Here is a 144,179-nt window from a genome sequence, read left to right as displayed (position 1 = left end):
TGTAAGGGCAATAGTCTCCTAACAACTTTCAAAACCCTTAACAAACTAGTTTCCAGGATTCTTTGGGGCAGGCCATGACTCTTTAAAGTGAGATAAGAGTACTTTAAATGTATAGTGCAGATGAGACCTATGGCAAGAAATCAGCATAGGTAGAGCATCCTACTACTAGGAGGCAACTCTCTCCTGCTTTGGACCTTACTCATGCTATGCCTGCCAGAAAACCTGGCCCCTAAAGGCCGACACATTCCAGATGGGAATTATAACATTAGTAGTATTCTATCACTGTTATAACTACTTTGGAGGGTTATAAGCCAACAACTGCATTTCCTTCCAACCTCATCTGCACCAAGAGGAGCACTTGTACCAACTTTCCCCAAATTAATGTGCTTGAATGTGTGGCTTTTATTAATTTGCTTGCTTCCCCTTCCTCTGGATATTAGAACACCCTAAAATGCGGGCCTGGGGCCATTATCACTTTGACTCTTATTTCTACTGGCTATAGATGTTGCATTAATTCAGGCACTTAGACTTGTTGTGGGAAGAAGCATACAGGAAAATAGTGGGCTGTGCATTTTCATTAAACTATGATATGCTTGAGCATTTTCCAGGAGTTAGACTAATATGTCTAGGACATTATATAGTTAAACTCTGATAGCATTTTTTTAAAAAAAAAACTGCAACTTTTTACATTTATAGCTGAAAATTGCCAGTGTTGTCCATTCTAGAGGCCGATGTGCTGCATTTCGCCTTCACAAAATTGGACATCTGTTAAACATGGTTAAATCTATTACACTGTAATCGTAATGTTCAAAGCCAAGGAACAGAATATTTTAGTCATCCCATTAACCTAAACTGAGCATGCAAGGTATGACCTAAACTATTAATGCATTTTAGGGAAACTGCTTAGGATATGAGGCAGGTTTTTTATCACAGAAACTCAGGCTTTCTTTTGAAGTGTATGGCCAAGTATTCCACCTGCTGCTCTTCAAATGCACAGAGAAATAACTCGGCAATAAAAGCACAGCTGCTTGTTTATTAAGTAGTACTCCTCTTGTATCAGTTTTTTTAAAAGAAAAACAAGAACTGCGTCTTTTATTGTATTCATAAGATGACTGACCATTACACCTTCTTCAGAACTGTTTTATTTCTGTTGCCCTGTGATCTCGGCCATGACTGGAAGCACAGTTTAAAAACAAAAATGCAACAGTTTGAGAGCTGGTGTGGTGGTGAGACTATTGGAACAGGGCTTGAGAGACCAGTGGTCAAATCCACAATTAGCCATGAAAATCACTAGGTGACCTTGGGTCAGTCACTGTCTCAGCCTAATCTACCTCACAGGGTTTCTGTTGTGATAAAATGGAGGAACACGTGTGCCACCGTGAACTCCTTAGAGGACAGGCAATATATCAAAGTAATAATAAACAAATAATAGTTTGTAGTCCTATCTACCAAAGTAACTGATTCTTGGGCTGGTACAAAGGAAGGAAGGAAATGGAGATGCCCACACTTGAAATTGAAGCCTTTTCAAAGACAATTCAAAATCAGGGCGAACAACTCCCTCATAATGTTCCAAGCATGTTTGTACCAAAGTACGTGTTGTAGTACGTATCCTGCATGTATGTTAAGGAGTCTGTAATGGAACCATGCAGTTCCATCCCCCTCCGATAACTCACCTGGTGTAGTTTAGTCCCTCTAATTGTCATTTGTTCCATCTCTGTGTATGTTTTGGAAGATGTGGAAGGTTGTGTGAGCTGCCTAGCTTTGCTGAAAGGCAGGTATGTCTCCAGGTGGTGTTCTTAAATGAAAGGAAACTGCTTATGAGACTTCCTGTCTCTGCTGGGTGTTGACCTAAGAGTAGAACATACTGGGGCATGTCACCTCTGGGATCCAGAGGCAGAGAATATTATACTTTACATAAGTTTCTCCACACAAGGTGAATCCAAGTTCAATTAGGAACCCTACCACCCAATCACATGTGCACACTCTAGAATCACAGGGTCCTTTCTCATGCTGGACAAATGTGTGAATATCAGGTATTGTGGTCAGGTGGACTTGAGGGACTGCTGTGTCCCTTATATAGCCAGTAGGCCACTGCAGTTTGCGGAAGCGTTTCTCCTTTATGTTCCAAAGACATCAAAGTAACCCAGAATTTTTGTGTGACTGCCATTCGTCTGTGGGACAGCATTCCTGTTGAGAAATGATAGGTACCCACTATTCAAATCACATTTAGAGCACAGGGCTTGCCCCAAGGAATTCTGGGATCAGGAGTTTAAGGGTGCTGTAGCTCTGTGAGGAGGAAACTACAGTTCCCAAGATATATTGGGGGGGGGAGTCATGTGCTTTAAATGTATACTGAAGATGCTTGAGATGTATGGATGTTGATCATCTGCCCAAGTCGCTGGTGTCTATTTTGTATTGTTTTTAAAATTATCTGTGGTGCAACTGCTTTTAGGTATTTTCATTATATTGTGTATGTCACTTTGAGATGTATATCTGGAAGATTATTATTATCAATAATTGGCAGCATGGGATCAGAGCTGGTGCTACTCTCCGTCTCGGCATGCAAAGAGAGGCCTAAGCAGGACTCAAGTGGGTCAACAGGCATCTAAGTTTGGTAAAGCAAAGTGAAACATGGCAATGATATATTTGGGCTGCACTTTTAGAGGACTGAAAACATAGGAGGTAGAAGATGGCTGTTAAAAAGAAACAAAGTCATAACTAAGAATTAGATAAATACACCCTCCTAGAAGCCTCTTTCAGCTCTCAGGCTGTTCTTGTCCTCATTAAGAACAGCTAATTTAAAATCTTCTCCCTCATGTTACAGGGAACACAGAGGGACACCAGTACACTCCCATCTCTTTTCCAGTGAACAAATCTCTTCCAAGCGAAATAAAAAACGGAATAACAAGAAGGGATTTGTGGCACTGAATGTCAAAAGCAACTACCCTGTTTAAGTAACATGTTTTCCTTATTAATAACTGTAGCATTTGATTTGGATTGCACAAAAGGATTTTGCAGGCAATGGGGATGCGGCAAAATGGGATAATTTCTGTCAGAATTAGATACACAGCTCTTCTGACAACAAAGTTCATGTTAATTTCAGATTTAAATTTAAAAATTGGGATTTAGAATGAAATATACATGAACTTCATTTTGCTTCTTGGCATAAATGGCACAACTTGTATATGAGAAATAGTTCTGCTTTTGATAATATTTTTAGCTAGCTAATGTGGAAGCAAAAATCTTGCAGTGATGTGGGGTTCCCCCCCCCATAATGCGGGGACTGTCAGTATGGCTTATAACCAATGCCTGAAGTTTAGTTTTAATATTTTTAAAAAGTAAAATCACTGTGGCAGTAAATGCCACTATCCTTAGTTTAGAATTTCAGGCTATATTTAATTTCATGGAAGAACTAATTCACTGCCTTGTGAAATATCTATGGAAAGACTTTAAACAGAGGTGTTTTGATGCATTATTTTAATATTTTCATAAGATTAAAAATGTGTGGCACCTACTATAGTACAAAATATTAATATTTCTTATAAACCACTTAGAGGTTTTGTTACATTCAAGCTGTGTATTGTTGTTGTTGTTTAGTCGTGTCCGACTCTTCGTGACCCCATGGACCAGAGCATGCCAGGCACTCCTGTCTTCCACTGCCTCCCGCAGTTTGGTCAGACTCATGTTCGTAGCTTCGAGAACACTGTCCAACCATCTTGTCCTCTGTCGTCCCCTTCTCCTTGTGCCCTCCATCTTTCCCAACATCAGGGTCTTTTCCAGGGAGTCTTCTCTTCTCATGAGGTGGCCAAAGTATTGGAGCCTCAGCTTCAGGATCTGTCCTTCCAGTGAGCATCTTGTTAAATAAAAACTAGGTCAGCTAGAAATCACACATTATTTAATTTTATTTATTAATAGATTATGTTCTACCTTTCAGGGCAAGATCCTACCAAGGTGGATTAATTCAGTTAACTTATTTAGTCATCAGAACAGAACTTTAGATTTGAACCTACACTTTTGTGGGGGATTCAGACATCTGCTAAAGACATTTATTTAACTAGGCATTTTTAGTTCCATTTTGTAATGTTTGTCCTGAACAGTAAAGTATGTTTTTAATGACTGTTATATTCAGTCGGAACTGTTCAACTATATTGATCTTATAGTCAGATATTGGTTTTTAATACCAAGTTCAGTGGTAACCATAAATTTCTCTAACTGTAATAGCTAACTGAGCATCACAATATCAGACAAGTCTGATAGGGCAATTTTTTCCTTCAGCACCATACAGATCAAAACTGGATGAGATCTAGACACTTATTGATAATACGACAGTGCAGGGGAGATTCTATGTAGCTTTAACAGAATTCATCATTACGAATATTGATTTTTCTACCATCTAGAGTTAGAACTACTGTTTGTGGCAATAGAATTGCCATGCTTTCCAAGTTCCCAGTATATAATTCAGACAAGAATAATCATTTATGGCAAAGTCCCTGAGCAATGGTAATTGGTTTACCAAGTGCTGAAGTGTGTGTGTGTGTGTGTACACACACACACACACACACACACACACAAGCTGGCCCTGCATGCGTTGTTGTGCGTTAGTCTGTCAAATGGAGGGTAATAGCCCTCCTCCAGATCCCCCTGAGTCTCAGAGTCCCCCTGTTTTACAGGATCTCATGGCAGAGGCAGGGTTTGTGGGTGTGGGCTCGACTCCATGGGGAGGGAGGAGGAGGTGGAGGAGGAGCTGTGGGAATAACGCCACTTGAGGGCGCTGTTTTAGTTTGTGGAAAAGCAGGTTTTTACCTGCACAGGTATTAGATGTGAGCAATCCGAGGTTGTGCAAACACTCGGGTATTGGCATGGACCGCTCTGTCCAAATTCCAGGACAATCGGTCAAACGGTTTCGGAGAAAAGTGGAGCCCACACTTTCACCTTTTTTACATTCATTCATATATATATATATATATATATATATATATATATATATATATATACACACACACACACACACACACACACACACACATATATATATATAGAGAGAGAGAGAGAGAGAGAGAGGTAGGTGTGTGTGTGTGTGTGTGTGTGTATTGCTAAAATCGTATTCTAAGATTCTTTAATGAAATGAGGAAAGTGCTTTAGTTTAATGTACTACTAATTGCACATCAGGAATGCACGCACCCCCCCCCCCAATTGTCATTATGTGCATATAACTTAGCTGGAATTTTCCTTTAAGTTTTGCTTCCTTGCTCTCATTTCTTCTAAAGTAAAGTGAGTTTCCGGAGCCAAACTAAATTAGAAGGCACATTAGTTTACTTAATAACTGGTGCTGGGGGTAGGGCGTGATTTCATCAGCACTGCAGTGCATAGGGAAGAGGTTTCACACGTCCCTCCCCAGCTGGAATCCTGATGAAAATCACCTCTGTCCTGGTGTGCTGCTGTCAGTCTTGGTAAAAATATTCTATCGACATTTTCCATCTCTAAAATAGAATGGTCCTAAAGAGGCTTTGCAATGTACCAAGTTGCCAGTAGTCAGTGGCGTAGCGCTGTTTGCTGGTCCCCAGGGTGGGAACATGTGGATGTGTAGGGTGCTCTTCACCCTCTATGCCCTGATCCCACATGGTGCACGAGTGCCCACACGCCATCTTACGCCACCAGTCTTATGTAGACAATTAAGAAAACAAATTTCTATAATGGTTAGTTTATCATCTTTGATTTAAAATTTTAATGTGATTTTTTAAAATATAGAGACATGGTTGTAAACGATGTATATATTCCTGGTATAGCATTGTGGGGGTGTAGATAGATGATAGATAGATGATAGATAGATAGATGATAGATAGATAGATAGATAGATAGATAGATAGATAGATAGATAGATAGATGATAGATCTGAGACTAAATGGTGCCAGAGGCATGAGCTGAAGAGAACCATTGGAGTGGAAGTATTATAGTGTAAGTAAATACTCCCCTTCCCTCTGCACCGAAGTATGCAGATCTTGTCAACTGTGATGAGATGAGCGATAGTAGCAAATGTGGAAATGGTCTGTTCGAAATGCAAACTCCCACAATTCAGAAGTCCATTTCCCATTTTGACCACTTAGCTGAAGGGTCATAATGCTAATCTCATATTTGAGAGGGGAAATATATGTAGCCAAGGTTTGCAAGGAAGTACAAAGTTCAACAACTTTTATAATACTGACTATCCTTTGTTTATTTTGCAAGGATTCATGGTAATTTCAAGTGTACCTTGTAAGGTGCATTTTTATATCAAATTAACATTGTGTTTTAGAAGATCAGTTAGATGTTAGGTGTGTGATTTGTATGCTGTACATTGTGATCTGTACACTGCAATATTGCATATTGTGATTCATAATATTTTAGTGTTTATACTTTTACAGGGGTCTTGATTTGACTTGATATAGCTGCTGCCATTTTACAGAGAGAACCTGACATTTTGAAGTCAGTGAAGCTTGATTGCTCTGTTTAATTCTCTTAGGTAATAAAGAATCTTCCCTCCTGGGATTCTCCAATTTAGATGCTAATCAGTCTTTTTGCCAGGTAGGTGAACTTTTGCTGGCCAAGCCTTATGGGGTTTGGATCAGGGATCTAAAACCATTTTCAGCCTGAGAGACCTACTCCTTTCTGGGCAACCTTCTGCCGGCCACTTGTCAGTGGTGATGGGGATGGAAACAAAAGAGCACAGAGCAATGAATGTGAATTCTACCCTTATACAATAGGCCAGTCTCTACCCATACTCACACAGCCCTCTCTGTCCACCATCCAGGAAGACAAGAAGCATCATCAGAGTTCAAGGACATATTCCTCTTGCCAGGCAAGAACATTTGAGGAAGCTGCAATACAGAGCCAGTGACGGATACAGACTCGGGAGAGGGGATGGAGGGGGACGGTGTGTGGCCTGGGGAAAGTCTCTAGGCCACATTTGGCTCACAGTCCTAAAGTTCACCATCCTAGACCTTCCAAGTGTGCCTATTTTCCAGAGACAGTCCCAGATTTACAGAGGCGGTCCCTGTTTTTTATTTGATCCCAGAATGTTCCACTTTTCCTTTTGTTGTTGTTTAGTCGTTTAGTCGTGTCCGACTCTTCGTGACCCCATGGACCATAGCACGCCAGGCACTCCTGTCTTGCACTGCCTCCCGCAGTTTGGTCAAACTCATGTTGGTAGCTTCGAGAACACTGTCCAACCATCTCGCCCTCTGTCGTCCCCCTCTCCTTGTGCCCTCCATCTTTCCCAACACCAGGGTCTTTTCCCGGGAGTCTTCTCTTCTCATGAGGTGGCCAAAGTATTGGAGCCTCAGCTTCACGATCTGTCCTTCCAGTGAGCACTCAGAGCTGATTTCCTTCAGAATGGATAGGTTTGATCTTCTTGCAGTCCATGGGACTCTCAAGAGTCTCCTCCAGCACCATAATTCAAAAGCATCAATTCTTTGGCGATCAGCCTTCTTTATGATCCAGCTCTCACTTCCATACATCACTACTGGGAAAACCATAGCTTTAACTATACGGACCTTTGTCGGCAAGGTGATGTCTCTGCTTTTTAAGATGCTGTCTAGGTTTGTCATTGCTTTTCTCCATTTTTCCTTAGGACACCCCTATTTTCATTGGAGAAATGTTATGCGACCCCTGAACCAAGGAGATAAGCAACCACATATACAGTACAACCTTTAGAATACATCTGAAGACAGCCCTGCATAGGGAAGTTTTTTAATGTTTAATGTTTTGTTGTGTTTTTATATAATTTGGAAGTTGCCCAGAATGGCTGGGGCAACCCTGTCAGATGGGTGGGGTATAATAATAATAATAATAATAATAATAATAATAATAATAATAATAATAATATGTCCCTCTTTTCACCACAGAAATGTTGGCAGGTATGTCATCTCTGGTATAGATCACTGAAAAGGAGTGGAGAACTGCAATCCTTTTCTCTCTCTCCCCTTTTCTTCATTGTTTTGGAGAGGCGCTGGGAAATCTGGATTTAAACCCTGTGGGCCTACTTTCACTTAAGTTATTGGTTGTGCAATATAATCCTGGTAAACAGGTAGTTTTGTTTGATGTAGGAACTGAGGCATCCCTAAAGGGCTATTGAGTAAACAGAAAATTGTTAAATGCCTTTTAGAAGAGGTGATGGCTGGCAATTATCATTTTTGTGAGTCCTTGATTGCTGACTAGGAAACCAGCTGAGAATACAAGTCTAGAAGTCTGGTAAAACCCAGCTCGACTCCAGGTCTCCCACAGGTATTGCTGCAGTTTCAGTAGTTACCTTAATGAGCTATTTATTTCCCTCTTTTCTGTCACAGAGAGAGAAACCGCAAATCCAAATGATGAGTCCCAAACACAACAGCCTAAACATATTAATAGCGCTTAATAAACATAATAAAAAAATTCCTTCAGTAGCACCTTAAAGACCAACTAAGTTTTTATTTTGGTATGAGCTTTCGTGTGCATGCACACTTCTTCAGATACAGTGAAAAATAATAAACATGCTTAATAAACATGACTACAGTAAAGCAAAAGTGAATGTAAGATGAGCTAGATCAGGCCAAAGGCTCATCTAGTCCAGCAATCTGTTCCCAGAGTGGACAACCAGATCCCTATGGGAAGCTTGCTAGCTGGACATCAGTGCAAAAGCACACTGCTCACCTGCAATTCACAGCAAAATTCAGAGAAATACTGCCTCCAGCATGTGGCAAATAAGACCCTGAAGTGAAAAGAGCTTGGATAAAGTCAAGTAAAGCCCAAAACAATATGAACGAGGTGGTGTGTTGCTTCTCTTCTCGAATGTTTCTGTACATTTATTCCTCTTTCTCTCTGGGAGTATATTTAGCCCAGAGTACATGCTGGCATGACTTACTGTATATTCCTGCGTATAAGACTACTTTTTAACCCAGGAAAATCTTCTCAAAAGTCGGGGGTTGTCTTATACGCCGGGTCGTATTTCTTATACGGCAAGTATATCCCAAACTCTATATTTTAACTGGAAAAGTTGGGTGTCGTCTTATACGCCCAGTGGTAGATACAGAAACACATGACTGGTCATATAAATAAGGCTGCTTAACTAGTCCAGGCTTTGGTGTGAGATAAGACTGGTAGTTGTGCTTACTGCAGACCACAAAAAAGATGCAAGAAAACATGTTCTCTAAGTGATCCCTTTGCTTTTGAATAATACAACAAGCTTTGTTATTGGAAAGGGTCGTGGGAAACTTCCAGCTTCAGAATAGGGTCACACAGGCAAACAAAAAACAAACAAAAAACCCTGACAACCCCCTACAAAACTACGGTAGATAGCAATAAATGTTGCCAAATAGACAGCAGCCCACAATGCAGTTTCACATAATTTAGTCCATTGCAAGATTATATACAATTTTGTTTACATTCAGAAAGCTGGCATTAAACTGTGCCAAGTTTTACAATTAGAAAATGCTCATTTTGTAAGTATCCAAACGCTTTGTGGAAATCTTGCTGTGCATATCTGGGAAGGTTCATTTTTTGATGAACACTGAATTTAAATTTGAGTTTCCAGAATTTTGAAAATCAGAAAGAATTGAATTGGAGAAAAGCAGCTCCCATTTTTTTGGAACTCCTCTCCTAGAGAAGTCAGGCTGGCTCTCTCCTTGTTGTTCATCCACCAGTCAATAAAGACCTTTCTATTACAACAGGACTTTAGGAACTGACTGGAAAGGGCTAGTGCTATGATAGTTTCCCTCTTTTGTTACAATTTGTATTTTTCGATAGATCTGTTTAGATTGTTTTTGTTCTATTAGTGTTGTCATTAAAAAGTTAACCTGCTCTGTTTTTAGGGGTTTTCTTTATTTTAGCTGTATCTGCCTTTAGTCCTTGCCTGGGGAAAATATGGAGTATAAATAAATACATACAATTTGCTCCCCCCCTGAAATAGTTCTGAAATGGAGGAGACAAAGGAACAAACTACTTATTATTGGGAAGCTGGTATTCCCATTGACATGAGGATTTCCCCCAAAAGCAAATAGCAGCTGCTGCATAGGAATTTCCCTCAGGACTGCAACATGGAGTGAACAGGTTAGTTTCCCTCTCCACAACTGCTGCAGTCCAATAATTATCAGCCTACTCTGCTACTGAACTGATTTGCAAAGGTGTGGGCCCTCAACTCACATCAGCTCGAGCCAGCCTGGCCAGTGGTCAGGGATGACAGGAGATGTAATCCAGCTGGGGTGGGCAGAAGTCTCTCATCTCTGATTTAACATTGCATAGTTTGGCTCAAAAATGAACACAAAAGCCATGCCAGTTGCCTATCCATTTTATCATAAGATGCTGTTGTAAATTCATTACCCTAACTCAGTGTTCATTTGGGAATGCTGGTGTAAGATTACTTTTTAGTAAAAAGGTAAAGAGACCCCTGACCATTAGGTCCAGTTGTGACTGACTCTGGGGTTGCGGCGCTCATCTCACATTTTTGGCCGAGGGAGCTGGCGTACAGCTTCCAGGTCATGTGGCTAGCATGACAAAGCCACTTCTGGCGAACCAGAGCAGCGCACGGAAACGCCGTTTACCTTTCCGCTTGGAGCGGTCCCTATTTATCTACTTGCACTTTGACGTGCTTTCGAACTGCTAGGTTGGCAGGAGCTGGGAGCGAGCAACGGGAGCTCACCCCGTCGCAGGGATTCGAACCGCCGACCTTCTGATCGGCGAGCCCTAGGCTCTGTGGTTTAACCCACAGCGCCACCGCTATATTTGGCAAGGAATTTAAGTCATTGGCTTTAGAAGTTAATACCCTAGAGCCAAATACGTTTTCCTCTGATACTTCAAATATTCTCTAAAAGTCATATTAAGGGTCCACAATGGTGCTCACCAATGTTGATCATGTGTTTAGTACACATTTGAGGGGGCAACAAAATGAGAGATCAGCAGGGACTCATTTCTGAACTCGCTCTGAGCAGCTTCTTCTTCTTCTTCTTCTTCTTCTTCTTCTTCTTCTTCTTCTTCTTCTTCTTCTTCTTCTTCTTCTTCTTCTTCTTCTCCTCCTCCTCCTCCTCCTCCTCCTCCTCCTCCTCCTCCTCCTCCTCCTCCTCCTCCTCCTTCTTCTTCTTCTTCTTGCTCCTGGGCATTTCTGAAGCATAATACAGCTTCACAGATAAGATCTCTTCCTTCCCATTATTTATGGGATGAATAGCATGGATGGTGACAACAATTTCTGGCCGGCTACCAAGGCTACATTTCTGTCAACACGCCGTTCTATACTGCAATTCAAAATGAGGTTTCTCTAGCATTACTGCGGTTCAGAAGCGAATGTAACATTAATGCCCTCTGTATTCCTTCTGATTATATTTAGGCAGAGGAATGTAGAGGAAGCCTTTGTTCTGAGAAACAGGATAAAGGAGATGTTAACCTTCAAAGACTTTGCTGATTGCAAATGACAAAAGAGGTGTGACAAGACTTCATTATATTAATGCGGAGAACATAAAAGCAATGTACTTGTGACAACAGCTATTAATGTAATAGCACCTTGACCATACTGGGCAGTAAAAAGGCACAGACACAAAAAGGACAAAACCAAGCCTAGCCCTCAGTGCTGACCCATGGGCAGGGAAAATGGGGTGTTTTACTCAATGTACAGCTGCCTAGAAAGGAAAAATGGTCTGATGCTGAGCTTTAGGCGTTTTTAGAGCATCTACAGGTGAAACTCGGAAAATTAGAATATCATCAAAAAGTGCATTTATTTCAGTAATGCAACTTAAAAGGTGAAACCAATATATGAGATAGATCAGTGGTTCCCAACAGGTGGTCCGGGGACCCCCAGGGGTCCGCGAGCTATGCCAGAGGGGTCCTCAAGATCCTATTAGAATAAAAAATATATTAAATATATTTCGTATGATAACAGATTTTTTGTTTTGGCCGCTTCCTGCATGAGCAGAGTCTAGCATAAAACTAGAATTAGATAGAGGCAGTAGTTCTGCTGTATGCCGCAAGGACTACAAGAAACTTGGAGATAAGGCAATGAAAAATATCCTTCCATTTGCAACCACATATCGGTGTGAGCAAGCATTTTCTTCCATGTGTTTTATGAAAAACAAATATAGGAATCGGCTCGACATGCGGTCGGATTTCAGAGTGAAAGTTTCAAGTTTGGAACCTAATATTTCAGAAATAATGGACTCAAAGGACAGATTTAACTCATCTCATTAAGAACTGAAAATTAAAACTAACTGTATACTGATGGAGTACTCTGTTGTAACTGTAAAAAAACGTATAAATATAAAATATAAAAAGACTCTTAATTTGGCTCTCATTTTTTAATTTTAGGATTAGGAATTAATGGGGGTCCTTGTCACAATAGCGGCTCGATGAGGGGTCCTCGAGAAAATTTTGTTGGGAACCCCTGAGATAGATGCATGACATGCAAAGCAAGATATGTCAAGCCTTTATTTGTTGTAATTGTGATTATTTGTTGTTAGGTGGGTCAATTATAAATGGAATGTAATTAATGAAATGTAATAGCAATGTTTATCTTTGTTTATTTTTATATTATTGTAACTATTTGTTTTATTACTGTGGAATTTCCAAAAGAAAGCATTTGTAAAAATTAAAAGAAAAATAAAAAATAAAAAGTTGCATTACTAAAATAAATGCACTTTTCGGCGATATTCTAATTTTCCGAGTTTCACCTGTATAAAGTTTTAGGGGTAAAGGGACAGTGCTTCCAATAAGTTACCTGAACCAGTGGGGAGTGACAGAAAGGCAACTTGTTCTTCCTTCTCAATGATTCCTTCTCTTTAAGGAACTACCTGTGTACAGTATTGGTAAAGTACATCACTTCCTTTCAGGTTTTAGTCCATTTTCTCCAATTTAGCACATGCTAGTGTTTAGTTCTTGGTTCCACTTTGGCCGCATGTAAAACCTAGGCAATGGTAATTAACTTGAATGAGGAACATCAATACACAACTGACAAGGAAATGATCATATTTGCAGCTGAAAAGACATACAAGTTGATGAAGAGAAGAATGAACAAATTATTTGTGTGTTAGGTGAGAGTGATGATGACCAACCCAGTTTTCAGTGGGTGGGTGGTATGTGTGAGAATGGACATGTGTCAGTGTTATGTGTAGATATATATGAATGGGTATGTGTGAATAGGTGTCTATGGTGGCTCTATGCACTTTGTGTTGGCCCTTCCCACCACAGCATATGGCCCCAGGAAGGTTACCTACAATGGAATGTGCCCCCAAGCTGAAAAATGTTCTCCATCACTGTGTTATTGCCATTGTATATCTACACACACACACACACACACACACACACACACACACACACACACACTCAGAGAGAGAGAGAGAGAGAGAGAGAGAGAGAAAGATTTTAGTTCAAAACAATTAGCATAATCCAGCAATTTAAATCCTACTGATTTCACTGGGAGATTTAAAACTTGAGTTAGAATGTGTTATAATTTTTATTTTTTGCTTTGGTGTCGTTTAATGGTTTATTCCCCCCCCTCCATATCTAAGAATGGCTTTAAATTACTAAACATGTTAGGTCCATTTCTTACCCTCACAGACAATAGTAGCCATTTGGAGACAGATCACCGTAAACCTCAACAGAGCCCTGCGTATCTCTCCCCCGTCTCTTCCAGGCCATGTATGCAGGTGAAGATGTGAGCCAGTGGGTATTACAGTGAATGGAAGATCTGTGCATACCTCTTGGATGAATCAAGATGCTTATTTAAAAATACTGTTTCTTGAGTCGAAGTAGCTTACATCTGAATTATTCCACACAAACAAATCATGTCATGAGAATACAAAACTAAATCAAAACACATGGCTCACCAGAAAAATCTCAGGAAAAAATGCTTTATCCCCAGGAATCTGACCTATTTGTAAAATTAGCTGTAGGACAGGTCATTTACAAGATGCTGACAATCTTGGCTGAATTACTTGAAAGGATACACATTAATATCCAAGTTCCATCTAACCACAAGCCTTGGATCTTCCCTACCATAATACTTCACAGCAGGTTACTGTTTAGCAGTGCTATTGCTGTCATTCAGAAGAATTTATGCGGCTTCTGCACTTTGATCACATTGGCTCAGTCAAGAGATCAAGCAGCTACTCAGTTTAGTCTGTGTCAGGCAAGCCCAAGAAAAGCACTATCAGGTTGAATATGTAATAAAGGCACAACCCACCCAAAACAATTATATCGGATTCATCATAAATAGTGTTTTGCTTTGCTGTTGGGGGTCTTTTGCCAGGTTGATAGAAAACAGCATAGGCTTTTAACATCTTATTAGTATATCATAAGTCATGATGAGATGTAGAAAAGAGTCTCTCCTTGAACACTTTGCAAGGGCCAGACATCTTCTATAGAAGGGGAGATGTACAGCTAGGAGGGAAGAGATTCTGCTAATATAGCTTGAGTCATACATACCTTAGGTAAAATTTGCCCAATGTATGTCCGGTGGCCTAAAAAATGGTAAACCATGGGTTATCATCACCCTGTTATGTGAGGTGACAACAGAGGTAGTCATTGTGCTGCCCTCTCCATTGGCCATGTTGGCTGATGAAAGTTTTAATTCTGAAACATTTGGAAGGCACCATGTTGGCTACCCCTGGACTACAAAGGGATGGTTTATTTAGCCAAAGACAGCACAGTGCAAATGCAATGATGTGATTTTTCCTGTGCGGATCATTCCTGATGGTTGAAGCAGGTTCTAGGACTGTGACCCCTGCTTTAGATCTCTAAAATCTTCCCATCCAGGGTCCGTTAATTTTAGCTGTGTAGAAGCACCCATAGCCCACTCTCCCCTTCTTGATTAAAAGTTTGCTTTAAATTACATTAGGGTGATGACAGCTCCATTGGGGTCAGGGAAATTGGCTGGATATCCACAAAAGCCCATTTAGTTTCTAGGATGCTACATATCACAGAAGAACAACATCCTAAAGCTATTATTTCCTATCGATTTTTCCACCTCTGGCTCATTCCTATCCTCGAGAGAGAGAGAGAGAGAGAGAGATGAAAGATATAGATAGAAACAGGTTTCCCCCTTTTTTTAGTTCTTTCGTTACAGCACCCTTATCACCTCTACTTCAATCTGATCTGAAGACAGCAATGCCTATGAGACCTATCACTGGTGAATTAGTCTCTTGTGATTTCAGATACACCACCCAAAATTTATCAGGAGAGCTATTTTCAAAGGGAGCATTGTCTGGATTGCTAGACTATGACAAACTTCATGAGAGCACCTGTGTTTTCTTAGTATTTCAGGACAGGTAGAGTAATAAGTGAATATTAATCCACCTCAAACCTGTTATGTCCCTTATGTACTGAACTCTTGAACAAACATGTACAGTGGTACCGCTACTTACGAATTTAATGCGTTCCGAACACACATTTGTAAGTAAAAAAAAAAGTAAGTCGAATCCCATAGGAATGCATTGGGAGAAAAAATTCGTAAGTCGAAGCAACCCTATCTAAAAATTCGTAAGTAGAAAAAATCCTATCTAAACAGCATCCAAGATGGCGGACTGAGCTCCATTTGTAAGTAGAAAAAAACGTAAGTAGAGTTATTTGTAAGTAGAGGTATCACTGTATAAGGGATTGTAGTCTGATTTTTTTTCATATACAGAATGTATTCCATGGAATTGTAATAATTAAGACCTACAGAGTAGTGGAGGGCAAATATGGACTAGTGCAGCTCTGGACTTTTCTGAGAGCAGGACTGATGATGGATTCTGCTGGAGCATCAGGGTAACTGAAGGACCCACCTTGTTCTCAAAACTGATAAGGAGGATTTCAAGTTTTGATGTGTGTAACAAATCAGCATAGAGGAAGTCAGAGAAGGGGAGAAATAATTAAGCAGAGACTGGATACTTCTTTCCGTTTCTTTGATGGGGTCCTCTTTCACACTTCCAGTTAAAATAGTAACTCTTCTTTGCAATATTTGTCTGCATTTCTAACTAAAAGCTAAAGGTTGTATTTCAGCTGGCTGAAAATCTTTTCTTAAAGCTCTGTATGTTTCATAAGTTGGACTATGCAGTCAGAACCTCTGAGTTCAATGGAGCTGACTTATAGGCAATTGTGCATACCGTTGTAGCCCTGCCGCATGCCACATGGTTTGTTATTTATGGTGCAGTAGAAAAATTGGCCATTTCCCTCTGTTTTTGTAGTAAAATGTATTGGACAGAAATTATGTGTCTGTGTTGGGAGTGTTTTGCTTTATGTTTCTTTGCATTTATTGCTGCACTCCTTCCACCAACTTTTCCAGGTTTCACAGAACAGTTCCTTGAGCTGGATACAGTCATACCTCGGTTTAAGTATGCCTCGGTTTGAGTATTTTCAGTTTAAGTAGTCTGCGGACCCGTCTGGAATGGATTAATCCACTTTCCATTACTTTCAATGGGAAAGTTCGCTTCCGGTTAAGTTTGCTTCAGGTTAAGTATGGACTTCCAGAACCAATTACACTCATACTTCGGGTTAAGCACGCTTCAGGTTGAGTACCCCGCAGACCAGTCTGGAACAGATTAATCCACTTTCCATTACTTTCAATGGGAAAGTTCGCTTCAGGTTAAGTACGCTTCAGGTTAAGTACAGACTTCCGGAACCAATTGTGTTTGTAAACCGAGGTACCACTGTACTGAATAGAGCAAATGGGTGGGTGTGGGAGAAGAAGAAAACATTGTTGCTAAAGAGCACAGTGGAGAGGACTTCCAGCATGACCTATAAAAATCATTGGATACAACCCAAAGCCTGTCATTCCTTCAATAGATATGCAGTGCAAATGTAAAATCTATACAGGCCACAATGCTTATTTGCTTAACAAATTCCTTTCTCTACATTTTTTTCTGCATTTAAATCAATCAGGTGAGAAAGATCCAAAGGCAATTTAAGCTCATGCTCAAAAGCATGAGTTCTCTGCCAGGAAACTCTATACAGAGAGCTTCAAGACATGGACTGTCTATTGCAAAGGGGTCATTCACATCCAGTTTTGCTGTGTGTGCGTTTGGCAAGTCAGTTTCCACACATTCCTATTTTTTCAGCTGTGGAAATTCATTGCTTTCCTGCTAGTTGTCGTCCACACCAGTGGACAGAGCTTAATGGAATGCATCTGGGTTGCCCTCCGCTAATTTTTTTTCATTCTGGACATGGGCACAAGGACAAATGTTATGAGCTTTCTCCAGCCAGTTATCAAGTACTGTACCGAAATGAGCAAAATGAAGGCTTGTGCTTTGGGGGATGGGTGCATGAGGTATCCGTTTGCATTTGTGCTTTTTTTAACAGTGAGGTCTTGCACAAGAGCTCAAGTATGGTAAGACTCCCATTTTTACATTATTATTATTAAACCAAATGTATGTGCTGCAATTATAGTTATTATTATTATTATTATAATTATTTCCTCAGTGATTTCAGTCCTGTCTATTGATCTGGGGTGGCATGTATATATATGTCGTTTAGTCGTTTAGTTGTGTCCGACTCTTCGTTACTCCATGGACCATAGCACGCCAGGCACTCCTGTCTTCCACTGCCTCCCGCAGTTTGGTCAAACTCATGTTCGTAGCTTCGAGAACACTGTCCAACCATCTTGTCCTCTGACGTCCCCTTCTCCTAGTGCCCTCAATCTTTATATATATATATATATATATATATATATATATATATATATATATATGATATCCCAGTTCGCTACTTAAAGTCCTTTAAGATTTAAACTGATGTCAAGTCACCCATGGATGATTCACATCCCATTACAGTCAGTTTTCAGATGTCTTGTTTATTACATTGCATGTCCTGTATTTTATTTCAAGGACTGACTGTATGAAGCCAGGTATTTCTTTAGCAAGAGGAAAACATTTGACACTTTATATTCTAATGGATGGATGCTAATGTTTTAGCTGATTCCCCATCTCTTGCTTGACCCTTGTATAAATTAATAGACCCACATTCAGAAGATTTATTTGTTTACTTAGCCAAGATCAAAGGTCATTTCTATAAATATATTATATAGGCCTGAAAGATGTTTTTGGCCAGTCTCCAGATTGGAGAGGAAGTCCTGAGAGGAAATCTAGTAGCTTTTGTTACTGTGAAAATAATAAAACCAGAAAGAGCAACCATTGGAGAAAAAGCTGGGAAACAGAATGAGAGATAAGGGGATTAAATACAAACCCCGCTTAGCCTATGAGATGCATTTTTGCAAACACTTTTCCAAATATAACATATTTTTCTGCATGTCATTGTCAAAAATACATGCATTGTTTATACATGTTCAACCCTGATATATGTACTTTTGTACACATTACTTGGCTGAAAAACTGAATTGCAAAATTCACAGAAGCATACATTTTGAAGGATGACTGTGTTTCCATTTACATCTTGTTTCAGAAAGTGCAGATTAGGTAGGTTTGCCTTTAATTGTCAAATGAAGCAAATTTCTCCCCCTAACTAACCACATTAACGAGGGACAACCCCAGTTTTCTTGTACGTATCCCTGGAGATCTTTACAGAAGCAGTTTTGATATTCTGCCAGTGGTTGCAGATATGTACTCATCTCCCTCAATCCCCTACCCCCAAATTGTCTATCCCAAATAAGGAATGGGGAAATTATGGGTCTCCAGATGTTGTTGAATTATGTCATGAACTGGCAGGACAACAGGGAGGAGGAAGCAGAGGAAGAGAATCCCGGCAGGTAGGGTAGCTGGGACTGGGATACACCAGCGCAAGAAGAGGTGATCAAGAAAGTGAAAATTGACAATGCCTGCAGAGCCTTGCCATTGCAGCTTGGGACAGATGACCAAACCGGCAAGCAATCGTCATGCCTGTCAGAAAACTTCATATGTCAGCTAGAAGACGTAGGTGGCAGGCCTCCAAATTGCACTGATAACTCCCCTCCTTAGGCCAATATGCATCCGAAGTCAACAGATAAGCATAGCATCAAAGCAAACCAATAAGCATATAGCAAAGCAAGCGGATATATGTACACGAGCTCATTCCTGAAGCAAATAACAATTAGTCCCCAGGTTATATTGACTACCAAATTGTATTTACATTCCGTAATATTTTCATCATTTGGTTCTAGACAAGTGCAGAAAGTCTATTTGAATGCAGCCAGAGGAATGGCTTGAAATAGAGCAAGAACTGCAAAGATCTTGCAAATTTTGCAAATGGTTACATCTGGGCAGGGCTTTTTTTTCTAGAAAAATAGGTGGCGGTGCTCACCGCAAAGTTGTTACAGTGAGTGCTACACTTTTTATCAACACAAAAAGAGGTGCGGGAAGTGTGTGCCCTTGTGTTTAGAGAACAGGGAAGTAAGCGGGGATGGGGGGGGGACACAATAGAGTTGAATAAGATGCATAGTTTGCAGATTCATAGTTTAGAGAGGGGATAGAGAGAACCATATCCCATAATATAGATCCTGGGGCCACCTAATAAAGCTGAATGCTGGAGGATTAAGGTCAGACCAAAAATAAATAAACACATATTTCACACAACTATGAAATTTGCTCCCCACAAGATGTAGTGATGGCTACCAAACTGGATGGTTTTAAAAGATTAGACAACTTCACAGAGGATTAGGCTATCAATGGTTACTAGCCTTGATCACTTAACGTTATGCCTCCACAGTTGGAGGCAGTATGTCTCTGAATACCAGTTTCCGGGAATAACAGGTGGTGAGAGCACTCCTGCACTCTGGTCCTCTTCGCAGGCTTCCCATAGGCAACTGGATGGCCATTGTGAGAACAGGATGATGGACTAGGTTCTTTTGCTCTGAGGGTATAATAGTGGAATTAGAATAACACAGCTTATGTGCTGGCTTCCTCACCCCCCTCAAACCGTGTATGTGTAAATAAACAGATATTACAAAATCATCACAACCTTGTCCCCACAAAAAAAAGCTGCAAAGGAACTTCTATCGGTTGGGGAAGTGGAGAGGGTGAAACAATACTCTCCAAAAAGTAAGTAATTCAATCACTGCCACTGGGACATACTTCCAAACAATATTCTAGGAACCGGTTATAAATGATCCTCAAGGTGTATTTGGAAACAAGCTCCACTTTAATGTTTTACAGGTCCCTTGCAGCCTTTTGCATTGTTCTGCCTGCGTATTCTCATAGCCATTACTGCTTCCCTAAAGCTACAGTTTCTGCTGCTGCCTGCCTCTACAGTTCTTTTGTTCCATTTTGCCTGGTTTATTTACACATCCTATACTTCTACTTGGTGCAAGTCAAATATGAACTGAATCACTGTCCCAGCACTAACCCATTCAAGATAGGCAGAGGTGGCATGCCCTTTGTGTGTTGTTTTCTTTTGCCTTTATCCAAATATTATGCTCAAGCAAGGCCTAATGTGCCTCCGCGCAACGCCCAATTTCCCCTATTGTACAGATTTGTGCTCTTCGGTGCATACTTTTAAAACAGCCATACAATTTCTATATTTGGAGTTCATGGCTCCTTTTGGTGACCACCCCTCCCCGCCTCAGCATAAGCGAGAACTACCGTGTTTCCCCTTTTTTAAGACACCGTCTTACAACTTTTTTCCCTCAAAAAAACACACGGTGGCTTATTTTCAGGGGATGTCTTTTTTTTTTTTAAAGTGCCGGTACAACTGGGTCCCACTGGCTCAGGACGCTTGGCGCTCTCTTCCGTGTGCATTTTCTGCCTCTTCTATTCTCTCCGTTTCCCCTCCTCCCCACCGTCATGTCGGTGTAGGTGGGACTGCACTGGTCGCAGTCGAAGCACTCGCGGTTGGGTGGGAGCACTGGGAGGCTGCTCATCTCCCTCAGCAGCTTTAGGTGCTTCTCCTCCTGCTTCGGCTTCGCGCTCGCCACCATGGCTTCAAAGGCAGCGGCGGCCGTGTGTGTGTGCACGCAGAGGAATAGAGGCTGCTCCCCGGGCTCTCTCTCGCTGGCCGGGGAATGAGGAGGGAGGCTGGGACCTGTCCCGCTCCGAGAAGCTAGTGAGGGAAGCGCGAGGGGGACGAGGCTTGGGCGTGCGCAACCCCAACTGACGGACCGACGGAAGGAAGGGAAGGGAGGGGGGAAAGGAGCGGCGTCAGCTGAATGACGAGCCGAAGAGGAACCTGCGCGGCACCTTTTCTCTGTGGGGGGGGGTTAGACACGATCACAAACAGAGAGAGACAGACACGCACACAGGGGGGGGGGGAGAGAAAGACGCACGAGGAGAGAGAGAGAGAGAGAGAGAGAGAGAGAGAGAGAGAGAGAGACGCGCACAGAGAGAAAGAGACTGACACCCACACAGAGAGAGAGAGCGGTGCTGCTTCGCGCTTTGTCAGCGCTGCAGCCGCCGCCGCTTCCGAGCGCCAACCCGACCTGGCAGGCTTCCTCCTCCTGCCACGGCCGGCATTGCAGGAGCTCGGTCCTGCTGGCTTGTGCCCTTGGTGCTCTGTGCGGCACTGCTGCGCGCTTTATTGGCGCTGCAGCAGCCGCCGCCGCTTCCGGGCACCGACCCAACCTGGCAGGCTTCCTCCTCCTGTTGCGGCCGCCGTGCTGGGTCCCGCTAGTTGGCTGGGGCGCTCGGTGGTCTTGCTCTGCACGTCGCGGAAGTATGGCTTATTTTCGGGGTATGACTTACATTTCTCAAACGATTAAAAACCCTGCCATGCCTTACTTTTTGACTACGTATTAAAAAGGGGGAAACACGGTACCTATAGGAAACAACATGGGGATTTAGGATTTTCATGTGATTGGCATGGGCGGTAGGTGAAACCCCACAAATGAGAGGCAGAAACAAAGACAGGATTCTTGCTAACTGCAGGTCTTCTTTTGTGTTTTAAAAAATAGGCATTCTCCTTAGTTTTAGAACATGTAAATACATGTTCTGCTGAAAATGCAAATGCAAATGCAGCCTATTGTTATTACTTCCATATTATGGGTTAGGTTGTTGTGACAAATTGAAGCACTTTTAAAATGTTTATTTCTGCCCGGCTGGCAAAGAGTTAACCCACCTCCAGCCTGACTGGCATAGAACTCTGATGGGGGCGGGACTGTGCCCGGTTTGAAAGGAGGGAGTGTCGGTTTTGGTCAGTTAGGAGGGAGCGGGAGGAAGGTGTGGTGTGGTGTTATGTGGTGGCTTATATGAAGACAGTTAAGAGGCTAGGAAAACTTAAAGTTAAATGTTTGACTGAGTTTATTTTGTACAACTGGAACAAAGCTAATTAATAAATGACACGTTAAAGAATCACTTATGTTTTTAACACAATAAAACTTCATCTCTGTTTTTGCCAACAAGAGGTCCGTTTGTATTTTTCCAGCGAGGTACCAGGACTCACAGCCGTGGTGACTCAAGAGAGGGCCAAACTCACCTCAGGCAGGGAGGTGGTGGTTTGTGTCCTGAAGTTACACGGAGGAGGCTTAGAAGGGTAACCTGAGGTGCCAAGAAGTTGCCAGAGTGCCTAGGGCAAACTTCTACAGTGGGGGAATCCAACTGAGGGAGACCCTTTACAGGAGGCAAGAGGTTATTCCTGGGGGGACAGCCTAGAGTTTCTTAAGGTACCAGGCCACGTAGGCTGGAAGGCTCTCCTTACTTAGAAACCCATTAGGAAAAGGGGTTTATTTTTGAGGCGGCAGGAGAAGAGGGTGGGTGTTTTCCCCTCTGGATTCCTGTGTTGCAGTGATAGTAAGGCAGAGTGGGACACGGGTCGTCACAGTTGTCTCTGTCTTATGGCAGCCCTGCACTATAGTCCACTGCTACTAAGCGTATGTACATTCTGCGAGATAATGTACATTGCAGTGAGAGATACAGACACCTTTCCAGTGTGCTGTACACATGATATCATCCCCATGTTGTCCCTGTCCCATATTATTTGTCCATCTAAAGTGCATTCTACTAGAACAGTTACAATCCTTTTGGTGCCCAGAATGAACTTCTCAAGTTCTTGCTGGCCACATGTATATGCAGAGAGTGCTTTCTCAGGTCAAGTCCTTTTGTGGCAGGCCTGTTGACATTGCAGGGCTATGTTTAACTTGTCTATGAATGAAATAGGAAGCAGTACAGCAACACAGCAACCTCTGTATACCAATACGGTACATAACACCAGTGTGCACTAATCTGAAAACACACCCATCTGTGTGTACAGATAGTAGCTGCCACAATAAGGTGCGTACAATTGCAAACTGCTATGTACAAAAGGGCATTGTGAAATGCCCCCTGTGTGTTTCAAAGGCTATATGTGTACACAGCCTAAGTTATAGGTTATCTTGAGGCAAATAGAATACTGAATGAACTTGCAGCATAACCCAGCATCCTGGGAGCCTGCAGTGGTTGACCCCAGCAGTGGCTTTTGGGGAGGAGGGTGATTAGCATTTTCCCTGTGTTGTGCAACCATTATTAAACCCTTATTAAAATAACCTATCTGCTTTCACATGTGAGAGGAACACAGGGATACTCCCATGCCCTCCAACATTTATTCGATGGAAATAGGGGTGTCCCATTTCCAGTCAGTCAAAACCTTTATTGCGTTAGCATACAGCCATAGCAAAATAAAAACAATACAAAATGCCAGAGACAAGCAACAAAGCATAATTCAAGGTGATATTGCTGGTGTAATAACATTTAAATTACCCTAAGACAATAATGCAAAGATTTAGGTGCCATCACCAAAAATCTAATATGCAGATATATGTAAAGCATAAAATAGCCCAAAATAGGCTTGGCGCATTCAATTAAAAATGAAATAGAGAGAATTAAAACAGGTCCAGGTCTAGGACACACTACCCTGTCAGGGTAGCCCTGAGTTTCAGAGCCTGCACTATGAAGATTGCCACCCCACATGAAATTAGGGGATTTGCCATTTGTCCCATTTCATAATAATAATTTTTCTATTTATGCCCCACACATCTTATTGGGTTGCCCCTGCCACTCTGGGCAGCTTCCAACTTATATAAAAATATAATAAAACATTTTTTTTTTAAAAAACTTCCCTATATAGGATTGCCTTCAGATGGCTCGAGGGTCAGATAACTCCATACCCTCCAACATTTCTCCAATGAAAATAGGGACGTCCTAGGGAAAAACGGGACATTCCAGGATCATATCAGAAACTGGGATGTCCCGGGAAAATAGGGACACTTGGAGGGTCTGGACTCCCATAGGTGAGAAAGCAGTTTTGATGGTGAAAATGGCCAGTAGAAAAGGGGTTGATCACATCCTCCCGCCCTACCTCTGCAAAATCAGTTTTGAACGTCCCTAGTTTTCACTTTTCTTTCTTAAAAGAAGAGTTTAGTGAGAGTCTTATTGGTTGTTACATAGCGTGTTGATTAAATTGTTGCATCCACAGTCAGGCAATACCTTTATTTGGACCGAAAAATGTCACAAAATAGCGAGCAAGCTTTTGAGTTATCCCGCTCTCTTTGTCAGGCTGGATGTTAAGCAGTGATTAAGAGTTCTTGAAAAATTGCCCCCCCCCGCTTTTATTACCCGTATTAATTAGCAAGGCTTCTTTAGCAGCCCCAAATAACCTCCTCCCAACCCCCAATCAAATTGCCTTGTGCTCCTAGTGACGTCCGCGCGGATTGCGCTTTCTGCCGGCGGCGAAAGCGCAGCGTGAAAATTTCCTAAGCGTACCCCGAAGCCGAGCGGCGCGCGCAGGTCTCCCTTTTTATATACATCTAGATACGCGCTTCGCTCCCTAGCTCCGCAACCAGGGCCTCCGCGCCCCCCCCCCACTTCAAGGCTTTCGCGTTCCTCATTGGCTAACAGCCTCATTTTCGCCAACCCCCTTCTTCCGGCTGCGGCCCGCTTCTATTGGTCGGCGGGCACCGCCTGCGCCTCATGATTGGCAGGATCGGCCCTGAGGGAAGGGCTTGGGTGGAGCCCACCGGTGTTTTGCGGCGGAGGTGGAGGCGGCGCCGGTTTCCGGGTTCTTCGGGCAGGAGCGGCGAAGGGGTTTTTGGATGTAGGTGGTACCTGGACCATGGGGTAAGTGCAGAGAAGGGGCTGCCGTGCCCTCGAGCCGCGGGTCGGCTCCCCCCGCACAGCAGGTAGCTATGGGCCCGACGGTGGGGCGCCGGGGAGGAAGAGGGGCGCTGACGGAGGGGCTCCAGCCAGGCCTTCCCTGGCAGGCGAGGCTTTGCGTGGAGCAACGGGGAAGCTCCGGCGGAGGCGGCGCCTCGGGGTCGCCGTGCGTTTCTGTCAGCAACCGGGGGAAGGGGCTCTGTTAGGCTCTTCGCCTGTTCGCCCGCCTCGAAGCACCCGGCTCGTAACTTTCGGGGTCGCAGAGACTTGGCCCTGAATAACGGCGCGTAAGCTCTCCGCGCGCTCTTATCCCGGGCTTGATTCAGACGCAACGCTTCTCGCAGGTTTGCTTGCACGTGGGAGTTTGAGACTCCCCCGTTGCGCGTGTTTAGAACGGCGCCCCCAGCTGTGGAGTTCTGTGTCTATTGAAGTAAATCACGGCCTGTTCAGTAGGGTTGTGGCTTTATAACAGCACATATAAACTGAAGCCGTCAAAAAGGTAGCAGTTCCAACCTGGATTATTAAGGTTTAAAATAAACCCCTTTCTTCTAGCCCTCTGATAAGCACCCTGATTGTCAATAGAGCAGAGCAATTTAAGCCATCTGTAGTATGTAGGCACACTAGCTCTGAAATGGGGTTTGATCTCTCTCCTTAAGTATGGAATAGTTGTGGGTTGTTAATTATTACTCTCAGGGTCAAAGTTGTGCTTACAGTAAAACAAAAGTAAAAGTACCTTGTTTATAATCTGAGAATTGTTGACTCTGTGTACAAGTGTGTATACAAGGTGCACCTTAACCTACTATGAACTTAGTTCGTTCCTGCCTTCAGTTAGTGCCCCTACTTCTCTGCTTTTATTCTAGGTACCTACCTACACTTTACTTAAAGTTGTTGTTGTTTAGTCGTTTAGTTGTGTCTGACTCTACGTGACCCCATGGACCAGAGCACGCCAGGCTCTTAAAGTACTGTATGTTTATTCTCAATTGTTATGCAATGTAGCTGCATGGCCCTCAATCAAATAAAAAGTTGTATTGAAGGTAAAAGTGATTTCATGAAAGAAATTATTTATTAAAATTGGGTAAATGTTTCATACTAAACGTGTGACAGCAGCCACACCCTGGGAAACCCAGTATGTTTCTGAGCACAACTCAGAATGGCCTTGGCCCAGTATACCTGAAGGAGTGTCTCCATCTGCATCTAGTTACAGGTAGGTAGCCATGTTGGTCTGCTGTAGTCAAAATAAAATAGAAAAATTCCTTCCAGTAGCACCTTAGAGTTTGTCATTGGTATGAGCTTTTGTGTGCATGCACACTTCTTCAGATACACTGAAACAAGTCACCGGACCCTTATATATAGTGAGAGGGTGGAGAGGGGTATTACTCAGAAGGGTGATTGGCTGATAGGTGTGGTAAACCTGTTGATGACTGTTAATGACTGCAAACACAGCCAAATGGGTGGGATATAAATAATAAAATAAAATAAAATAATAATAATAATAATAATACACTGCTTCAACTGGCTGGCTGGCTAAAGTTGTGAGTGTGGCTGATGGGTCTCAAACCCTCAGGGAATTAGGGACTTCCCCTGTATGTGAAGATAGCCTCTGGCAGATTAAGTGGATGAGACTAAGTGGGTCCAATAGTCAAGAAGGCAGTTTCTTCAAGTGCTGTAGTGGGAAGTGAGGGGCACATGGGTCTTGTCAACTTGGGAAGGTAGCCCGCCTAAGAGATGGAAAACTCTGTTCCTAAACCTCTGCTGCCTTGCAGGATATATTCGGGATAGGAAAAGTCTAAGGAGTAAACCCTACATAACTCAGGAGGGGAGTCCTTAGGATGGTTGTATAGCACTTTGTACATTTCTTTTTGGCAATTCCTGCAGCCCAAGCTGGTGCCAAACATATTGCTCTGCTTTCCTTTGGACCATATCAGTGAGGCCGAGGGGGTGTCTTGTCATCTGGGCAGCCCTGGACCTCCATACACACTGTGGTGCTGCAAATGCAGTGGTTTGACTTCACTCCTGGGAGTTGCACTCCATTGTCTTTCGAGACAGATGGATGCCGCCAGCAACAAAAAACATGGACATATTCCTTGATCGCTTCCCACCCAGAACGATGGGCAATTTTTGCAACTGCAGGTTAGTCCAGTTAATTTTACTTCTTGGTGTTCCAGTCTTTCCTTTGCCCAGTCAGGTTTAGGAGATGAGACCCTGCCTTTTTGGATTACCCTTTTCCTTGTCAGCTATGACTATAGTAGAGAATCCTGCTTCCACAGTTGGAGGTAATATAGTTGCTGTAAACCATGGGAGGTGGGAGTGCTGTCATGCTCAGGTCCTGCTTCTCACCTTCCCATAGACATTATTATTATTATTATTATTAATTTTTATATATGCCACCCGCTTGTCTGGGTTGTCCCAACCACTTTGGTTGGCTTCCAGAAAATAAAAAAATAAAAACACAGCAAAACACCAAGCATTAAAAACCTCCTTATACTGGACTCTTCAGATGTCTTCAAAAAGTCAGATAGTTGTTTATTTCCTTAACATCTGATGAGAGGATGGGCATAACTACAGTACTGAGAAGCCCTCTGGCTGATTCCCTGTAACTTCACTTCTCTCAATGAGGGAACCACCAGAAGGTCCTTTGAGCTGGATCTCCATGTCTGGGCTGAATGATGGGGGTGGAGACGCTCCTTCAGGTATACAGGGTCAAAGCCATTTAGGGCTTTAAAGGTCAGCATCAACACTTTGAATTGTGCTCAGAAACATTTGTTGTTGTTGTTTAGTCGTTTAGTCATGTCCGACTCTTCGTGACCCCATGGACCAGAACACGCCAGGCACTCCTGTCTTCCACTGTCTCTCGCAGTTTGGTCAAACTCATGTTGGTAGCTTCGAGAACACTGTCCAACCATCTCATCCTCTATCGTCCCCTTCTCCTTGTGCCCTCAATCTTTCCCAACATCAGGGTATTTTCCAGGGAGTCTTCTCTTCTCATGAAGTGGCCAGAGTATTGGAGCCTCAGCTTCAGGATCTGTCCTTCCAGTAAGCACTCAGGGCTGATTTCTTTACTCACAAAAATACTAGGAGCCAATGTAGATCTTTCAGGACCAGTGGTAATATTGTCCTAGCAGCCTTTTCCAGTCACCAATCTGGCAGTTGCATTATGGATTAGTTGTGGTTTCCGAGTCACCTTCCAAGGTAGCTCCATGTAGAGCACATTGCAGTAGTCCAAGCGGGAGATAACCACAGCATGTACCACTTTGGCGAGACAGTTAGTGGACAGGTAGGGTCTCAGTCAACATAACAGATGGAACTAGTAGACAGCTACCCTGGACACAAAATTGTCCTGTGCCTCCATGGACAGCTGTGAGTCCAGGCTGACCAGTGTGAAAATAGGACATTAAACTACCGGTAGATGGATTTTTGGCATGATCTAGCAGGCTCTTCTTGGGATCTTGTGACTCTCATATGTTAACAGAAAAGGACTTGGGTGCTGCTGTGGTCTAAACCATTGAGCCTCTTGGGCTTGCTGATCGGAAGGTCGGCAGTTCAAATCCGCATGACAGGATGAGCTCTCGTTGCTCTGTCCCAGCTTCTGCCAACCTAGCAGTAGAAAAGCAGACCAGTGCAAGTAGTTTAAATAGGTACCTCTGCAGCGGGAAGGAAAATGGCGTTTCCGTGAGCTCTGGCACTCGTCACGGTCCTCTTTGTGCCAGTAGCGGTTTAGTCATGCAGGCCACATGACCCAGAAAGCTCTCTGTGGACAAATCCCGGCTCCCTTGACCTGAAGTCAGATAAGCGTCATACCCCATAGTTGCCTTTGACTGGACTTGACTGTCCAGGGCTCCTTTACCTTATGTTAATAGAAAAGGAGAATGAGTGTTGCATAAGGTCTTCCCACTCTGAAAAGAACACAGTGTTCAATGCATCATGTTTTCTTAGATCATGATTTCTTAGGGAGCCATGCATCATGTTTTCTTAGTTCTTTGATGTTAAGTGAGGTTTATTCTCTTAATATGTGTCTATGGTTGCAGTATTGATGATCACAGCTGAAATCCTGTGTACATTTATTTTGCATGTAAAGGGATTTAATTCTGTGTACCTATGCAATATGATTGCACTGGTAGGCACACTTGTGACACGCTAACATACAGTTTGAAAAGTGAAGCACAATGTCATAATAAAGCTGACAGTCAGTGAAATCTGATGGAGATGATCTGGGCTGGTTTTTTTTAACTAAAAGAAAGAAAACTAGCTTTTAGTTGTTCACAATTCTAAGCTATTGTTGAGGATTAGAGTGTACTCATGCAGTGTCTCAAGTTGGGAAAACCCTCTGATCACTTAAGGATTCACTCACATAGTTTTAATAGAAAACATGTTGATTTTAAGTTTAGCTCCATCATTCGGTGCTTCAGATGGCAGTCACTCAATGAACTAGTTGGCACTGAGCAATGAACTATGTTTGGAAGATGTTTATAGTGGTGCTGATGTTGTAACAATTTGTGCACGGGCAGGGAAAGAAGACTAATAATAGTCTTTCTTGCAATACAGTACCGTGTTTCTCATATTATAAGACACGTCTTATATTTATTTTTTCCTCAAAAAAAACACACTATGGCTTATTTTCAAGGGATGTCTTATTTTTTTCCTCCTCCTCCTGCCGCAGCCGGCATTGCTACTGCGCCTATCACTATGTCTTATTTTCGGGGTATGGCTTATATTCCTTGAATGCTTAAAAATCCTGTATGGCTTATTTTATGGGTATGTCTTAAAATATGAGAAACAGGGTATTGTTTAAAAGGGCAGGGTAACATGAGAAGAATGCTGTGTTAAATATACCGTGTTTCTCATATTATAAGACACGTCTTATATTTATTTTTTCCTCAAAAAAACACACTATGGCTTATTTTCAAGGGATGTCTTATTTTTTTCCTCCTCCTCCTGCCGCAGCCGGCATTGCTACTGCGCCTATCACTATGTCTTATTTTCGGGGTATGGCTTATATTCCTTGAATGCTTAAAAATCCTGTATGGCTTATTTTATGGGTATGTCTTAAAATATGAGAAACAGGGTATTGTTTAAAAGGGCAGGGTAACATGAGAAGAATGCTGTGTTAAATATACCGTGTTTCTCATATTATAAGACATGTCTTATATTTATTTTTTTCCTCAAAAAAACACACTATGGCTTATTTTCAAGGGATGTCTTATTTTTTTCCTCCTCCTCCTGCCGCGGCCGGCATTGCTGCTGCGCCTATCACTATGTCTTATTTTCGGGGTATGGCTTATATTCCTTGAATGCTTAAAAATCCTGCTATGGCTTATTTTATGGGTATGTCTTAAAATATGAGAAACAGGGTATCTAGAGCATATTTTAAAGTCTGGCAGCCAGTTCAGGTAGTAAACATAAAGTCATCTCTAAGTTGTTTAACAACATAGTGGCATAGGCTTTTAAGAACTGAAACTGTTCAGCAAATGTTTTATTCCCATGGAAGTTACTAATGATGAGCTTTGAGTTAGCATATCAATCCAAAAAGATTGGTTATAAACAATGGTCCAAGAAGACTTATATGCTTCAGTAAGGCTGCAATCCTATACAGACATATCTGGAAGTAATTCCCTTTTGATTTTGATGGAGTTTACTTTCAAAGTGATTAATATGAATAGCAATTTCCTGTTACTGTTGCTATTTAGCACAGCACCAATAAGTTTATTTTGTGAGGCCAACATTTCTTAATTCCTTCAACGCTTTCAACAAAGTATATGAGCAAAGTAATCTAGTGTACTGTATCTTTTGGTTTAATAAAGTCACCAGCTATCCATCCACTTGTAATCTTTGGCACAGCATACACAAGTTCTCTTGGTTCCATAAGGTTAATAGGAAACAAACCCACGTCAAGGCTGCAATCTTAATTATTGTTTATACGAAACAAAGTATTATTGAACTGAGTGGAAACTTTGTTATAAGTAAATAAGCATAGAATGGTGCTTCTTGAATGCTCGTCATAAATCTGCTTTCTTGCAAATGCATGCATGCATGCATACCGTAAGTGTTGACTATCAGTTTTGGGGATCAGTCAGACAACTGTCTTTTGGCTTTTCTGGAATCTTGATGTCAATGTTGTTCTTGCTTTTGATCTCTTTATCTTCTGTTTGAGAGATGAAGCATCTGTCTGTTTGTCTTTGGTGTGGTTGGGGAACTCTAATATTGTGTTCTTGTCTTTATGATGGTTACTGTGATGAGTGCCCCCTTTAAAAACGTTCCCTTGAGCAGAATATTAAAATGGGAAGTTAGTGGATTATGGAGGGGAGTCTTCACTTAATTTATTGTTTTAATTTTTACCAAGGCTCTCAAGGCCTTTTGCAATTTTGTGTGTGTAGCGGGGAAAGATAGAAAAGATAGGATAATGAAAAAGCTGGTCAGTGGGTGTCTGTTCTGGAACTGATGGTATGAGCTTTTTGTGGGCTTGCAGGTGCTGCAGTGATGATGAATGTGATTTTTTCCTTACTCATCTTCCAGTATAGTCCAGTTTAACATTACATTTGATTAGTTGTGGGTACAACACCTAAGAGAATCCATATACCAACTTTGAAATTACAACAAGTTCTGTTTTCAGTTCTAATATTACGACTGCAGCTGGTAAGAAAAGTGTTTTAAATTACATTGTTATCTAATGTGGCAGTAAATATTTTTCTGTTCTAAAATGTCCTACAACTTGGCCTTTGAGGCAATACCTTTGCCAAGATAACTAACGCTGCTTCCTCTACTGACCCTTCTACAGCTAAACAAACAGAATTCTTCTCTGTTTATATTTTTCATGATGGAAAAAGGAAGCAAACAAAAACATGTAAATGTCAAGTAGTATGAAGTGTTGTTAGAATACCATTGAGTTTTGTGAGAGAATAACATTAATAAACTTGGGGAAGTGCTCAAAGAACAGACTGCAAACACAGAAAACTTAACTATACAGTGGTACCTCGACTTATGAACGACTCAACAACCGAATTTTTTGACTTACGAATGGGGCAAATGGCCACGCGCTTACGAATGTCTCGACATCCGAAAGGAAACAGCGGCGGTTTTAGCCTTACGATTTTTCGACTTACGAAATTTTCCGTTTCCAATGCATTCCTATGGGAAATCACGTTTCCAATGGCGCTTTTCAACTTATGAATTTTTCGACCTACGAAGGTGCCTTTGGAACGGGTTAAATTCGTAAGTCAAGGCACCACTGTAGTTGGTATTAATCATAAAAAGATTGAAAAATATATTTGAGTATAGTTAGACCTTCATGGTATTTTAAAGAACTGGGTCTGTCTTATCATCTAAACACATAAATCACATAGATGCTAGAATTTTAAAAACATTTCCTTCATTGGCTGTCTGCAGTCTACATCACTGCTGAGTCTATTTTCTCAACCTTTTCACAGTTTTGTAGCTTTCCCCCTAATAGTCTTATAGAAATGACCTGTTTATTGAGCTTAGACTTTGGCTATTTAATTAGCTTACATTATTGTTTGTTTGTGCAGAGTTTAGATGATGGTGGGTCAAAGGAAGTTTTACCACACACTTGCCAGTGCATTTTTCCATCACTTTCCTTATCACAAAAAGTCCGGTCTTTTGAAGAAGCTGGTTTATTGCACTATATCTCCCAATCATTTATAATCGTGCAACCTGAATTTACTCTTCTGTGATTGAATCCCACCCAATAAGCCCAATTGCAAAAGACTGAAAACCATAGCGATGAATATAGTGGTTGTGTATGCTTGGAAGCTTACCATTGTTCAAAAAGGTTCCCTTTCAGAAAGTGCCCCACAGAACCCTAAACCTTGCTTTACATTTCCCAAAGTCAGTGATCTGGCACACAAGCTTTTTAGAGCTTTCTTCCTATTATGAAAAGCAAATGCAGGGGAGTTGGGTTCTGATGCTGAATGAAACCATTCTGGGAACAAAGGCTTAAAGTTCCCAACACCACTCCCACAGACCACACTCCTAATCCAGTTTAAGAGAGACAACTATGTAGGGCCAACTAAAATCCAGTGAATTTTATGAAGTGGGTTAAAAAATTATACCACAACATATTTGTTAGTCTTTAAGATGCATCAGGTTCTTGCAGCAGACAAATAAGGCTGCTAGTCTGGAATTTTGGTAACTTATTTTGAAGTTGTTCCTTGGTTGGAAGAACACTTTTTCCTTGAGACTTGCCTGCATGTATTATTTGCTATTAAAGAAAAGTATTTGGTAGGCTGTTTGTGACTTTATGCTCTCAGAAATATGTCAGAAAAATGAAGTAGTAGAAAAATGAAAGGTATGCTCGCCCTTTAATTTCAAGAAATACTGCACTTTGTGATACAAGCAGGAGTCCAAATAGAACAGTAGAAAAAAAGCTTAGGTAATGTTTTTGTTTTCATTACTGTGAAGCTGAGCTACAGCAAAAATATGCTAGAACATTGGCTGGGATTCCAGCTCAATGTACAAAATGGGTTTAACTGTACTACTTCCTGCTAATCACACCTAATTATTGTAATGAGGTCAAAAGATTGTATAAAAGGTTTAGAATGCCGTCTCAGTGTAGAATGTGTATAAAGGTGCTTTTGAGAAACATTGGTTGTTAGGACATAAAATATTATCTTCAGGGGAGAAAAAAAATGTAAACATCACTGAGAAAGGAAGTCTTTTTAGCATGGGAAAGGCAACAAAATTCCAAGCCGATGAACTGTGTCACACACAGAACTTGACCAAAGAAATCTTGCAAGTGATAACAGTGCAAGCACTTCAGATCTTGAAAACATTACCTTCCTCTTCTTTCTTGACAGTGTCTTAGAACTTGCTAATGCTATCATGATTATAACATGTGCTTACTCTCACAATTCTGTGCACACTTATATGGGAATAATTGAACACAGTGGGACTTGCTATAGAGTAGGCAATCATAGGATCAGATATCACATAAAGTTTAAAACTGTTTGAAACTCATTAGATATATCCAAAGTAAAACATGTGCAGATGCTTTGTAATAAAGAATGAAGCTACTTCATAGCTCTGAAAAGTAATCATTTTCTCTCTCTTTAGTCATCTAGACCCTATTGCAACATTCTAGCAATGGATACAAGAAACGAAAGTAACATTGTTCCCAGTATCACCCAGTTGGAAAATTTCCTTACTGAACATGACTCCAATGTTGTTTGGCTTCTAGTTGGTATGTAACAGTTGTTTTGTTGAATATTTCATGTACTTTTGAATGTTGTGAAATATCCCATCTTAAATACATCCAAAACAAACATGTTATACTGGTTAATTGGAAAAGTTGGAGCAAAACCTTGCTTTTTAAACTACTGAACAGTGGTCTCTTCCCAGTTTGCCATTTTTGTGGGGGCTGTTGAGGCTAAATCAGTAGAGCTTATTTGCCTGAGAAGTTCTGTCCCTTTGCATACACAACTCATTGGTTGAGATCCAACATGCATAATTTGCAGCGTTGTCAGTGCCTCAGAGGAGCAGTTTGTGATTTGGAATACAATGCTGCAACAATATCTGAGACAAAGCTGGTATCGTTGTAACTGCTACTATTATTATTATCATCATTATTATAATTATACATCCCTTCTTATTTGCAAAGTGCTTTACTTTTTTTTTGTATTCAACCCCACTGCTGTTCCATTTTATATATAGGAAAGAGGGGTTGAACAATAGTGGTTTGACTAAGGCCAAATAATGACTGTTCACGTGTAATGGTGCACCGTTAGTGCTATGTGCAGAAGCACGCCTCCCCTCACGTCTGGTGTAAAATGAGGAGATCGAAAGCATTTGCTTCCAGTTTGAACTGTATTTGTCATTGTGTCTGAATCTGGACAAATTATATTAGTGTTAAATATAGTATTAAAACAAATCAACATTGGACTATTATTAATTATTGTGGTTTGTTTCAGTAAGCCATATTTCACACTAACCATAGTTTCTGGCTTGGGCATAACAAACTCTGGTAAGTTGAAAATGGAAGTAAATGTTTCCACTCTCCCTGCAACTTTGCTAAGGAGAAGAGAAGTGGGAACAATAAGAAGCCAAGGTTAATACTTGCAGTGCAAAAAAGAGGTTTAATATTGTGTTATAAATGGACCCAAAGCAGAGGCGTCCCCAAAGGAGACCCCAAAATGCCTCATAAAGGAGCAAAAATAGCAGCCCCTGTAGAGAGAAGATCCTCAAGACCAGAAACGGAAATAGAAGGGGAAGGGGTTCTAGCCAAAATATTGGCAGAAATTAAAGGAATAAGGAGAGAGGTCAGAGAGAGTGAGATGAATTTAGGGGGAAAAATAGCTGAGGTTGTATCAGAAATATCAGGACAAATTATGGAATTGGGGGGGGGGATCCAGGCAGCCGAGGTACAGACAAAAAAGATACAGGTAGAGGTCAAGGAATACAAAAAAGAAGGGGGAAATGAAAGGACAAATAGCAGGAATAGAAAAATTACAGGAATCAAAGGGCACGGAATTTAAAATTTCGCGGTGTCTCAGAAATGGAGGGGGAATGTATGAGGGATAAACTAATCATAGAAATTGCTAGATTATTAGATAAGAAAGAAGAGGAAGTTGAACATATGATAATTAATGCATTTAGAATAAAGGTCACCTCCCCCATAGCAAGACAAAAAAATATCCAGGAGATTGTCTAGTAATATTGAACTCAATAGAAGCCAGAGATAAGATCATGAAGAAAAGTAGAGAGGAGAAGTGGAATATAGATGGGAAGGCAATTGAGGTGTTTAGGGACATTCCAAACCGGGTTCTATGTAAAAGAGAAGTTTTCAGAGGACTGACCAAAAAATTGACGATAAACAAAATAAGGTTTTGATGGGAGTATCCTGAGGGTGTAACATTTTATTATAAGGAGAAAAAATTCAAGATTAAAACAGAGTTGGAGATGGAAAAAATTGGAAGAAAATATGAAGAGTTGGGGAAAATACGAGGAGGAGAAAAATTGGAGGAATATAAATAAAGAAATTTGGATCATATATAAATCATAGGGATCATAAGCCTTAATGATGGGAGATTTTAACGGGATCCCCTCTATTGAAACGGATTGGTCTTCTGTTTTAGGTTTGGAAATTGCAGCAAATTTTAGTAATGGATGAATGGAGATAAAAATAATTTGTTATAAGGAAACAGTTAAATTAATAGGAAAAACATGACAGTAAGGCAAAGAAACATTTTGAAAAGAAAATTGTAAAGTATATCAGCAAGATATGTGAATGTATGAACACCAGCAAAATGAAATTGATCTCATAACTAGACGTTAGAAAATTGTTTATTACAATAAGATATCAGGGTATGAATTTTAAAACATATGGTATAAAAGGATATTATTTTGATATAAAAATATGATTGATTACAAGTTAGCTTGTATGTTGTTGTTTAGTCGTGTCCGACTCTTCGTGACCCCATGGACCATAGCACACCAGGCACTCCTGTCTTGCACTGCCTCCCGCAGTTTGGTCAAACTCATGTTCGTAGCTTCGAGAACACTGTCCAACCATCTTGTCCTCTGTCGTCCCCTTCTCCTAGTGCCCTCAATCTTTCCCAACATCAGGGTCTTTTCCAAGGATTCTTCTCTTCTCATGAGGTGGCTAAAGTATTGGAGCCTCAGGTTCAGGATCTGTCCTTCCAGTGAGCACTCAGGGCTGATTTCCTTAAGAATGGATAGGTTTGATCTTCATGGGACTCTCAAGAGTCTCCTCCAACACCATAATTCAAAAGCATCAATTCTTCGGCGATCAGCCTTCTTTATGGTCCAGCTCTCACTTCCATACATCGCTACTGGGAAAACCATAGCTTTAACTATACGGACCTTTGTAGGCAAGGTGATGTCTCTGCTTTTTAGGATGCTGTCTAGGTTTGTCATTCCTTTTCTCCCAAGAAGCAGGCGTCTTTTAATTTCGTAAAATAAAAAAATTCCTTCAGTAGCACCTTAAAGACCAACTAAGTTTATATTTTGGTATGAGCTTTCGTGTGCATGCACACTTCTTCAGATACACATATTCTTCAGATACACATATTCTTCAGATACACATGTATTTTAATTTCGTGACTGCTGTCACCATCTGCAGTGATCAAGGAGCCCAAGAAAGTAAAATCTCTCACTGCCTCCATTTCTTCCCCTTCTATTTGCCAGGAGGTGATGGGACCAGTGGCCATGATCTTGGTTTTTTTGATGTTGAGCTTCAGACCATATTTTGCACTTTCCTCTTTCACCCTCATTAAAAGGTTTTTTAATTCCTCCTCGCTTTCTGCCATCAAGGTTGTGTCATCTGCATATCTGAGGTTGTTGATATTTCTTCCAGCAATCTTAATTCCGGCTTGGGATTCATCTAGTCCAGCCTTTCGCATGATGAATTCTGCATATAAGTTAAATAAGCAGGGAGACAATATACAACCTTGTCGTACACCTTTCCCAATTTTGAACCAATCAGTTGTTCCATATCCAGTTCTAACTGTAGCTTCTTGTCCCACATAGAGATTTCTCAGGAGACAGATGAGGTGATCAGGCACTCCCATTTCTTTAAGAACTTGCCAAAGTTTGCTGTGGTCGACACAGTCAAAGGCTTTTGCATAGTCAATGAAGCAGAAGTAGACGTTTTTCTGGAACTCTCTAGCTTTCTCCATAATCCAGCGCATGTTTGCTATTTGGTCTCTGGTTCCTCTGCCCTTTCGAAATCCAGCTTGCACTTCTGGGAGTTCTCGGTCCACATACTGCCTAAGCCTGCCTTGTAGAATTTTAAGCATAACCTTGCTAGCGTGTGAAATGAGCGCAATTGTGCGGTAGTTGGAGCATTCTTTGGCACTGCCCTTCTTTGGAATTGGGATGTAGACTGATCTTCTCCAATCCTCTGGCCATTGCTGAGTTTTCCAAACTTGCTGGCATATTGGGTGTAGCACCTTAACAGCATCATCTTTTAAAATTTTAAATAGTTCAGCTGGAATATCATCACTTCCACTGGCCTTGTTATTAGCAGTGCTTTCTAAGGCCCATTTGACTTCACTCTCCAAGATGTCTGGCTCAAGGTCAGCAACCACACTACCTGGGGTGTACGAGACCTCCATATCTTTCTGGTATAATTCCTCTGTGTATTCCTGCCACCTCTTCTTGATGTCTTCTGCTTCTGTTAGGTCCTTACCACTTTTGTCCTTGATTATGGTAATCTTTGTACGAAATGTTCCTTTCATATCTACAATTTTCTTGAACAGATCTCTGGTTTTCCCCATTCTATTGTTTTCCTCTATTTCTTTGCATTGCTCATTTAAGAAGACCCTCTTGTCTCTCCTTGCTGTTTTTTGGAAATCTGCATTCAGTTTCCTGTATCTTTCCCTATCTCCCTTGCATTTTGCTTGCCTCCTCTCCTCCGCTATTTGTAAGGCCTCGTTGGACAGCCATTTTGCTTTCTTGCATTTCCTTTTCCTTGGGATGGTTTTCGTTGCTGCCTCCTGTATAATGTTACGAGCCTCCATCCATAGTTCTTCAGGCACTCTGTCCACCAAATCTAAATCCTTAAACCTGTTCCTCACTTCCACTGTGTATTCATAAGGGATTTGATTCAGATTGTATCTTACTGGCCCAGGGGTTTTTCCTACTTTCTTCAGTTTAAGCTGGAATTTTGCTATAAGAAGCTGATGATCTGAGTTACAGTCAGCTCCAGGTCTTGTATAAGTATATTCAATGTTATGTTTGCAATATGTGAGAGGAGTAAATAAAAATGAACTGTGAAATTAACATCTGCGAAAATGTGCAAGATGACAAAAGGAAGACAGAAGAAGGAAGGATAGAAGCCAAATAACTAAATCAACTTTTTGTTGAAATAGTATTTCAGCTTTATGGGGTGTTTTTTTCCTTCCCCTTTTTAGCTCTTTTTTAAAAACTTCTTATCTGGAGGAAATATATGTATATATAAAGCTTTGATAAAGGTTCATGTTAAAAGCATAAGGAATGAATATGGAAATGGGAAACTTTCTTTTCTTTTTTCTCTTTTTTTCTCTTTTTTCTTTTAATCTGGAGCAAAATTATGTAGATATAAAGCCATGATAATTGTTAGTGTTAAAGGCATAAGTATGAATATGTAAATGAAAAAACCTAATAAATATTATTGCAAAAAGCAGCCAAGTTCATACTTGCTGTGCAAAAAAAAAAAGGTTTAATATTGTGTGATAAATGGACCCAAAGCAGAGGTGTCCAGGGCTCCCAAACAGCAGTTTAGCCCTCTCTGGACCATAATGAATAGTTTCAAATGCTACAGCTGGGCTTGTGTGTGTGGTTTTCAATACAATTGTTCTTCTATCTTTCATAAGACTGCATTTGCACTTTTCTAGAACATATGATCATTTCTTTTGCAGCTACAATTCTGTCCTGTGGCTGGATTATTTATCTAACCTATTACAATTCCCGGAACATTGGCCTTATTTTGACATTGGTTCTTAATAGATTACATAAAAATGGCTACATCCATATTGGTAAGTGTTCTTGGAAATACATAATATACTATTGAATACATACAGAAATATTGTGTTAATAATAGAATGCACCATCTAGTCAATGTTAGAAGTCTCTAAGTTTTGTTGCTTTCAATAAGAGAGAGAGATCTAAGTACATGCTTAGGCAGAGCAATCCTATACCCAAATTACTTTAGGTGGGAGATCAAATTTCATATGAAAGCCTGTGAGTGGCAACCAGTTAGAAACTGCTTTGGCAATTATGCTTACATGTGGCCAACACGCAGAAGACATGGAGGAAGCCAAGAAACTCATGACTGCAAGGATATGCACCGACACACTTCCTACATTTACAATACACCCATGATGTCTTAACACCCACTTATTCTGCTTCAGTGATGTAGTCAGCAATGACCCTATTACCATGAGTCCAGGCATCCCTACATGCAAGGATTCAAGTCATTTATGCTCCTCATAAGCACAGTACACAAAGGGAAGGATAGAGGCCACACAGTACAGCACCTACATAATTCCCACGGCAGGACGTCTGCAGAGAGCACAGACAATTTTCTTAGTTTTGTATAGTGACGATGGTGTGCTGTGATGGGGTAAGAGGTTACATCATCCTGTGTTTTTGTTTGTGGTGACATGGGTATGGCAGTTGACACAGGGCACCTCTTCTCTGCTTTTTATTTCCCACCCATTAAAGTAAATGGCAGGGAACTTTCTTTAGCTAGGTCTGTGGCTGGCACTTTTGATGGCATGGCTGTGAATCAAAGGGTTATTTGATGCATGCTTCTCGCCAGCCATTTCTGCTGTGATGCTTTAATTCAGGGGTCAGCAAATTTTTCAGCAGGGGGCCAGTCCACTGTCCCTCAGACCTTGTGGGGGGCTGGAATATATTTTTTGGGGAAAAATGAACAAATTCCTATGTCCCACAAATAACCCAGAGATGCATTTTAAATAAAAGAATACATTCTACTCATGTAAAAAACACGCTGATTCCCGGACCGTCTGTGGGCTGGATTTAGAAGGTGATTGGGCTGGATCCGGCCCCCGGGCCTTAGTTTGCCTACTCATGGTTTAATTTTTGCCATTCCATTGACATATCTGAGAAGTTCTACGGTATATATTGAATTTGGCAAATGTAGTCCCTTGCAATGGAGTATAATATTGCACATTTCATCTAGCTAAAGTAACAAAAATTTGTGCTAATAATGTTGATGATTGACTTACCAGAAATCTTACTTTTAATATAGGTTCCTTCTCATTCTCTGTCCTGTCTGGAAAAGTCATGGTTCGTGAAATATATTACATTACAGAAGATATGTCTATTAGGTACTTAACTTTGCTTACCATTTGTTTCAAAATAGTGGTTGTTTTAAGAATGTTTCTTCATCCTCATATAATGCTAGGCTTTAATATGTTTTAGATGAGGCGTTCCATTTTGACATCAGTAATGCTAGAAAAAGCATGAACACAGGGTAAAGTTAGCCATTTCTGTAAAAATATGAGGGCTTCTTAAATGGTCTCTCTCTTTCTCTTGTTTAAGATAGTGAGCTCCCCATGCTGGTAACATTCACTTTCATCTTTGGTCCGGGGCATAGAGGATTAATGGCAAATAAGTGGCATCCCGAGCAAGTTTGCAGATGACACCAAATTGGGAGGGGTGAATCACACTTCAGAATGACCTTAACAGATTAGACAACTGGGCCAAAGCAAACAAGATGAATTTTAACAAGGAGAAATGTAAAGTACTGCACTCGGGCAAAAAAAATGAAAGGCACAAATACAGGATGGGAGACACCTGGCTTGAGAGCAGTACATGTGAAAAGGATCTAGGAGTCTTGGTAGACCACAAGCTTGACATGAGTCAACAGTGTGATGGAGTATCTAAAAAAGCCAATGCAATTCTGGGCTGCATCAATAGGAGTATAGCGTCTAGATCAAGGGAAGTAATAGTACCACTGTATTCTGCTCTGGTCAGACCTCACCTGGAGTACTGTGTCCAGTTCTGGGCACCACAGTTCAAGAAGGATACTGACAAGCTGCAACCAAAATGGTCAAAGGCCTGGAAACGATGCCTTATGAGGAACGGCTTAGGGAGCTGGGTATGTTTAGCCTGGAGAAGAGAAGGGGTGATATGATAGCCATGTTCAAATATATAAAATGATGTCATATAGAGGTGAAAGGTTGTTTTCTGCTGCTCCAGAGAAGCGGACACGGAGCAATGGATTCAAACAACAAGGAAGAAGATTCCACCTAAACATTAGGAAGAACTTCCTGACAGTAAGAGCTGTTCGACAGTGGAATTAGCTGCCAAGAAGTGTGGTGGCGTCTCCTCCTTTGGAGGTCTTTAAGCGGAGGTTTGACAGCCATATGTCAAGAATGCTTTGATGGTGTTTCCTGCTTGGCAGGGGGTTGGACTGGATGGCCCTTGTGGTCTCTTCCAACTCTATGATTCTATGAAATAGGGATGAGTGACAGTGAGTCAGGTGGTTTATGGTGCTTTTAAGATTCTGAAAGAGGAACCATAAATACATTTATAAAACCCCAAATGGCAGTTTGTTAATTTTTGCATTGTTTGAAATAGCTTTTTAATTTGTTATATATAACAAGAGTACTGATTATTTCCAATTGTGTAAAAATATTTTCAGAATCCAAGATGGCTTTATTATATTTCGTTGGTGGAAGATGTACAATCCAAAGCAGAAGCAACATGGTAAGTTTTCACCCAAAAAAGAGACAGGTTACTGTATTTTCTGTTGAAGGAGCAATTCTGCATGGGTTGAATAAATAGTATTTGTATGTTACAAAAACAAATTATTCTTATAAATATTCAGTAAAGCAAAAGAAAAAAACTAAATAGCTTTTAAAGGTTAAATGGTGCATATCTTCTTAAATTAGTAGCTTACTCTTATCAGATGCAGTATTTCCATGTTAGAGCTGGGTTGAATTAATATTTTCTTTTAGTGCTTCTCTGGTCTTGCATTTTAATTATTCCCTTGTGGCTCACATGTTAATAAAATTCTACCTGCATCTCTATGGTTACATGAGTTTCAGTTCATTTGAGCTATCCTAACTTGCAAGGATTGCAACCTGGTTATTTAACAGGTTTTAAGCAGGCAAATGCACTAGTCATGTCTCAAATTAAAAAGAAAATAGAATAACGTAAGAGGAGATTTGCTGGTTGGGCCAAAGTTCCATCTGATTTAGCTTTCTAAAAGTAGCTAGTTGAATACCTCTGGGAACCTTTCAAATAGGTCATGAAAGCAGCTGCTCCTCCCCCCATTTGTTTCTAGCATCTGGTATTCAGAGGTATAGTGTATTTGGGAACAGGGGGTTCACATGTCTTCAAATACTATATAGGCATTGATAGACCTACCCTTAATGATTTTATCTTACTCCTAAAGCTGTCAAAGCTAGTAGCCAAATCACAAACTCTGCCAGATCCCAACTCCTCTAGAACTGAAGCAGAATTACAACAAATTAAAGAAAACTTGCTGATACTAAAATCAACCTGTACACTCTGTGGCCCCTTAATGTGTTTTTTTTTTAAAAAAAATACTTAAAAGAATTTTACCGCACACTTCAGCTGGAAAGGCTCTGGGAGAGATTTGCAGATGAGTAATAAAGAAGTCTCTACACTCAGGCTTGCAATCTAAAAGATGGGGCACAAAAGGAGAAAATGGATGAGAAGGGAAGAGGAATAAGCAACATATTCAGTAGCCTTGTCAACACTGGGTTAATTTATTAAATTGCAGGAGCAGCCATTGAGGAGAGGCACTGCATGTATCGGGCAGAAGTGAGGCAATATAGGGCTTCCACTGGTGTGCTCACATCACCCTGACCTTGCTGCCACCCTATCCTAATCCGTCCCTGTATGCAGCAGTGACACTCATGCTAGCAGGCTGGGTACACGGTGCCATCCCTCTCTATCAGCCTCACCTGTTAGAATGCCCCAAACTAAAAAAGTTACCAATCATATCCTTCATAAGTACAGCATCTATTGTTAATCGGAATCGGGTGCTGTTTCTTAGTGAGAATGACCTGGATGTTGATGGGAAGGCAAAGGCAAACTGTATTTATGCAAAGTTCTCATATCCGATACTGCCAGAGCAGTCTCTCTGGCTGACAAGTCTGTTTACATGTACAGTAACTGATTATGACAGACTGTGATGGATGGTGCTTGTAGGCATACATATTCAGTTGCTTGTATTGAATGGACCAAAATCAACAATATTAAAGAGTTTGAGAGGTGGAGAAAGGAGGGGTACTGTGGAAAAGCTTCAATGTCCTTCTTGTACCACTGGCCATTGTGGTAATCTCACAGTTGATAGCTTGTTCAGAAGCTGCAGTGATGGCACTGATGTCCTAGTTAAATGGGCTATATTGTGCGAGAGGAATTAATACACAATTACAGGGAGTTTGGTCAGCCAGGTTGTAAAGTATTTTGGTAAAGACAATGTTAAAAGACAGTTGCAACTACTATACTGTATTGGCCCGAATATAAGCCGCACACAAACATAAGCCACACCTTTAAAATTGGAGGGGGGGGGGGAAGAAAAAGAAAAAATACCCGAATATAACCCGCTCCATTCCTCGCTGCTTCTGGTTGCATGCTGGGTGGGGGGTGGGGAGAACCGCACTGCATTGGTGGTAGCCTTTCCCCTTCCTCACTCCCTTCCCGGCCTTGGGGGAGAGGACGGGGGACTAAGCGCGGGGCGGGCACTGCATTGCCGCACTCCTGGCACTGTTTGCCCCACACTTCTGGCTGCATACCATAAGGTCACGCATATAAACCGCACTTTAACTTCTCACGGGTCGGAATTTGGGGGAAAAGTGAGGCTTATATTCAGGCCAATACGGTAGTAAGCTCTGGCTCAAAATAACAGTTGTGCTAGAAGAAAACAGTGAGTATGTGGCTAAGGATTCATGTATGGACAATTGCATTATGTTTTGGGTTTGGGGCAGTTGTACACTGTTTTTTGTTCAAACATATAAAGAACCATAATGGATTTATTTAAGTCCTGCTCAGCATGGACTGATTGAAAAAAGTGGAGTTAGAATTTTTCATCAGGCAGTGAGGGCCTGGACAGTTTGTCTTATTCCCTTAAAATGGGATATAAATTTGAAAGGACAGGGAGGGGATGTGGCAGGGAGGGGATGTGGCAGGGAGGGGATGTGGGGGGAGGAGGGAGGGGGGAGGAGGGAGGGGGGAGGCCAAACCCAACTTATAATGGACCCCTTTGATTCTTAACTCTCACGGGTACTACTGGTGGCAGAAGTGGACCGGTGGGTGGAGGGAAAACGAAGGGACAGTGTTATATTGTACTTTGTCTGTTTTGTTTGTATAAAATTAATTAAAATTATTTTTTTTTTAAAAAAAGGGATATAAATTTAATCTAATACATATTTAACTTGGTTTGCTTGGCTGACTTAAGTGATGGTGCTCATAGTATGCTTTGATAGGAAACTGCTAGCATGGGGATAAGCTGTCATAATTTGGGAATAGTAGTTACACATTAGCTCATAGAAAATGTTCTATTTGTATGGGTACAGTGATGTTTGCCAGGACAGTTAACAAACTGTTAACAGGCTGTTATCTTCACCAAGTATTATCTTTTTAATGACAGCTGCATGTGAATCTCTAATCTGAAATCAGAAAAGATACTGTACCACAGATCTTCTTTAATTTATTTCACAAAATTTTAATGACTAATTGGATTTGTTTATTTCCTATACCACAGCTTTGAAGTTGAAAACATACTAAAAAATTAAAATGATAACAGTGTCCTTTATTGCTTGTGGCAATAACTTTGCTGCATTGCGTTGAAATGTAAAGAAAGCATTCAAAATTAGTAATTTGTATTTTGCTATCTAAATGGGCCATTGTGGGCTAGAAGTAGGTTTTCCCTTTTGTCTCTGTAGGTAAGTGCAGAGAGTAGTAGTTGGCAAGATAATAATCTACTTTAAGAGACCCAGTTTACTGGATTATCAAAGGAGTTCATGTCTCTTGAGTAAATAAGTAATAGGGCTGTCTTAAAGAAAGAAAGAAAAACTAGTTAATTATAACCACATTGTTTCAACTAGGTCATAGCTTTTGAAAATGTAGATGTGATATATCATTAATGTGCTACATTATTATATAGAAGAACACATGAAGAACCCTCTTGCATCAGACCAAAAGCTATGTAGTCCAACATTCTGTTTTTATACTGCCCACCCAGATGTCTGTCTTGACACCAGGGCAGTAGCAATCTTCTGCTTGTGAACCCCAGCAAGTGGTATTCAGATTAATGTGATCATTTATAGTTTTGAATGTTGTCTTTTGAATTTATGACATGAATTGAGTTATTTGGCCGTTTTAAACGGTTTCTATGTCAGCCTTATAATAAGCCAGGGGTTGCCAATCGTTTCGGTCCAGTCAACACATTTGGAATTTTGACAAAGTGTTGTGGATTCTTCCTTACTTCAGTGAGGATGTAATATGGGGTAGCCACAGGTGATACGGTGAGTAGTTATCTACAGGCCTCAGCTTCAGTTTGTTAGTCATTCATACTGGCTGATAATTCTTCCAAAAGTTCACTCTTAAAGCTTTGGGCATTTGTATACCTCTGTTACTTCATTAGTCTATAAATTTGTTAGTATACATATTTGTGTGTGTGTGCTACTATTTTTACAAAACAAGTGTGTTCGTTTTCTGAGGCTGTTTCATGAAAAGCCACCCTGTTTTGTTGCACTTTACAGACCCAAAGGCAGAAACAAGATTGTATATCATGGTGAATGATTTTGAATTTCATGTGTATAACCGTTCTGACCTTTATGGGCAACTTCAGGAATTATTTGGTTTGGATCCAACCATAATTCCTCCCAAGAAAGAGGAAGAGAAAGCACGAGAAAATGGGAGAGAACAAACACACACAAATCTGGAAAGGTACAGCTATTTATTCACTTGAGTATCTATTTGAATGTTGTGTCAGATTGGGTTATTTCATTTTGCGTTTTTGTTATGTTGATTTACTAGCCTCTTCCTTGAAGACCATAAAGTACCACCTTCTTCTTACTTAAAGAGTATGTTTGAACATAAACTGCTCTATTTTTTAAGGCTACTCAGCTACATAAACTCTTCAGGCTTTTAGGTGATAGTTTGATATTGGAAAATCTAACCCTCTGGAATGTGGAATATAGCACAGAGCATTGCTTGTTCAACATAGTTGGGATGTGCACTTTTACTACCGTGTTTCCCCCTTTTTAAGACACCGTCTTATAACTTTTTTTCCTCAAAAAAACCACACGGTGTCTTATTTTCAGGGGGTGTCTTTTTTTTTAACGGTGCTACAAGACTTGGGTTTTGTGAAGCAAGAACTGTCTATGGATAGATCTGCTCTGGGCGCCAGTGCTGGAGCCCTATCGGTTGCAAAAGCTGACGCAGATTGCAACGTAAAAGAGGAGATACTCAAGCCGTTGCATTGGGACACCTTGCTGAAAAAAAAATTGAATATCTCCCCGTTCGCAACGCTTTTAAAGCCTTTCCTTTGTCCCCTTCCTGAGCTGACTCTCCAAACATTAATGAACTCCCTCCCCCTTGCCCTTCTCCCCTCTAAAGTGGCTGCCTGCCTGCAGGGACAATGAGGTGGGAAACCTCTTTGCCAAGTTACCGTACAGCAGTTAAGAGAGGGATGCGGGCAGACAGACAGGTTGCCCTCCTCGCCACCCCTCCAGGCTCCCTGCGCTCCACCGGCAGCTCCTCTTAAGCAGTGGGGGCGGGAAGTGATCCTGCCGAGGGATCTGGCTCCGGAGACTATGCAGGGGGTGGGGTGGGGCTGCTTCATCCAGCGGCAGGCTGCAACTCCCCCCTCGCCGTCGCTAGGGCTGCCGAGGCTGGATCGTGCCCCTCGTCCTGCGCCTGCGCTGCGCGCCAGGTTTTGCCCAATCTGGTTCCGCAAGTTCCTAAAGAACTGCGAGATCCAGATCTGCGAGTTCCTAAAGAACTGCCAATGCCGCCGCTGTCACGGCTTGGAGGGACTCGGTGAAATTGCAGCCTGACGGCCCAGAGAAACAGTGGGCCGTCACCTACGCTGCAGAAAAGCCTCCAGAATCGTGTGGAAGGGCTAGTGGGCCTCCAGCCGCCGCTCTGCCTCAGGCCATGCCGCCCACAATGTTCCGGCGGCGCAGCTCCCGCCGCCGTCAGTCGCCCCGCTGCCGCTCTGCCTCGGGCCATGCGGCCCACAATGTTCCGGCAGCAGGGCTTCTGCCGCCGCTCTGCCTCCCGCCGCCGCTCTGCTTCGAGCCATGTGGCCCACAATGTTCCTGCGGCGTAGCTCCCGCCGCCGTCAGTCGCCCCGCTGCCGCTCTGCCTCAGCCATGCGGCCCACAATGTTCTGGCAGCAGGGCTTCCGCTGCCGCTCTGCCTCCCGCTGCCGCTCTGCTTCGGGCCATGCTGCCCACAACGTTCCGGCAGTGTGGCTCCCGCCGCCAGTCGCCCCGCTACCGCTCTGCCTCGGCCCCCTCCCATCTGGTCTCAAGCCTCTCTGAGGCTCCAAAGGGAAGCAACAAGGTACGTCTTATTTTCGGGGTATGTCTTATATTTCGCGAATGCAAAAAAACCCTGCCATGGCTTATATTATGACTACACCTTAAAAAAGGGGAAACACGGTATATACACCTCTGTCAGAACTGAATGGTGCCACTATTGAAGTAAGAGTAGCAGTATTTGTTAACTTTGTTATTCCCTTTTTTAAATAAAAAAAATTGTTTTTGTTTTGACATGATCTAAATCTCTACCTGTGGAGGGGACACTGTGTTTATGCGTGTGTGTGTTCACTGCCCCATTTACCGGTAATGTGGGAATAAGTGACAGTGGTGCCCAGTCTGTGTAATCATTTATTTCGTGAGAACTGGATAGATACTATCTTGGGTACATTTAGTTATAAGATTAAGCTACTCTTGTTTAGACAACTATGTTTCAATTTTTTGTTTTGTTCTTTGTCTCAGGTCTTTGCTATTTTCCCCCCGGTATTGTTTCGCCAGCTTTTTGTGTTTTAAATTGTTCATGCTTTTATTGTTATTATAAATTGCTAGCTGCCCTGAGGGTCCTATTGGTATGGAAGGTGTAGGATGACAACAATTTTATAAGTAAATAAATGGGGACATGAAATAGAAAATGGATTTTAGAATGCTGGTTATGGCCCTGCATATTGCAGTTGCAGTTCCTTTTAAAGGTCTGTTCTGTTTTGTGTTTCTCTTTACAGTAATTGTAATTAACTTCAGCAGAGAGCATATCCAGGGGTTTAATGGCCTAAGAGAATTACCCAAATCAGTCACTTTTGTGCAATAGATGACTGCTATAAAGTCATTTTTGCTTAAGTAAAAATTGGAGAAAGGAAATGTTACTGTGTAATGCATAGATAGAAGCAACAAAAAACCCTTCCCTGTATTATATCTTGTGAAGCTGTGAGACTCCCCATTATTAATAAATAATAATAATAGTAATAATAAGTTGATGTGTGCACTTGGCTTTTTAATGTACTTAGTAAAATTCTTGTGTTTTCTATAATCAGTTTCAATATGCTTTAGAGTATCAGGAATTTGATTCCATTTCTTTTTTTGTCTGACTTCCATATATGTTTGGGGCATCGGTGAAATATTTTTTTGAATGTGTTAATTATATAAATCTAAGTATGTTTCCATCCTCAGTGTTAAAGTAAAAAGTGAATCACATGACCCTTCATCATCATGGAGATCTCTTATTCCTGTGATCAAAGTCAATGTCAGCACAGTAAGTAAAATATATCCTGTTGTGTTTACAAATTACCTGTTTTTTTATTCTCTGCAGTTTGAATACCTACTTTAATACCCATTTATAATATTTTGCTTTTATATAATAAAAAATTAATTTAGGCAACATAAGACATTTGACACATGACTTCCTTAGGGTTCTGAATAAGTCTTTCAGAAATTGTTTTCTTTATACCATAGTTTCTGGAAGGCATTGTAAGAGTTTGGTGAGGAGTTGCTATTAGATGACTTGGAGAAGTTATGATTGTCTGTCTTGTGGAAATTAGGATCAATATGTTGCAAAGAGAATAGCCCTGTTTGCAGTGGCAGCCCAATAACGGAGATGTATTTTATTCTCAAACAAATATGCAAATTGTAAATGCCATTCATTGAATTGACCTGGATTGAAAATCATGGTGGCTGTTTCCTTGAGTCTAATCTTCTTGTTCTAAATGTTGTGTTTTCAGTACAAAAACCTTGCTGTTTTCAAGTGTAATAACCTTTCATTAAGCAATAAAGTCCAATTATTCTGGTTATAAGTTTGTAACACTAATGGGCTGCTCAGGACTGATTATAGTCCTAACTGGAGAGAATACAAATAATAAAGAAATAATTGAGAAGGATGACTTTTATGATGATGGATTAAAAGCTAACATTTAATTGTCTTACTCATTTAAGGGTCGTTTAGCCTTTGGGAATCATTATCAGCCTCAAACCATCTGCATTAACTTTGATGATGCTTTCTTAACATATACCACAAAACCACCTTCAAGTCACCTTGATCAATTTATGCATATTGTGAAAGGAAAACTGGAAAATGTGAGGGTTATGCTTGTTCCAAGTCCAAGATACGTTGGCCTTCAAAATGATGAGTAAGTGTTTACAGTTTATGTAGGAATATTTTGAAAAATATTTTGAAAAATGTACTATGTAGTGTATATAAAATTGGGTCCAAAACTCTTCATACAAAGGACCACTCTGCATCCTCAAGCACCCTGCAAATATTAATGCACAATTTTAATTGAGGATAAACACCCAACACTAAAGCATTAGTGAGGGGTGGTTAACTTACGGACCCCGAGCATGTTTTTGTTGACTATTTCTAAAATGACATTAGAATTAGTTGTGTTAATCCTTGGTTGCTGATATAATTTTGATTTGATATTTTAGAAGGAATTGGTATAGCAATTGGTATCATACTATTATACGCATTAGTAAAGATCAACATAGAAGCCTCACCTCGGCTTCTCATTTCACTGAATATTGTATAACAAGATAAAATCACCACACAACTATAAAGTTACCTTCTAAGTGACTCAAAGTGTGTTTGTCATAATCATGAGAGGTGTTCTTATTTCTGAAGCTCAAATGAGGCTAAACATTTAGTTCTAAGGTTTCAACGCTTCAAAACTAGTGTAATTGCAAGCTGTTAGAAACTGAAAAGAAATATATTTTGAAAAAAATGAAAATGATTAAATAAATTACAAATCAGTAGGGTTGAATCCATACTAAGTGAGTCACATTTTAATCCTACTGAAATCCATGAAATTTAAGTTAGTGATGACTAACTTGTCCCATTGATTGCAATGAGATGAAAGTGTATGTCTGGATCCAAGTCATGGTGAACTATTGCAGACTTTAATGCTATTGCATTCACATCTTGTAAAAAATAGGCTTTCTACCTCACAGATTAATTGATGGATAATTTATTTGCATCAGCCACCCACCATTGTTAAAGTGAACATATATAAACATACTAAACAAACAAAATTGCCAAGCTAAATTAATAATTGTATAGTTTAAAACTTGCAGTAAAGCAAATGACCAATTGAGGCAACACTGGGGTTTTTTTGACTACAAATTAAGTGTGATATGAGATAGCACAGTGAGAAGGTTTATTCTGAAATTATCATGTATTGCTTTAGCAAGGTCATGTTCAAGGAGTAAAGCTACTATACATGGCTCAATTAATTGGCTAAAATAATTACATTTTGGGGAAATTATTTCACATGAAAGTCACAAAATAACTGAATATTTCCTTTATAGTTATAAAATGTGGATATTATTCTCAGGGTAACATTGTTTTGCTCTTTTTTGTATGGAATTGTTACACCTATTGGTCTAATTACTGAAGATGGTCTGTCCCTATGGGTTCAGATTCTATTTTAACTGGAAAATTATTAACAAATTAACAGAGTGAATATAGAGCAAGGGTAAAGCAAAAGAAAGGCAAATCAAGTCTTCAGCATAGGAGGTGAAAATTTCAGAGTTTTGCCATTATGGCTAACATTGGATTATCTTGATTTAGATGTCAATTTTAATCTAACTGGATATCTTAATAAATTCATTATAGCAATCAGAGTTTTAAACTAGCCTGGTGTGTTTTCAAAATTTTCAAATTTTCTTTTTATGGAAAGTTGACAACTACCAGAGGAATTAGTCTTTTAAACACATTAACTGATTGATTGTGGACTACTACATCAGATACATGAAGTGTTACCACTGAGGGTAAAATGGGACCAAGTAGCCAAACCATATCATGCTAAGTGGCGGGCTCTGGGAGAGATTACAGCCACTTTGATCCTCCTTGGTTGTTTTGATGCTGAATTGAGTTGAGCCATGGTTTGGTGCAATGTGGATCTGAACCTGGGCTCCTGGTTAGCTGACCCAGATAAACCACAAGCTTAGAGTGTACAGTGTTTATACCCCCCCCTTTTCTTCTTTAACAGACCACCAAGATTAATGGGTGAAGGTTTTGTTGTGATGCAATCAAATGATGTTGATATCTACTATTATATGGATGAACCAGGTAAGTTCAGTTTCGCTCAGAGGCTAAAAATCATAATAGGTATATAGTTCTCATAGTTGCTTAGTAAACAGCTGCTAAGTAGGCATTTTTAGATTGGGAAAATAGTATGGGGGGGAGTGTTCAAGTCACCCCAAAGCATCCCAGCCCCTCTAGCCCCTGGTAGTTACTTTTAACTAGTTTTAAATAGTTTTCATGCAAGCAGGAGGGGCAGGGCAGCTTGCAGAACTGGTGGGCAGGGAAGCATCTTCCTAGCGCGTTAGCTCTGCCCATCCACGGAGCAGCCTGGTGTCTTCAGCTGGCGCGCAAGCAGGAGGGACAGGGAAGCATTCCTGTACCTTTTTTTTCCTAGAAAAAAAAGCACTGCATATATTAATTGCATAGTAATAAGTAAATGGTTCTGTGTTAATTGGTAGTAGTTTACAGATGATATGTTCCTTGTATATTTGTTATATTTAAAATGCTTCTGCTGTTTTCTAAAATACAGGGCTTGTACCAGAAGAATCAGAGGAAACTAATGAGGGAGAAACAAGTAATGAGGATAGTAAATTGCAAGACCTCCCGCCCTGTTGGGGATTAGATATAGTTTGTGGCAAAGGAACAGATTTCAACTATGGTCCATGGGCTGACAGGCAAAGGTAATGTTGTTTAATTATTTTGTTTATATCTACTGTAAAAAAGGAAGAATATAATCAAAACAGAACAGATTTTCCAGCAAAGTTGTCCTACCTACTTTCATGTGCCTAGAGTTTGAGGACATCAATCCTTTTTAATATATGCTTGCTTGTATTATACTCTGTTATGAATTTTGCTTTCTCTGTAGTTCACACCCATGTTCATACACCTGCATGTTTAGAGTCTAGCTGTTTGTTCAGAGATTAGACATATCCCAGTTTGATAATTTTAAAAGGAAGGCCTCTGGACGAGATGTCTTCTAAAAGTTTTGGGCTACAGAGGTCTCATATAGCTGTTTTATAAAACAACTTTGATCAAGTGTTCAGTGGTGAATGAACAGTAGTGCTTCCCTGGAAACTCATTTCATCTGTTCGTAGGGATTTTCCTTCCTGAATCTTGAAGAATAACTTTATGTAAGGCTGCCACTGGGTCCACTGTGCTGTTCGCCTGTGTGAGGAAAATAACTTGGCTTTTCAAAAGCAGATAGGTGTTTCAGAATGATTCTTACTATTTTGTTACTTATTGAATTTGTTAGTCGCTTTATCTTGCCCAGAGCAACCCAAAGCAACTTTCAACCAACCAACCAACCAACCAGATAGAAAAACCCACATAGATACATTAAAACAAAGAGAAAAAAGAAATACATTAAAAACATCCCTCCCACTTTTAAATGGCTACAGATAGAAGGCCAAAGGCCTGGTTATAGAGGAAAGTTTTTGCCTGGCACCTGAAGTTATATAAAGATGGTGTCAGGCGAGCCTCTCTGGGGAAAGCACTCCACATTGCAGAAAAGGCCTGTTACTGTGTTGCCACCCTTCGAACCTCTTGCGAATAAGGGCCTCAGATTATGATCTCAGGGTCTGAGGTGGTTCATATGGGGAGAGGTGGTTAGAACGATATTCTGAAATGCAGTTAGGTCCTCTGAAATGCAGTTAGGTCCTCCTATTGTCAGAACTGTGGAAGAAACAAAAAAGGTTGTACAATTGCTGCTGGGATCAGGAGTGAACGTGAGCAAGCAAACAGGGCCGTCTCAAGCAGGTCGGGTGCCCTGGTGCTGAGGCGCGGAGATCAATCACTCTGGCGCCTGCGCAGCGCCCCCCCCCCTGCCGGCCCGGCGCCCCGCACCACCGGGACTACACCTAGAGCCGGGCCTGAAAGCAAACAGTGGCAGGACTCCACTGTAGTTCTGGCAAGTCAGCTGGGGGTTGAAAATAATTGGAAATCTAACAGGAAAACCTACACCAGGAGTGGATAACTTTTTCTCTCTACTGAAGGCTGCATTCCATTGGCAGTGGTGGGCAGAGCCAAAACCAACAGTGGGGGAGAAGGGTATAAAGCCAAAAATAGATGCACCACTTTCTTTCTGTTTCTCTCCATGCAGTGGGCTGTCAGGGGAGAGTTAAACCCCACTTGCCATAGGTCTATATTGCTTGCTTGCAGAGAGTTTTCTCCACCTTCCCTTGCTTCATCCATTTTGTGTTTCCCCCATTCTGTTTTTTCCCCTCTCCCCCTCTCCATCCTGGCTCCCCCTGCAATAAAACTAGGTCAAGGTCTGTAGCTTTCCACCCCTTCTGTGGACAATTTTGTTGAAGTTCAGCTACTTCATCTTGTGCTGAACAAGGCAGGGATAGGTAGCATGCTTCACTTCTACAGCCTGTTATCCTTTACTGCTCTAGGGAGCAGGATCAGGTTCTGTACAGAATTGCATTTTATATGAGTTGATGTGCACTGTTGGGAGGACACAGTGGATCTTCTATAGGAGGTTCTTATATTTTGACATTAGCATGTGTTGGATGCTTACTGTAACTTTCAAATAACATTGATTTATTTAAAATCTCATTCGTTAACTTCACAAGGTCAGCTGTGTAAATCTTTTTGTTTTCTTATTTCTATTTTCAGTTTCTAGGGTAATTGAATTTGATAGTGCCTTAAGATAAATCTGGAATATAGCTTCACTAATCAAGCCTTTTGAGAAATATAGGAAAACATGTATTTTTTTCACTCTCTAGTTCATGTTCTTGCTTCTTGCGTGCTGTGTAGAGTGTCTTAGAGAAAATATATAAATAGCTGATATTCATTTCTAGATGAATAACTGAATTAATATTCTGCTGTTGTTTTGTAGGGACTGTTTGTGGAAATTCTTTTTCCCACCAGATTACCAAGTCATGAAAGTCTCAGAAATTCCGCAGCCTGGGAAGCCAAGACAAATTCTTGCTTTTGAGCTCCGTATGAATATCATTGCAGATGCCACTATTGATCTGCTCTTCACAAAAAATAGGGTAAATAAGAAAGACACATCTACATGTGAGATTTGGGAATATACATGTATATTTTTTAGATTAGTCTTTCAAATATCATTATTTCTGTTTTGAAAGTTGTCTTCTGAAATAGAATGGAATTTTCTTTGTCATTCTGTGTTTGAATATATGTAAATACCGGTATTCATATTCAATATATTTTGGCTGATCACATAAATCATAACCTACCAAAATATATTACTTAAATTACTAACAGTATTTCCACCTGTCTGGTTGTGAATATAATTTCACAAAGTGCAATTTCATACCTTGGTGAGAACTGTTGAATCATAACCACTAAATATAGTATTCTGTTCATTAGCAAACATTAATTTGTCTAGCTGTTATGAATACTCCTCATGCTTTTCTTCAGCTTCATTGAGTTGTTTTTTTAAAAAATGTATATCAAGCTTTTAATCAGCTGTGGCCTACTAGTTTCCTTTCATAAATCCTGAAAGTTTCTAAAGTGAGAACTTGAAGTGTGATATAGTCTGAGTTCAAATAATCAAAATAATGTCTGATTTTTCTTGGCAGGAAACTAATGCTGTTCATGTAAATGTTGGAGCAGGTTCTTATTTGGAAGTTAACATTCCCATGACTGTAGCAGAAGATGGTAGGTTGAGACTGAAAGTGTTTTATGTTGAAATAATTCAAGAAGAACAGTTACTTGCAGAAACCTGGTTCAATAAGATTATGGGTGTTAGGGTTGATTTTCAATAAGATTATGTGTGTTAGGGTTGATTTTCAGTAATACCAAATAATTTTCTCAAAATAATTCCTGCATTGGAAGGGGTTGGACTAGATGACCCTCATGGTCTCTTTTGAATCTACAGTCTGTGGAGCTATGTCTGTAAACAGCTTGCATTCATTGTTAAAAAGTTTTTTTGTTGGCTTCTATACTTTCTTAAGATTTGTGAATTTTGGTTCCAGTCTATCTACTTGGGAACGAGATAAAGTTTTACTTTTTAAGTATATGAATGATCTGGAGCACTGAAGAACTATCATGCTGCTCGTTCTGAATTAATAAGTGATGAACTCAAGATATGACACCTTTGATTGTATTCTTCGTATACTTCTTTACACATTTTCCTATTGCAGGGACATGATAGATTCATTTCCCAAAACACTGTAGATAAGGAAAATTGTACTCATAAGATGCTCTGCCCCCTTGCATCAGATTCTTTTTTTTAACCGAGTAGAAGACTCAGCTAAAAATCTTAATTTTAAATTATATCAGTCCATGCTATGTGGTTAGTACTGATAGACTGGAGGGATCACTACATTTTTTTAAAAAAAAATGAAGAAAGACATAGTGGCAATTCTTGAATTTTGTGGTTTTGTTCACTAGGTTACTCTCCTACTATTAAAGGACAGCTTTTGCATATAGATGCCACCAGCAGTATGCAGTTCCGGACTCTCTTAGAAGCAGAAATGTTAGCAGTAAGTATTCTTTTGCACAAGCATCTGAGTGATTTCTACTGTAATTTGCTTTGAAACTTACTTGAATGTAAGGAATTATTGAAAAAAATGGGGAGTTAAGGGATTTAAAATAAATGAAACTAGAACCAGTGATTTCAGATGTTTACTTCTTTGGTATGTAGGTTCTAGGCTGCTACATTCTGCATCAGCTGCAGATTTCAGTTTTTGAGAGTAGCCCCACAGAGACTACGAGAGTAGCCCCACAGAGATTCTTTTCCTTCATTATTACCCTTTCCGGTCCTCAGAGCACCCACATTGGACTGCAAAGTAGCAAACCAAACCAAACCAAACAGCACAAAGATTCTGATTGTGGAGCTTCTGTATCAGGCTTAGTTTAATCCTGCCTTCTGGAACTTTTCATTCAGTCTGCCTTGCCTAGAAAACCTCTTCTGATCCTTCAGCCAGTATGAGGATTTGTCACAGACTGTCTTTGTGAACATCCCATCTTGCCAATTTCAGTTTCTGGAACTTGCTGCACATTCCAAGATACTTGTTGCTGTTTCAGAATCTGGTCTTCCAGATTTAGCAGGCTTCGTGTACAGGGGTGTGTCCTTTTTTTAATACAAAAAACTTTAGGTTGAAAGCCGGTTGATATTTTTGCAGTGAAAGCAGATGGCGAAATTACATAGTTTGAGTTCATTTATTATAGATGTTTTCAGATAAATCATGTGGGAATTGACCTTTTAACGTGACAGACTTAAACATTAGTAAACTGAGTTAACCATCAGCTCATTTTAGGAAGAAATAATTTTTAAATTACCCATTGATTACGCAGTTGTCATTTAATTTTACTGTTGATCACCATATTAAGAGTGAATCCTGCTGCTTGTTTATTTTGTTTAGTTTCATATTAATGCCTGCTACCCCCGGATATGGAACATGCCACAGGCATGGCAGTGTGAAGTTGAAGTTTACAAAGCAACCTACCATTTTATATTTGCTCAGAAAAGTTTCTTTTCAGGTAACTGTTCTGTTTGTGTGTACAGTACTTGGCTTTTTCAAATGCTATCAACATCTATACGGGGAGTGTTTTTGCATAGATGTATGCTTATTCAGAATTGTTACAAATATATACTATTTTTTTGTTCACTCCCTATTGCTTTAGCCATCAAAACCATCTGTGGAACTTTTTTTATGTCACAAGAGCATGAAAATACATGCCTGCGTAGCAGTTCCAGTAGGAAGGTTTTGGTGCACTGGCCATCTAAATGATTCATGTTTCACACAAATTATACTATCAATGATGCATATATTTGTGTTAAATTAGAAATATTAACAAATCTCTCATCCCTTCAACCCCACCCCTACCCCATCCTCCTGGGTCATACAAGCCTGTTGTTTTGCTTTCTGTTTAATAAGCAAGCCCTATTCAAAAGTTCTAAACAAACAAGGGCAAAACAAAATTTGTAATAGTAACTGACTGTTTACTTTTCAAGTGGCTGCCTTTTATGTTACTTTGTAATCACACAATAGTCCATAGAAGTTGAGCTGTGTAAAATTGCAGCTGTGTTTTCAAATTATAAGACATTACCTTTAATTCTTTTTTATAATTAAAGGTTTCTGTAAATGCAGCTCATTTCATAAATACCCTAAGCCCAAACATGAAGTTAAAATGAAATAAATGAGAAGCAGAGGTGATTTCCAAAGTCATTTTTGCTTCTTTTTGCAAAAAGGGAAAGAATGTTGGACTACTTTAATTGCATAACGTTCAGCACTTGTAATATTTTAAATTTTGATCGCTCATTCAAGTGTATTATTTCTTGTCTTCCGAAATACACTTACTTAAAACTGAAGTCAAAATTCTAAAATGGAAACACAACACTAAAACTGACTTTTGCCGTCTCTGAGACTACTACAAAAGTTAAGATTTTTGAAAATGACCGTTTGGATTACAGTACTGGGAATGAGGCAAATGTGTATTTCTCTTTCCCACAAATGCCTTTAACTGCATATTTAAAGTAGTAGAGATGGAGTTTTGTTTGCACAACAGGACATCTTCCTCTCTCCAAATCTGATCCAAAGGGCATATCTTAAAGATGGATGGGAGGCCAGGGAGGGAGGAAAGGAAGGGCAAGTCCCATTGTTTTAGCTGAAGTCCATTTCACTAGAGAATGGGCACTGCTGGATATCACTGTTGCTGTTATTGCAGGCATAGATGCTTAATTTTTTTGCAGTGTGGTCCTTTGCATAACTGACAGTACGTCCCAGTGAACAAATTGGGATTTATTTCTGAGGGAAAAAATGCATAGATTAAAACTGCAACACGGCAGGATTTTTTTTTAGTGCATTATGCAACAGAAAAGGTAAAGAAACTGACTTATTAATGCAACAAAATATAATCAGTTTTACAATTGTCTTTTCCCACTAGTGACTTGCAGTAACATGTCTCCTTTATTTTTAGATTTGATTCAGGACTGGTCTAGTGACAGTGCTCCTGATATCTTCTCATTTGTTCCCTATTCATGGAATTTTAAAATCATGTTTCATCAATTTGAAATGATTTGGGCAGCAAATCAGCACAACTGGATTGATTGTTCCACAAAACAGCAGGAAAATGGTGAGAATATTTTAAAGCAGGCATGCTACATTCCTTTCCATAAGCAGCAGTAATACATGCTCAACCAAAACAAATTCCTTCTTATCTGATTCAACTCCTTTTTCCTTTTAACTGTGAAAAGCCTTTAAATCCCTGATGTAGCAACGCCATTTGCTAGTTCTACTAATAGATGTCAGTTCCTACAGTCACTAAATTTCCACTGTTTTTCAGTGTAGCTAATTGTATATTTTAAAGAGTGCTCCACAGAAAGGGGAAGTAAATCAGTAGCGACTAACCAGGAAGTATGGATTTGCCTGCATGTTGGGGTAGCTGATTCTCATACGTTCATTGGTTGCCCTTTCTCAGGCTTTCCTTAACACTGTTATTTAGAAAGCAATTGACATTGAAGAGGTATTGACTCATCAACAGGGGTATGGAAGCAGGTACAAACAAAATTCTAAGATGCCTCCTCTCTTTTTCCAAGTAGGAGTATTCCAAAACTCAATGAATTCAGCAGTGACAAGGGTGGCTTATGTGCCATCTGAATAAGCAGATGGAAATCCAACTGTTTTGACAAAAAAACCCAAGTTAGGAATGCAAGAAGAAATGGCGGGCCCCACCCATTTGCATGCAGAGAATTCTGGGCACCAGTGTGGCCTGATGATATATTTGGCCTGTGCTGCCATTTTCAGGGCTCTGCTTGTAGTGAGCACGCTGTTTTTGATACCAGATGACTTTTCATCAAGGGCAGTCACCATCTTAGCGATGGTTCAGCTTATAGCCTGCCCAAATGTCCTGAATCTATCAATTACAAGAATACAGCATAATAAAAAAATTCCTTCAGTAGCACCTTAAAGACCAACTAAGTTTATATTTTGGTATGAGCTTTCATGTGCATGCACACTTCTTCAGATACACTAGAAACAGAAGTGTCAGACCCTATATATATACAGAGGGTGGTGGGGGTGGGTGGGAATGGGAGATGGGCTGATGGGAGTGGTAAACCTGTAGATGGGTGTTAATGGCTGCTGATGGCTGCAATTAGTCCTGGGCTGAGGTGCTAAAGAAAGCTTGATCATGCATAATGAGATAAGAATCTGATATCTCTATTCATCCCAGGTGCTTCCATGGTTTTAAGCTTGGTAATGATTTCCAATTCAGCAACTTCCCTTTCCAGTCTGTTCCTGAAATTTCTCTGTAATAAAACAGCTGCTTTGAGATCTTGTATAGAATGTCCTGGGAGATTGAAGTGTGAAGAAGTGTGCATGCACACGAAAGCTCATACCAAAATATAAACTTAGTTGGTCTTTAAGGTGCTACTGAAGGAATTTTTTTATTTTGCTTCGACTCAGACCAACACGGCTACCTACCTGTAACAAGAATACAGCATGACTGTACATGACTCAGTCATTTATGGGAGCATCTTGGGCTTCATGCTGAGAAACTGTACTTTTCCAGTAGTTGTGCTACTCATACTGTTGTTATTGGGAAATGGTTACACCTCATCATCCAGTCATTTATAGTCTTAACATATTGGTCCTCATTATGAATGATGATGTGTGACTCTCCTCTACTCCCTGCCCCCCCCCCTTGCTGTTTGTGAGTTTTTTAAATTATTTTCTGGACGAATGCTATCATATGTTAAATCAGGGATCAGCAAACTCTTGGAGGGTGTGTAGTCCCCTCCTGCATTTGATGTAGTCCTGCTTTTTTGTTACAGCAGCATGGCTGTGCCATGTGCAGATCAGAAATATGCAGATGACACATTGTTCTCTTAATGATTCGCACAGATGTGTTGCTGGGTCTTTAAAAGACACAAATCACCTACAATTTGCATATGCTTATTTATGTATATAGATGCAAATTTATATTTCAGTGGGAAAAGTCACTCTAAGTAAAGGGTTGGTTTTTTTTTAAAAAAATAAGTTAGAAAGAAGGGATGGAAGGGCTTGGGCAGGAGAGATGAGGCTCTGTGCAAAAGACTTGGGGGGGGGGGGCCCTGGGCCACTCTCCATCAATGTGCTTGGTATTGCAGTAAGGAGAAAAATGTGGTTGCATTGAGTGGCTGCTCGAATAAGCTTTCTTTTGAATCTGAATAAAAATGGAAAAGGCTGTTTCATTATCCATATAAATGACATCTATTGAATTAAATTCTTTGAGTTCTTCTTCTTGTTCTGTTAACCTTCCGTAGCTGAGTGATATATGTGTGTAATTCGTTTAGGAAGAGGAATGATAAAAAGCTCTTTCTTTGTCCTCTCTTATATCTGCTGAAGCACTAGTGTGGTTTTGTTAAGATAATTTTAACAAATAATTAATATTTGATTCCCCCCCCCCATTTTATTTTCTTGCAGTTTATGTTGCAGCCTGTGGGGAAACATTAAACATAGTTTTCTCCTTGCCTTTTACTGACTTTGTTCCAAGCACATGCAGTACTAGATTCTCTTTAAGGGTAAGTGGCTTTACTATTAAAAAAATAAATTCCATATCCCTCCTCATTGTTTGCATAGAAATCCTGAGCTTTAAAGAAGAGGAGGCATAATTCATCACAACTGTTCTAAAAAATCTTATTTTTCATTCTTTAGTGCATATTCTCAATGCTTTTTATCTTTTACTCAGTTATCTCAAAAGACTGTGGCAGTGCTAGTGTGACTAATGTTAAGTAACTGCATTAGTAATTGAAGGCCAAAACCTTAAATAACTGTATTTCTACTTGGACAATAACTCTTCATAACATGCATATCTTTGGCTAGGCATTTTAATCTTCATTCTAAAGGCATGCATACAGTGGCAATTGTAGTATTGCAGTTAAAAAATAATAATAGAAATATGAAGATTAACAATTTGGAACGATAAGCACAGTGCCTTTGAATATATGAGTTTACTAACAGTAGTAGGAAAATGTGGTTATTTGCTTTGCGGTGAATTTATTGAGATTGTTTCAGTGATATGCATTTTCTTTAATGTAACTGATTTTATCATACATTATGTAATTGTTCAAAACAGTAACAACAGTAACATTTGTAAAAATGTTATGATGTATAATTCCTTCTATAAAATGTTCTTTAAAAGTGCAAGTTATGTTATTTACTATGAATAAAATAGTAAATTCCCCATTACATTCCTTGAAATTGTTATTCTCTACACTCAGATTGGTGAGAACAGTAGATATGAATTGTGCATAAAAGTAATGATTTTGTTACAAATGTGTTCAAAAAAGTAATGTACAAAAATGGTATAGGGCAAATACCAGCCCTCAGGCTAAAAGTATTTTCCATAAAGGTTTGAAGCTGTTGTATGGATATTGTGTAAGTCTTATATTCATGTTATATTTTCAGGGAGAAGGTCTTGATCTTCACTTACTTTTACCTGACTGCCACCCCAGTAAATATTCTCTTTTTATGCTGGTTAAAGATTGTCACCCTAACAAAGTAAATCCTGAGTCTTGCGTTTCAGCTGATAGTCAAAGTGGTCAAAAACCAAGCAAACAAAAGTGGAGGAATTTGACTCAAGAAGAGTGAGTGCTGTTTCTCTTCCTAAATACAGAAATGTAACAAGGAGCTAATGTGTTACTATTCATCTAGGTTCCTGTGTTTTCTCTCAGTGTTATGAAATGGTTAATAAAGCAGTCAGCTATTACAAAAATCCTTTTTTATTTTAAGGGCTGGCTGGGTTGAATGCTGGACTGTACCAAGCATTATGCTCACAATTGACTATGTGTGGCATCCAATTTATCCCCAGAAGGCTGATGAACAGTTAAAGCAGTCATGTAAGTGCCAACTTTGTTCCTATTATGTTTCAAAATGTTGAAAATGGTAGCTGTTATGATTTTGAAAGAGAAAATAGAGCTTAATCAGAATACTTTGGATGCAAGCAGTACAGTTCTTATCAAAAGTGGAAGGAAGGTGACTTCAAAGATACATTGATTAGCTCATTGTGTTTGAAGACTTGTGGCCTGTCTTTTTAAAAAACTTTATGATTTTCCACTATACAAACACATGCTACATGCACTGGATTCCAAGGTATTCATATGTTACTTTTTTTTATTACAAAAAGAGCAGTAACAAGAACCCATTACCCCTACAAAGTGTCAGGTAACCAAAGTTAACCAGTTTACTTGTTAGTATTTATTTTTATATTTTCTATGTTGCATTATATTTCTTTTTCTATTTCATAAGTAATCTCATTACTTTTTCCATTTCATAAGTCCTTGTGCGGCTGGTTGAAACCTTGGAAGGTCCTGATTACTTAAGTATTGAATAAAGCAATACGATGTATTAATGAATTTATTAGGTTTTTTTATGTCACTTTAGTGACAAATGTGACTAAAGCCGTATACCAAATTGTTTGCATCTTGTGCCTCTTCTTCAGGGGCAACTGGTTTAATGCTTTCAAAAGGTAACTTAAAAGGTTTCTGTACGGTCTAGAAAACTTGAAACATGTTGGACCATAAATAATTTTCAGTGCACGACTGAGGCGTCTTTCTTTCGTACTGGTGAATGCTATTCGTTGTTTCTCTGATGGTCTTAGTCCGATATTAATTGTTCTTAATATGATAGGGAGTGAGTTGATCATCTAGAAGTCGCTGATAGAGCAACATGAGCCCTGCATTTTATTTTAATGACTTTTCTGGCTTACATATTTTTTTTTCCTTTTCTGCTAACTTGGACAGTGATTGCTCATAGTATAACAAGAAAGTGCAGAAACTTTTTGTTCAGAAGTACATAGTATACAAGTTTAATAACAGTTCTAAGTTTTCTCCACTCCTTTTTCCTGCCATGGTTTCCTCATCTATGTTATCTATGAGTAAACCCACTGGAATTAATAGATGCCCATTAGTCATGACCATTAATTTCGTAGGGCTTACTCTGCATAGCGGTAATTATAGCAACAACCCATACTTTGTTCAGTAAATAGATTGGGTCTAAAAGCATAAAACATTATGTGTTTTTTTTTATTTAATACAATTTACATACCACTTGATTATTGTAGGAAAACCTCAAAGCAGTTTACCCCAAAAGGTAAAACTTTAAAATTATCGCTAAAAAAAATTACAGCTGTAATTTAAAACACACAGGTTAAAAATGCAATAAAACAGACTAAAACAAATTAAAACTCCTGCAGACTTTTAAACATCTGGGTAGACTTGTCTAAATAAGAATGTCTTCAGCAGGTGCTGAAATGAATACAGTGAAGTTGCCCACCTGATATCAAACTTTAAAACTTCCTTGAGTTTTTATAACTATAAATCCGTAAATGTTTTAGCTTGTTGTGCAAAATTATTTTCATTTCCTCCCAAGTGTCAGAAATGGAAGAAACAATCTTATCTGCATCGAGACCATCACAGAAAATGACAGACAGGGGTATATCCCCTTCCAGTTCTTCCCGTCTCCCTGTTGACCCCTCAGAGCTTCCACCGGACAGACTCCGTGTAGAACTGGAACTCTCTCCAGACTCCCATATAACTTTATATGGGCCTCTTTTGAAAGCCTTCCTTTCTATAAAGGTATGATGAACTCTCTGGTCTTACCTTTATTAAAGCACGTGGAACAAGCAATGTTTTTGATCTATGAGTCATTTTACCGTGTGAAGGAAAGTCTAGATGGTTCTGGCTTGGGGAACTGAGTGTGATGTTTTCATGTAGATATGGGTCAGCATGTGCTGCCTTTTTATGTGGGCGATAGGAGAAATGTGAGCTGAGCAGTCTACCACCAATTTTAAGTGTTTGCAGTTTGTTCTGTTTTGCTCTTAGTATTGGGTGCTTTATTAATAATGAATATATTTTTGGTATTGTCGAACCAGCCTTCCTCGTTATTTAAAAAGCCTGGTAATTGGAAGCTTTTCATCTCTGAAGCATGTGCTAAGATACTTAACTCCAATCATACTAACTATTCATATATAATTTAAAAATGAAAGCTTGTTTATTAGTTTAAATGGATTGTGGGATTGGAGCTTTATTGTGGTGTCAAAGGTTTACGTTTTGCTCTTTTATGATGTGTTTTGCTAATTGGTCCTGCCAGGAAAATTATTTCGGTGAAGATGACATGTACACTGATTTTGAGGAAGTGATTTCAAGCCCCGTACTGTCCATGTCAACTTCTTCAAGCTCTGGATGGACTGCAGTAGGAGTTGATGCTGAGAAAAAGGAGAGCGACACATCAGCCAGACATGCTCACCCCCTAACTTTGCGACCTTGGGATATTACTGTGCTTGTTAATGTGTACAAAGTGCATGGGCGACTGCCAGTGGTAAGTGATTTGGGTGCTTTGTTTACCTGCAAGCATCAGGTGTGCACTGGGTTGTTGTTGTTTTTTAAAAAATAAGTACGCACAAAGAAAAAGAATTCCTTACTTTGATGTATTGGTCATGTTTGGCTTGGATGTGTCTTCTTAAGTAACACACACACACATCGATAGAAAATATTGTAAAGGGACATAGTAAAGCAATGTATAGTTTTCTGGACAAAGATATATTATTGAGGTAGGGCAGTTTTTACCTATTCCTCACCCCCTCCCTCCCATCTTTGGTAGTGATGTTGCTGCAGCCACAAGGTTATGGAGAAGCTGCAAATAGCTGCAGTCATTTTAGTAGTGAGTCTCTCACAGAAGCTGTTGGTGCTTCTTCCCCCTCCATAGGATGCCACAGGCACACAGCAGTTTTCTGTATTGTGCCAATAATCACATTTATTAATTAGTTTATTATCAAGAGTTCTGTTCTATCTTTCTATAAAATACCCCAGATGATCTCTTTCTTTCTGCCAGGTGCTTGTGGAGTATTTTACTAGGCCTTAAACTTTAAAAATATGTGCTCTCCCTCCAGGCTTACAAGGAAACTTGTACCTGTTAGGAGAGACTTCTCTAAAGGTGACCAGCTGAATGTTGGCAAGAAGCCAACTTTATTTTCCTTGGGAGCACTCAGTCAATTAGTCTCTGAATTGCATTTCAAGACCCATATCAATAGACAATGTTAGAGACATCCCTGTCTCATGTGCACCCATACATAGATGTAGGCGTGTGTCACAACCAGAAGCCCACTCTTTCAGATCTTGGCCCTAGAGAGATGGGCCATCATAGGGACATTGCTGCTTGTATTGGGAAAGGGGGGCACAAACTTTCTGCCATACAGCACTCAAGGATCTGCACAAATTGTTAAGATATGATGCTGACTAATGGAATTGAATTACTTCCCTATGTGACCTGCTCTATTTGAAGAGTGTTGTGAGTTCTTTTCCTAATTTGACTATTTGAGCAGCTTTGATATTCCATTGAACAACATTTGATGGCATTTTTGGTGTTTTGTACTGTAGCACTGCAACAGTGAGGGCCCTGAATGTCCCACAGCTTTCTTGGAAAGGTTGTGCTTTGAGATGAAAAAAGGATACAAGGAAACTATGTTACAGCTTGTGTTATCACCATTGAATTTATTCTTGAATGACAACTATCAGGTAACATGACTGCATTGGGTGAATCATTTTCTTGAAGTTAGTTCAAACCTTCATGGAAGGTTCTCTATGACTACATACTTTCAAAGCTGCTTAAACAGCTATTTGTTAATTTGGCAATTTGTTTAACAAAATTTATATACTGCTTTAACTGTAAATAAAACCTCTAAGCATTTTTTCCTAAGGGTCAGTCAGTTCTGCTATCCTTTCTTAAACATGTGTAGCACTGCCAGCACTCGCCACTGTGTTTACATTTTATGCCTTAAGATACATTAGTGGTGGCACCGAACTTACAGTACAAGTATTCTGTGATAATCAACATTGTGGCAGCAGATGAGATGGAACTCCCCTCCCCTCTTTTCAGCTAACTAACTCTGTTCCCTATCTATCTGGCCAGTTCTTCACCTTCTGAGAAAATTTCAGGGGCACACTGGGTGCTGTAGGGAGGTGGAAAGAAAGGGAAGTCCATTTCTGCAAATGGAAGTCCATTGTGCATGAGAGATGACACTATTGGCTGTCTCTCATTATCTGAAGAAGTGTGCATGCACACGAAAGCTCATACCTATGACAAACTTAGTTGGTCTCTAAGGTGCTACTGGAAGGAGTTTTATTTTTATTTTTTATTTTGTTTTCATTACAACCATATTTATTTTCCACAAAGATGTGTTGCTTCAGCAACCTTAACTCATATTATTTTAAACTGTTTATTTCGTTCACCATAGATAAACAAATTAAGTCATAAGCATCTTGATCTAATTTGTGCATTTTGGCAAAATTATAGCTTACATGCATCTGATGAACCTATAAACATTTGCTTTTCTATTTCATAGAGAAGAGCAACACTATTGCATAGTTGCAAAATATTAACCCATAGCCAGGTAATGCAGGCTTATTTTAGTGGGCTTTCTCCCCCACATGACTAGTCTTTTATTCTTCACAGAGGCCCAGTGTGGATGAAGTTCTTCGTGAGGGTCATATGAGCCTTTCAGGTCTGCAGCTAAGGGCCCATGCTATGTTTTCAGCAGAAGGTCTGCCCCTGGGAGCTGACTCTTTAGAATATGCATGGTTGATTGATGTGCAAGCTGGGAGCCTGACATCCAAAGTTACAGTTCCGCAGGTATGCCACTTAGCATTGGATTTGAATGTGTGCACTGTTTTCTTAGCATGAACCAAGCGCCTAATCCAAACACGCTAAGCCATATGCAGCTCCTATACCTCCTTTCTTCACATGGGCAGAGACGCAAGTCAGGAAGTCCCAGTTAATCCTAATTTCTCATTCCATGCAATCTGGGAAACTATGGTTATTGGCTTTCAAACAAGCCAGACTATGAAGCCTTTCTCTAATGTTGGCTTATGAATCCTGGCTTGCTTGGAAACCATTCATCAAAACTCATGGTTTTCATGTAATGGGAAGTGTTCGTTGAGTGCGGCTTTCAGGCTTGTTTTCCTGCTCTCATGAAAGGGTGGCATGTGAGTCCCTGAAACTTTTGTATATCCTGGCTTTATTAAACTAGGTTATGATTCTACAAGTTAGGCCACTAATTTAGGCTTCCTTGCTGTTTTTCTTAAACACCAGATATTGAAGGAAATAGTCACATGATTGTTTCTAAAATGAATTGAAATTCAAAAATGATAATCATGGGAGGAATTTTAGATAGAGAGAAAGAAGGGGGGGAGAAAGAGAAGTACATGGACTGTAAATGTTGGTTCAGATATTTGAACCTCAAAATGTTAGCTCTTTGTTTATCCACAGTTTACGAAGATAAGCACCAGGAATTTCAAATAACTTCCACATGCACCTTTGTTTGGTGTGCTTTAATTTACTTGGCTTGGATCCACACTATATATATATATATATATATATATATATATATATATATATATATATATAAAAGCAAATCTGTTTAAATCTGACTGCATTAGTAAAACTTAACAAAGGTGGATAAAGCATTGTCAGCTTTTGTGTTCCCTTTTTCAGGAATCTACTGTAGATAACAGTGAGGTTTTCATTTGTTCATGGCAGTTTAGGTTCTGATTGCATAGCAGAAAACACCTTGTAAAAAGACTTGAAGAAAGAGGCTTGTTGGAGAACTTGCATGCTGAATGCATTCTTACTTTTTCTATATGAACGTTATCACCCCCCCCCTTTTATGAAGTAGTTAAATGTTGCATGAGAAACCACTATGTTTAGCACTTCAGTTTCTGTGGGATATATTCTGTGAGAACAGTGCATTTGTTCACAATACGCTTACTAAAAAAAAATCTCAACAAAGTGCTGCTTCATGCTCTCTAGGGATAAGGAGCTTGATATAACTGACTATATTATGTATATAAAATTGGAGTGGAAAGTCCATAGGCCTCTTTTCCAGCTGAAATTACTTTTTCAAAATTAAAGTCCAGTTATTTTGTATGTGTATTTTGGCAAATAGTTGGACTAATAATAATAATAATTTATTATTTATACCCCGCCCATCTGGCTGGGTTTCCCCAGCCACTCTGGGCGACTTACAACAGAATATTAAAATACAATAATCTATGAAACATTAAAAGCTTCCCTAAACAGGGCTGCCTTCAGATGTCTTCTAAAAGTCTGGTGGTAGTTTTGCTCTTTGACATCTGATGGGAGGGCGTTCCACAGGGTGGGTGCCATTACCGAGAAGGTTCCTGGTTCCCTGTAACTTGGCTAACATATGAATCAATACGTTGGTTGTCATGCAACTTCTTAAGCACCTTTGAACAAGCAGCGTGTCTTTCAATGTTAATGTTCCATTTGTTGATCCTTTCCAGTTTCTCCTGTGTGCTGCTTTAGTGTGAATATGAAGAGTCGAAGTTATTGGTTGAAGGTTTTAAACAAAGAAACAAACCTGGAGTCAAACAAATGCTATTTATAAAAAGAGGGTGTGATGGGACTTTCTCCTCCTCCTCGCTCCAGCCCCTGTCCCCTCCCTACCTGTTGTGGATAGTCTCCCAAATCTCTGGATCAGATATTTGGGGAATGCAGGGGGGCTGTAGGGGAAGAGCAGTAGGTGAGGCCACCTTTACACAAGCACAAGTCTGTTGTACTAATGAGTTAAAACTGCATAGCAAATAGTTGGTAATAAATGTTGACTACACCTGACAGCTTGCATTCAAAAGCTACCTTGCACATTGCCCTTTCCCTTTTTGCAGACCTAGGATGTATAATTGTCAAGGGCAAGATTTTGAGCTCATTTTGTAGAATCAGTTGCAAGGATTCTTGAAGCCTTGAAACTGAAGCCATGAAACTTCAGTTTCTTGGGCCATTTTTTAAATAGTTATGAAATCCTTCAATTTTAATGGTTGTTTCACTGTAGTCAACGTGTTCTTACCTCTTTGCAGCTTGCATGCCTGCTCGAATGGGGACAGACATTTGTGTTTCATGTGGCGTGCCGTGAGTTTGAACTAGAAAGGCCAAAATCTGTAATCATATGTCAGCATGGAATTGATCGTCGCTTCTGTGAAGCTAAGGTAAAGCCTAGCTATAATCTCATGTTTTCTAGCTATAGTTTGGTAAGATAAATTGGTCATGTAAGAAATAGGTGAACATTTTGGCTTTTTAGTAGTTGTGGTGAAGCCCCTCCCCCACCACCATTTCTGCCACTTGCTCATGAAATGGATGAAACACATTGCACACATTGGAATTCATAAACTAGATTGATGCAAGTTTCTGAAATAAATAGATTCTTTTAATACACACCTCCCCTTTTTGTGGAAAACAGAAATGCAGTTGCAACATTCAAAATGGCAGTATGGAAGAGAGGGATTTCTGAAAAAGTTAATATATTTTGCAGAAAAATAAGACACTCCCTCCCCAGGACACCCATTTTACTGTTTAGAAGGTGGAAATCCTGTTCACATGTTCCACAGTTTGCAGAAGAATAATCACTGTTCTCATGCCTTTTAAATTATACCAAGGAGAATATGTAATTATGTCCTTTCCTTTCCTTTTCTTTGCATAATTGTGTTTTCTGTTCCAAATCTTCTTTAGATAAGTTGCATCTCAGGCCCTTGTCCAACATCAGATGCATTAAAGTACACTATGACACGACTGGCAGTAGATGGGGCAGATATATACGTTGTAGAACACGGTTGTGCCACTAATATAAAGGTAGGTATTCTTTTCGTATCTCATGACCCTTCATTTCTGTAGTAATTCTAAAACATTATTTTACACTTTTCTTTAAAATAATAAGCTGTTGATATTACATAATGCTCTTGGGAAGGAGGTGCTTGAGGAGGAAGGGACATGGGTAAAAGATCCCTTTTGTGGGGAAGGTGATTGTGAGGGTTGTGACACAAAACAGTGGCAAATACTCTTGATTTCTTCATACACTGGAAAACACTTTAGGGATTCATCGGCTTCTAGCATCCAGATAGGAATTTTGAATCTGAGCTGGGAATTGGGAACAACACCACCACCACCACTTTCCACTGAATGATTAGACTTTATACTACTACCTATTGATATTTTTTTCTCTATTTAACTTTTAGATGGGTGCTGTACGCCTTGCCAATTGTAACCTCCACAATCAGTCTGTTGGTGAAGGCATAAGTGCTGCCATTCAGGATGTGCAGCTACGACAATACATTGAGCAAGTGAACAGTTGCCGAGTTGGCCTTCAGCCTGCAGTGCTGCGGAGAGCATATTGGCTAGAAGCAGGGTCAGTCAATTTGGGCCTTATCACTGCTGATGTTGCTTTAGCAGCAGATCACCATTCTAAGCATGAAGCACAGAGACATTTTTTGGAAACTCATGATAACAGAACTAAGAGGTAAGAGAAGCTACAGGTGGAAAAAATGTCTTTAAGTAGTCATATGGGTCTAAAAGTGAAAATGTGGTCATGCTTAATGGACTGTTGAATGATGCACAAGTGAAGTGCTTATATTTAGGATCTTGCATGAATGAATCTTAATAAATACTTTGCTAAAAACTAGAATAAATATACCGAGGCAGAATTTTGTCATTGTGATTTAATGGGCTCCATGTTTAGGAATTGATGTACTGAATCATGAGAGTTAGTGACCATGGATTTTTTTGGGGGGGGGAGGGGGTTAGTTTAATTTTATGCTGCAACCCCCATGCCATAGCCTAAGTCTTTAGAGGCACGCTCCCATTATTTTTAGTGACAGTTGGCTTCCTTAAGCACCTGTCTGATTCTAAAAAAAAACATCCAACCCAGCCTTCTTAATCTGTGCAGAATAATTTGCTTGTTTGGCTAAATGGGTGAAATAATTAGCATCAATTTCTGTGGCTAGTAATACTTGGAATAAGATTATTCCATTGAATTAAAATGTGCCTCTTTTTAAAATGTTACCTTTTCTTTTGTAGGTTATGGTTTTTATGGCCAGATGACAATACAAAGAATAAGAGAAGTAAGAACAAGTGTGGCTGTCTTGGAGGTTGTAGGTTTTTCGGTGGCACAGTTTCAGGATTAGACTTCTTCAAGCTTGAAGAGCTGACGCCATCAAGTAGCTCTGCTTTTTCAAGTACAAGTGTCGAATCAGATATGTTTTATGGCCAATCTTTGCTACAGCCTGGAGAATGGATTATTACCAAAGAGCTTCCCAAAATTATGGATGGTAATTAGTGTGTGTGTGTGTGTGTGTGTGTGTGTCATAGCTGCCAAGTTTTCCCTTTTCTCAAGAGGAAGCCTATTCAGCATAAGGGAATTTCCCTTTTAAAAAGAGATAACTTGGCAGCTATGGTGTGTGTGTCTATACAAATGCATATACTTGACAAAATATTAATATATTTTTGAGATTATTTAGCATCATAGTAAATAATTTCCCATTTAACACTAGCTAGCTAGTGGCATAAATAAAATAGCAATTATTGAGAGAAAAGTGACATACAGCTGTTGTTATGATTATTCCTACATATATAATTAAATTGGTATGCCTAGTTTCTAATATTGGAGATGATAATGTGTTGTACTCTACAAAGATATTCCAAATTGGTAACTGGGATGATTCATGGATTGCTTGTTACAATTTCTACAAAAATTACAAATAAAACATATATGTACTTATTCCTCTATTTGGAAACCCTTTTTACCAAGAACGAAGGGGAAGTGCTAATACCTTTATTATTGACTGTTTTGTATACAATTTTTTCTTACTTTGTTCTTAGGCAAGGCAAATGGCGTTAAAAGGAAAGATTGGGAATGCCGAACTGTGGGAATAGAAGAAAGAAAATCTCAGCACCTGAATTTACAAGTACCGCTACGATCTCATAGTTCTTCCTCCTCTTCAGAAGAGAATAGTAGTTCTAGTGCTGCACTCCCCTTGCTTGCAGGTGATAGAGACAGCCCTTCTTCTGCTGTTGAAGACCACTTGGGGCATAAGGAGTTCTTGGCAGGAGCAAAAAGAGAAGATGCCCATGGAAGGTGAATATGTTGCTTCTCAATGTTCATTTACTACACAATAAAAGCTTTGGCTATAGAACATAAAAACATCTGTGGCAATGCTAGCAGTGGATAGCACCCAACTACCTTGTTCCAGCAGTGCAAAGATTTCTGTGTGGGCAGCATTCATCCTCCCCTATGAGTGCCCCCTAAATCTATTCTGGATTTCCCCCCAACACTCCAGAGCAGATTTGGGGAGGGCACAAGGAGAGGAGGGGGTAAAGTTATTTGGCGCAGGTTGGAATTCTAGTGCTGACAAAATGGCTCATTTTGATGCTACCCATAGTCTAGACTTGCTGCTTCCTTGCTGTGTAGAGCGTTGGAGGAGTGGGGGGCAGGAGAAAGGAAGCGTTAGCTTATATAATGTATGGATTATATATAGTGGCTACTGTCCAGACCATTATATACTGTATACTGAAGATCCATTGAAAAGAAATTGGGACTTTAACATGTGCCACAGTTTGTGGAATTGTGGCCTTTGTTTAATCATTTATTGCAATCTTCCATGAATCCCGTGATTATGGATTATATGCGAATTTATTTATTTAAATCATCCATATTCCACTGTTCAACTGGAAAGTTTTTTCTTATTATAGAGAACATGTGTATCATTATTGAGAAGAATGTTTTCTCCCCCTTCTAGTTCTGCAGCAGAAGGTTCAGAAAGTAGTCCTGTATCTCCTAACCTCCAAGAGAGACCTGTTGGACAATCTCCTCTTAGATCTCCTTTGAAACGGCAAGCATCAGTATGTTCTACTCGACTTGGAAGTACCAAAAGTCTTACTGCAGCCTTCTATGGAGATAAGCAACCTGTTCCAGCTGGTGTGCAGTTCAGCAGTGATGTCTCCCGCAGTGATGAAAATGTCTTAGACTCTCCAAAGCAAAGGAGAAGCTTTGGTTCATTCCCATATACCCCTTCTGCAGACTCAAATTCATTTCATCAGTATCGCTCCATGGACTCCAGCATGTCAATGGCTGATAGTGAGGCCTACTTTTCAGCGGCTGAGGACTTTGAACCCATAAGCAGCGACGAAGGTCCAGGAACGTATCCTGGGAGAAAAAAGAAGAGAAAGCAAGCCAAGCAAATTGATTATGGGAGAGGCTCAATCTATCACAGTGTAGAAGGACCCTTAACTACTACATTGCATGGAGAAACTAGTCACGATCCAAAGGTTATACCAATAAAAACACATCCCTCCCAAGCGTCATTTGTTTCTGCTTTGGGAGTAGAAGATGAACTTGTAGAGCATTTATATGTCATAGAAGCTGAGAAGGCTCCGGAGAATGAGCAAATTACTTCCCAGCAGCCTGTAATGAACTGCTACCAAAGTTACCTTACCCAGTACCAAGTGCTTAACTGGTCAGTCAAACATCCGACAAACAAAAGAACCTCTAAATCATCCTTACATCGCCCTTTAGATCTTGACACTCCGACTAGTGAGGAAAGTTCCTCATCTTTTGAACAACTTTCTGTCCCAACCTTTAAGGTAAAAAATAGCACAGTGAATTTGAAATCAATTTAAAGGAAAGCAAGCAGTTGATTGGGTTGTAAAAATGCATAGTTTTAGTGAATCTTTGTTACGTTGAACTTTGAAATGACATGCTAAAGTTATATAAAATAATTATCATGGATAAGTGTGTTGGAATTAAAATTGTAACTTGGGAAATGGGAATAAGTTAGGGATAGATACATAATTGCATAGCAGTCTGTTAAATGTTTAGCATACCTGCTTTACCAAAAGCAATTCACTTCAGTTCTTCACAGCCATACATACATTTTGTTTGAATTGTGAATCGGTAAACAAGAACTGAAATATTCTGTTGTAAATCTCTTCAGTGTTCTTGAGACTGATTTTCATGAAGAAGTGCTCTGATTGGATTTCTATTTCAAGGTTCAGTCAGGACGTTTTGTATCTATTAAATATGTGGTTTTGTGTAACATCTTTACAAAAGTATCGATCCAGTGAACACTTAGGACTTATGTGTCTTGTTAGAATCATAGAATTGTATAGTTGGGAGTTACCCCAAGCACCTTCTAGTTTAAACCCCTGCAATGCAGGAATCCTGCCCACAACCGTACCTTGGTGGGCTCAAACCAACCAACCTCCTGGTTAACAGCCAGGCACACTGACCCCTTGTGTTGCTTTCAAGCAATGTTTTTAAAAGTATAATGTGGAATTATGTGGTGGTGTTGTTGTTTTTAACAAATCTGTATCATCAGTGCAGATTTCAGCTGTAAATTCAGCTGTAAATTCACTATGTAGCAGTGTTCATGCTGATAGGGGAAATGCAAATAGGATATTGCATGTTCAACTCCTATATTAGGTTGTAAGGTTAAAACCCCTAGAACAGAGGTAATAAGAAATTTTGTCTTCTAGATTGTTAAACAGGGTCTCACAGCGAATGCTCTCCTGGACCGAGGTATGGAGTTTACAGGATCAACATCTAAGTGAGTAACAAATTACAATATGTTTGTTATATTGTAAAAGTCAAGCCCCCTTTGCACTTGAAAGACTGTGGCAGCTGCTTCTGTTGGATGCAGTCCTACACTGCAAAAGGGTATTTGTAAAACCCATGACTATGTCAACAGGGCTGAATCTTTCCCACCCAGTTGCCACCCTCCATCTGAGTGAGATGCTAATTGTGTCACATTCCCGTGCACCTATTTGTAGTGTGGATTTGCACACCACCCAAGCAGCTTTCATGCTGCTTGAAGCATATAAGAAGGAAATCTTAAAAACAGACTGATATGGGAAATAATTCTTTTTCTTTTTCTTTGAGTCTTCCCCAGTTTAAAAAGTTTCCCCATTTTGCAGTAAGGACTATACTGATCTGTGCCAGTTTGGTATTCTTGAAATGTTTAGAAAGTGAATCTCTGATATATTTATAGATATATTTTATTAGTTAAGAAATTTGTCTCCTATCCAAAAGACCAGGGCATCATTAAACATGCTTCTGCTTTCCATGATCCCATAAAGTGTGCTGCTGAATCAGAGATAGATGTCTTTCCTGTTCCTTTCCAATGATCCCTGTGTTAAAATTCTGCTTGCCTTGAAATATCCTTGCAATTTGATGCGGTTAGACTAAAGACCAAAGTTTAGCTCCCCATTGGCTATCTGCTCTAAGCACAAATGGCTTTTCAGGGGATTATGGAAATGGTTGTGAAACATTCTACCATCTGACAGATAAAAAGCATGCACAGGCTTGATAAGTGGTGCCAGACTGTAAATGTGAGAGTCTTATGTGTCATTTTCCTTACGTTTGTTCTCGATTAAAAATTTCTCATTCAGTGTAGCTTGTTTATGATGATGAATCAAGGCATGCTGCTTTCAAAACAAATTTCAGTCATTGGAGCTGTTGATAATCTCATGCATACTAGTCACTTGCAGTTTACTTTCCATAATGCATGCAGACATGTACAGCTCAGCATGTAGAAGCTGTTTAATGCTGACACTGTTGAGATTGTACATGGATTTCTTTGAAGCATAAAGTTTGCAAGCTCTCTTTAGAGAACCCACATTTCTCCCCTAGCATCTTTTCCCCTTTGAATGTCCATGTACAGTAATGCTTTGTAGTACATTGTAGTAGTCATAGTGGGCTAAGTCTTCTAGGAAAAACCGAAGGAGACAAAAGAAGTATATGTGCCCTGTGGGTACTCTACTAGTTATCTCTGATTTACATTGTGACTGAAGGCACTTGCTAATTGGTTAAAGCAATTATGCCTTTAATGTCCTGAATTGACAGGATAAACTACATCCTTATTTATGAATCACTGAATTATGAACCAAAAAAATGTTTTTGAGGTTAGGTTAAGCTAGTCATTTGAGAAAACACCCAACAAATAAATGTGACAATGCTACGATCTTATTGGGATTCTTATCTTTGTGATTGAATTGGCCTTGTGTGAACACCTGCCATTCTTCAAATTAGACAGCTTATTAAACTCTCTCACCTTGTGCTCTTAGCACTACAAGGTAGTTGTATATTGAAAAGAGGGTTAGCCAAATAAATGCTTCTAATAAATTCTGCTGTGTCAAGTAACAATAGAAAGCAGCTGCATATTTTCTTTAAAAACTAATAATTTGTACTTTTGTTTGTTTAGTAACCCATATACTCCCTTGGATAAGAAAATCCTTGAAAATACAGATGATGAAACAATAACGGAAGAATGGACACTCGATCACCCAGTTTCCCAGACACGAACAACAGCTATTGTGGAAATAAAAGGAACTGTGGATGTAGTTCTCACTCCTCTTGTAGCAGAAGCTTTAGACAGGTATTTCACATTTTGGGGAGAAGAATGAACCTAACAGTCTGAACTTAAAAAAAACAGCTGATGGGATCACATAGATGGGCTTGTTGCAGCAGCACAAGTCATGGTGTTGTTTTGGTGCTTCAAATGGTCAAGGATAACCATGCTCCAGGTTGACATGGCAAATTATTGCTGCATGTCAGCCTAATCTCTGAGTGGTCTGAGGTTCCAGGTGCTTACCCAGAGTTCGTGTTTCCTTTTGGAAATGAGGCACAGCAGCAACTGTGGTGTCTTTAGGATATATGATTTCTTTATACATATATACAACCTGAGCCTATAATGGAGCAGTTCATGGCATCAGCACCCCAAAAGGGTCTTGTTTCTCCAGTAGCCACAGCCTTGGATTAAAACAGTTTGCTGCTTTACTCTAGGCCACGTCTCTGCACTCTCAACTCCCAACTCTGGGTTCAACTTCTAACTAACTATGAGCTGGGAGAACAGTCACCCATTTGCTATCTCACACAAAGCCTCCCTTCTTGTTTTCCCTTAACGGCCCATCACCCAGGCTATTGCCTCATCACAGGAAGCTAGCCTGACATATTTTAAGAAATGAGTTGCAGACGAATAAGGATCACTTCAATGTCCTTTCTTATCTGTCTCACTGGAACTAGAGATATATCTCTCTCTTGCACTGTAGAAATACTGTGGTTGCAAAACACCAGTATTAATTAGAGGCTGCTTGCTCTGCTCACCAACCCTTCCTACCCCATTGCCCTTCCCACACACCTTACCAACCTCTTCCCTTTATACAGTACCTTATCCACCCCCTTGCCTATCCCTCTCCAGCTTGACCCAAGCCCTTCCCCTATTGCCCCACACCCTTTATAAGGAATAGGGAAGTACTTTGCACAATAGTTTGCTAAACCACTGGGTGAATGGCCTCTCTCTGTTAAACATCTTGCTTGGGCCTACCTGCCCTTCCTTGTGTTGATATGACTGCCTGTTGGCAAGCGAAGTGAACTCAGCATGTGACAACACATTGTTTTTAAGAATATAGGAAGATAATTTGTAGCACATGCTACAAAGGCCAACAAGCTAGACAGTCCCAACAAACTATTAAGTGTTCATGTTGTGCCACACTCCAGTGATGCAACACACTGACTTGTTCTGGTCCCTACCCCATTATCCCATGTTCTGCCAGACCATAAAAGGTTGGGAGAAGCATAGGGCTGCCAAAGGTGAAACTTAGTGAAGCAAAGGGACCCACAAAAGCAGGTCACTATTGTCTCTTTGCAGGGATTGATTGGAGGGCTTCCCATGTATTGAGGAAGCACAAGACTCCTGCTTGATGTTTGTAGGAGAACCTAATATTTTTGGAAATTTGATCAGTTGCTAGAATCTAATGTCTAGGTTCAGAACTGGCAAATGATTTTAGAGAAAATGTTTATACTTAACTTGCTTCAGTATCTCCCCTCCCCATTTTCCCCACCCCTACCCTGCACCCATATTCTTCTTTAAAAGGTAAGCTAATAAATGTTTGTAACCTATGTATGGATTGTGTCTTGAATTTATTTCTTGTGAACTAATTTTCCTACAGGTATATAGAGGCGATGGTCCACTGCGCTTGCACGTGTCACCCTGCAGCCATTGTGGATGATTTACATTGTAAGGTCCTCAGGGAAGCTGTACAGAACAGAAAAACAACCTTCTCAGAAAATGTATGTTTATTATGTCATAGTAGCTTTACTAAATGCACAAGGTTTATTCACAGAGGATGGGGCTGGGAAGGAAATAGCCATGGCGATGTTTGCTTCTGTCTCTCTTTTGTAAGTAGTAGTGGTCTGCTTAAGCACATGGAGAGACATCACAGCTTTCAGTTAAGTTCTTTTGCTTTAGTTCCTACCCTAAAAGATCTTTCTGAACTCTCTGAATTATGTGCCATTTTTACTTCTGCCAGCTAAAACGGGCTAAACGGAGCACTAACTGGCATCACTTTCTCCCCAGCTGTCCTCCAAGCAGGATATCAGAGGAACAAAAATAGAGACCCCTGCCGCAGGAACAACACAAGTAAAAACACAGACAAATCTTTCTCTCAAGCAAGATAATGTGACCATTAAAGGTCTTCAAGCCAATGTTTCACTGCCCAAGGTAACAAGCAATATGACCAAGTAAACTTGCAAGATGGGTAATTTAATGCATTAGCTTAATGCTATAGCATGGAGTAGGGCATCAAGGCATAAAATTGAGAGCTGTGTCGGGAGAAGACGCTCCATTTTTCTTGATACCACTTCAGACAAGATAGTTTGGCTGTTCAGTTAACATTGTTATTTTAGCGGCATTTAGGTGAAATGATATTCAGGTTGTTGGTTTTTCTGGATTCAGTGGGATGAAAAGTAAGCCTTGTTTTATATCCTTAAAGAACACGCCAAAGGTTTTCATTATTCTTTCGGATCGCTTTTTGTAGGTAAACTTGTGTTTACTGCAAGCGTCAGTGGAAGAATCGTCAGGCACAGCTGCAAGCAAAAATGTTACCCATGTTTCTTTAGTGGCTTTGTGTTTTGATAGGATTGCTACACAGGTTCGTATGAACAGGTAAGGGAGTACCCTTCGATAATTCATAGTGTCTGTGGGTAGTCACATAGCAGAGCTTAATAAAGTTCCTGTCAAGCAATTTCTTGATAGCCACTTCTTCCTAAATTAGAAATTAAGTCTCAAACTGAGATGGAAAAAGAAATGAATGGGTTCAAATCATTCCAGATTGTCTCAAAATGAGTGCAGTGAAGATTTCTGGGGAAAAGGTTATGATACATTAAAAACAGTTTAAGCATCTTGTCCTATGTATGATAGGCATTTCGTATTAGATGATATAGGGCAGATTTGTGATGTATATCTTACAGTAATAGCTCTGAGAACTATAACTTTCACCTGATTGCCCTAATCACTTATTGTTGTTTGCTATTAGCATTTATTTAGGCACTTGAATTGTACATATGTTTGCTGACGGTATAAATGAAGTTTAAGAAATGACTCAAATATTTCCTTTTTATTTAAAAGGGGTGTTGTTGAAGAAAATCCAAACAGTACCGAAACGAGGAGAAGCTCTGTAACTTTTGACAAGTATGTCCATACCAATAAAATGCAGCCTCAGTCTTCTGGTTCTCTGCGATCAAATGCTGGAGCAGAGAAAGGAAAAGAAATTGCAGCAAAGCTTAATATTCACCGTATTCATGGGCAGCTCAGGGGCCTTGATACAGCAGGTAAACTTGCTTGTAATCCTAGTTTCAAAGAGTTTCCGCTACAAAACACTTATCAGAACTGCATTACCTATTTTCTTGTTAAAATTTACTGGTCAGCTATACAGATATCAACAATATTTTCCTCCCTGCAGATATTGGAACCTGTGCCATAACAGCAATTCCTTTTGAAAAATCAAAAGTCCTTTTCACATTGGAAGAGTTGGATGACTTTTCATTTGTAGATGAAACGGATCATCAATCAGTTCCAGATGTAACACGGATAGGTCCCAGCCAAGAGAAATGGGGCTGGATAATGTTTGAGTGTGGAATCGAAAATTTGACAATAAAAGGTAAAGCAACATATTGGACTATTTCTTTTGTGCCCTAACATAATAAATTGAGCAAACTAACATTTCCCTCTTTCTTATACTTCTAGGTGGCAGACAGTCTGGTGCTGTTTTATATAGTACATTTGGGAACATGGGTAAATCTTCAGCTGCAGAAAGGGGTGGATTGCTTGCATCCAACAATTCTTCTGATTCTCCAACCGGTAGTGGTTACAATACTGATGTCTCTGATGAAAATCTCCCCTGTGATCAGTTAAGTGCTGCATCAGACACTCATCCAAATTCCATTTCAGATGAGCAGGTGAGACATGTTTTCATTCATACACACACACACACACACACACACACACACACACACACACGCTGATTTTGACAAAGTAGTAATCATAAATAAAAAAATAAATAACCTCTTGCGATGGTTTGACCCCTTTACGTTTTAACAGTACAAGGCATGTTTTCTAATGTTCTTGATTGGTAGCAACACATATTCTTATTTGCTAAATGGATCTGATTTTCCTGTCATTTCTCACTTTGAATGCATCCCACTGGGAAAGCATGCAATCCATGAGCACTTTAAGAATATTTTAAAGAACGGGAAGCATTTCTTCCATTCTGAAAAACAAATTTATCTTGCACCTTTTATCTCTATTTCCTTTATCTTTTTTTATATAGGATGAAGGGGTTGAATCAGATGATCTGAAAAAAGACAACCCTCTAAGGCCGCCTCCACCTGATTCTTGTAGCATGAAATTGACAATCAAAGAAATTTGGTTCAGTTTTGCTGCTCCTACAAATGTGCGTTCACCTGCCCATATATTTTCAAGGTACGGTGGTTTTTGCTTTAGAGTATTCAAGCTGCATACTATAGTCTTTTAGGCCAAACCTAATGGTATGTTAGCTATGTATCTTTGCCTTGAAGTACAGGGTTCCTTCCCCCCCACACACACATACACAAATGGGGGCCCTGATGTGCTATCAGTCCAGAAGAGTCTCCCCTCAATGTCTGTAATTTGTATTAGGTGGGGGAACTCCCCAACTCCCAGTTAAAGCCTTCTTCCTATACAAATTTCAGGAATTCTAGATCAGGATCCTAACAGGAGACAAAGAGTTAAAGCCCCCAGATATCCATGCTAGGGTCTTGATCTAGATCAAGCTCCTCGCCTGAGTTTCCTGAGCTGAGGTGCTTTCACTTCAACTGTTGCAGTAGGTAGTTACTGTCATAATAACAAAGGTCTACTTAACGATTACCTCAGTTCATAATTATCCAAATTTGGCATTGCTCACTAGCATTGTCTCCTTGATCTGCATTGCTATGTCTATAATAAACTTTTGGAACTTAACATGCTTTATATGAGCTGGCTTTGGATTGGGTTCCTAATAAGTGCAGATGAAAGCTGGGTTTCAACGCTACCAGCGTTGTTGGTGTTTACGGAAAAATAATTAAACCTTTCAAGTGTACAGTTAAATAATATTTAAATAGAAATTTCATATTCAATCACCAGAGTTGCCACTAAGGAAAGTGAAATTATCCTTTTATATCTGATTTCCCCCCCCCCCCAACAGGCAGCTGAACCTTCTAAGCACAGCAACTCCTGCTGTTGGTGCTTGGCTTCTTCCTATTGATCAAGTGAAGTCCTCCTTAAACAAATTAGAAACAGAAGAAACACTACGAGTTTGTGCTGTCATGGGCTGTATAATGACCGAAGCCTTAGAGGTGGGTGTGTTGTTGATACAGTGGTACCTCGGTTTATGAACATAATTGGTTCCGGAAGTCTGTTCATAAACTGAAGCGTTCATAAACTGAAGCGAACTTTCCCATTAAAAGTAATGGAAAGTGAATTAATCCGTTCCAGATAGGTCCGCGGCGTTCATAAACCGAAAATTCATAAACCGAGGTGTTCATAAACCGAGGTTCCACTGTAATGATGATGATGATAATTTATTTGTACCCCACCCATCTGGGTCTCCCCAGCTACTCTGGGCGGCTTCCAACAAAGATTAAAAATTCATTAAAATGTCACACATTAAAAACTTTCCTAAACAGGGATGCCTTCAGATGTCTTCTAAATGCCAGGTAGTTGTCACTCTTTGACATCTGATGGGAGGGCGTTCCACAGGGTAGGCACCACTACCGAGAAAGCGCTCTGCCTGGTTCCCTGTAGCTTCGCTTCTCACAGTGAGGGAACCACCAGAAGAATAAGAATTAAGTGTATCACTGCTTCCTTTAAAAGTGGTTTAATTTTTAGAAGTGTGTTGGCAGGCCCTTCTGAAGTTCATCGTTGCAAACAGTTCTTAGCCCAGTATAGTTTTCCTAGCCTGTTCCTTTGGAATACATGGAATAACCTCATGTATATTATCTTGGAGGACAAACAGAATGCAAATGTGAATATTATAATGCCACTCTGGAAATGGATATTGATATTGATATTGGCGTCTTTGCCTTTTAAAAATAATTGTACCTCTACATTCAAATACCTGAACCTTGGAAAGTACTGGAGCAGTGCTGAATGCTTTTTTCTGGCCTGATATTAACACTTCTACTGTCCTGCATGTGGCTTTGAACTAGTTAATTGCCTTACAGTAGTTATATCTAGCCCTAATATTTCATTAGTAGGATATCATTTGAAACCAGGCCAAAACATTACTCAATATAACATTACATTTTCCGTACACCTCAAATTGTTATTAGGATGATCCTTGCAGAAACAGAATGAATGTTTTTTGGTGCTCAGGTGACTTGTATTTTAATTTATTCCGATTGCATAATGATTTTCATTACTAATTGCAGTACTTGAGTACTTAGTATTTTGATATGTACTGATGTGGCTGTGGTAGAAGATGAATACTAGACATGCAACTGAATTCAGCAGAAAAGGAGTAAAACCACATGGAAACATCAGCGTGGTCCTATAGGAAGAGATTGAAAGACTAGGGATTTGTATTTGACAAAGAAATTGTGGGTTCATAAAACACGTTGTTAAGGTTTATTTGTTTTCTGTAGTCTGTTTTCATATAATGTGAAATGCATAAGAAGTTAGGTTTTGTCAACCTTCTGTTTTAACATAAACCAAAAATAACGGAACATTACAATGTTTCTAAAATGCTAATGCCTTTAAATAGTAAAATCCTAATATAATTCTGTATCTAGGCTTTGGTATATGCACAATATGTGCAGGCCTGGTGCTAGATTTGTAATGTGTTGTGTATTGATGTATTCTAATGTATTGAATCAGTGAATTTAATAAATGTAACCACTTTTATATGTTCAGAACAAAAGCATACACTTTCCTTTAAGAAGCAAGTACAACAGACTCACTAAATTAGCCCGTTACCTACAAGAAAATCCTTCTTGTTTGCTGTGTAATATACTGCACCATTATCTTCATCAAGCAAACTATTCCATCATTGAAGATGCAACTATGGTAAGCTAATTTGCCATGTGTTTACAAGTGTATTTAAGTGGAAATTATTTTATTAAATTTCCTAGCCAAGCCTGTATGTTTTCACGTGTCTGAATTGCTTTGGCCATGAGGTGTTCTATTGAAATAGCACAGAGACATTAATGTGGTAAGATAAAAGAAAAAAAATAAACCTTGTTTTCTTTTAATAAAATCAAGAACTTGAAGGTCCATCCCAGCTAGGCTGTTCTGGGCTAGCTGGTAGGATCTGCTCTCTGAAAGAAGTATGGGTTGGCTCCTTGCATACCCTGGTTGGGTTCCCCTTTTACAGCCTAAAAGGAGTTCCCCTTTTTGAATTTGTTTTTAGAGTGTTCTATGTGTTTGGCTTCTAGAGTGATGGCCTTCCTGCTCTGGTGACGTTAAAGAAAGGTCTCATTGCGCTTGCTAGACAGTGGATGAAATTCATTGTGGTAACACCAGCCTTCAAAGGGGTGAGTTTACATAGGCCAGCTCAGCCAATGAAACTCCAGTCAACTGTACACCATGAGCAAGAGGATGGCTTTGGCCTAGACAATGGAGGTGGTCTTCAAAGTGACACGAGTGCTGATGGAGCAGAATTTGAGTTCGATGCAGGTATATCTGTATTTCAACTACACTTTCTCAGCTTAACTTGCTTCTGTAAATGTACTGTAAATGTAGTTTCCTTTTTCTTCTTTCTTCTTCCCCACTCCATAAATGTCCTCTTATTTAATGTCTGTCAGCTGCACAAGCACACATTGTGTTTTGTTTTCTTTAAGTTAATCTACTTTGCTTTGGGAATAAATAATAATAATTGCTTCTGTCTTTTCCTTCTGTGTGCTATTGCATATTTCATTGTGGAATGGAATGCTTAAGGCTAGTATATATGTTCCTTGCTTATCCATGAGATAAGGTACTCAACTTAGCTTCACAAGCGGAAGTTATAGCCTCTAATACAGGAGTAGTTAACCTTTTTGGCTACATTCACCTTTGGCCAGCCTTCTGTGGGCTGCATGGCAGCAATAGGTGTGACTATGCTGCATTCAGTGTGCGCACACAGGATGTGCAAACAGGGCAAAAGACACTCAGGCAGATACAGAAATACACAGATACACAGGCTCTTCCTCTGATCAATTGAGATGGAGAACTTATCATTCCCTGCCCACTCGTTAAATGATTGATTTGAAGACTGAAAATTTGCATCCCCGTCAGGATGCTGACTGGGTGAAAAGATGTAAGCCCCAAAACCGTGTCTACTTAATACTTTTCATTTTTGCTACCAAATTTTGTGATCTTGGAGGGCCAGAAAAAATTGCTTGGGGGCTGAATCAGGCCCCTAGGCAATTAAGAATCAAGGAGATTTTAGTATGTAATAATTTAAAACATGGTTAGCATGGACATTAAGTTCAGTTACATATCTGCTATCACATGCGGGGGAAATTAATCAAAAGGTTTAGAAATGGACAACTATGCTAGAGTGTGCAAGTTGGCTGCAAATATTACACTTTGGCAGGAAGTACATACTTATTTGGGATGCGGGTGGCTCGTCCCAAATATTTAGTATTGGCAGCACCTTCTGAAGCTTTTTAGCCCAAGAAAGAGAATGTTGCAGTTTCTGAACACTAGTCTTGTTATCATTATGTAACTATATTGAATTACAATTTTGCTTACCACACAACTATTGAAAAATGTGTGTTTTGGAAAAGACCCAACAAATCAATATTTGTGGTTCTTGGTAATTTTACTGTATCTTAAGTACAATATGACAAACACACTAATAATTCTGCTACATAAAGCTTTTCACTTAGATTACCATAAATTGACGAAGAAGATCTTGATGCAAAGGCAATTGTGAAAAGAGCATAAAAATGGAAAACTGCTTTATACCGTGTTTCTCATATTATAAGTCATGTCTTATATTAATTTTTTCTTCAAAAAAACACGACATGGCTTATTTTTGAGGGATGTCTTATTTTTTAATAAAGTGCACGCGGGCGCTGTTTGCCGGGCTTGTCAAGCCCAGCAAACAGCGCCCGCCGATCTTCGGTGACAGGCGGGGGTGGGCGGAGAGCGGAGAACGATCTCCGCTTCCCCCCCACCCCCGCCTGTCACACAGCACAGGTCGGCGGGCGCTGTTTGCCGGGCTTGTCAAGCCCAGCTAGGAGCGCCCGCCGATCTTCGGTGACAGGCGGGGATGGGGGGAGAGCGGAGAACGATCTCCGCTTCTCCCCCACCCCCGCCTGTCACACAGCACAGGTCGGCGGGCGCTGTTTGCCGGGCTTGTCAAGCCCAGCAAACAGCGCCCGCCGATCTTTGGTGACAGGCGGGGGTGGGGGGAGAGCGGAGCACGATCTCCGCTTCCCCCCCACCCCCGCCTGTCACACAGGACAGGTCCGAAGATCGGCGGGCGCTGTTTGCCGGGCTTGTCAAGCCCAGCAAGGAGCGCCCGCCGATCTTTGGTGACAGGCGGGGGTGGGGGGAGAGCGGAGAACGATCTCCGCTTCCCCCCCCACCCCCGCCTGTCACACAGGACAGGTCCGAAGATCGGCGGGCGCTGTTTGCCGGGCTTGTCAAGCCCAGCAAACAGCGCCCGCCGATCTTCGGTGACAGGCGGGGGTGGGTGGAGAGCGGAGAACGATCTCCGCTTCCCCCCCACCCCCGCCTGTCACACAGCACAGGTCGGCGGGCGCTGTTTGCCGGGCTTGTCAAGCCCAGCTAGGAGCGCCCGCCGATCTTCGGTGACAGGCGGGGATGGGGGGAGAGCGGAGAACGATCTCCGCTTCTCCCCCACCCCCGCCTGTCACACAGCACAGGTCGGCGGGCGCTGTTTGCCGGGCTTGTCAAGCCCAGCAAACAGCGCCCGCCGATCTTTGGTGACAGGCGGGGGTGGGGGGAGAGCGGAGCACGATCTCCGCTTCCCCCCCACCCCCGCCTGTCACACAGGACAGGTCCGAAGATCGGCGGGCGCTGTTTGCCGGGCTTGTCAAGCCCAGCAAACAGCGCCCGCCGATCTTCGGTGACAGGCGGGGGTGGGGGGAGAGCGGAGCACGATCTCCGCTTCCCCCCCACCCCCGCCTGTCACACAGGACAGGTCCGAAGATCGGCGGGCGCTGTTTGCCGGGCTTGTCAAGCCCAGCAAACAGCGCCCGCCGATCTTCGGTGACAGGCGGGGGTGGGGGGAGAGCGGAGAACGATCTCCGCTTCCCCCCCACCCCCGCCTGTCACACAGCACAGGTCGGCGGGCGCTGTTTGCCGGGCTTCTCAAGCCCAGCTAGGAGCGCCCGCCGATCTTCGGTGACAGGCGGGGATGGGGGGAGAGCGGAGAACGATCTCCGCTTCTCCCCCACCCCCGCCTGTCACACAGCACAGGTCGGCGGGCGCTTTTTGCCGGGCTTGTCAAGCCCAGCAAACAGCGCCCGCCGATCTTTGGTGACAGGCGGGGGTGGGGGGAGAGCGGAGCACGATCTCCGCTTCCCCCCCACCCCCGCCTGGCACACAGGACAGGTCCGAAGATCGGCGGGCGCTGTTTGCCGGGCTTGTCAAGCCCAGCAAACAGCGCCCGTCGATCTTTGGTGACAGGCGGGGGTGGGGGGAGAGCGGAGCACGATCTCCGCTTCCCCCCCACCCCCGCCTGTCACACAGGACAGGTCCGAAGATCGGCGGGCGCTGTTTGCCGGGCTTGTCAAGCCCAGCAAGGAGCGCCCGCCGATCTTCGGTGACAGGCGGGGATGGGGGGAGAGCGGAGAACGATCTCCGCTCCCCCCCACCCCCGCCTGTCACACAGGACAGGTCCGAAGATCGGCGGGCGCTGTTTGCCGGGCTTGTCAAGCCCAGCAAACAGCGCCCGCCGATCTTCGGTGACAGGCGGGGGTGGGGGGAGAGCGGAGAACGATCTCCGCTTCCCCCCCACCCCCGCCTGTCACACAGGACAGGTCCGAAGATCGGCGGGCGCTGTTTGCCGGGCTTGTCAAGCCCAGCAAACAGCGCCCGCCGATCTTCGGTGACAGGCGGGGGTGGGCGGAGAGCGGAGAACGATCTCCGCTTCCCCCCCACCCCCGCCTGTCACACAGGACAGGTCCGAAGATCGGCGGGCGCTGTTTGCCGGGCTTGTCAAGCCCAGCAAACAGCGCCCGCCGATCTTCGGTGACAGGCGGGTGTGGGCGGAGAGCGGAGAACGATCTCCGCTTCCCCCCCACCCCCGCCTGTCACACAGCACAGGTCGGCGGGCGCTGTTTGCCGGGCTTGTCAAGCCCAGCTAGGAGCGCCCGCCGATCTTCGGTGACAGGCGGGGATGGGGGGAGAGCGGAGAACGATCTCCGCTTCTCCCCCACCCCCGCCTGTCACACAGCACAGGGCCGAAGATCGGCGGGCGCTGTTTGCCGGGCTTGTCAAGCCCAGCAAACAGCGCCCGCCGATCTTTGGTGACAGGCGGGGGTGGGGGGAGAGCGGAGAACGATCTCCGCTTCCCCCCCACCCCCGCCTGTCACACAGCACAGGTCGGCGGGCGCTGTTTGCCGGGCTTGTCAAGCCCAGCTAGGAGCGCCCGCCGATCTTCGGTGACAGGCGGGGATGGGGGGAGAGCGGAGAACGATCTCCGCTTCTCCCCCACCCCCGCCTGTCACACAGCACAGGTCGGCGGGCGCTTTTTGCCGGGCTTGTCAAGCCCAGCAAACAGCGCCCGCCGATCTTTGGTGACAGGCGGGGGTGGGGGGAGAGCGGAGCACGATCTCCGCTTCCCCCCCACCCCCGCCTGGCACACAGGACAGGTCCGAAGATCGGCGGGCGCTGTTTGCCGGGCTTGTCAAGCCCAGCAAACAGCGCCCGTCGATCTTTGGTGACAGGCGGGGGTGGGCGGAGAGCGGAGCACGATCTCCGCTTCCCCCCCACCCCCGCCTGTCACACAGGACAGGTCCGAAGATCGGCGGGCGCTGTTTGCCGGGCTTGTCAAGCCCAGCAAGGAGCGCCCGCCGATCTTCGGTGACAGGCGGGGATGGGGGGAGAGCGGAGAACGATCTCCGCTTCCCCCCCACCCCCGCCTGTCACACAGGACAGGTCCGAAGATCGGCGGGCGCTGTTTGCCGGGCTTGTCAAGCCCAGCAAACAGCGCCCGCCGATCTTCGGTGACAGGCGGGGGTGGGGGGAGAGCGGAGAACGATCTCCGCTTCCCCCCCACCCCCGCCTGTCACACAGGACAGGTCCGAAGATCGGCGGGCGCTGTTTGCCGGGCTTGTCAAGCCCAGCAAACAGCGCCCGCCGATCTTCGGTGACAGGCGGGGGTGGGCGGAGAGCGGAGAACGATCTCCGCTTCCCCCCCACCCCCGCCTGTCACACAGCACAGGTCGGCGGGCGCTGTTTGCCGGGCTTGTCAAGCCCAGCTAGGAGCGCCCGCCGATCTTCGGTGACAGGCGGGGATGGGGGGAGAGCGGAGAACGATCTCCGCTTCTCCCCCACCCCCGCCTGTCACACAGCACAGGGCCGAAGATCGGCGGGCGCTGTTTGCCGGGCTTGTGAAGCCCAGCAAACAGCGCCCGCCGATCTTCGGTGACAGGCGGGGGTGGGGGGAGAGCGGAGAACGATCTCTGCTTCCCCCCCCACCCCGCCTGTCACACAGGACAGGTCCGAAGATCGGCGGGCGCTGTTTGCCGGGCTTGTCAAGCCCAGCAAACAGCGCCCGCCGATCTTTGGTGACAGGCGGGGGTGGGGGGAGAGCGGAGAACGATCTCCGCTTCCCCCCCCCCCGCCTGTCACACAGGACAGGTCCGAAGATCGGCGGGCGCTGTTTGCCGGGCTTGTCAAGCCCAGCAAGGAGCGCCCGCCGATCTTTGGTGACAGGCGGGGGTGGGGGGAGAGCGGAGAACGATCTCCGCTTCCCCCCACCCCTGCCTGTCACACAGCACAGGTCCGAAGATCGGCGGGCGCTGTTTGCCGGGCTTGTCAAGCCCAGCAAGGAGCGCCCGCCGATCTTCGGCTCTGTCCCCCGATGCGCGACGGCTCGGGGAAGCAGGCAGGGAGCTCCTGCTGGGTCCCGCGCCTTCGCCTCTCGCTCGGTCGGGGCTACACGACATGGCTTATTTTCGGGGTATGTCTTATTTTTCACCAACCCTTAGAAATCCTGTCATGGCTTATTTTTTGGGGATGCCTTAAAATATGAGAAACACGGTAGTTGTGGCAAAGAGACAAGAAAAAAAATGGATGTGAACAGCTCAGTCTTCAGAAATGCATTATACTCTTTAAAATGTCAACAGGCCTATGTTTTAGGGTCTCTAATTGGGTTTAAATCAAATGTCTGCAATTCTGTGTACCAGATGTAAATTAGCACTTACAGGGCAGCCTGGTAATAAGCATCCTCAATAACCAATAGCCTTGGCTTCATTTCTCCTATAATTAATCCGTGCAACTGTTGGATGTTTCAGCCACTGTCAGTGAACATACAATGCTTCTGGAAGGAACTGGTGCCTGCCCCCCGCCTGCTGGTGTTTCTTCTGGGCCTGTGACAGGGGCTGAGATTATGAGGAAATTATCAAAGACTCATACACATAGTGATTCTGGTCTTAAAATAAAGGTAAAACTGCTTTATTCTTAAAACGATGAGATCGGATATAAAACAAACCACTTTGTGAAGTGCTTCCCCCGGCATCAAATGTAGCTTCATTGAGGTTTCACAGAGAGGAGGTGATTCAGAAAACCATACTCTGAAGCTCCTCGCCATTCTTTAAAAGCGGGTGGGGGCTGTGGGGTGAGCTGTGAGGAAATATGCAAGCAGGTGGGTGAGGTGTAAAGGGGTGGGGTGGGGGTTGGCCATGGTTATGTGTAAAGAGAGGAGGGACTGGCAAAGGTGTTGTGCCAAGCAGAGTGACTAGGGGCAGCAGTGCCTAATAGTTGCAAATAAATAAAAACCTCAAATAATTATATATATATAAACACCATATGATCTTAACCATGTTTACTGAGAATTCAGACCTACTGATGTCTAGCTATGTCTTGGGCTACAATCCAAGCTATGCTTTGGACTGTAATTTCCAGGAATTGACGCTTCCTCTGGTTCTGTTTGGTGTGACTTGTACATAAATAAACATGTGCAGGAGCTGAATATTGGTGGACTTACTGCAATGCCTATGTTTACATTTCAGGGTATCCATCCATATCACTCCCTGAGCTACACTAGTGGAGATACAGCTACAGACTCTCCGGTACATGCTGGTCGTTCTGGGCTGCTTATCAAAGAAAGTCCAAGAAAAGAGAGCCTACTCAGTTACTTGACAGGAAGTTTTCCTAGTCTACACAATCTCTTGGAAGGGACCCCTCAAAGAAGTGCTGCAGCCCCTAAAAGTAGTTCTTTAACAAGGGCAGGTACAGAATGCTTGTATTTTGGTTCAGTTCTAGCCGTGAAAGTGTTGATTGATAGCTTAATTTCACAAAATTGATGTTGCCTACTTGTTGCCTTCCAATCGCCCAGACACTAAGGTTGATGTTCTTTCCTCCTTAAGTGTAAGATGTCCTCAGGTGGAATGTATGCTACCCCGAGTGCTTGAAGGCAGAAACACTGTTGTTTCAAAGGACACACTCATTTTCTCTGAAGCCTCATTCCTCTTGTCTTTTCTTGAAAGCGGACAGTGAATTCCATTCTTTCTCTTCCTTCTCTCCTCCTCAGGCTTCTATATTTTTTGGGTCTGTTGTTTGTGCATAGTTGAGATAGTATTGTGTTGTATTATTATTATTATTATTATTTATAGGGAGCAGGTGGTGTTGTGGTCGAAACCACTGAGCCTCTTGGGCTTGCTGATTGGAAGGTTGGCAGTTCAAATCCACGTGACGGGGTGAGCTCCCATTGCTCTGTCCCAGCTTCTGCCAACCTAGCAGCTCAAAAGTATACCAATGCAAGTAGATAAATAGGTACTGCTATGGTGGGAAGCTAAACGGCCTTTCTGTGCTCTCTGACACTTGTCACAGTGTCCCTTTGTGCCAGAAGCAGTTTAGTTATGCTGGCCACATGACCAGGAAAGCTGTCTGAGGACAAACGCTAGCTTCCTTGGCCTGAAAAGCAAGATGAGTGCTACACCCCATAGTCGCCTTTGACTGGACTTAACTGTCCAGGGGTCCTTTACTTTTTACTTTATTATTTGTCCCCAATGGGCATAATTCTGTAGGTTTTTTTGTTGTCTTTTGTAGTGGTTAAGAGCGGTAGACTCATAATCTGGGGAACCGGGTTCGCGTCTCCGCTCCTCCACATGCAGCTGCTGGGTGACCTTGGGCTAGTCACACTTCTCTGAAGTCTCTCAGCCCCACTCACCTCACAGAGTGTTTGTTGTGGGGGAGGAAGGGAAAGGAGAATGTTAGCCGCTTTGAGACTCCTTAGGGTAGTGATAAAGTGGGATATCAAATCCAAACTACTACTCCCCCCTCCCCCCTCTTCTTCCTCCTCTTCTTCAGTAGTTTGATAGTTGTTGCTCTTCTCAAGGACTTTGTTTTGTGACATACCGGTACTTGTAGCACATCACCTGTTGGTAGTGATGTGTCCTGGCCCTCTGAAGTCTTCCCATTGCTTTCTTCAGCTCAAATTCCACTTGAGGACATCTATACACTCCTGTAAAGCTCAACGTTCCCTTTGCCCTTTGGATAAAAACTCAGCAAGGGCTAGACAAAAAATCACCTCCCTCTTCTTTCATAGTTCCTATTGAAATAGCATTATATTACCTAGCTCAAGGGGAGGCGGGTGGCACTATGGGTTAAACCACAGAGCCTAGGGCTTGCTGATCAGAAGGTCAGTGGTTTGAATCCCTGCGACTGGGTGAGCTCCCGTTGCTTAGTCCCTGCTCCTGCCAACCTAGCAGTTCGTAAACACGTCAAAGTGCAAGTAGATATATAGGTACCGCTCCGGCGGGAAGGTAAACAGTGTTTCCGTGCACTGCTCTGGTTCACCAGAAGCGGCTTAGTCATGCTGGCCACATGACCCAGAAGCTGTACGCCGGCTCCCTCGGCCAATAACGCTAGATGAGCGCCGCAACCCCAGAGTCGGTCACGACTGGACCTAATGGTCAGGGGTCCCTTTACCTAGCTCAAACACTACTGCTAAGATATACTAAGAAAAGGAAAGACCTAAAGCATTTTAACTTTATCAGTAGTAACTGAGACTAATAAGGAAATGCTAGCTGCCTCCTAGTCTGTTCCTCAGACAAGTCTTCCTTCCAAGAAAGGTCTTCAGTGAGGGATTCACTCTAATGACTGGACCATTGTCTGATGAACAAGTAGAAATCTTATTTTTGCAGTCATATTTTTAACGCTCTGTTGACGGTTACTGATGTTCAACAATAGAAATGTGTGCACAGATTTTTGCATAGTCAAAATGTACTGTTTTAAGCACACTAATTAGCACCAATGCATTTCTCTGCAAAAGAGCAGAAGAGAATAATAGCGAATAATTTTCAGAGGCAGGAGGATAAAATATTAATACCTTCAGATCAGTGACATACTGATAAAAGTGCTCATTTAAGCACAGGAAGGAAGAACTGTTAGCTCAGTGAGAGGTATGGGCAAATGACTGGGTCTGATCTGTGTCTTCTTTCCCCCCCTTCATTCCCAAATTGTTATTTTATATCCTAGTGAACACCATGCCCACTGAAATGTTATCTGAACATCCTTTACTATCGGAACCATCTTCTGTGAGTTTCTATAACTGGATGTCAAATGCTGTGGGCAACAGAGGAGGTGTGGTTCAAGAGTCTCCCATCACCAAATCTGCACACAATAGTCTGCCAACAGGTACTGATCTGAAATTCAGTGTTTGCTTGAATATTGACTATTGTATGCAGTTCTTATGAAATACTTAAGGAGCTGACTGTTCTTCTTTGGTTGCTAACTGAATCTGATAAATTTCAGGCATGGGCTGCTACATGCAGACAAAGTAGAAACATAAGCTGGAGCGAGCTTGTTTTTTCCTGCTCCATAGGGTGGGACTCAAGCCAATGGCTTCAGGTTACAATAAATGAGATTCCAACTAAACATCAGGAAGGTTGTGGACTCTCATTTGAGGTTTTTAAGCAGAGGTTGGATGGTCATCTGTCATAGATGCTTTAGTTGAGATTCCTGCATTTCAGAAGGTTGGACAAGATAACCCTCGTAGTCTCTTCCATCGCTACAATTCTATAATTCTAAGAGTTCTGCTGGATTGAACTACAGTGGTCCCTCGACTTACAAAGTACTCGACTTACAAAATTTCGAGTTATGAATGAAAAAAAATGGCCGCATGCTTACTTTTTTTTGACATCTGAAAGGAAAACCCTTGCGGTTTAGATGGGGTTTTCTCGACTTACGAATTTTAGATGCGGTTTACTCGACTTACTAATTTTTCCGTTTCCAGTGCATTCCTATGGGAAACCGCTTTTTTCGACTTACACATTTTTTGACCTACGAATGTGCATTCGGATTAAATTCGTAAGTCGAGGGACCACTGTACTGATTTATCCTGTCCAGTATTACATTCCCAGCAGAACTCACTAGATACTTCCAGAAACCCACAAGCAGGGCTTCCCCCATTGTTTGTTCCCCAACATCTGGTTTTCAGAGATACACCATCTGTGAACATGAAGTTGCTATCAAGGCCATGAGTTGTGAAAAACCAGAATGGCAACTTCAGGCATTTGATTTCTTGAAGAAAGGCCAGCCATTAATTACCCTTCTCAAAAATAAAAGGGTGAAGATAAAGCAGTTATTAGAATCATAGAATTGTAGAGTTGGAAAGGGACCCTTAGGGGTCACTTGATATTTGTGTCAAGATGTTTTGCTTTGCCAAATGATTGGAGACTTAAGGCCATTTATCATGCTGTCCTTATAAACAAAGGTGGCACAGACTCCAGGCACCGAAGGGTACAGTTTTTAAATATGATTTTCACCAGCTGGAATACAGCTTGCAGCTGGTCATTTTCATGCTTCAGTTCCTCCTCCTCTGTGAGTAGGTGAAATGCCAGCTGGAATTGGTTCTGTATCATAAAAATGTCCCTCTTCCCTGACTTGAATTTATTTCTCCTCTTGCTCAGTAAACTAAACAGCTTTACATATTTTAGCACTGTGTATGCTGCTGGATAATTAATGCAGGAACTATTTTGTAGGGGTAACTCCAAATCTTCCGACTATACCGTCAGCATCTGACTTCAATACAGTATTGTCCAGTGATCAGAACACATTGGATGGTACACATTCACAGCACAGTACAAGTCAGGATGACATTGCTGGCATCGAGGAAGGTAACCAGGGATTTCCTGCAGTTCAACTTGCAGATGCCCAGGTGAGTGTTTTGCCTTTAAAACTGGAGGATAAACTCCTTATCCAAGAAACAAAAGAAGGAGCTAGAATAGTTGCCCCAGTGTCCAATTATGGTAACATTTTAGCTGCTCCAGTATTACATTTCGCCCCCCCCCCAATCCATAAAAGATTCTTTCTCTGAATCAATTTGCGATGTCTCACCAGCATCTCGTTATGAAATGACAACCTTTGAAATCAATAATAATTATATCTTGCCATCCCAGAATAACTGAAGGCATATCACGCACTGCTGATATTGGGCCATGAGAGCAGTAGGCCACTGAAATGAGGCGAGTCTGGCAGCTCTCCTAAGCAGAGAATGGAAGGCACCTGTGCACATGCATAGAGAGCATTGATCTAGACCAGCGCTTCCCACTGTGTGAGCTATAGACCCCTGGGGTATAGCGGAGTTATCTCACAGGGTTTGCAGATTACAAGGGCACGGGGAAAGAGAGATTATGGCCCCTAACTATCAGGTATTTTCCTCAGGAGGAGCTGGACAGAAACTGAACATCAGGGGTCTCATCCAAAAATAGGGTGGGGGAGGGAGAGGGTGACTGTGCTGGCACAAATCCCACTGCTGCCACAGCAATAGCCTGTTCTCATGCCTGGATGCTGGGTCTCCTGCAGTAGTGGCAGATGCGCAGGGCAGGTACTGTTTGTGCTAGGCTCTCTCTGATGTCAGCATGGCAGTGAGGTAGTGAAGCCCCCTTTCTTCTTTAACCCCTCCTTAATCCTTCCTTGAAAGGCAGCATTATTCATACCTCTCCATTCACTTGGCTGCCTCTCTCCTCCGCAGTTAATCATCTGCTTCTCTCCATCTTCCTCCCCCTGCCCCCTTGCCTGCATTGCAGCCAGTGCCATCTTTCCAGCTTTGAGGGGAAAGATTGTTTGCTGAAACAGGCTGTACACATAACCCTCATGGCAGGCTAACCTGGAGCGAGAGGCTGTGTGGCACAGAGACATCATACAGGGGATGTGGTTCATGGACACTTACACCAACCTGACTCAAAACACGGACCCTCATGGGCAGGGCAACCACCCAATTTATTGGGGTTGCTTTTCTCATCAAGGTTACTGCCATGTTCTTGAACTTGCCTATCCCGGACCAACACCTGGTGGAATTCCCTGGTTCAGGGAGGGGTTTGTCACAGTCTCCTGCTCAAACGAAGGGTTTTTTTATACTCAGATGGAATGGAGACGGAATTCACATCAAAGAAAGAGAGGAACAGAGAGCACTTGTGTCTTGAGCCTGGTTTTTACAAATGTATGTTTTTCTCTCTGATTTGGACTACACACTGATTTGAACAGTCTATATTATTCCAATAATACTGTCATTTTGAAATGCTTAAAATATGAGAGGTGCTTTTAAGATTGCAGCTATGTTTTCTGCAGGTGTTGAGCAATTTTTATAGCTCTAAAGAAATAACTTGATTCTATTTTTAATAGGTTGTTTTCAAACCACTTCTAAGCCACACAGGAATTCAGTCTCAGGATGCAGTGCCACTGTGCTACAGGATGTACTTCGGAGAGCATCTTTCATTCTCAGGGACTCTGGATTGCCTTAGGGCAGATATTGTGGATTCAGATACAGCAAAAGAGAGAAGAAGCAAAAGAGCCCGAAGGTATAGTAGTCAAGTTACACGAATCCATTCAGCATTAAAGAGCATGAACATATTGCTTAATCACTTCATTCTACTCTTTTCTGTCTGTTTTCTTTTTTCTTTTTTCTTAACAAGTCAAAAATAATTTAATAATAGACTTTAAGAAAATTATGAACTGAAAAATAGTTAAGAGTTGAAGTTACAATTGCAGCTTTTAAATTTTAACCTTAGAATAAATTTGTTTAAAACATTAGGCTGCTTGGGTGGATAAAATGCCCATCAACAGAAGCTTACAAGCAGAACAGTGCAAAATTTAAAACTTAATACTTCGCGTCAATATGTGACATTGAGTTCCTTGAGAGTGTCAGCAGTCACAAAGATACTTGTATATGTATACAGTCGTAGCTCGGAAGTCAAACATTTTGACTTCCAAAATGTTCGGAAGCCGCTTCAGATGTTCAGGTTCCAAAGAATGTTCGCAAACCGGAACACTCACTTCCGAGTTTGCGGTGTTCAGGAGTCAAAACGTTCAAGTCGCAAGGCATTCGTCAACCCAAGGTACAACTGTACTGAATTAGACTATTGGTCTGTTTAGCTCAGTATTGTCTAAACTGATGTACAATTGCTCTCCATGGTTCAGGCCTTCCTTAAGATGCCAGTTATTGAAGCTGGGACCTTCTGTATGCAAAACATTTGCTCTACCACTGAACTATGGCTCTTCCCTAATATCTTAAACAAAATATATGAAGGGATAGCCTTCAAAAAGAGAATGATTTTAACACTTTTGTTTGTTGTTGTTTAGTCGTTTAGTCGTGTCCGACTCTTCGTGACCCCATGGACCATAGCACGCCAGGCACTCCTGTCTTGCACTGCCTCCCTCAGTTTGGTCAAACTCATGTTCGTAGCTTCGAAAACACTGTCCAACCATCTTGTCCTCTGTCGTCCCCTTCTCCTTGTGCCCTCCATCTTTCCCAACATCAGGGTCTTTTCCAGGGAGTCTTCTCTTCTCATGAGGTGGCCAAAGTATTGGAGCCTCAGCTTCATGGTCTGTCCTTCCAGTGAGTACTTTTAACACTTAGCTGTTGAAGAATCTTAAAAATGTTTTGTATTTCTTTCTTAGGCAAGGAGCAGTCAATCTTCCTCCCCTTGAATTCAAACCAGCATTAATGTTGGAAACTTTTAGCATCAGTGCTGTTATAATGGAGAAGTCAGTGAGCACACCTCAAAACTCCACCAATGCCCTTGCTTTTCATGACTTTAACAAACGTCATTATAGTACCTTCCATTGCAATTTTACAATCTCATGTCAGTCTATAAGCCAGCATGTAGATATGGCACTGGTTCGTCTTATTCATCAGTTCAGTACCATGATAGATGACATCAAAGCTACGCAGACAGACATCAAACTCAGCAGATACACGGCTGGTTCAGCTTCTCCAACGCCCACCTTCAAAACCCGCAAACACAGAGATTTTCGTTCCTCTGACTTCAGTCGCAGCTCTCGCGGGAGTCTCAATGGTGTCAACAGAGTGAACAATGCAAAAAACAAGCGATCAAACAATGAGAACAATAAAAGAGAATCTCGAAACAAAAATTCACTTGGGAGATCAGAAAGAAGAACTTCTAAAGTATCCAGGAAAGGTTCAAAGGATGTTGTTGATCATGTGACCATTCATATGGACGACTCTGATTCAATTACAGTGTCAGAGCAGAGTGAACCTTCTGCAGAGTGCTGGCAAAATATGTATAAACTGTTGAACTTTTATTCTCTTATATCTGATCCAACAGGGATTTTAGAAAAATCTTCTGAAACGTTTTATCCAGCAGGTAAGAGTTTTTGAAGATATGGAACATGCATTATTCTTAACACTTATACAGGCTTAATAGGCAGTGTATAATATCTGTATTGAATTTAGCAGAGTATTGCTGCAGTAACTGCCCTGATAACATTTATACATAAGTGTAGCATGTGAATCTTTTGATGAATAAAGTAATTGTAGGTTCTGGTCTTGTCAATTTTGCCTAAATACTTCCTGATCTGATGCATTTTCTTGTAGGTGTTCGGAGCCCTACTGAACCTGCATGTAGGGTTGCATTTGAAAATGAGCAGGATAACAGCAGCTTAAGTAGAACACAGAGGAAACGCAGTTTGGTCACATCTGAACCTCAGCATGTGACCCTGATAGTCTTTGGAATAGGCATGGTAAATCGCACACATCTTGAAGCGGATATTGGTGGGCTAACGATGGAATCAGAACTGAAGAGAATCCATGGCAGTTTTACACTCAAAGAAAAAATGAAAGGTAGAAGAATTATCTGTAGAAACACATACTTGTTTTGTCGAATTTATATATAATTTTTGCAAAGTGTCTGTGATATAATCAGATCATTTTTTGATTATCCTCTTTTTGCTACTGAAATACACAGTAACAGAGAGAGAGAGAGAAAATGCCCAGCCAAACTTAAGTAAGCAGAAAAATTCAATTAAATTAGTGTAAAATATTTATTTAAATTAAAATGTTCATAGCATGCCACTGTCGTAGTAAAATTATTTCTAGGTGGTTTAGCTTTTACCACAGTGATAACGATAAATATCTTCTAGCACAGGAGTTGCCAACTTTTTTGGGCACATTTGCAGACTGAAGAAGCTCTTATGGGCACCACACATACCCTGCAACCAAACACAGCAGCCTGCACTACTGGTTACAGCAGAATGTATCTTTGAAGCCAAATTTCAGTAGGGACAGGGACCCCTGTGGGCTACAGGAAAAGAACTCTGCGAGCACATGCACACCTACCTATGTTGGCAACCCCTGTTCTAGAATTAAAATTTAACAGCATCTTTCTTATGCTTTGCCTGTTGCCTTTCCAACACAAATATGCATGCAAGAAATACATATTTTTGTACTACAACAAACACATTTGTGTTTTGTCTTTTTCTGTTTGAAGATGTACTGCATCAGAGGATGACTGAGACATGTGCTACTGCTCATATAGGTGGTGTTAATATTGTCCTTCTGGAAGGGATCACACCAAATATCCAGTGAGTGTACAATTTAAAAAGTGATACATATTCTCTAAATAGCAGTTATGCCTGTTATAGCCCGTCCTCCTCTTTTAAAGCTTTTATCTGACTGGATTACAAGGAGCTGTGATATGTAAGTAAGCTAAAACTGACAAGGTGATGAGAAAGAAATGCCTTTGTGTACTCTTCTGTCAGGCTTCAAGCATTTAGATATAACTGCATAAAAGTATAATAATATGAGATGACTAAAATTAAATATTAATAGCATTGCACAGTATTTCTGAGCAGCTAGTTCGTAGTAGGAAATGGACAGAATATTTTCCATAGTCAAGACTGTTTTTTTCCAGCAGATTTTGCATCATCATTGAAGTGTGTCAAACCAGCCACCTTTTATAAACCTAAAAGGATCTCCCTGAGTATTTTACCCTTTGACCTATTTTATTGCATATATTTAACCAAAAAGCTTTTATCAGTTTCAAACTATCCCCAGTCCCATTTCTTTTATACTACTGTTCATTTTATTATCATTATTATAACTATTTGAATTATGTACAGTTTTTTGTGACTGGATGAAAATGACATTCCAGCATTGCATGGGGTTGGACTAGATGACCGTTGGGGTCCCTTCCAATCCTACAATTTTATGATTCTATGTTATATGCATATTTATATGAAAAAAATGACTTGTGTAAATTTTTGTACTTAGTTTCAATATCCTTTCATATTATTCTATCTTGACAGATCCACTGTGTACAGTAATTCTTAGAACAGCAATTTGTTTTTTTAATGCTGGGTTCTTTATACTTGCATCTTATAAGACAATCTGAACTTCCTATATATTGTTTCACTTTATATTTGCGCTTGGGTGTTTAAAACAACAAATCTACCCACCTTTTCTGCATGAGCATCTTGAATGATTTTACTAATACATTCACATTTTTAATAGTCACACACTTGTAATTGCATGATATTGTCATACATCTCAGCACTTAAACTAGAATAGCGAGACACTACAAACCATTTTCCTGTGTTTTATGTACTATATGAAATAGTACTCTTTATTTTTGGCAGCATTTTCATCACCAACAAACTTTCAGAATCTGTATTAGTCCCAATAGTTTGTAGATAAATATGAATTTAACATATGCAAGTAAAGTTTGTCCTGTCATGAAGGATAGCTGAACTTTTTCACAAGAAGCAACGAAAAGTTGGTTCAAAGTGTAGTTGTTGCTTCTGTTGATAGTATAACAGGCATCCCCAAACTGCTGCCCTCCAGATGTTTTGGTCTACAACTCCCATGATCCCTAGCTAACAGGACCAGTGGTCAGGGAAGATGGGAATTGTAGTCCAAAACATCTGAAGGGCTGAAGTTTGGGGATGCCTGGTATAGCGTGTGCTCCAATGGGACCAAGAGGCTCTTGCATGAGTTGACTTCCTTATTCCCAACTGGGGCAGGAACAGCTCTGCATATACCCTTTTTGAACAGGCAGAAATGTTATCTGCACTGAAATGAATGGGTTTGCTGAGCATTACTTGGATCCCCCATGCTTGCAAAATGCCATTGCTTAAAAAATAGTATTTCCAGACAATTGGTCTTATTGTGGGTTACAAATATGACTAATTCTTCTGCATGACTGTTCTTTATTTTGCTTTGTTTTTGTTTTGCTTTCTTCCAATCTTCACTCGTAGACTGGAGGATTTCCCTACATCACCAACAAGCACAGCCAAACAAGAATTTCTGTATGTCACATTATGTTTAAATGGCTTGCAGTTAACACTGTGTGTAGTGTAGCTAAGATGTGTCTTTTGTGTTTAATGTAACCAGCTGCGCCTTAATTGTAATTAACATGAAATCAAATTGATATAGTATATTGATCAGCCTATATTAGAAATGCTCTGGGTTAAGTATTTTATTTTTGCTCAATAACATAAAATAGTTTTGAAACAGGGTTTTCTTCCCTAATCACAAACTATTTATCTAGAGTCACTAATATAGACTGTAATATGTCAGATCTATGATGACAACCCAGATAAATTAGATTGATTTTATATCTTACCTTATGATTCTCCACAAAGTTATGCAAGCTGCTAACATGTCAGTAATGACTTTATGTATTCAGCAATGGGTGGGTGGGCCCACCTCAGCTTTTAAAAATAAAAGTGTAAAGGCAACTCAGTATGGGAGTTAGAGACTCCATGCTTCCAGAGTCTACAATTTTGCTTTTTACGTGAATGCCTCCCTCTAGTAAGAATAACAAGATGGAGCCCTTTTCTTGATATTGGAGCTGGATAGGTGGGCTGGGTTTCATCCCCACAGTTGTGCTGTGCTTTGGAGGTACTAGATTTTGCAGTGCACACATACACAAACACACCTCAAGTGGCAGAAGCCTAAACTGTGGTGTTGTGGACTTAGATCAGGCTTCCTCAACCTCGGCCCTCCAGATGTTTTGAGACTACAATTCCCACCATCCCTGACAACTGGTCCTGCTAGCTAGGGATCATGGGAGTTGTAGGCTGAAATCGTCTGGAGGGCCAAGGTTGAGGAAGCCTGACTTAGATATTTACCTGCTTAGGTCTCTGCTACATGAGTCAAGGAAGTTGACAAACCAAATAACTTGTGATCATGCAGTTAAACTTTATTCTTAAAAGCTGTCATGAAAACTCTCGATGTTGCACAGAAATAAAGAAAAAGCATTAGGTTCAGGTTACCTAAGGAACTGATGGATATCACCAAGGTGAAATTGAACTCTTCTTTCGGACAATATAACTGACACAAAGTATGATTCAGAGCAGCTTTGTGTGAGAGATATTTTGGCTTATGAATTTTGGATATTTGGCTTATGAAAGCAGTGTATGGAAAGCAGGGGCAGAGGAAGGCGTATGTGGTGGGGGCGGACCGACCTGGGTATCTTCGCTGAGGGGGGGTAACATTTGGCAGTCGCAGGCGGGCGGCACGCCAAATGTCCGCCATCAGCGGCTCACTCCATCCCCGGCTATCCTGCACCTGGAGGGCACCCTCCGTGCCACGCCCCCCCTCGGTAGCATGCCACGCCCTGGGCAGCGCGGGCATATGCTCAACCACTGATGGAAAGAGTTATTTTTCATCTGAACCAGAGGTGGGAAAACTGGATCCAGCTGGCAAGCTAGAGCCTTACCTTACCCACCCTTCATAGGCCAAGTTTGACAGGTCAGTGGGACCACTTACCTGTTGATCAGCTGAAATCATTAATGATGATAGTTGATTGGCACTTCTCAAAGTCCAATGGAGGTCACCAGTCATCGATGATCAGCTGATAGATAAATCAACTTGCTTTCAAGATGTTCTTTCAGGACCACCAGTCAGCTAATTGGTACAGAGGGGGTGGCTTCCAAAAGGCCCTTTGAAATCTCTGCAGAAGACAAAATGCTCCCCAAACTGGAGCATTTCCCATCTGCAGAGAAAGCAGTTTGTATTCAAAGCACTTTACACAATAACTGCTTCTCTGGAATGAAAGAAAAAATGTTCAAATTTTTCCAGCACTTTAAATACATACTGCTTCCTTTGGAAAGAAAAGAAATTCATTTTCAAAACAGAATGTGTTTTTTTCTTTCCAGAGGAAGCTTGCAAAGCCCTTTGTGCAGTACTTCCCAATCACTCAACAGCTAATGGTTGGTTGCTTGGAAAGTGATGTCATGGCCTTTGCAAGCTCTGTGCCTGACACTTGGGAAGTGCTAAGCACAGGACTAATACTGGGCAAGTACTGGGGGAAGAGCTTTGTAGGTGCCTGCAAAACCTCTTTTGTCCAAGCTTTTCCTTTACCTGCCCCTCACATGGCATCATATAAACTGTCAGGTGTACAGCAGGTGGCACAGCTTGGCCAAAACAGCCTCACAGGGTCAAATGAGGTGATCTGGTGGATCTAAATAGACCCAGAGGCAAGAGATTCACCACCTTTGATCTAAGCAATTGGTCTCTAAACAAGACCATTTAAGATCAAGTATTTCAACTAAGGCTGCCTTTCTAAACCACATACACAAAAGTACGGTAAATTTCAATGAAATGTTTCACAATTTTTTCTATATAATGAGTGCAGTTCACAAAACTTGTGAGAGTATTAGGTTTTGGCTGCAGGTATTTGAAAGGCAAGTACAGGGGAAATTTCTCCTTGCCGGAGCCAATACTTGCAGAGTCTTATTTTGATAGATAACGTTTTGTATACTTATGTCTTGGTTGAAAATATGAAATGTTGGCTTATTGATCCCCAAGAAAATTGGAAAGAATATTTAAAGTACAGATATGTACTTTATGGTACTATGGTACAAGTAGTATTTGTCATTCATACATGTCAGTCAACTGTGATGAAATAACTGTGTTTCAAGTTTTCTTTATTTTTCTATTTAAAATATATTGCATTTGCTCTTTTTCTGCTTACTTCAGAAACATAAAATAGCCACAAAGTTTTCATTGAAGCTTGCATTTTAGTGGGGAAAGATATATTTCAGTGTTCTTATTAGGTAATCTATTTGTCTGTTTGAAATTAGATATTGGAAAGGTTATCTTCTTAAACAGCAGCTGAAGTCAAATAAAATCCTTTACTGGGAGATTTGCATGATAGTATGTGTGTGTCGTCTTTTTGCCCAGAGTGTGGTGTGTTTTTTTTAAATGATTGGAATTATTTAGCTGTTTATGCCCCTGCACGCCATTAAAGCAAATGACTGTATCAGTTGACAATAGTCATGCAGTTATCCATCCTTAATTTGCTGTGGTTCTTTGATATCTAGCCACAATTGTCAGCTTCAGTTTAGGTTCCTGGAACAGGAATCTCCCATGTAATATGAAAATTGACTATTATTCTCTGCAACTATGCAACCATATACACCTCTACCCTGAAGTAAGTCCCATTTAGTTCAGTGGAGTTTACTCTTAGGTAAGTGAGGATAGGGTTACAGCGTGAATTGCTGATAAATTTAACTGATGATGCAAGATGATTCACTAGAGCGGCTTTGTATTTTAAAACATGTAAACAAGTTTCTTCTTCTTCTTAGAACTGTGGTGAAATGTAGCATTGCCAAATCACAGGCTCTTTATAGTGCCCAAAGGGGGCTGAAAACAAACAATGCTGCAGTCTTCAAAGTCGGGGCTATTAGCATCAACATTCCTCAGCACCCAGCTACACTACACAGCATGATGGTACGCAGCTCTCATCAGCTCTCAAAACAAATCTCTGACCTCATCAGACAGCCAACCGTAGTGTGAGTATTGCAGTTGATATATGTGTCTATTTGGAGGCTTGACTTGGTTGCTAGGGTGAACTAAATTTGCATGCTCAAGCTCATATGTTAAAATGTTTTTTTAATATCCAGTAATTGGTATTCTTTTTTTAAAAAAAAATAGTGCCCAGCCTACAAAAGAAGATATTGCAACACCAATGCCTGCAGAAAAAACACCCACAAGTGTAAATCAGACACCGATAGAAACCAATGAGTTTCCACAGTTGCCAGAAGGTTTGGAAAAGAAGCCCATAGTTCTTAAATTCAGTGCCATGATTGATGGAATTGCGATTGGAGCAGCACTGCTGCCATCTTTGAAAGCAGAATACAAGATGGGAAGAATGAGAAGTCATGGAATGACAGGTAACATTTGCTTCATATTGGGGGGTGTTCCCAGGTTGGTTGGCACATGTGGGAATGTTCTAGGTTTTAAAAAAATGCATTGATTTTGTGTGTGGAAAGTAGCTAAATCACTAAACGACAGTTGTCTGTTTTGCTTTTGTAAAGAGAGGAGTTCTGCGTCACAACAAAGTGTCATTAGTTCACATTTTAGTGGCTGCTTGAATTACTATGGCCACACTCAGGAAGGATTTTAAAATAGATAATAATAATAATAATAATAATAATAATAATAATAATAATAATAATATATTTATACCCCGCCCATCTGGCTGGGTTTCCCCAGCCACTCTGGGCGGCTTCCAACCGAATATTAAAAACAGTACAGCATCAAACATTAAAAACTTCCCTAAACAGGGCCGCCTTCAGTTGTCTTCTAAAAGTAAAATAGTTACTTATTGCCTTGACATCTCCTGGGAGGGCGTTCCACAGGGCGGGTGCCACTACCGAGAAGGCCCTCTGTCTGGTTCCCTGCAACTTGGCTTCTCGCAACGAGGGAACCACCAGAAGGCCCTCGGTGCTGGATCTCAGTGTCCGGGCTGATTGGTGGGGGTGGAGACAGGACCGAGGCCGTTTAGGGCTTTAAAGGTCAGTACCAACACTTTGAATTGTGCTCGGAAACATACAATATGTAATATTTTGTATGCAATATACAGTAAGGTCTTCAGTGAAGTTTGAATGGCATGAAACAAAAAAGTTTGGGGGTTTAACTCTCAAATATTTAAATATGAACCTGATATATTCTCTTAATATTGCATATGCAGTGTACTTTGTTCATTGATTTCTATTGTTTATTTTTAGCTTGTTAATGGAGTGAAATAGCTATTAATGGAATAGAATAGGTTCTAAAAAGTACTGTTTTGGCCTCAGTATAAGCATCCCTTTCCCCCCAAATTCTGACCATGAAAAGTTAAAGTGTGCCTTAAATTTGGACCTTACAAAAATGGTCTTTTACTATATCGCTGCTGAAACAGGCATATGGTAAAACGGAACGGGTGCGAGTGCCTGCCAAATTTTAAGGAAGTGGCTTATATTTGGGTATTGTCTTCCCCCCCCCTTTAAATTTTAAAGGTGTGGCTTATATTCAGGTGTGGCTTATATTTGGGCCAGTATGGTAATGGTTGTGTTTTGGGACAGCTGGTAGGCATACCTCCCTTGCACTTGCATAATTTCCATACCCTCTGAGGAATGAGATGAGATAAAAACTGTTGAAATCCAGCCTCGTCAAGGGGAAGGGATAGCATTGGCATGACAAGTAGGAAGTGGATGACTGTTTCTATAACTGCAGTGCATTAATGTAGACTGGTCAATTGACCGTTTTCTTTTCACAGGTGCACAAACAATGTTTACATTTGAGCTGCCAAATCACAGGTTGCGGTTCACTTCCAAAGTCTCTGCCACTGATATGTCTACCATACCTCCTTCAGCCAGTCTTAATCTTCCTCCTGTCACTATGTCAGGCAAATACATAATGGAAGAACATGATACCTATTCAGATCAAATATGGAGTATAGATGAGTTGCCTACTAAGCAAGGTTACTATCTCCAGGGAAATTATTTGCGCTGTGTAGCTGAGGTATGTAGTATATATATTTTATTTATCATTTTTATTTTAACAGGATTTATATGCAACTTAATCATCAAAGCCTCACAGTGGTTTAGATAAAATATGCATTAAAATTACTGATAGAATCAGATGTAAATAGCAAGCTAGTCTGATTTTTTTCCAATAAAAGCATTAGCATTTATACATTATGCCTGTATATTTAAAGTTTACATAACAATATATTTTTATGATCGTGCTTATGTAACCATAAGATGTCTGAAACAGTTCTGCTTCAACTATGTGGCTCCTTACATTTCAGGTTTTGCAACATAAATCTTCCTAACTATATTGTATCTTGAGTTGTGTGCATTTTAGTTTTAGAAATTCTTCCATCTCAAAAATAAATGTTACATTTTGTCTATTGTTTGCTTCAAACCCTTCATCATGAATCAACATCTGTTAAAAGGCTTTCCCCTTTCCTCCCAGGTTGGGTCCTTTGAGCATAATCTTACAACAGACCTTTTGAACCATTTGGTTTTTGTGCAGAAGGTGTTTATGAAAGAAGTCAATGAAGTTATACAGAAAGTCTCAGGTAAGCCTAACTGCTTGAAAACTTTACTAAACTAAAGTCAGCACTCAGAGCTCCACACTAATGCTGCTTCCTACTATTTATGGTATCTGAAGTCACATATTTTATTCCAAAAACTTGGACTGTGATGTTTCCATTATGCTGTATTAGACACAAGCAGGCAATAGTTACACACTGGGTGATATCCAACTACAGTGGTACCTTGGTTTACGAACACCTCGGGTTACGAACTTTCGGTTTACGAACCATCGAAACCCGGAAGTAAGTAACCCGAGGTTTCCGAGGCCTATGGAGGCCTCCATGGAGGCATCGGAGCGTCCGCGACTGGGACGCAGCCATAGAAGTGCTCCGATGCCTTCACGGAGGCTAACTGTGTGGAAAGGAGCCCTGCGGCTGCAGCCGCGTCTCTTTCAAAGCGGGTGGGGGGGTCACTTTGGAAGCGCTTACCTCGCGCATAGAAAACAGCGGTGAGGGGCTTGGCTGCGCGGCGGTGGCGTCGAAGGAGCGTGACGGCGAAGGCCCGCTTCTCTTGAGCCCTCCGCGAGGCCGGCTCAAGAGAAGTGGACCTAATGTGGAGAGGCGTCGCAGGAGCTCGAAGGTCCACTTCTCTTGAGAAGCGGGCCTTCGTCGTCGCGCTCCTGCGACTCCTCTCCACATTAGCGCGACGGCGAAGGTGGAGAGACGTCGCAGGAGCGCGACGGTGAAGGACCGGCCTCGCGGAGGGGTCAAGAGAAGCGAGGCCGGGCCTTCACCGTTGCGCTCCTGCAGAGTGGAGAGGCTCGGGCTTGAGAGAAGCCGCTGCTGCTGCCGCCGCCGCCACTCCAACCAGAGCCAGGCGCACCGCGAGCCACCCCAGCCAGTCCTGGCTCCTGGTGGTGGTGGCGGCTGCTCTGAGGAGGAGAAAGGTCGCCCGGCTGGCACCACGTAGAGAGGGAAGGAGAGCTGCGAGCGCCACCGCCGCGCAGCCAAGCCCCTCACCGCTGTTTTCTATGCGCGAGGTAAGCGCTTCCAAAGTGACCCCCCCACCCGCTTTGAAAGAGACGCGGCTGCAGCCGCAGGGCTCCTTTCCACACAGTTAGCCTCTGTGAAGGCATCGGAGCGCTTCTGTGGCTGCGTCCCAGTCGCGGACGCTCCGATGCCTCCGTGGAGGCCTCCATACGCCTCGGAAACCTCTTGGCAGACAGTGAAATTCATGTTAAATTGAAGCTTTAGGGGGTGTTTTTCATCGTCTGGAACGGATTAATCCACTTTCCATTATTTTTAATGGGAAAGTTTGCTTCGGTTTATGAACACTTCGGTTTATGAACAGACTTCTGGAACCAATTGTGTTCATAAACCGAGGTACCACTGTAAGTCATATAATCGGAATAGACCAATTGAAATTGATTTTAGTCAATCTGCTCCGGAAATGATTAATATTAAAATACCACCCTTTGGTAGGAATGCGTTTTTGTAAAATTTCACTGGCTAGCTAGCTATTTCTATTATTATTATTATGTAATTTTCTTGAACAGTGCTACCACTTGCCAAATGTCATTCATTGTTGGAGAGATGGCACAGTTACTTTGTTGTCATTAAAATTGTGCTGTTGTTGTTTTAGTCAGATATAATAGTATTCAGTGTGTTGTGGCAATTATCTCTAAGTCAATGTATGCCGTTTTTACATGCCAGAATGTTTTGAATGGGTTGTGGTACTATGAAAACAATGTCTGTCCATTTATAATACTACATAATCATTTAATATTTGTTGTTGTTACAACTACTCTTGAGTTCTCAAATCTTGTTTCACCTTTGGGACTGGAGAAGTGACAGCTGGATCATATTGGGCAGTTGCATTTAGAAGGTTGGATAGGTGTGGTGGTGTTTTTTTAACCCTCCCTCAGCCTTAATCTTGTGGAAATGACAAATGCTTAATTGAATTCTGGAACCGTGTTGTTTTAATTATACATGCAGGAGGGGAGCAACCTATTCCTCTTTGGAATGAACATGATGGAACAACTGATGGAGAAAAGCCAAAGATTCTCCTCTACTCTTTGAGTCTGCAGTTTAAGGTATGTTTGATATTCATGGGTTCTTCCAAGTGTGGCCAGTGGTAATATTGTAATGAACTGTGAAATGAATAATGAATGACAATGCAGGGGATCTCGTTATCTCTTGGGTATTAGGATGTCTATCAGTGGTTTGTTTTCCTCCTCTAATAATATTTTCCAAACTAAAGGAACAAACAAAGGAATTATTACCTTTCATGGAAACTACTGTGAAAGGCAGAAGGTTTCTTAAATGATATGTTTATAAAAATGTGTTTGAGAGACCGAGGTGTGTATTTAAAGTCTTTCCCTTACATTATTAGGGTATCCAGGTAACAGCCACCACACCATCTATGAGGGCTGTAAGATTTGAAACAGGACTAATAGAACTGGAGCTCTCAAATAGATTGCAAACCAAAGCAATGCCTGGTAGTGCCAGCTACCTAAAGCTCTTCGGTAAATGCCAAGTGGACTTAAATCTGGCATTAGGACAAATCGTTAAACATCAGGTGAGTAATTATGGTTTTTCAGCCTGCTGGTGACATTTTCTGGTTCTCAAAATGGAATGAAGAAGGAAATGTTAAGCACAGCTTTATAAAACTTTGGATTAGATCCCCATGTGTCCTTCTGTAAACAGGATCCTGAAAAGCTTCAATGAGTGGACGTAGAGGGGGTACAGAAAGCTGAAAAGGGAGCTGGAATTCCACTCACAAAATGAGGTGCTCTCAACTTCTTTTTTGGTCTTCTGTTCTCCCCCAAATCTGCTCCAACTCTGGTCCCTAACCAATAAGTGTATGTTTAAGAATACCTCCGTTTTAAAATTATTACTTTTGTATCCTGCCAAGCTTGGTCTTTTGCTCTGCTGTCTTCTCCCTGTTGATATGTTTGGAATGTCTTAAGGTTTATGAAGAAGCTGGATCAGACTTCCATCAAGTTGCTTATTTTAAAACCAGAATTGGATTAAGAAATGCTCTGAGAGAAGAAATCAGCGGTTCATCAGATCGAGAAGCTGTGCTCATTACTTTGAACCGACCAATTGTTTTTGCTCAGCCTGTGGCCTTTGACAGAGGTACTAGTAGACATTGTGTTGGTTTTTGTTTTACCAAAATAGACGTGTGCACTGAAAACTGGTTAGGCAAGGAAATATTACTTTAATTAAAAGGCCAATAGCCGGAATCATGTTGTCTTGGTTCCCTGCCATATTAACATATATTGTAGTCCAGAAGCAGAACAAGAGAGAGAAACATGTGTTCCTAACTCTTCAATAACTGACAGGGCACAGCAATTTATTATAGCTGAACTTAGAATGATTTTCTATATTAATTTGTTCTAAAATAGTGAAAACATTTCCCCCCCTTGCTAAGCTGTGCTTTTCTGGCTGAACTACAAGGCTGCTTATGACAACTGGAATGAACAGAGAATGGCCTTGAATAAAGATATTCATATGGCTACAAAGGAAATAGTTGATATGTTACCTGGAATCCAGCAGACATCTGCTCAAGCTTTTGGGACACTCTTCCTCCAGCTAACAGTTAATGACTTGGGAATTTGCCTGCCCATCACCAACACACCACAGGTATTAAAGAAAATAACATAATTTTTAAAAATTAAATGATATTGAAGTTTACCTTCGTAGTATCAGTATACCTCTGGGTAATAAATACTGTTTGAGAGAAGCTACAAAACGCAGCAATTTCAGAAATCCTTTTCATTGATGGCTAGATATCTCAAACCTGAGTATGTCGAAGTGTTTGAAGACTTACAAGTGGTTTATCTTAATTTTAGGAATACGTTTTTCAGATTATAATTAACATTGTCGTTTTACTAATATTTATAGATTTAATTTATTTTCTAAATATTAATTATTTTAAGTATTTGATAAGATCTTAAAGTTTACCTACATAGTAACCATTAACGATGTACATCTTTTAAAAAACTAAATCTGTGAATATTTCATAAAGTAATCAGTTTAGGTTGTATTCACTGCTAATCCTACTTGGAATAGTTCCATTGACGTTAGTAAACACGACTTTGGTTCATTAATTTCAATGTCTACAATGTCTAGTAGAATAGTTGAGTCCAATCCTTTGAGTCCCTGAAACTTGAATTAGTACTGCAAGTTGTATATATGCTGTAGAGAGAGCACATATCACGAGCGATGTTCCTTATTCACTTTGTTAGAGAATGAAATTTTTTAAAATTTGTCTCCAAATTCTGCAGTGAAGTTTTCTTATTATTGTGATGGTACAGCTGAAATAAATGAGAAGCATATGTTTTATGTCCATCTGCTTTTGATTTGCAAATTAGAGCACAGTGTAAAAAAATCTACACTGATGTTGGAACTAGATGATGTGACCTAGATGATGTTAAGATACACCACTCTTAAAGTCTTATAAGGAAAACACAACATATAATTTAATAAATTGCAATTGATATGGATTAAAATTAATGAAAGAATGTATATTTAATGTTATATCATAATTTAATAATTATCTATGGTATGTCGTTTAATAATGATGGATACAATTGGGATTGTATGATATGTACCATAAAATTGAATTTTGTAGTACAACTAAAGCTAAAAGGTCTGGGTGACTTAGTGTTGAATACAATACATATCTTGTTATACTTTTGCTTTTAAAAGATCTCAATGACCAAAACATATCAATGTAATGCTTTTAATATTGGTACAGATTCAGAGGCAGGGCCACAAGATTAATTTTGGGGGACAGAAAGAAAAACAGAGTTACTGTGTAAGTAATAAGTGTTCAATAACCTTTGATGAGCTGTATTTCCCCATGTGTAAAAGAATGTAGAATGTTAGTGAGAGCACTCTATATATTCCTATGAAGTTCATGTTAGATTTGAACCTGAAAAAGTGCCTTTTCCAGATATATGTTGTGTTGCAGCCTCTAGATTTATGCTAGCTTGTTAAAAATGCTGCTTATCATGGATTTATCCATGAAAATGATGTTTTGTAAAACTAGATAATGCTAGGTACTGTAAAGTAAATAACTAACATTAGGAAATAACCATTAAAGTTAAAACTCATAAAGATAGGCTTAATTACAAGTTTGTGCATGCTTGTAATGAAAAGCAGGAATTTGCTGTAAGGCGTTGATCTTAAGAGAGCTGCCAGGGATCCAGTTATTGATTAAATACTAATTTATATAGGTTAATTTGGGGGGGGGTGAGAGAGAGAGAGAGAGAGAGAAGGGAAACTAGAAATGACTATGGGTGAGGAATTCAGCCTTATTTCTGAAATAGACTTTAATACAATAGTTCTTTGCTTTTTTCAGTCTAATCATACAGCTGATCTGGACACTGGTTCTGCATTAGTCCTGACCATTGAAAGTACTTTAATTACTGCCTGCTCTTCAGAGTCTCTTGTCAGCAAAGGTCATTTTAAAAACTTCTGCATTCGCTTTGCTGATGGCTTTGAAACAAGCTGGGATGACTGGAAGCCAGAAGTGCGAGGAGATCTAGTCATGAATGCCTGTAAGCATTTATCTTATTGTCTCGGCTATTGCTAATTCTGAACATTTTGAGATGCTCCACAAAAAGCATAAGGTGTTTCTTACATAGTGTTCCATGAACGTTCTCTCAGCACAAGGATTTCTGCTTGCACAATAGAACTCTCTCTTCCTCTCCTTCCCCTACTAAATCTGTTCTCAGGGTTTCCCCAACCCTCTGGAATATATTTGGGGAGGGTGTGGGGCATGCACAAGGGAAGAGAGAAAAAAGGGGGGTCTCATTGCTCAAGTGGGAATACTTGTACTGATGGGATGCATTCATGGAATACTTCACCTTCATGTTTAGAGAAATAAGTAAGACAATTCTTATTTCCTGGATCATCCAGTGGTGTGTCAGCACTGATGGAAGGCTTATCTAGTGGAACAGGGAGAGAAGTAATTTTTCTCGATTCCCTCTCACCTTTGCTGTCCTACACGACTTCAGAAGTCCTTCTCAGAGCAGATTTATGGGGGACATGTGTTGGCGTCTGTTTGCTGAAACTGGTTCCTGTCTCTTTCAATTGATGGGACCCTTCCATCACCGGACAGACACTTTCAGAACAAACGGCATCTAAAAGTGCTTATATATATTTTTTGGGGGGAGGAATGCCTACCCTATATAGAAGAATACAGAAATAAGAATTTCGTATTACTGTAAAAAATGTCCAAATGCCAGTTCAAGAAAATTAATGGGATGGGTCCAGTCTTCCCATGAACAGATTTCCATGCATGGGCCACTTCTGCCAATTTAATAGAGGGAAGTGATTTTCAGTGATCCTGCTTCTTCCCGCAACCCTGTATGCCCCCCAAAAGCTCACCAGAGTTGAGGAACCAACCAAAAACCATGTGGGGAGATGGCACAGGGCACTGCAGGAGGAAGGGAAGGTTGATCTTTGATATACAAAGAATCCATTCTGTGGACAGAAGGAGTCCTTATATTTGCTGAAAGGAGAGTCTTGAGCCACTCCTGTTTATTTAACTACCACAGGAGAACAAAATATCATTAGGAAATGATTATGTATTAGTGCAAGTTTCACCTAAAAAGCCTTGTGGTGAAATGGTAGGTTCACTATAGTTTTCTTATATCTTTAGGCGTAGTGCCAGATGGCACCTATGAAGTATGCTCAAGAACAACAGGGCAAGCAGCTGCAGGTAAGAGCTATTTCAAAGCAGCACTTATCTCAAAGCAGCTTTAGTCTCTGTGTGCGACTCTTCCTTTTTATTGTGCATCTGTCATCCCATCTCAGTCTTTAATACAGGAGATTTATATTCAGGAACAAATTGTAGCCTTTTTTTGGGGGGGGGTTCTTAACAGTTGCATTAAAACATTATAGAATGTTACAAAAGCTGGTATAGCTTTTAATCTCGGGGTCATGGGTTTGAGCAAACTATTCCTGCATTGCAGGGAGTTGGACTAGATGACCCTTGTGGTCTCTACAATCAGTGTGTGATTATTCTGTTCAGCCTTTGAATAAGAATGTTAAAATATAAGAAATGTTGAGGTAAATGTTAAAGTAATAGCAACAGTAAATAAAGTTTAATTGCCTATTTGAAGAAAGCACTGCACATTTTTTATTGTTCCTGTGACAATCCTTCATTATTTTATCTTTTTTTCCCATCTGCCAAAAAGACAAGAGTATGCAGCATGTGTGTTGCAGAATATGGTAAACTGCTATTACGTTTCTAATCAAGCACAGTACAACTGAGAAAAAATATCTTAAGCTGCTGGTGAAATACTAGATATTAGTTTTTGCATACCTAAATTAAAAATGTGATGCGCTCTCTCCCACCCCCTTTTTCTGTTAAAACAGAAAGTAATAGTGCTGGGACTTGGACTCTTAATGTGCTATGGAAGATGTGTGGCATTGATGTGCACATGGATCCTAACATTGGGAAAAGATTAAATGCCCTTGGGAATACCCTTACAACATTGACAGGAGAAGAAGATTTAGATGACATTGCTGACCTTAACTCTGTTAACATGGTTGACCTATCAGATGAGGATGAAGTTGATACCATGTCTCCTGCTGTTAGTGTGGTTAGTAAACTGATTAATAAATCTTAAATATAATTCCAATACATGAAGCAAAATAGCAGCTTGGCATACTGCATATTTGCTTAGACATAAGAGTTTTGTAATATGTATTAACAGAGTGCAGCATGATTCAAGTTACATTTGTGGGCTCAGACCCTTGCAAGGAGCTTTCATTAAGCTCAATGGAATGTGTTTGTGTTGTTTGAACAGCTAATGAACATAGCACAAACTGCTTTTAGAATAGTTTCAATTGCTGAACTGTTGTTTAGAGGAAAAGAAGTTTCTTTGGACCCCCAGAACTAGTTTTACAGTTCTTTGAATGTTGGTATTGGATTAAGCTCACTTCCAAAGAAGCATGCATAGTATTGGTCTCTTCAGTTAAAATTAAAGAGCTAGTTATCCCATTACTGAAATTTATTTACTGTGCAGTAGTACTTTTTTAAAAAAGAAATTATTTGTTGAAGACTCTAGCGCAGGCATCCCCAACCTGCGGCCCTCCAGATGTTTTGGCCTACAACTCCCATGATCCCTAGCTAAGAGGACCAGTGGTCAGGGATGATGGGAATTGTAGTCCAAAACATCTGGAGGGCCGAAGTTTGGGGATGCCTGCTCTAGGGTTAGCCAACATAGTGACCCAGGATGTTGTAGTCTAGCAATTCCCATCAGCCCCAGCTAGTATGGCCTGTGCCAGGAATGATGGCTAACACGGTTTTAAACAACAAACCTAAACCTAGTCCAAAGATTATCTGCAAAGCAGTGTCAATTTGCAGACCCTCACAAGTAGAAATTCCAGTTAGTTGATGTCAAGCGAGGGACAGCTTGGTTATGTACAGGAATAACAGGACCAGGATCAGTGGAGAGTAGATGACTTTGCTACATCTTTCTAGAGTTAACAGTAATACATACTGTAGTTGCTTGCATTTGTAGACCATGTGGGAGCCAAGGTTTGTGGGAAAGAATACAAAGAGAACCTGCAAGGAAACCTAAGAGAAGGGCCAGACGATAAGGAGAATGGTGGCATCAACGTTTCCTGAGTTATTAATCTTGCTATTTGTTATCATTTAGAAATCAGAAGGTGGTCCACTATGTGGAGATGTACACAAGCTCACTTTTGGGCAGCGGATTGTAAATCACCTGCTGGGGTTGAGCCCCAAAAGCCATCGTCACTCTGTTCCTGTAGAATATCTGTCGGGATCAGCATCAAGTGATACTGCTTATTCTAACAATTCACACTTAAAAGCGGGCAGGTCTTGCTCATGGGGACATGTATGTAGCATATATAGCATCTCTTTAAATTTAATGGTGGAATCAGTGGGTCACTGGCAAATCAAGAATCAGCTGGCTTCTTTTCAAACTGATTTTGCATGCTATTTTGATTGGTGGTAGAAAACCTGGTCTTCTGCTTAAATGCTACCACTTTTAACGGACAATGATATGAAATGCTTTTCTAATTCTTAAATAGGAGAATGCTGACTATAGAAGGCAGGGGATATCTAATAACCAGACCGGAGAGCAGAGAGGAAGAAAGTATGTGAAACGTTTAGTGGACATAAGGGAACTGAATGAACAAGCCAAAGTAATTGATGATCTAAAGTAAGTGTGTGTGTGTGTGTGTTTCCTTTCTTAAAAAAAAAACTTTCAATCAGAATAATTAAGTAAAAAGGTAAAGTTCAGTAACAAATGACCTAGCACAAGGGAAACTATAAAATAAGTAGTTGGCAGTACTTGGTCAAAAGTGGTATCAACTGTGAGAGACCCCCCTTTTTGATTAAAACTGTAATTTATCTTATATTTTTATGCCACTATGCTTCCAAACAGCTCCTTGGCATATAGTTGTCCTCTTATATCCCTGCAACACCTCTGTCCAGCAAGAAGAAAGTCGCTGGTGTCAGGATTTCATAGAATTGTAGAGTTGGAAGGGACTCCAAGTGTCATCTAGTCCAACCCCTGACCCGCGCCTCCCCTTTCCAGGTCCACCACTCAATTCAATTCAACACCTTTATTGGCCACCACTCTAATCACTACACCAAATTGTCTTTAGTTTTCTATTCAGAGTTTTCACCATTCTGTCCTCAGGAAACTGGGTGCAAGTGAAGGAACCATAAACCAAGAAATTCAACGTTATCAGCAATTGGAGTCGGTTGCTGTCAATGATATTCGCCGAGATGTTCGTAAAAAACTGCGCAGGTCAAGTATGCGGGTGAGCAATTCTTAAGATTCTTTTGTAGCACAGTAACATTGCTACATGAACATTGTTTTCACATTTTAAAAAGATAGTAGAACACTGTATCTGATATGACAGGACCTTCTCTGTAGTGATTCCCCCCAATTATGGAATGCCCTCTATGTAGCTGTCCCCTTTATTAGTATTTAGGTGGAATTTTAAAACATTCCTGTTCACCCAGGCATTTGGTGACTGCTACTTTGAAATGAGTCTGACCAAACTGACATGAGTCTGACCAAACCGCGGGAGGCAGTGGAAGACAGGAGTGCCTGGCATGCTCTGGTCCATGGGGTCACGAAGAGTCGGACACAACTAAATGACTAAACAACAACAACTTTGAAACAATTAGCTGTAGTTTGTTTTGAGATGTTTCTTTTTCAAAATGTTGCATTATTCTTATTGTTAATTATTCCTATTGATAATTTTACTGTTTTACCTTTTTAAAACCACTTTGAGGGGTGTTTTTGTTTTATGATCAAGCAGGGTATAAATTCTAAATAAATAAATAGCATCAAGACACAGGTACATAAGTCACTCTGAGAGCCACTTTTTTAACAGAAGAGGGATGCATTTCTGTGTTAACTATGGAAAAGCCTTTTTGGTGCAAGTCAGCAGTTTCGTTTTTAGCAATTTCTCTCAGCTCTGGTTTTTTGGCACCTATTTCCATATAATAGATTATATGAACCCATCCTCCTTTTCCTCTCTCCATTTCACAGTACCTGCTGTCTTATCCCTTGAAATGTGTTCTCTCATCCCATGCTCTCTTCTTACCACCACAGATCTGTGCTGCCCTACTGTTCTCTCTGGAGCTGTGTTCCCAATTACTATTTTTTCCCTTCTTTACACCAAGTCCAGATCCTTATCAAGATTGGCTTCCCGGGCCAAATCTAATACAGTACTGTGAGCCCCCCCAGTCCCCCCCCATTTTTACATCTGATCTGGGAAGTTTCAAAGGAGTGTGAGGAGACTTGCCCAGGCTTTAAGACAGCCCTGTGCTGCCCTTCCATTTCAGCTTGAAACAGGAGCACATGGGCCTTTTGCTAAAGTGTTGTTTGAAGCAGCTGTCCCCTTTTATGTTAAATGAAGGAGAAACACATTAGAAAGCCCCAACACTCCCATTTCAGCTGAAACATGAGTGTGGAGACTGCCTTACATTGCTTTTCAGAAGCGCTGTTTGAAACATCTCATGCATGTCTCCTGTTAGCAAGCAGCGCCAACCATCTGCTTGCAGGTGAAGTGCATGAGCTGCTTTAAACTACACTTTTGAGAAGTTCTTTAATCCCTGCTCAACCTTTTGATCCAGCCCAACAATCATTTGAAATTCCCTTGGAACCTATAGCTCTAAGGAGCGAGTCTAAATCTATTCACAGACCTTACGTTAAGCAGACCTAATGTAGAATGGGACCCAGGTGGCCAAATGTATTCAGACCTCAATGGAACTTCAGCATAATTAACTTTTTCAGTATCACACCTTTGATTTACAATATTTGTAGCCTGTGTGAATGTGTAGGTAAGTAGCATTCCTAAATAGTTAATTTGCCTTAGTGTCAAGCTATGCAAGTGTCCTGTTGACGGAATATTGAAATAATGTTTTTGTTTGATTGCTTTTAGGCAGCATCTCTGAAAGACAAATGGGGCTTAGGCTACAAACCTAGCTATAATCGATCCAAAAGTATTACAGCATCTGGAAGGCCACCTTTGAAAAGAATGGACAGAGCAAGGTAAGGTGATTAAAAAACACACACAAATGTGTATACTTGTTCAGAGGTCAAAGACGTTAATCTGTATGTTTTCTTCATATGCTCATTATTGTCTAGTAATTTAGGTTCCCCCATGGGTTGAACAGCAACTTAATATACACCACCATGGGTGAATTCAGATTTGGGATGGAGATTCAAGTTTTGCCTACCCTCTTTGCCTTCCATTTACTTTGACCCATAGAACTGGATGGAAATGACTGAAAATTGAGCCAACCCCATCTGAAGAGCCCCACCCCTTCAGCTTCCTCCATTCCCTTTCTAGGTGTCATTACAATATGTTTTACCACTTTAAATCAAGTATTATATATGTCTTCTGTGTCCAGTGCAGCTGTGTCACTCATAACCATGCGAAATACCCTGTTTCTCCAAAAATAAGACATAGCCATAAAATAAGCTGTAGCAGGATTTTTAAGCATTCAAGGAATATAAGCCATACCCCGAAAATAAGGCATAGTTTTTTTTTTTTTAAGAAAAAGAAATTTAAGACGGTGTCTTATTTTTGGAGAAACACGAAGTAGTTGGTTTCTTGCAGTCACTGAATTGCCATTTAATCTGCCTAATCCAAAGACTCGGGACTAGAACATCTAGAAGATGTTCAGGTTGTGGCTCTAAATTGACAAGGAGCCCCACAGTAATGGAGCAACTGTCAGAAATGCCTCTGTGTTTACCCTTTATTGTGTAGATTTACTATGAGAAGTTCTGCATTAATAAATGACTTTTAATATATGTAATAGTACACGTCTTGGAGAAAGTGAGGACCTCCCAGAAATACGTGTAGATGGAGCATCTCCTGGACCCAGAGTCACTTTCAACATTCAGGACACGGTAAGACAGCCATCAGCTGTTGTGCTGCATTCATTAAGTCCCATGATGAAATACATACAAAGAATAGGTGATGGTTACATAGAGATGGTAAAGTCTGTCTGGCAATTCAGTACCCAAGATGCATATTTCAAATATCACAAGTAAAGAAAGATAAAAAATTATTCAGATTTAATTCTGCATTCTTTAAACTACCTTCAGTTCAGTAACTAGTGTGTGAAAGATATACATTTTTAAGTATGTGTATTTATTAGTATATTTGTATATAATGTTACATACATGTGCATGTTTTCCATATAATGCATTCTGTCATGCTTGATGTGTTAAATTTGTTAGTAATTTGTTATATATAGCCATTGTTATGTTCACTAATGAAATTTGATTTTTATACAACGTTACCACATTAAACATGCCAGTGTCTTCGATGTGCTTATTTTAATTTTTTTTCTTTTTTCACTTTTAATTAAGTTGAATAAAACAGTTTTGGGGATTGCACAACAAACCAGCACTCCAGGGGAAGGGTATTTTCAGGTATTTGCTAAATCAATAAGTATACTAATTAATCGCATGGAAAGGCGCTTCATTGATCATCTCTCTTAGCTAATCATAACGCATACAGGCAACACACTCGCAAAACTAGCAATATGACATAGTGCAGTACTTCTTTTTCTTGGGTGGTGTTAATCATTTTCTTTTTCTGGAGCTTGTTCTCCATGGAAGTCTGGTAGGATTGCTAAAACTTTAAAACTACAACTAGATATCTCTAAAACAAAGGCAGGCAGTAGAGGACCTTGTAAGTCAGAAATATGAAGCTAAATTTTAAATTATTGTCATAGGCTGACTGTTTCAGCTGATGTGGTCAGTGACAGATTGCTGATGTAATATCAGTTATTCCTCATCATAAATGTAGCCTGTCTCGCTAAACAAACCAAGAACGTTGACACTGATAGTTCTAAAAGGGCCAAGACAAGATTCCACTTCTTAAAATAATGGGCGATGAATGACAATCTAAATGAGTGCCCAAAATATTATATCAGGATGTTTAGACCCAAGATCTTGAGGCATAAATCATTACTCAAAGTATGGGAATCAAAAGGAAAATACACAAAACACTTTAAACACGTCATTTTCTAATGACATCCAAATTGTATATGCATGTTCCCTATTATGTCCAAACCAATGAACTTTGGTTTATTGTCAGTTAACAAACCAGGAAAGCAAGCCAATATAGAAACATAAAGTTGGCACATCCTGATCCCTATACATATTGCAGCATTCCTTGAAACTTAAATGTTCATCTAAAACCAAACCAGTATTCATGAAGGCCTCTTGAAACCCTTTAGCCTTAAAAATGCCTAGGGCCGTTTTAATTATTTTATTTTGAGCTTTAAAAGCATATCTGTAAAGATAGTATTATACATTTAGTACCAGAATTTTGCATGCACTTCCATTCACTAACAATTTCTGTTCATTCCTCTTATTTGCAGGTGGTCTTAGGGTTTCTTGCTGTTCTGTAGCTTTGCTTTTAATTTTTTTAATAAAATCATCATACATACTAGTATGTATTCCCAACCTAAGCTTATTGCTTTGTTTGTTAATTTCTCTTTCTAAGGTGCTTGTCCTAAATCATTCACTCATCTGTTTGTAAACATGTTTCATGGCTTAATTTCCTTGGACTGTCCAAAGTAATAAATATTACTTCGGATAATTTTTTGATATGCTTTGCCTTTCAGACACCTGATTTCGCCCCACTCCCTTTGATAGAGATAGTAGTTATAACTTGAATGTCTTTTTTTCCTTTACAATTAGTTTCCAGAGGAGACAGAATTGGATCTTTTGTCAGTAACAATTGATGGTCCATCCCATTACTCATCCACTAGTGAAGGATCATGCTCAGTATTCAATTCACCCAAAACTCCAGCTGTCTTCTCACCAAGCATTCCCTTCCAGCCTGAAGAAGGAAGACGAGATGACAGCTTGTCTTCAACTAGTGAGGATTCTGAAAAAGAAGATGATCATGAAAGAGAGAGGCCTTATTTTTACAGGAAAACACAGTGAGCATATTACTAAAAACAATATCTTAATTGTGAAAGTTAAGCTTTTAGTTAACAATAATTTAGATAAAGAAATCCATCACTCTTAACATCTGGAGGGCTACAGGTTGACTAATAGTCTGCTTCCATATAAAGCATTTGCTGTTTTCCTAAATCCCTTTTAAGTGCTTGAATGATCTGAATCACATGTGCGCTGCAATATCAACTTAAGATAAGTGTGCTGCATGAATTCAGATTTTTTTTAACTTCCTAATTCCTATTCTTTAATTATACATTGCTAGCCAGTTACTTTGAATAGGCTAAGACTTTAGGAAATGGATAAATCACTTTAAGCTGCTAAGACTCCTTTGGTAATAAATTTTATTTTATTTTTTATTAATCAAATTTATTTAAATGTATTTATTAAATTTGCATTCCGCCCTCCATCTGGAGATCACAGGGTGGGCCACAACATAAAAATACAAAATGAGAACACAAAGTGCATAACAAAACAGCAAAAACAAGTCACAAAAAATGGAAGCTTTGGTTAAGTTTAGGGCTCCCCTTTTCCCGAAGAGTATACCTGATTACAGATCTCCCAGTGTTTTTTATGGAAGCAACCAGAGGGAGGGTGATTTGGATGCCTCTTTGTGGCTTTGGGGGAGTCCTGTGATTTAAGTCTGAGCAGACTTTAAGTGAGACCTGGAGGAAAGAGGTACCTCCTTCCCCCAGCATCACAGCGCAATCTAACCAAGTTGGGGGGGACCTCTAGAATAGCTGCTTCCAATGAAAGTAAAATGCATCCACGTCAAACATAGTTTGCCCCTTACATGTAGCATAGTAAAACACTAAAGAAACATTTCAAGTCCTTGCATGAAGTAAGTTGGATAAGCTTCTTTTTGTTTGCTTTCTACAGGACTCTTTCTCGCAAGAAAGCCACAGGTTTTGCTGCTGTACAACAGTTGTTTACTGAACGGTGGCCAACATCTCCAGCCAGCAGAAGTGTGACTGGCACAACTACAGAGAGGAATATTGACTTTGAACTTGATGTGAGAGTTGAAATTGATTGCGGAAAGTGTGTACTTCATCCAACAACGCTTCAGCAAGAACATGATGACATAAGCTTAAGGAGGTAAGTAAGAGCCCAGCTGGAAGCAGAGCAGGTTCACTAAGCCATACTGGGAAGAGCAGAATGCTTCTGACACGAAACTTCTCCAAGTCTCAATAAGATGAACCAGCAACTTACATTATATGCCATATGCTACAGGGTTCATGGTAATTGTTATGTCCCGTATACAAAAATTTTAAGGAAGGAACAATTTTATTTTAAGGCAACGATCTAAATAGGTAGCCATTGTGTTTTCATTCAGCAACATTTAATAATATCCATTCTTTTTAAAGTTGTGAAGCCTTGGTTAGTATTGAGAACTCTGATACAGAACTTGATGGATCAGATCTGTCTTATCTTCTCTAAATCATGAATATATAGATGGAACATAACCACATTCAAGTGGCTCTTTTCCATTGTGGTAGGAAAGATTCTTAGGCTGCAGTTTTGCATAGATGGGACTTGTATCTACTTCAGCTGAATTTAAGCAACCAAAACATCTTCAGGGTTGCAGCAGCAGTCATCATATTTTATTACCGTACTTCCTGTTTGTGTCTGTGTAAATGGGGTCCTGAATAAAATGCTCAAGGAGGCAATATAATAAATGAAAAAGAGATAAATATTAAACTATATACAGTTATACCCAGAGGTACTCCTCTACAGATGGAAGGAGTCTTTGTATCCACAGAAGAGGCTTGAATTCAGTAGAGGCTTCCATGAATAGAAGGGGGAAGCATTTTGCATACAGCCTTCTACACCATCTCCTACACTCTTCTAGAAGAGCCCTCAACTCTCTGGAGAATATTTTTTGAGGCAACAGGAGGCTTCAAGAAAAGGAGAAGCTAGGACACAAAGCACCTCATTCCATGTACAGAATTCTGCTCACGGAATTCTGAATCCAACCCATGGTTTATCTTCAATTATTCCTAGCAGTGCTCACTTTCAGCTTTGGAAATAACATAATGTTACACTTATATTCCTGTTAAGTCATGCTGTGCCTTGCTGTTTACTGTTTAGGAGCTATGATCGCAGTTCCAGAAGTTTAGATCAAGAGTCTCCTTCAAGAAAGAAGAAATTTCAAACTAACTATGCATCAACTACTCACTTACTGGCTGGAAAGAAAGTTCCATCATCCCTGCAGACAAAGTCTGGTGACCTAGAAACAACAGTATTTTACATTCCTGGTGTAGATGTGAAGGTAAAAAAGCATGGAGGAAAGCTAGGAGATGTTGGTCTTTTCCTTGAAACAAAGGTGATCAAGTACAACCACAGGTTTTTTTTTATCCCTTAACTCCTAATTACACGGGCACAGCTTCTGTGGTGCTGATAATTACACATATGCAGTACAAATCCTATTTGAGATAAGTGACAGTTATTTTGGGTTTACTAGGTATGATGCAAATGTGGATTGTCTGTTATTATAGTCTCCATAGTTTACAGAGCAACCTTGTTACCAAGTTGAAGTGTGGAAACCTTCAAGATAAGGTAAATCCTGGAAATGCTAATCTAACCAGACAAGCAACTTTTAGAAACTATATGTTGGGCTAGATGGAACTTGATCTGACCCAGCAGGGTAATTCTTACATTTTAAACCCAGCCTCTGGTATAAAATCAGTATGTGGCAAAACCTGGATTTTACCATTAAATAAGGTATAGTGCAAACCCTGAGATGTATCTGCTGAGATGAGCATTCCATTCTAAAGCATAAATGCCTGGGCATTGTCAGTGTTTTGAGTGGATGGAAACTTCATGTAGTGAAAGTTAGGTCACATAAAGTGCTTACAAGGATGGTGCTTTTTCTGTCCTTGCTCTTCTGTAGACATGGCATTGGCAATGTACTGTTTGGGCATTTGTACCATGAGCCTTAGGGACGCGGGTGGCGCTGTGGTGTAAACCACTGAGCCTTGGGCTTGCCGATCGGAAGGTTGGTGGTTCGAATCCCTGCAACAGGGTGAGCCCCGTTGTTCGGTCCCAACTCCTGCCAACCTAGCAGTTCGAAAGCACTTCCCAGTGGGAAGGTAAATGGTGTTTCTGTGTGCTGCTCTGGTTTCACCAGAAGCGGTTTAGTCATCCTGGCCACATGACCTGGAAAAACTGTCTGCGGACAGATGCTGGCTCCCTCGGCCTATAAAGCAGGATGAGCTCCGCAACTCCAGAGTTGTTCGCAACTGGACTTAACTGTTAGGGGTCCTTTACCTTTTACCATGAGCCTTAAAGGCCATAAAATGCAGAAGATACCACCTGTGATATTTCTAGGCAAAACAAATATGCCGAATTTCTAACACTATGGACTGCAAACTAGAGCCTGAACAAAGGCTGTTTATTTTCTTCTAAAATACACCGTCTTCTCTCTCTCTTTTTTTAAAGAAAATACTCCAGGCAATACCCAGTAACAGTTAAAAATATAATAGATGATAAATCACAATAATAAAATTATCAAACTTGTATAAATGATATAAGGACAGCAGCCCAGAAACCCAACACAAAGGTAATAATTACCTTTGAGAAAAAGACAGCTAGAATATTGCCATTTTTAAAGACTTTCTTCTAGTGCATTAGAGCAGTTTTGAATTAAAGATGTTTATGTTTCAATACAGTCATACCTCGGGTTACAGACACTTCGGGTTGCACGTTTTCAGGTTACGCACCACGCCGAACCCGGAAGTACCGGAACAGGTTACTTCCGGGTTTCGGCACGCATGCGCAGAAGCACTAAATAGTGCTTTGCGCATGCACAGAAGTGCCGAATTGCAACCCGCGCATGCGCAGACGTAGCGCTGCGGGTTGCGAACCTGGCTCCCGCATGGATCACGTTTGCAACCCGAGCGCCCACTGTATAAAGCTTTGCTTCAAATAATAGGTTTCCTTCTTTTCAAAAAGAAGTTTTGAAGAAACTATTACTCTGCCTAGATGTGGTAACTGTGGCCGTGAATGCATAAATAGGCAGGGTTTTTTCACTGGTGATGGTATCTACACTTTTGTTTCATTTCAGCTACATTATAACTCAAAGATGTTAAAGACTGAATCGCCAAATGCATCCCGAGGGTCATCTCTGCCAAGAACTCTTTCCAAAGAATCCAAGTTGTATGGTATGAAAGATACTGCCATGCCTCCTACCTACAGCAAAGCTAAAACTTTACTTCCTCCCCAACCCCCACCTATCCCATCAGGTAGAGATTTCTTTTACATGCTGTACCTTTGCTTTAATTCTCTCCATACTGGGGAGTTCAATGTTTAGATCTAAATCTGCTTCATAGCTTAATAAAGCATCCTACTTGATTGATATGATCATGGTCATTAACTCCTAAAACATACTGATAACAGGAGTTCGTATACTATTCAGTAATTCTAGTTTTTGCTAAAATTTACTGGATAGAAACTTCCCTGTACCTTAAAACTCTCATCAATTCCCTGTTCTTTTTCGATTAGATTTTCTCTTTGTAGGAACTTTATTTCACCAAATAAAACTACCGTAATTTTCTCTACTTACTTTGCCTTCACTTCAGAGACTTCGGCACTGAAAGTTGCGTGACTGAAGTCAAGCATTATAATATGACCCAGTCTACATACATATTTGCCTGGTTTGCCTGACACAGTGTAACCTAAACTGCGGCTTACCAGGATCATGCGAACATGCAGATTTCTGGAGAGGAGCTTGCAGCTGCTTTGCTCCGGCCCTGTTCTTATGCTAACCTAAGGTTTAATTATTGTGTCTTCTGAACCAGAACTCATGGTTAAACTCTCTCCCCACCAGCCACAAAGTAAGAACAAGTGAAGAACAAATAACACTTTGTTCTTGCGTGTTGTTTCTTATCTTGAAAAAAAACAGTAAATATGTGCTCTTAATTTTTATCCGTTCTTCTCTGAGTGTAATATGTCCTCAGCTGGGACTTGAGTTCCCCCTAGCGTTTGAAAGCAAGACTGCTGTTGCTGCAAAGAAAGTTTCTGGATTTCTTTCCTTCTGAAGTCTCAGTTCATTCCTGCCTTTACTTGAAGCAGATGTTAGAGTGTGTTCTTTGTCTTGTCTTCTACTTCTCAGGCCTGTGCATTATTATTTGTGTTTTTCTGTGAGTGTGTCGTGAGGTAACAACCCATGTCTCTGGTTGGTTCCTGATCGTTTGAGACTTGAGTGGTTTACTTTGTTTTCTCCTCGGTGTGGTTTTATCTCAGCCTTTTCCCTCCTCCTTACCAGAGACTTTCGCCTCACTCTTATCTCTACTTACCGGTAGTTGTTGCTGCCTGTGAAAGTCTTACAGGAATTTTTCTACTCTTCCCCATTTGTTCTTTTTTTCCATTATTCATTGTGTCTTCTCAGCTCCCTTGTCAGTTCCATCTGCTTCAGGCCACTAGCTGCAGCAGCAGTGAGCAAAATGCTAAAGTCTAGACCACTGTGCTCATGTCCAAAGCATGTTCCCCATCGGCACCTGCCTCACAATCTCTCTCATCAGTGGCTGCAATGAGGCTACCTTCTTCCCTGCAGGGGTGGGTGGGCCTGGCACTATCAGAAACCTATAAGGCAGGCCCAAAGGAACTTGACATCTTCCTGTGTGGCAGCAACTACCGGTTGGGAGCAGAATGCAACAGTGCAATGGGAGACAAGCTGCAAGCATTGGAGGGGAAACAGCAGGGGCAGCTTGCTGGAGGGGGGAGTGCTGAAAGCAGAAGTTAGCAGAGCTGAAGACAAAGCACTGAGATATGTTTTAGTAGAATCAACATGAAGCAGCGTTGTACATGGTTTTTACCTCATGGGATTTAGTCCATTCGACAGAAGTAAATTGTTGCTTTAATCATCCAGAATGGTTTGAGTGATCCTGACTTAAATAAACATACCTTGTATTTTAATTTGTACTCTTAATTGAAATGGTTGAATTAGTATTCCATTTTTTCCTCAAACTTTTCAGCCAAAGGAAAAGGAAGTGGTGGTGTAAAAACAGCAAAACTCTACGCTTGGGTTGCACTCCAGTCTTTGCCAGAGGAAATGGTGATTAGCCCCTGCTTGTTAGACTTCCTAGAGAAGGCCCTTGAAACAATTCCTATAACTCCAATAGAAAGGAATTATGCAGGTACCACAGATTGTTTCTACCACGGCTTTTATTTTATGATCCACTTCCACTAAAATGTTCCTTTCTGTTTTAATGATATCCTTGGTTCTTTTCTTTTCTTTTTTAGCTGTCACTTCACAGGATGAGGATATGGGGCAGTTTGACATGCAAGATCCTTTGGAAGAATCTACAGCCTCCTTAGTATCTTCATCAACATCGGCATATTCATCCTTCCCTGTTGATGTTGTAGTTTATGTAAGAGTCCAGGTGAGGACATGAGTTACATATCGAGGGCAGTTCATGTCCCATTAGAGTCAATGGCAAAACTGATAGTTATTTGTATGTGTTACACAGTATTTGGAAATGTTTAAAAGGGGAGAACTGACACCTTAATATCTTAGTTTGTTACATTGTATCCCACCCTTATTCCAGGGAATTTACGTACCTTATAGCTAAATCCTAAGACTGCGGAAACTGCTGGAGAGGGGACAGTCAATCTGTGTGCTTAGTGTAGTTGTCTGAATTATAATAATCCAGGCATTTACACTAGCACAGATGAGCCCAAGACAGGCTGATTCATGTGTCATTCTTGTTATGTGAGAAGTGTGATAAAGCAACCTAAATTTCTTAATTCGCTCATATGGAAGTTGTCCTCCAAGCATTTCTCCCACAAACAATATCACTTTAGTTAGTAGAGGATACTAACCTCCTTATTCCTTACTGTTTTCTCCCTGCTGTCAAACTTTATATGGTAAGCTCCTTGGAGCTGAATGATATCTTCTCCAGTGGATGCTGTGTCACCACCAAGTGGCTATCATTATAGTCCACTCACATAAAGGCATAAAAGAAAAGTTAACAGGAGTTGCTGGTAGTTGTTCTGTGCTGATTTTATGGTTTGACATGTGTCCTAAAAATGTGTTTCTCTCTTGTTCAGCCTTCACAGATCAAGTTCAGCTGCTTACCTGTGTCACGGGTAGAATGCATGTTGAAACTTCCCTCCCTTGATCTTGTATTTTCTTCAAATCGAGGGGAACTAGAAACTTTAGGTACAAGCTGTCCTACGGAAAATGCTATGCAAAGTGGATCTAAGATGCCTTCTAAAACTGTCTCGCCAGGTAAAAAATTAATTTTTAAAATCCTGTTACATTTCTAGTTATTCAGAGGTGTGCAAAACAATTCAATTACGGAATGGCTCCATTTAGACTCACTTAAGGAATGAACCTGGGCGAGATTTTTTTTCCTGGCTGATTTTGCATTATTTGGCACAGCTGCATTTTCCATTTTCAACAAACTGCAGAAACTAGTAGAGCATGAGACTCTCACAGTCATGGGTTCAAACCCCATGTTGCTCAAAAGATTCCTGCATTGCAGGGGGTTGGACTAAATGACCCTCGTAGTCCCTCCAACTCCACAATTCTATTATTCTAATTTTGTGCGAACTGAGAACTGTAGTTACTGTTAACTATGATTCAGGGAAAGAAGAATCAGCCACAGTTGAAGTTGGCTTGTTTCCTTAAACCATAGTTAACACTAAGGTTTGTCTGGGTTCAGCTAATTGAAAATGAAAGCTTTTAGTCTCCTGTACAAGAGAAGGAGAGGGGTGTGCACGAGCCTTGAGACTTGTGCATGTAACACTGGACCAAAGTATTCAGTGCATTGTTATTTACTCTTTGGAAACATTTAAATGTTTAAGTGATTTGCTTTTTTAAGAAGGGGAAAACATCTCTTTCTTCTACCTTCGTTCTGTTTCTCCAGTTATCTCCTCACTGTCAAAATTTAGATTGAATATCCTAAGGGCAAAATTCATCAAAGTTTTGTTTCTGCTGTCTGTAAAGCACCATGTACACATAAATAATAATTTGTTGCATGTATCAAAATGGGAATTTGAGTTGTACATTGCTTTGTCTCATGTAAAGCTACTTTTTTAATTTGAAGGAAGTGTTCAAAGCAAAAGTTTTGTGTCTGACACTGGGGAGTAAAGGTGTCTGTTTGAAATAATAAAGTAAAAAAACTCTCACTAGGTGTGCCACCTGAATTACCTATTTGGTTTCAGTCAGTGTACATTAAATTGCCTCCCAAGGAGAGAGCCTCACATAGTGTCAATTTTTTGAATACCCCCCCCAATAAACTACTCTATGTATTAATGTGTAATTTAAGGAAAGCTACGTAGAATATAGTCCTATTTGGGCATTATACTCAAAAGTAAGTGGTTTATGTAAGTGAAAATAAGCGCAATAATGGAGGGAAGCAGTCTACAGTGCAGAGCTTGCTCTGCTCATGAAGGCTTCCAGCATGAAGCAGAATCCTGAAAAAGCAGGTTTCTACATTGCATGAGGAGCCTCTGCAAGTATAGATGCTCCCTGCTGCATACCTGGAGAGTTATGGGGGGCTGAGCTAACATGCTTATATCCATACTCATGGGAGTATAACTCCTGAAGTGGGCTCGTATCTTTACATGTCTTTATCACCATATTTGATTATTCAAATGGAATAATCAAGAGAGAGCTCATGGCTGACCTTTAGGATTGAACAAAGGTACATGTAATTTATTTAATCTGTGCTATTTTCTAAATTGTTCTTTTATTTTGCACTATAGGTTCATCGCCTGGACTGGGCAGTCCTTTTGGCAGAACACGGCATAGCAGTAGCCAGTCAGATTTGACAGGTGCTAGCAGCAGTTCCTCAGGTCTGAGCTTCACTGCCTGCATGTCTGATTTCTCTCTCTATGTATTTCATCCGTATGGAGCAGGGAAGCAGAAGTCCAGTGTCGCAGGATTGTCTTCTGGATCAGGATCCCTAGGTAATTGCAGAATATAAAATTTCCCAAAAGTGTATTGGTTGTTCTTAAGCTTTGGTGGGGCTGGGAGGACTGTTCTAAGAGTTTCTGCAAAAAGTATTTTTCTATTTCTTTGAAAAGCCAGTCATGTGGACATTGTTTAGTCATTTAGTCATGTCCGACTCTTCATGACCCCATGGACCAGAGCACGCCAGGCACTCCTGTCTTCCACTGCCTCCCGCAGTTTGGTCAGACTCATGTTAGTAGCTTCGAGAACACTGTCCTCTGCCGTCCCCTTCTCCTTGTGCCCTCCACCTTTCCCAACATCAGGGTCTTTTTCCAGGGAGTCTTCTCTTCTCATGACGTGGCCAAAGTATTAGGGCCTCAGCTTCAGGATCTGTCCCTCCAGTGAGCACTCAGGGCTGATTTCCTTAAGAATGGATAGGATCCTTCATGGATCACTGCCTTGTCGTGGCGAAGGGGCTTGAATAACTCAGAGAAGCTATGAGCTATGCCGTTCAGGGCCATCCAAGATGGTCAGGTCATAGTGGAGAGTTTTGATTAAACGTGATCCACCTGCAGCAGGAACCAGCAAGCCACTCCAGTATCCCTGCCAAGCAAACTCCATGGACATGTGAACGTACTGCACATTAACGATCCAGTTTTCTGTGTATGCATTTCATAGAGTTCATGGGTGTGTTAGTGTTCTTTCCACTAGCAAATGCAAAATCTTTCCTAGCTGATTTTTACAATTTTTTTAAAGAACAAACGAGATAAATAGCTGCTTTTACCAACAGTTTGTGTTGCACAACCCAAAGTGCCCATGTCTTTTTGTGCTAAGCTGAAATCTGTAGGCACTAGTAAGAACAACTTGGGGTCCTTCAAAACAAGTGCCAACTGCTATGTTGTTCCTTATGGTTTCAGGAAATGTAGATGAAGAACCCTCATCAGTTACTGGTCGTAAAGATTCGTTGAGCATCAACCTGGAGTTTGTAAAAGTTAGCCTTTCAAGAATAAGGCGATCAGGAGGTGCTACCTTTTTTGAGAGCATGTCTGCAAGCAAATCTGCAAGCAAAATGGATACTACATTAATAAACATATCTGGTATTTATCAGTCTTGTTTAATGTTGGACCTAGTCTATCATGCATCATGGTTGTATTTATGGGTTCTGTGAAATTCTGTGAAATCTACAGTTATCTGTGTTGCAGACAGGAAAGGTCCTGATTGTTTAGAGTTACACTTCCTGTTCATGAGACGTTCTGCTAAGATGCTGAAAATGCAGACAAGACCCGGGTTTGCCTTTGAACATTTTGCTTGAATTAATTTTTATTTCAAGCCCCATTCAAGCATGATTTTTAAAAGAAGAAAACGTGTGAACAGTTTACAACTCATAAGGCTAAGGCTAATATTTGTCTGCAATATGTTATAGTTGAAACCAATATAATTAGGCCCTAAACATGTGGGTCTTCAAGATGTGATTGGGTAAAGCCCTAGTCTTCATGATAGAGATAATACATTGATAAATAATTCATGAATGAATTATGGGCTTCATCTCAACTATTTCACTTGGCACCAATGTGAAATCTGAATTATCACCATGTAATAGAATCCAGAGCCCTTCAAACCACTCTGGGCTACAGCCTGTTCAGCAGCTAACATCCCCTCCCCACCATCTTTATGCTCTCACTTAGTTGTCTGGATAACGAAAAGACAGTGAAACCAAATCCAACTTGCCAGACCTCTTGGAATTCCCACAGATTCAGATAAATTGAGCTTCTGATCAGAGCAGGGGATTTACCCAGGGTGAAACATCAATATCCAATGGAAAAACTTGAAAACTGTGTTGTTTGGCATCCTCCTTGTTTGGGATGGGAAAAGGATCAGAACCTTTACATATTTTTCCCCTGCCACATGTATGGCTAACCTTTCTCCCGGGCAGTTGGGCAGCACTGATGGTTAGGCTTTTGGTGGCTGTTGGTGTTTGGTGGCTGCTGGAGAAACTCTGGAAAGTGTAGCTATTTTGTGCTGTTTAAGATGGCTTTTTCTTCATACTGTTACCAACACTTTTAGTATTTTATTGAACAAGCTGTTTAGTATTTTATTATTTCATTGCATTTCTTATGTGTTTTATTATTGTAAATCATTTTGGGATGCCTCTGGTTGTGTGAAGCAATATGTAAATATACTATGTAAATATAATTAGCTAAACTTTCTTTAAAAGGAGAAAATCACTTCGGAGCATATTGTTCCACATCCAGTTTTATACTTATTTTTTTTAATTCTTTTATTAGCTGTGTGTGATATAGGATCTGCTTCCTTTAAATATGACATGAGGAGACTAAGTGAGATTTTAGCATTTCCAAGAGCCTGGTACAGGAGGAGTATTGCAAGACGCCTCTTTCTCGGGGACCAAACAATAAATCTCCCAGGTGAGTGATAAAAAACAAAATCCACATTGCAATGTAGAGAATTTTTAGGTCTCATACTTTGCTCATTTTTATTTTATTTGCTGTATTTCAACAATATGATTAGTTAATATTGTGAACATTTTTTGTGTTGGGGTCTGGACTGTGATGGAAGTAAGCAGCGAAGGTGCGTTTAATATATGTATGATTGGTCTTGGCCTTGAATCTGAACTTTTTTAAGAACAGGGTTCACTCTTAAGCTTATATCCAAGTATGGAGTCCCGGTTGCACAACATACTTTGATTTGTACTAATGGGGCTTTCTCTCCACCCTGCTCTGCCCCATCACACATACCCAAGATCTGCCCTGGGAGCTTGGGGGACCCTCTAGAGCAGGTTTGCGGGGGGGGGGAGTTGACTTCTGTGCACACACCCTGGTGCACTATTGGATCCCGCTCTTAGTAATTAATTAATTTATGTATCTTGCAACTGTGATGAATTTGATATAGGATGGGCTGATAAAAAAAATAGGGTCACACTGGAGAAACGCATGCTTTGACAATCTGATAGCATTTGCTTTTGGCTAATAATAACCTTCCATTCAGTGCAAAGAATGGTAACGTATGCTTTATTTTATTTCTCAGTAGCATCTGGCCCCGGGACACCAGATTCTGTTGAAGGAGTAAACCAGCACATGTCTCCTGAATCATCGCGAAAAGCATACTGTAGAACCTGGGAGCAGCCAAGCCAGTCCGCCTCATTTACCCACATGGCTCAGTCTCCTAATGTTTTCAATGAGCACAGCACAAACAGCAATATGTCACCTGGAACAGTAGCACATAACTTAAAGTCACCTGCTGTTTCAAGATCCAGGAGTGTGTCAGACTCTTCAGTTCCCCAGAGAGGTACGAATATCATTCTTTACTTTTACTGCTTTAATTCGCATGCTACTGTGTAAGAAAGCCTTTGGATCATGCCCTATATCATTCAGATTTATAGTGATTGTAATCTTAGCATGCAAGAATTTAATCAGCTATGACAACCATCATGCCACTATTATCAGCCACTGAGAGATGACGTCATGTTAGCCGTTCCTTTGAAGCCAAATTTGGAAATTGATACAAGTCGGGTGGACTATTTCTGCATGACAACTCTTTGCTTTTAGCGCCTGCTGGAGTTGGTGTAGAGATGCTCCACAAGATCATACAAATATATAATTGTAAGAAATCCCCCCCCCATGATGTCATCACCGCTACTGAAAATTCACACGGTACTGGAAACAAATCGTATCTAAAACTGGCATGTCATTATTACTTTTTAATATTAAATTTACAAAGTCTGGTGATGTTTTATTCTAGATACTGTCTCAAAAACATCAACTCCATTTAATAAATCAAACAAAGTTGGAAGTCAGCAAGTGACACCATGGGAAACACTGGTTGTGTTTGTTATGAATTTGAAGCAATTAAATGTCCAAATGAACATGAGCAATGTAATGGGAAATACTACGTAAGTAAATTTCTGATTCCTGTAATCAAAACAAATCTTTTAAATATGTGTGTATGTGCGTGTGACCTTTTCTTCTAGTGGTCTAAGTGAGATGCTTGAAACATTTCTCCCATTGACAGGGAGAGTAAGAGATCAATCGAAACAGAATGTATATAAAGAATGGAGAATATTTAAGGAATATCTAAAAAATTATTGTAAGAATAAGAATCTCCTGGCAGAACTAGAGTGATTCTTGTAAATAAAAGGTGGAAATGATATTATGTTTGGGCATACGAAAATAATTAAGTTAATTGGAGACTGTGCATTATAGTAAATGAAAATATTTGGAAGTCTTTTTTAGCTAATTTTCAGTAAATATGATTTGGCATTTACATATATGAAATGTATAGTATTTTTTTTCCTTTCTCTTTTTTTCTCTTCTTATATTCTTTTTTATATTCTCATTTTGTGTCTGTATTAAATGTCATTGCGTTTTGAAGGGGGGGTGATTTTCTCTAATTAAACATGTTAACCTTGCCAGTAAAAAAGAAAAAAAGAGAAACATTTCTTTCATCTAGTGCCATAAATATATTTCCTTTTTAAAATTTAAATTTAGGCACTCAACTTTCCTTGTTTTTTGTTATGCCCATGTATGATAAAAAATATGAACATTTTCCATAATACGTCAATTACTTCTATAGTTTTAAATGCTTTTTCCAACTTTTATTTTTGACATATGAGAGGCAGAGATGGCATACAATGTGTTTTTCTCATTTTTGTCCCTGTGTAAGGTGGACTACTAGTGGTTTGAAAAGCCAGGGCCGTTTATCTGTGGGCAGTAATAGAGATCGGGAAATTAGCATGTCAGTCGGTCTTGGAAGGTCACATTTGGATTCTAGAGGTGGAGTGGTTGGAGGTACCATAGATGTTAATGCCTTGGAGATGGTGGGTAAGTTGGAATGTCAGTGTGTGTGTCTGTCTGTCTGTCTGTATGTGTGCATGCACACAATAAGTCAATCATTTGTTTTGATTTTTACATATACTTTTCCTTGACAGAGAAAGGCTATAATCCAGCCTCAGAGAAACCATAGAAGTTGAATGGCTTTTAATGTGAACGTTAGCCTGTTATTAAAACCTCTCTCGTTGGAGGTACTGGGTCTTAGAAATGCACAACTTTGGCTAGATTGTGTCCCGTTTTTGCCCGGCGGTTTCTAGCTTCCGCTGTGCTGTTCAAATCTTGAGCTGAATTCTGTGGCACATTTCAGTTCTTAATAGCAGGAAACTGTCAGTTGCCCATGCCCCCTAGAAAGTTTGCTGAAAGTAGAGAGCAGGTGTGCTACAGAAAAGCAGCTGTTCAAGCAACCCAGTTCTCTCATATTGCAAGTGATCCACTCGCCTATTGTCATCTGGAGCTGGGAGAGACTTCAAATCTTATGACATGGATTGGGCGGTGTATTGGCAAACCATGGGAGAGAGGCGGGCCAGATACTATCTTGTTCCCATATAATGCAAATGTTGTTTTTTAGCTCACATTTCAGAACATCCCAATCAGCAGCCAAATCACAAAATTCAGATTACCATGGGTTCTACTGAAGCACGTGTTGATTACATGGGATCCAGTATCCTAATGGGCATTTTCAGTAATGCAGACCTTAAACTGCAGGATGAATGGAAAGTTAATCTCTACAATACTTTTGAATCCAGTATAACTGATAAAAGGTAAGGTTTCTTGCCATATCTAATGGTGTACATTTCTGCTCGTATGGTTTCTAATCAAAGCTATTTTAAAAAATTGCCTTCTTAAGCTGTTATACCATTTCTACTGTAGTTGCTACATTTATATACATTGACTATCCTCTCATTATAACCAAGTAAAACAAAATGAATTCACAAGGGATATTATCTCATTTCAATGTTTCAGTGAGATATTTGTCCATGGAGATTTGAAGTGGGATATTTTTCAAGTAATGATTTCCCGATCAACCACACCTGACCTCATCAAAATAGGAATGAAGCTCCAAGAATTCTTTACTCAGCAGTTTGATACCAGCAAGAGAGCTTTGTCTACATGGGGACCTGTTCCTTATCTTCCCCCAAAAAGTGTGGTCCATGTTGCAGAGAAAAGCTCACACCAGCAATGTATGTATTGAAAGTGTTTTAGCCCATTTTGTAATTAAAAGTTTTATATTCCGATTTCATGATACGCTTGAACAATGTTTAATAATTTAACTAGGGGTTAAAGTATTGCAACATCCAAAGTCTCAAAAATGTGATGTTGTCAGCAACTCCTACCCAGCTTATAATAATGATAATGATAATGATAATAATTTATTCTTTATACCCAACCCATCTGGCTGGGTTTTCCCAGCCACTCTGGGAGGCTCCCAACAGAATATTAAAAACAGAATCAAACATTAAAAACTTCCCTAAACAGGGCTGCCTTCAGATGTCTTCTAAAAGTCAGATCGTTGTTTATTTCCTTGACATCTGATGAGAGGGCGGGCTCCACTACCGAGAAGTCCCTCTGCCAGGTTGGCTTGGAATAATACAAGCTGTTTCCTAAGAATCAGGAAATAGCTCTGCTTGATGGGGCAGCCCACCCACTAAGCAAGTCTCCAATTCATAGGCTGACACATTTTTTAAGCATCTCCCACCCCAACCTGGCTACTACTGATAATGTGGTAGCAAGTGACTGGGCGATCTCTTTTCCCCTGATGTTAGAAGTCCTTGATAAAAACTATACGGCCCAGAGGCTTCTTGCATAGCAGCATGCCGGGTGCAGTCCTGGGAATTAGTATAGGTTAACCAAAGGCTACTAATTCAGGGCTTGTTGGGACAGTGGAGGGAAGTAGAATTATTTTAATTGGATTAAAATACAAAGCATAGGAGAATTTGTAACGCTCACCTTGTATTAGTTGTGAGTATTATGAGCCTACAAACCTTGTATCTCCAAGCCCGGAAATGTGTATCTCAAAAACATCTCTATTTTTAAATGTGTGTGTTAATATATATATATATATATATATATATATATATATATATATATATATATATCCTGCTGTGAGAAGAACTTAAGTCCTTTGAGGTGAAAACTCATTTTTCTTTTCTACAAACGGAAGGAGTTTTGAAGCACAAAGTACTTCTAAACATCTAATCTACTTACATCAGCATTGCAAGGCACAAAAGATGAGCAAGCACTTTGCAACAAAAGAGCCGTACTGCTCAATCAAAATAATACTTTATTTTGGGCAGACTACCAGTGTAGTGTCTTAAGAGAGTGAATTGTTATGCAGAGTACTAGTGTATGAGAAAGTGAAGTGGTATGCAGAGTTGTAAAGCGCGTGCTCATTCTTTATGCCTTCATTTTTGATGCAGGTGTAGATTAGATGTTTAGAAGTACTTTGTACTTCAAGCTACTTCCGTTTGGGTAAAAGAAAATGGAACTTCACCTCAAAAGACTTTAGTCCATGTTCTTGTGGTTTTTCACATCATGCATTTTTTAAACATCATTTTAAAATGCTATTGAGATGCATGTTTTTATTTAGTAGTATAACTCTTTCCATGTTTATATATTGGGGTGATCTAAGTTTTATAAATCTACATACTTAGTTTCAAGAATCCATTCATACCATTGCTGCTGATCTCTCTGCAATAAATGTACCCTCAGCTTTGGAAGAGCCTGACCTATGTATTTGTAATTGATGTGTATATCTCTAGATAGGCTCAGAGGTTTTAGCTTCCCTAGAGAGAGATTCTATTAAGTAGATATTAATGCTACTGTTTCTTCTGTGTGCTTTTCCCCACAGTACTGGATGCAGCACATCATCGTCATTGGCCAGGAGTTTTAAAGGTGGTGTCAGGGTGCCACATATCCTTATTTCAGATTCCTTTACCGGAAGATGGAATGCAGTTCGGAGGCTCTATGAGCCTGCATGGAAATCACATGACATTGGCATGTTTCCATGGACCTAATTTTCGTTCAAAATCATGGGCTCTGTTTCATCTTGAAGAACCTAACATTGCCTTTTGGACAGAAGCACAAAAAATTTGGCAAGAAGGTATCAAAACTTATTTCTGCTTTCTGTTTATAGATATTTTTATCCTTTTAAGTTGTAAATTCTACAAGTGCATTAAGTGCATAGATTTGGGCTGGACAACTTCATACTCTGGACTGACCTCTTGGGCCAAAGCTTGGTTGCATGTGGAATTATGAGACCAATGAATTTATAACCTAATGACTACTCAGGAACGGGAGAGGTTTTTTCCATGACTCCCTGAAGCTAGCTAGATGAATTGTGGTTGTGACAGTCTGGTATTCTATGAGGCTAGTGATTGCATATCTATATACTGACAAGAGTCTACAGACAAAGGAAAATACCAAATTAAATCCAGTATCTGATACTATACATGGTGGGAGTTTTTCTCTACTTCCTATTATTGCATACATGCTCTGCAATTATGCAAACCACACTTTGTTTTGTTAAAAATTACATTCAACATGATCAGTAAGCAAATAACCTTGTTTTTAAACCACCCCCCACCCCTCCAGGTTCTAGTGAACATTCTACCTATGTTGTGCAAACACTGGACTTCCATTTGGGTCACAATACTATGGTCACAAAGCCATGTGGAGCCCTGGAAAGTCCAATGGCAACCATCACCAAGATCACAAGGAGGCGCCATGAAAACCCACCACATGGCGTGGCAAGTGTGAAAGAGTGGTTCAATTATGTTACAGCCACAAGGAATGAAGGTGAGGCCTTTACTTCTACAACATTTCTGCTTGCTGATCTGGTTATTGCTGGTGGAATTGCATGAATTTACAATTCAAAGCGAAAGAGAGTGGGGCAGCAGCATACTAACCACAAAGGACTACAGAGTTCAGCAGAACTATGCTGAATTAATTTCAGTTATAGTATCTGAAATGATCTGTGAGTAGCAGTGATAACAGTTCGAAGCCCAGTAAAATCAAAACATAGCTCCACTTTCTTTGTATTTGCAGAGTTGAACCTTCTCCGAAATGTTGATGCAAATAACCCAGAGAACAGCACAACAGTGAAAAGCTCTAGCTTGTTAAGCGGATTCAGAGGAGGTTCCAGTTACAATCATGAGACTGAAACTATCTTTGCATTACCAAGGATGCAGCTCGACTTTAAATCTATTCACGTTCAACAACCACAGGAACCTTTATTACAAGGTAAAGTGTGATGTGTTATTCCTTCTGAACTACAAACCTAATTCATACCTTGTGAAAAGATAACTGAGCATTATTCAAAATCTGAGATAATCTGTCATAAAAGTATTAAACATATAAACTGTTTGTGATGAAGATCATTTAGTGATCCTGTTCAATAGCTGGAAAATTAGATCAGTCCTAACTGTTTAACCCAGGCATGGCCAAACTTGGCCCTCCATATGTTTTGGGACTACAATTCCCATCATTCTTGATGGTCCTGTTAGCTAGGGATGATGGGAGTTGTAGTCCCAAAACATCTGGAGGGCCAAGTTTGGCTATGCCTGGTTTAATCCAAAGGACAGAAGAAAAGAAAGTAGTAAGTCTGCAGTCTCTCTGATCCCACAAGCAATGGCAATATACTATTTAATGGGCTCCATTGACACCGGTTGCCCTGCACTAGCATCCTATTTAGAACTTCTGGTCTGTGGGCCTAATTAGGCTCACTAGAGCTTCTCATTTGACCTGTAAGGCCATTTCATCCAAACTACAGTTACCTGCACTACACCTGACATCATACATTGCATCTGGGGCGGGGTTAGGTAAAAAGGAGGTTTGCTGGCATCACCAATAAGTTGATCAGTGGGGCCTGCAAAGCCATGTACAAAACACCGGGCCAAGATAACGCTTTGAAAGCGGCTTCTGAAAACCCAAATATCAGATGGGTGTCTCCACCCCACTTGTCAAACTCAACCTCCGAAGGGCAGGAGAGATAACAATCTGGTCCACTAGCCAAATCCAGTTTCCCACCCCTGGTTTTGGACTTCTGTTTGGAGATGTGGTGCAGAGCAGTAGTTGTAATATCATCTTGAAGCCAGTGTGTACCTGCCTCGCCAAGGAGAGATGCCAAATGGATCAGTAGGATTTTTACTTTAAGATCACGCTGCAAATTATTAGCACTTTTTAAATACTACCACATTTTAACATTTGCCATTAAAAGACTGCATGCAAATCACCTCTGCCAAAATTATAACATTTTTTTACAGATCCCAGTGCTAAGCCAAAAGTGGAGTGCAGTGTAGTTACAGAATTCACTGATCACATATGTGTAACTATGGATGCTGAATTGATAATGTTTCTGCATGACATGGTATCGGCTTATCTTAAAGAAAAAGAGAAAGGTATGTAGATCAATTTCGGGATAGTTTGGAAATGGTACACTTCACAAATTGTTAATTAAGCCTAGCACATTAAAATGAGCATTTTTGTAACTACAGATACTATATGTCAGGGATGTCCCAACACGTTGATCATGATCTACTGGTCGATCCCTGCGAGGTTTTTGTAGATCACAGTCGATCGCTGGCCCCCTTCCAGCCCCACCCCCTCTCCCTGTGCCAGCCTCTATCGTTTCAGAAGGGAAGCCAGAGTTTAGAAACAGAGGCTGTTATCTGGCCAGTGAGTCAACAACTTTGACCTGAACCCCCCAAAAACGGTGGTACATCACTGCCAGATTATAATTTTGAAAGTAGATTGCAGTCTCTCGGGAGTTGGCCACCCCTGCTATATGTAAACATGCCTTGTAATTATATTGCTTTTATTTATATATTGTAAACCACCCTGTGTTCTTCGAGTGAAGGGCAATATAGAAATTTAATTATAATTAGGAACATCTTTGGTCATTACATTAACAATTCAATCTGCATTTTAAAGAAATCTAATATCTACGCCTTACTGTTTATACCCTTTTCTAGCCATCTTTCCACCTCGTATTTTTTCAAGTCGGCCGGGACAGAAAAGCCCCATCAGTGTACTTGATGAGAGCTCTGCTGAGAAAGGAGCAGAAGAAAGTATTACTTACACTACTGTGGATTGGAGAGAATTTATCTGCAATACATGGCATCTGGAGCCCACACTCAGGTAAATTAGTCATTCTGTTTGCAGGGAAATTGGGATGTTCCCAGTCTTCCAGATTGGTTCTACATAGTGAGAGAGAAGCAAGGGAACCTTACATTGCAGTGGGGAGTGCTTCTATTGAGCATTTCAGCCACTTCATTCTGTTCCCCACACCCTATTTTTCCCCCTCTCCCCTTCTCAGTGGTCATGTTTATTTCATTTGCTTGTTCAGATATTGACAATGCTAATGTATTTTAACTTTTAGATTAATCTCCTGGACTGGAAGAAAAATTGACCCAGTAGGTGTTGACTACATACTTCAGAAGCTAGGCTTCCATCATGCAAGAACTACTATTCCTAAATGGCTTCAGCGTGGGGTCATGGACCCACTGGACAAAGTTCTGTCAGTTCTTATCAAGAAGCTTGGCACTGCACTACAGGATGAGAAAGAAAGGAAAGGAAAAGACAAAGAAGATCACTAAATTAACATGGCAACTGAAAGAACCCAGCAGTTTTTTGCTACTTTATTTAAAACTTGATTGACGTTGTGAATAACTGTTTACCGTGGTGTACATGATGCCATTTTGCATTCAGTCTAGCACTGCATGACCAATGTTTGTGAAGAAAACTGTAAAGCTGCTGTTTAGCATTCACAATTGTATTATGTGCAATATTTTGCATCTCTAAGCTACAGATTAACTGTGAATTTTCATAACTTTTATTTGCCATAACACAAAAAAACCCTTTTGGATAATGTGATTCCCTGAATGGCTTTTTTCTTGTCAATGTAGATTGTATAAATTCTATATGTATATAATTTATGGAACCGTGATTGCTATAGTGCTAAATCATTTTAAGTTTTGTTATACTTGGAATAAAAATTAATGTAAACATGCTGGTCTTTTTATTATTATTATTATTATTATTATTATTATTATTATTATTATTATTATTAAAAATGTTATCATAGGAGTGCTGAGAGTGAGGCAGGCAGGCAAATAATGATAAAACTGTTAACACTAAATTCAGTGTGATCAGCATTTCGCCCAAAGCATTCATGGGATTTGCCTACAGATAGTTGGCTGTGCTGTGACACCTTCCTTAATAGTCATTTACAATGAAGCAAACAAGTCGGAAGAAGCTGCAAGTCTCAGACGCAAACTTGCACCCATGGCCCCCTACAGCTTAGTGCTAAGTCTGGACTTACTGAAGGAACAGAGAGTACATCTCCCTCGAAGTCTAGAGGAATGAGGAGGAGGGAGAATTTGCCACTTAATCCCACCCCCTCTGGCCCGGAGTGAATTAAGTGGCAAAATGTAGTGAGCCCTAGAGCTCCCATAAGGACCTTGCTTCCCTGTCGCTGTGTAGAACAGGCTTCCTCAACCTCGGCCCTCTAGATGTTTTTGGCCTACAACTCCCATGATCCCTAGCTAGCAGGACCCAGTGGTCAGGGATGATGGGAATTGTAGTCTCAAAACATCTGGAGGGCCGAGGTTGAGGAAGCCTGGTGTAGAACCAATCTGGATGGGTGAGGACCTGCCTCCCCTTGGAGATACAGAACATTGGCCTAGCCAACTAATCCAAGGAGCTAGATAACAAATCAGAATACCCTCTGGGAATCCTGTGTCATGAACTGGCAAGTCGACGGGGAGGAGGAAGGGGGTCTTGACAAGGGGTGTAGCTGGGACTGGAGAAGGAAGGGCTCTCAGGGTGATGGAGGATGAAGAGGAGATTGGGGTCAGTGCACAGGAACCAGAGCTGCTGGACCCATCGCCAAAGGGCCCCCTGTCTGCACGAAACACAGCAGGCTCTGAGGCGTAGGGACGCTCCAGGGGGCTGAGACAGGCAAGAACCGCAGCCCAGCTCCCATATGTGGTAGACCTGTAAAAGAGTATTGGGAAATACTGTAATTCATAATGATTTGGAAAAAAAGGTTTAAAAGTATTTTTTTTAAAAAATGTCCTTTTTGTTGGGGATAATTTAGATGGAAATTCCCAGGTGTCAAAACAGGTTATGTACTACAGCCCGTGTTTTGTTAGCCCCAAAATGGAAAACGAGCAAGGTCCCAACT

The 144,179-nt window shown here is 40.8% G+C and overlaps 1 protein-coding gene across 20 annotated transcripts; it reads left to right on the top strand.

Annotated features, from left to right (window-relative positions):
- The first annotated feature begins 24,773 nt into the window (after positions 1 to 24,773).
- BLTP1 (bridge-like lipid transfer protein family member 1) lies at positions 24,774 to 142,999 on the top strand. Of its 20 annotated transcripts, none has more exons than XM_035114180.3 (88): positions 24,774 to 24,914; positions 34,014 to 34,140; positions 39,317 to 39,433; positions 40,672 to 40,750; positions 42,070 to 42,134; positions 46,163 to 46,349; positions 49,112 to 49,193; positions 49,871 to 50,064; positions 51,922 to 52,001; positions 52,486 to 52,636; positions 54,796 to 54,952; positions 55,505 to 55,583; positions 56,319 to 56,410; positions 57,293 to 57,410; positions 58,851 to 59,006; positions 61,337 to 61,434; positions 62,321 to 62,499; positions 62,645 to 62,751; positions 64,283 to 64,488; positions 65,003 to 65,230; positions 66,289 to 66,426; positions 67,364 to 67,540; positions 69,781 to 69,909; positions 70,430 to 70,549; positions 70,933 to 71,213; positions 71,771 to 72,021; positions 72,572 to 72,827; positions 73,489 to 74,332; positions 75,224 to 75,294; positions 76,948 to 77,121; positions 78,695 to 78,815; positions 79,102 to 79,245; positions 79,562 to 79,689; positions 80,152 to 80,354; positions 80,486 to 80,683; positions 80,770 to 80,981; positions 81,353 to 81,504; positions 82,244 to 82,394; positions 83,950 to 84,102; positions 84,471 to 84,711; positions 90,510 to 90,658; positions 91,227 to 91,446; positions 93,697 to 93,855; positions 95,202 to 95,377; positions 96,844 to 97,019; positions 98,119 to 98,825; positions 99,056 to 99,301; positions 99,948 to 100,041; positions 101,713 to 101,763; positions 105,049 to 105,255; positions 105,398 to 105,636; positions 107,004 to 107,248; positions 107,705 to 107,810; positions 109,761 to 109,858; positions 110,158 to 110,343; positions 110,735 to 110,903; positions 111,199 to 111,410; positions 112,528 to 112,587; positions 113,134 to 113,332; positions 114,439 to 114,498; positions 115,158 to 115,384; positions 116,447 to 116,647; positions 116,844 to 116,974; positions 117,458 to 117,581; positions 119,217 to 119,326; positions 120,100 to 120,190; positions 120,656 to 120,718; positions 122,138 to 122,241; positions 123,137 to 123,352; positions 124,346 to 124,526; positions 126,321 to 126,498; positions 128,230 to 128,391; positions 128,498 to 128,637; positions 129,305 to 129,485; positions 130,967 to 131,170; positions 132,071 to 132,250; positions 133,439 to 133,576; positions 134,196 to 134,456; positions 134,910 to 135,060; positions 135,831 to 135,988; positions 136,566 to 136,758; positions 136,961 to 137,178; positions 138,846 to 139,097; positions 139,589 to 139,792; positions 140,042 to 140,236; positions 141,259 to 141,393; positions 141,967 to 142,132; positions 142,374 to 142,999. In XM_035114180.3, the coding sequence occupies exons 2-88, from the start codon at positions 34,044 to 34,046 to the stop codon at positions 142,588 to 142,590; spliced, it is 15,156 nt and encodes a 5,051-aa protein (XP_034970071.2). In that variant the 5' UTR covers positions 24,774 to 24,914; positions 34,014 to 34,043; the 3' UTR covers positions 142,591 to 142,999. The 20 variants fall into 20 exon arrangements, with proteins under 20 accessions (XP_034970071.2, XP_088516490.1, XP_034970070.2 ...); XM_088660364.1 differs by having other exon boundaries at positions 121,997 to 122,241; positions 126,321 to 126,417; positions 134,199 to 134,456; XM_035114179.3 differs by having other exon boundaries at positions 121,997 to 122,241; positions 126,321 to 126,417.
- The last annotated feature ends 1,180 nt before the right edge of the window (positions 143,000 to 144,179 follow it).

Source organism: Zootoca vivipara, chromosome Z1 (assembly GCF_965207765.1).
Source record: "Zootoca vivipara chromosome Z1, rZooViv2.hap1.1, whole genome shotgun sequence".
NCBI lineage: Eukaryota > Metazoa > Chordata > Lepidosauria > Squamata > Lacertidae > Zootoca > Zootoca vivipara.
Note: the sequence above shows the minus strand (reverse complement) of the source record. Positions and strands in the feature narration are given on the sequence as shown.

What these genes read in the sequence shown, in the direction of transcription:
- BLTP1 (XM_035114174.3), top strand. Translation starts at nt 34,044, where the DNA reads ATGGATACAAGAAACGAAAGTAACATTGTTCCCAGTATCACCCAGTTG. An exon ending in TAGTTCTTTAACAAGGGCAG is followed by an intron (nt 91,447 to 93,696) that starts GTACAGAATGCT and finishes TTTATATCCTAG; the next exon opens with TGAACACCATGCCCACTGAA. An exon ending in CCATCACCAACACACCACAG is followed by an intron (nt 111,411 to 112,527) that starts GTATTAAAGAAA and finishes ATATTGGTACAG; the next exon opens with ATTCAGAGGCAGGGCCACAA.